Below are 144,179 nucleotides of genomic sequence, written 5' to 3'. Positions count from 1 at the left end.
ACAAGTTGAGGAGTACAATAGAAGAGAAGCCCGGGTGTTAAACACACAGCTACAACTATTTTATGTCTGACAAAGGTTTCAAAAGCATGCACTGAAGAAAAGATGGCCTCTTAAATGAACGGTACTGGCAAAGGTGGGTGTCCACATGTCAAAATTTTAAACTAGACCTCTATATTCCACCCTGTGCAATTGATGCAACAAAAAAAAAAATCAAAGACCTCAACACAAGACTTGAATCTCTGAAATTCGTAGGGGCACAGACTAACTGTCTTTCTCATAGCAGTAGCAGTACTGACAGTCAAATGTCAGTAGCTTCCTAGGTGGGGATAAGTCTCTCTCTCTCTCTCTCTCTCTCTCTCTCTCTCTCTCTCTCTCTCTCTCTCTCTCTCTCTCTCATACACACACACACACACACACACACACACACACACACACACACACACACACACACACACACACACACACACTACTAAATCCAGGTGCCACTTAGAAGACATCAAGGAATTTACCCGCTAATCTTTCCATTTATTGATGAAATGATAAGCTTAGAAATAGTTTCTGTATCAAGTAGAAAAGTAGAATCCAACTGAACATTTCAAACAAAACACAGTTAAAGAGATTTGAAGGCAATGTTGACTGGAAATCTACATTCTTTTTTTTTTTTTTTTTTTTTTTTTTTTTTTTTTTGACAAACAAGTCTACTATTTGCAAAGTTGGAGGGTTTGGTGATTGAAAGACCATACTCTCACCACCCATGTAGAAACACACTTGTTAGAGTCAAGTTCCCATTGTTCTTGCATTATAAAGTGTAGCTTTCACAAGCAAAAATGTTGATCCTCATAGGGAATAGAAATACATAACCATCACATATATCATCCTTCCAGTTATGTTAAGAAGGCTTTAAAATCTTGCTGCATTCTTCCATGGCTCTCTTCATTCCAATCTTAACATCAAAGGTGAAATTCCTCAATGTGTAAGATTCAGGTTTTTCCATCAAGTTTAGCAGTACCCCTACACAACATCTCTAAATCATTTCTGACTTAAGGTTCACCAATGGTCATTCTCTGTGTGAACAGTAAGATGCACGGTGTGTTTGCAGACAGTCCAATATTCTAATGGAAGACATAGTGCTAAGCCCCTCATCCTGTCTGCCTCTGGTTTGTGTCAAACTGACAGTGTATGGGTCAGTTCACTCATCCTCAATACGTTGTTTAAATATACAGTAAAAGCAATATTCATGGAGTAGTATAAATATCAAACCTCAAATCAGAACCATTTTATTTAAATACATCCATCTCCTACAAAACTCATGGACAGTTCAATGTTTCTATAATTTAAGATCTAAACAGAACAAAAGAAATGTTGAGATGAATTGTAGGAAAGCAAAATATGAAAAAAAAATATCTGGCTCCTTTTTTTGAAGCTACTTTTCAAGCACATTGCTTTGTGCTTTGTGGGTGAGCACTAGTGAGCATACAGATCATCCTAAGAGATAAAGATCTGCTCTATGAAATTCTTCTAATTGTAAAATCCTTTCTCCCCATTGAGGAAGTCACGGTGACTACAACAACAGTTGATGATATAAGCACACTATGACATTCATTATTAAGGAAGCAAGACTCAGAATTAAGCTTCCCCAGGTACAATAAAGCCACTGAGATTATTAAAGTATTATGCTAATTTCACACAGGTGAATAATATAGCATATGACAGAAATAACACATATTACTAGCCACCATTTTGACCAATGAGGACCCAGTTGCTTTGACTTCCCTGCAATCTGAATTTGCAGGTATTCTTACAATATGCAGTTCCTATTGAGTCTAGGAAAGACTGAGAGAGAAAAAATACATATCTCATCTATATTCCTAAGTAATTGCTAAATAAATCTGTGAATTTACTCAGAAATAAAAGAGTAGCTTCCTGGGATTCCTAAGACTCTCCTATTGGGGATTTATCAAAAATAACTTCTTAAACCCAGAAAGAACAATTTTCCTACAACATGAAACTTCCTAAACCCAATATTGGTAGTTCTGTTGCAAAGATTTGGTTAGATCATTTATTATTAAGCAAAAAATTAGCTTTAACTCAGAAACACAAGAAAATTCAAGATAATTGCATATTTGATATGTTACCTCATTTCAGCATTAATGCTAAATAAATTACTTCTCTCTTAGGACAATACAACTGAAAATGCTAAAGTGTACACAATAAATGAATTTGGCTGAACAAGGCACATTTAAATATTTTTCTTTCTGAAAGGTTTGCACAGATAGCATAATTCACAGTTCCATGAAGATCTTCATGACATGAAAGAGGGTAAACAGACAGTCAATAGCACAGGGGAATGCTGAGTCATTCCCCAGAACCTCAGCTGAGAGCTTCAAAGGCTACAAGAATTACCAGTAAATAACATTTAAATCCATTGATATGAAAGGAATGTTAAGTATTTCTGAAATGCAGTAGCCTGTAGAATAATGAAATTCAGTGAAGACTTTTATTGAAAAAAGGAGGAGAAGAAGAGGAAGACGAAGAAGGAAGAAGAAGAAGAAGAAGAAGAAGAAGAAGAAGAAGAAGAAGAAGAAGAAGAAGAAGAAGAAGACACCTCACCCCCTCTGATAACGATACATCACTAAACCTTATAGAAACTGAATTGTTGTCCCATGGGCTCCCTTCTCTCTGTTTCATAGCTATCAGCAGTCACTAGGCAACATTTTCCCCTGCATGAGCCAAAGCTCCAGCTGCTTGTCTAGCTTCAATCCTTTCCAATTTACTATGACATCTTCAATCCTTTTCCTAGGAAATAAGCAAGACCCACTTGTCCACACCCCCAGCCAACAACATGCAGTCAAAGGCTCCCTGTCAGTAGCACAACAGGCTCCTTCCTGACCCGATCCGTGGTTGAGACACAGCTCTGGGCAGTGTTTGGCAAATGAACTAAGAGAGAAGCTTCTGCATTTCCATTTCCATCTATACTCTCACTCTCTGGTGCTTAAATCATTTTTGCCATTTCTCTTGTTGAGTCTAAGTGTTTAAAAATACTTAATAAAGTGGACCACACTGACATTTCCATGATTTGCTGGAATCTACCAAGAGTTGATGTGTTGTTTCCATCATCCTGCAATCCATTCCCCATTCGGGCAAGGACCTGCTCCAGTTTTAGGTGGTGAACTGTAGTATTGTGGAAGGGTGAAAAATTGCTAAACAGACAGCTCCCACATACCATGTAAGACATGACCTAGGTGTCAGCCGGTAAGCTTCTGAAAAACCAGGAGGAAAAAAAGAGGTTACATTTTGCTCCTTATACAAACTACCTCTGGTATGATTTCTTTTCCCTTGCTGGCAATTCCAGAAGTAAATGGACTATTTGTTCTTCCATGAGAACGTTCAAAGCCAGAGGATAATAGTTTCAAAGAAAGGGAGAATGATGAAACAGCAATGCCATTTCCCTTGCAATGAGGAAAAAAAACTACCAGCATGTTTCAGCTGGGTGGTCCAATTATTACTAATGAATATTTATTTTTATTTGTTCGTTGCTGCAAGAAGGATTTAAGGCAGCTTCAAAAGAAGTTAATAATTCAGTAAGATACAATAACCTTAAAACACATAAAGGAGGGAATCAGATAAGTTAAAGGGAAGAAAAATGAGAGGTAGATAGGATTCAGTAAATAAAACTCATTTCTAGGAAGTCCTCTTCCCTGTTGAAAGTGTGTCACTGGCTCTTCTTTTCATTATTAACTAAATGTAGCTAATAAATTCACAAGTCACAAAAACCACTGACTGTGGAATGGGATCATAGGTGTGGAGAGAATGAGAGCTCACTTTATGATGAAGAGTAGAACTCTTTGTCCAGCGGTCATTGCTATCACTAACAGACTTCTTTTATGATGGAGACAAACAAACATGCATATGCTATCAGTGAGATGCTCTGTCACAGTTCTTGCTCCCAAGATCCTAAACATTACAACTAACCTGAAAAAAATCTTTATTGGAAGCCTGTACTCATCTGTTAAAGGTCATGCCTTGAAAACTTCCGCCACATACAAGTGTTTCTGATTTGCACCATGATGTTGATGTCCCACCATGTCATACATTGATACTGTCAAACAACACTTATAATCTGGATCTACCTCTCTCTAATGGTTGCCTGGGAAAGCAGTTTCTCACACACCTAAGGATCAAAATCCATCCATCAGTGGCTTAAGCAATAAGGAAATTATCCCATTTGATTCAGGATCTGTCAATATATTCCCTCACAGTTTTGACTAAGCTGTTTATTCAACCCCTGTGAAATTAAAAGCTGATAGTCATACACACACACACACACACACACAATGTTCTAGTCAACAATCCTGTGTGCAGTGTTACTGACACAAAAGGATGCTTTACAAGAGCATCTGCAAGGCATCCGTATTTTCTGTTGCTATTTTTAAAATTCATGAAAATGAGTGATTTATATAGAAAAAAACTCAGTTTGGGAGCCTGAAAGGTCACACTTGAGCTATCAGTCCAGCCTCTGGTAAGGTCTTCCTTGGCTTGTGTCACATCACTGTAGATGGCGTCACGGTGGGAACGTGTGTGATAAGGATAGTTTAGCAGGAAGTGACCCAGGGATCAAGTTCACTCTCATAACGTATTCTCACAGGAACTAATTAAGACCACCTAACATCTACCCTAATTCTTCCTGAGGACTGAACCTCCAATTACCATATGCTAAGTCCCACCTCACCCCCAGAAAGAGTCTACCATCTCACAACACTGCCACAGTGGGATCAAGAATTCAGCAGCAGAACCCCATCAGGGGACACAATTAACAAGAGCACCCACTTTCACTTTTTCCATGAATGGCAGAGTTGAGAATTTCCCTGGCCCATTGCTGCTTCCTCTACTGCCAAACTCGTTATGTAGAAAAAGATGGGCATGGAGAGCAGTTGAACTGAATTGAAATGTCTCTTGAGGTTTTTTTTTAATGTTACTCTCTCCTTCAGTGACAACAACACAGAAAAAGAATTATGGGCCTTTCTACACTGGCCAAAGAGCTGGCAACGTTTTAGGTTCATGTTAAATTTTTCATCATAAGACGTAGATGGTTTGTGTTGGCTCACTCCTGTGGTCAGATGTGGTCATGCTGCAGTGAATGTCAGCACACTCACTGAAGCCCTGCAAAGCATAGGGATTCGTTTCAATGTGGCAGACTGAGATTCCTACAACTTTTTCAAGGTAGATCCCAATGCAATGTTAGGAGACACTGAATGAAAGTATAGTGTTCTTGCTATGAGTCAAACTCTATGGACATCAAGAGGTTAAGATACCTTTAGAGCCACTTGGTATCATTTCTAAAGACCCTTTGGTGCATCAAGGGTCCGAATGAAAACTTACCTGTATATACTCTCATTCCCATACAAATTCATTCGCCTGTCTCTTGCATCCACAGATGCAAGCAGCTCATAACAGCAGCAGTTCTTGCTCACAGAATGCCTGCTGTGTACCTAGAATGGCCTTAGATGTTTTATTATGTTATTCTATTGGGTCCTCATAATAATAGGCTTATGAGATTAAAATTGTCACCCATATTTCACTAAACAGGAGAGCAGAGGGCAGAGAAGTGGAGTTCTTATCCACAATCACCCAACAAGCAAGTAGTTGGGTTTATGAAGTTCAGTGTTTAGCTGCTGAAAATGCCTAGCAGGCCCTCAGAGAACTAAATTGTATAAATTGTAAATTACTCAAACCTTAGGAAATGTTTTTTCTGACACTCTTTATTGACCAGTCGCAGAATATCTGGAAGCATTGTTAATTGAACATACAAGGTGGTATTAGTGGCACAAGACCCAACTCTGGTCCAGATTACCCCAACAGGCAAACACCATATTTGTGAGTCTGTCAAAAACTGCTACTTGTTACCATCCCAAGAGACATAATGGTCAGTTAAGTGTCAGTAACTTTCTGATCATCCTAGCCACACAGGATTCATGGCACATTCTTTATTCATAATTCACCCAAATATTGAAATGGGCTCAGACTCCCTGAAAACACCCTATTTGTTGCAAAGATTCCAAAAAAACTCTGTCCAATCAAGGCTTAGCGAAATGCCTCCAACTAATCCACAGCCTGTGGGTTCATTGGGAGCTTGTTTGGGAGGTCAAAGCTTACACACGAAGGAAAACAAAACATGTGCAAATGTAGCTGAATCTCTCCTCCAGGAGCATGGCTAGGAAACTCATGTAAATATACAAACGCACTGAGTTGTGTTGTGAAAGGAGCCGTTTGTTTTACTAACATAAGTTGGTATGGTGCAAGATTTTTCTTGGCAAATAAACAGAACACAATGCAAAAATTTGTAAACAATAGAGATCTCTGGCAGTTTGTTAAAAAAAAAAAAACTGAATGAACAGCCTTTCCAAAAGGTTAAAAAAAAGAAAGAAGGAAAATAAAAGAAAGGAAAAGAAAAAAAAATCTCCTTCCTTCCCCCATCTCCCATGAGATGCTTCAAAAGTCAAAGCAGATGAAGAAATATGGCCCAGTGATCAACAAGGCTTGTTAAAAGCGTTATTTGGTCGGCAGTCGGCTAACCTGCCAAATGCTCCATGTGAGGAACTACGAAGGCCAAGCCTAGCTGGCCAGCATGAGCAGTCCCTCGGTGGTAGGCGCACATGAGAGTTCAGAAGGTGAAGAAACCACTCCCCTTCCCAGAATTCCTCTGCTGGGGGTTCACATACAAGCATTGCTTTAATTACCAAATGTTCTTGCTTAAATACATAGGTTCTAGGAAAGCTGTTAGCTAAAGGTCAAAACCATAAAGGAATGTTTCTCAAAGGTAAGGTATATGATGTTGACTTAAGAAATCTGAACCTGGGTCTACAGGGATGGCTCAGTCGCTAAAAGCAGGCATTGCTCTTTCGGAGGACCCCAATTCCATCCCTAGCACCTACACAGCCACCTGTAACTCCAGTTCCAGGGCATCCAACACCCTTTTCTGGCCCCTGAGAACACAGGACTCATGTTCACATACCCACACACAGACACACATGCATATACATATATATATATACATATATATACATATATACATTTTTAATTTAAAAAATTTAAAACTAACAACTCTAGTCCAAATGGATTAAGTCCATCTTTAACAACATATACATCTCTTCTTCTGCTTGATCACCCAATGTAGCTGAAAGTACACTCAGACACCATTCAGAAGTCAGTACTTGCTCATTTCACAGTAGTATTCTCAGAAGTAATTGGTATGCAGCCAGACACTTTCTTAAAAGAGAATCAATTATTAAAAACTGGACAACCCTGTAGACCTCAAACCAGGGAACAAGGGCAGGTCAGGGAGCCTCACTGTGGCCTGCTACAGCTTTGAAGTTAAGGAGCATCCAGGGAGGCAATTGTGGGGAGTCGGAGAGCAGGCTGATAAGTCAAAGTGTAAAGATTTGGGGAGGCTCGACACAGGCAGGAATAGGGTAGGAAAGGAGCCTCATCTTCGATGGCCAGGGGCAATATTTCAGAGACTGGACGTAACTGTAGAGTCCACGAACTTTGAGTCTGAAGTCAGTGGGTGGATCAGCCTCTAGAGTACAGTCTAGCACTCAGAGCTGGGAAACACCACCAACATACTGGACAGCTACAGGTGCCACAGGACATCCACCTGTCCTCCAGGGGTCTGATTAATACTCAGGAGGCCTTAAAAGCATGAAAACAGATCCTCTACCGGGACAGATTTCAGAGTCGCCGTTGCTTTCTCCCACTCCCCGAGTACTTGAGAGAAACTCCTTCGCTGGAACATTAACCACCCCAGGGAGTCTGACCTGAAGAATCGTGAAAGGATGAACCTACCGAGCTCACAGGCTGCAGAGCTAAATGTGGCCAGCAGAGGGCTCACATATGCAAAGAAGGAAAACGAAAGCGCTAACAACTCTGATGGACACCCCACAGTCTGCCCAGCACAGACCCAACACCAGCATAAACAATAAGACGAGAGCTCAAAAGTTCAACAACGCACCTCCGTGAGAATAATTGCAATTCTCCAATTTTCAAGGACAGAGAAAAAAATTCACTCCAATATTTAGAGCTTTTTTTTTTTTTTGGGAGGGGGGGGAATGTTTATATTAGCCAAAGAGATAAAACGGGTCACTTTATATAAGTAAAAGGAACGAGTTACTGAGATGATTTAGCAATTGCGAGCACACACACACACACCAAATGTCAGCACACTGATTTTTATAAAACAAACACACATGGGCATAAAATGTCAGATAGGTACTGATGCAATAATAGGGGTGATGTCAATATCCAACTCCCATTTCTATCTGGGTCTTCAAGTAGAAAACCATATAACAAAAACTACTAACCACTATGTACACACACACACACACACACACACACACACACACACACATTTATATTTAAGTGTAGGTCAGAAAACCAGAAAGAGGGTCATGAGAAGGGAAAAAGACATCTTTGGGGGGGGTAACAGAAGGTAGCACGATGCACATGACAAGAAAACCCACAGTTGAAATGAGGGGGGAACCAGCCAGAGATGAGCAGATGAGCACATGAGAAGGAAACGAAGGCCATACAGATCATACCAAAATGTAATGGCTCGTATGTACACAAATGCCATGCTGAAATCCAGTCATTGCTACGCTGGCTTTAAAAAATTATAAAAGTCTTTTCAGGTCTTGGGCGAGTGATCATACAATTGGGAGTTCATAAATGTAACATCACCATCCTGTTCATAAGACGCTACCTCACAGCGGTACCCCTGACTCTCGGGCTCTTACATCTTCCACAGAGTCTTCTCCACACTGCCCTCTGAACCTTGGGTGTATGGGGTTGCATTATACAGATGACAGATTAGGGCTGGCCACCCGTTGTCACTTACTCTCTGTTCATCCACGGCATTAGGAAAATACTGAAGTCATTTGCATGGTGTCCCACATCTCAGAACCTTCCAGAAGTTTCTGTTCACTCAGAACCACACCAAACCCTGTGCAGTTAGACCACTGACAGGCTCTCTGAAATTCACCCCCTGGCGGCCCATACCCACTCAGCCCTCTAACTACATTCTCTTCATTACTCTTCCTCACAAATACTAAGAATCCAGGTTGGAAAGATGTTCAGCCCTTAAAAGCCTTTGGCTGCACTTTCAGAAGGGCCCAGGTTCAACTCCCGGCAACTGCAGGGCAGCTAGCAACCGTCTGTAACTCCAGTTCCATGAGATCTGATATCCTTTTCTGGCCTCCGTGCACATAGACAAACATGCAGGAAAAAACACCCACGCGTATAAAATAAAAATAAACAAATCTTGAAAAAGCAATACCAAGAATCCTTCAAGTACCAACCTTTGCTTCTGATATTTTTTTCCCATCTGACCTCCTCCCTGGGAAGTCCTTCTCATTGCTTTATCCAAAGTCCTTCTTATGCTTTATCCAAACCTCTGTTTAAATGGCATCTCTTCAGATTTTTATATTAAAAGTCATCCCCCTGGGGCTGAAAGCATGACTTAGCAGTTAAAAGTGCTGACTGTGCTCGCACAGGACCCAGGATCGAATCCCAGCACATATGTTAGGTAGCCCACAACTTTACCTGTAACTCCAGCTTCAGAGGATTCAGACACCCCCCTCCCCCACCCCAGACACACACACACACACACACATAATTAAAAATAATAAATCCTAGTTATAAAAGTTATCCCTTAGCCGGGCGGTGGTGGTGCACGCCTTTAATCCCAGCACTCGGGAGGCAGAGCTAGGCGCATCGCTGTGAGTTCGAGGCCAGCCTGGGCTACCAAGTGAGCTCCAGGAAAGGCGCAAAACTACGCAGAGAAACCCTGTCTCGAAAAACCAAAAAAAGAAAAAAAAGACCCTGCATTGCATGAGTAGATGCTACATAAATAGATGGTGAATAAATGAATGCACAAAACAAATTAAAAAGAAAAACACAGCCCATGTAGATTCGGGGTCTTTCAAGAGAGTTCTACTTGGAGGCATTTTTGCCTGGATTGGCTCTAGCACACACTTAATTTTACATTAGCCCTTTATGCTACTAAATGCTTTCCACAAGCAGAGACCGTTAAATTCTTTATGAAGACAGATAATTTCACAATGGTCCTAAGGACTCTTTATGTTACTTATATTATTTCATTTTACTGTTTGTGGTCTCCCTGGACGTGAATGCACTGTTCTTAGAGACCAATGACAACACTAAGGAAAACATCTATGTGGTATTCCTTTCATTTTGTGCTGTAGTGCCAAAAGGAATCTTGGAAAAGTGAATGTCAACTTATATAAATTGCTTCTTGTTTTCCTAAGTCCAAAATTATTGAAAAGACATCCAGGCTCATTATCTCCTATTCATAAATATTTATAGTCTGCATACAGATTTGAGTTTCAGTCAGTAGAGATAGTTAATTAGTTTGCAATAGTTGCTCCATGAAATGGGAAAGGGCTGGAGTCTCCATAAAGCAGAATATTAACAAAGAGATTAGCATTAATTATTATAGCCTAAATGTCAGCTTGTTATGATTTTACTCTATTTTCTGCTCTGGCAAGTTTCTTCATGTCATTAAATTGAAATGGTTACCTCCCCCTCAAGTTCTGTGGGATCCCACTCCTTACCTTGTTCAAAATCAAAGAAACTTTGTAGAAGATAAAGGTAGCTAATTTCCTCAGGTGGTGGGGAGACTTGTAATTTGCATGAGAATGGTAGAACTGTGAATCCTACCAGACCTGGGTCTTCCCAGCATGGCTTCCTCCCTCCATCCTTAATGCAATTTAAGGCCTGTGATAGTTTGAATGTAATTGGCCCCCATAATTTCATTTAAAAAAAATTGGCACTGTTGGGAGGTGTGGCTTTGTTGGAGTAGCATGGCTCTGTTGGAGGAAGTGTGTCACTGTGGGGGTGGGCTTTGAAGTCTCATACATGCTCAAATCATACCCAGTATCTGAGACCACTTCCTGTTGCCTGCAGGTCAAGATGTAGGACTCTCAGCTCCCTCTCCAGGACCCTGTCTGCCTGCACGCCACCAGGTTGCACCATGGTGATGATGATGATGATGATGATGATGATGATGATGATCTAAACCTCTGAACTGTAAGCCACCTAATTAAATGTTTTCCTTTATAAGAGTTGCTGTGGTAGTGGGGTCTATTCACAGGAATAGAAATCCTAATTAAGACAAAGCCTCTTTGATGTAGATCTTAAACTACCTTCATCTTCATCAAGATGTAACAAGGACAGTAGAATGGAGCATACACCTTTCCTTTTAATTCATTAAGTGGTACTCTGTCCATTATTGAACTAAACATTTAACAATATTATTTCATTTAATGCAACAACACTATATCTCAGCTATGACTAATTGGTTAACTGATTTGTATAAGTCATATTACCAGAGACCTGCAAAGCCAAGATTCAAGCCTTAGCAGCAATGTAACTCCCAAGTTCACACTTAGAATCATGACCATGTTCTTCATAAAGTAACTTAGATATGATAGTGTAAGAATAAAGTCCTTTCTCTGAAAGATGGAACATTGCAATTTCGATTCCCCAACTCATGACGATCTATCTGGTTTGACATACTGATATATTCAAAACCTTCCCTGAGTAATCTGTTGTTAACAGTGCTTTCAATAAATACAAGTAAGAGTCAAATACTTGAGAAAGTAGGATTTTGCTACTACTTGGAGATTCAAGATACAGATACAGATTAGTTGGTAAAGTGTTGCTGTGAAAGTGTGTAGACCTGAGTTTTACCATCAGGATCTACATAACAAGTCAAGTGTAGTGGCTCACACCAGCAGCCCTGCACTGTAGAAGCAGCCACAAATGTATCCTTAGCATTCAGGGGCCTGAGGCCAGACAGCCTAACCCAATTAGGCAGCCCTGGGTCCCAGTGACATTGTCCCAAACAACAAAACGGATGTCTCTTTGGGAATAATATCCAAGGTTAACGTCTGGCATACACACACACACACACACACACACACACACACACACACACACAAATGCATATGCACATAATCACACAGACATACAGACACACAGGCACACACAGATTTTTGTAAAACACCAATTAAAAAGAAACTAGCAAGAGTAACAACTCCTTTCTCTTTTAGTGCAAAATTACCACATCAGCAAAATTCAACTCAAAGGAAAAAAAAAAAAAAAAGACTAAGTTCAGAGGGGAAGAAAATGAGTAAAATATTAATGCTTAATACTGTGGATTTATGTTACACCACAACTATTTGCCCGTGATAATTTGACTTGCATTGCTAATTTTAAAAAGAGAGAGTGTTCCAGAAAGTGTTCTACTCCAGAGAAAGGCGCACTCATAAGCCTTGTAATCTGTGGTTATGTCCCATAGCGTGCCAGTTACCCCAACTTGTCCAAACAAAATTAGGTTAGTTTCATACAGTATATACATTTGATTGTATGCAATTAAGAATGTATAAGTTCAATCTTCCTATTACGCCTAATACTTTTTAGCAATTTTTGGAATGCTTTGTGTTATGAGGAATTTGTTTCGTGCAGTGCATTAGGGGGTTGAAATTGGAAAGGATCGTGTGTTTTGTGAGAGGAAAATGTTAAGGAAAAACTGTTTATAAAATACATAAACTAACAATGATGAGTTGAATAATTTCATCCGACCAACTTTCGTTCTATAATTCCTCTCATTCTTGGATCTGAGATCTCAGACAAAACTCTGCCTGCACTCTTTATTCCAAAAGGGAAATTTTGGTCACCAATTATTGAGTAGTCTAAGTCATGTGCAGAGCCAGTCAGCAAGAGAAAAAAATGATCCTTTCTCCACTTAGGAAATCAATTTAAAAAAAAAAAATGTTTCCTGCCTGATCAGAACAACATTACTACACAGCAAAGAGCTGAAAAATAACACTGAGGCTTGTCCGAAACCTAGAAAATCTAGTTATAGAGTTTGAAAAAATGAGACAAGCAATAATAATAAACAACAACATAAAAACAAAATGACAAAAATTATCAAAGCTTTATCAAGTTGTTAAGGAATATCCCACACACAAAATAAAAATTGTCACATCAAAAATATAAATTGTGTGGGGAGAATAGAATGCGATGTTTTTCTATGTATCAGAAGTTGTCATGAGCTCAAAATTGTTAAAACTGTGAAAATTTTTCTATAAATATCATGAAAATCTCAGAGCAAAAAAACAGCAAAAACACAAGTAATAAAAATAGCATAACCAAAGGTTATCACTATAGAAAATGATGAAATAAAAACATATAATGAGCACAAAGAATCTTTGTTCTGTAAAACAATCAAAAATAGATAACAAAAGAGCAGTAGTAATTCCTTATCTATCAATAAAACCTTGACTATGGGTGTAATAAATTCTCCAATCAAAAGATTGGCTTAATTAAAAAGACAAGATCCAAATATAAGATGTCTATTACATTTAAGAAAATATATAAGCTAAAAGTAAAGTAGTAGAAGATACTTGCCAATTGGTCAGCCCTGAAAACATCATACAAGTAGCATGGACTGAACAGGTTATACTTAGGAATATGAATATATATATATATATGTATGTATATGTATATATATATATACATACATATGTTTTAACAATGAAAAAAGAGGTCAAAAATTTGAAGGAGAGCAGTAAGGATCTGTGGAGGGGTTTGGAGGGAAGAAAAGGAAGGGAGAAATTTTGTAATTATATCGTAATATTTAAAAACAATACCATAAAAAAGAATATTTGAAAAGTAATGTCACTAAATAATGACAATATTTAGTAAATAAAATAGATGCCAAGTCAAAGCTGTCTGGCTGTCAATCATCTACCTTAGAGGAATTAATCAATCAAGAGAGCATAACTGTTATATACATATCCAAAATTGGGCAAGCTAAGAACATACAGAAAATATTAATGTGTATGAAGGGAGAAATATCAACACAATAGGTAGGGGACTTCAATACCTGGCTCTGAAAAACAGATACATCAACCTGGCTTAAAATTAATAAGAAAACACACTAAACTTGAATTTCACATTGAGTAAATATACCTCACAGATATACAAAGGGTTTTCCATCCATGGTGGCAAAACCCACATTATTTCTTGTGGGTAGAAGAAGTAGTTTTCTCCAGTGTAAAGCATACATTAAACCATACAACCATCTTATCTAATTTTAGGATGATTCCTGGGCTACCAAGTGAGTTCCAGGAAAGGCGCAAAGCTACACAGAGAAACCCTGTCTCAAAAAACCAAAAAAAAAAAAATAAAAATATAATAATATATATATATATATATATTACTATTTTCAATGGTATGAAACAAAAGAATTCCATCACAGAATTGTAGAAGAATTTCTAAATGGTCTTATTAAATAAAAAAACAAGGAGCCAAATATAGGGGTGAAAGCCTTAGATCAGGGAAATAGGGAAGCCGCTATCCAACCTTACCTCACCAGCTCTGCAGCTTCCAAAAGCAAATCACTTCCTGTAGCAGGAATCTTAACAGTTCTTATTAATAAAATCAAACCTGAGGCCAGTTATTGGGGTGAAATGCTGGAAGATCAGAGAACCCAGAACAAGCCACAGCTAACCTCACCTGGCCAACTTCTCAGCTGGTCTTGTTTCCTCAGACTGGAAGCTTCTGTGTCCTCATCCCAATGGCTCTCAGCTAAACTGCTGCTCAAAAGCCTGAAGCTTAACCAGCTAAAAGCTTAAACAGCTGAATGCTTCTAGTTTCTGGTCCTCATGCCTTATATATCTTTCTGCTTTCTGCCATCACTCCCTGGGATTAAAGGCTCGCTTTCTGGGATTAAAGGTGTGAGTCACCATGCTTGGCTGTTTCCAATGTGGCCTTGAACTCACAGAGATCTAGAGGGATTTCTACCTCTGAAATGCTAGGATTAAAGGTGTGAGTGCCACCATTTTCTAGCCTTTGTATCTAGTGGCTGTTCTGTCTTTGACTCCAGATAAGTTGATTAGGGTGCACAATATTTTGGGGAACACAATACCACCACAACTTCCTGTCTACTCATGCCTCTATTACCTTGCTGTTCTGCCCTCTCATTGGCTATCTTAGCCCAGCTATCTCACTTCCTCTTCCTACACAGCTCTGTCACTTTCTGTCTGTCTGTACAAACCTCCAGGTCTCTATGGTTGGTACTGGGATTAAAAGTGTGTGTCACCACGCTTGGCTCTGTTCCCTAGTTGGCCTTGAACACCCAGAGACCCTGCCTGCTAAGTGATAGATAGGATCAAGGGCATGTGCTGCCTGACTTCTTACTTAAAATGGCTGGCCTTTTCCCCCTGATCTCCAGGCAAGCTTTATTTATTAACATACAAATAAAATATCACCACATTTCAGCACAAATAAAATATTACCACATAGAATCTTGAAAATTTCACAGGGACATAGAAATTAAACGATATGCTCCTGAACAGAAAATGAGTCAAACAATAAATCAAAAGCAAAACATGTAGATATCATTAAACAAACTACAAAGGAAACATGATTCACTGAAACCTTTGGATACTGAAAAAGCAACTCCAACAGGGAAGTGTATAGAAATCCATGTCTACATTTAAAAGGAAGAAGATCCTAAATAAGTATCCTAACATCGTGATAAAGGAATGGGAGCAAGATGCAGATCCAAATGTGAGGCAAGCTTAACAACAGGCAGGTAGTAATAAAAATCAAAACAGAAATATTTCCAAGAGAGACAAGGAAAGTCATAGAAATATCAATGTAACTAATCACTGGATTTTAATAAAGTACATTAAACTGATAATCATCTAAATAGATTAAGCAAAAAAAAAACAAGACTCAGATAATCTAAATTTTAAATGAAGGCAAAGACCTTAAAGCAGATACCTCAGAAATGAAGACCACTAAGTGAAAAGTATGAGAATTTATATGCCAACAAACTTGATAGCCTAAAGGAAAAGAATAAATTCTCAGAAAAATAAAACTACCAAGATTTAAGAAGAAAAATGTAAAGTCTGAACAAGCCAATAACAATAGGAAGACTGGGGAGGGGGAGGTCCTCAGAGCCTGGAGAGATGGCTCACTGGTTAAGACCATGTACTGTTCTTGCAGAGGACCCAAGTTCATTCCCAGCACCTATGTTAGGTGGCTAACAACCTCCAGTAATTTCAGCTCTCGGGCATTTGATAATTGATACCTTCTTCTGGCTTTCTCTGGCTCCTGAACTCATGTGCACATACCCACACACATAAACATATATTTAGAAATGAAAATTGTTTTAAATTTTATTGAAAATAGGTTCTTTTCTCAAACGATATATCCTGATTATCCTCCCTCTAGTCCTCCCAGTTCCTCTCCATCTCCCTTCCCCTCCAGATTCACTCCCTTTCTGTCTCTCATCAGAAAAGAACATTCTTCTCAGAGATAACAATCAAATATGACAAAAGAAAATATAATAAAATGAAGCAAAAAAATTTCATGTTGAAGTTGGACACAGCAACCCAGCAGGAGGAAAAGTCCCCAAGAGCAGGGAATAGAGACAGAGACTCATTCCCATAGTCAGGAGTCCTATAAAATAGTAAGCTAATAGCTACAATACATACACAGAAGACCTGATGCAGACCCATGTAGGCTCTTTGTTTGCTGCTTCAGTCTCTGTGAGCTCAAATGCACCTAGGTGAGTTGACTCAGAGGGCCATGTTCTCCTGGTGTTCTCCATCCCCTCTGGCTCTTAGAATCTTTCCATCTCCTCTTCCTCTGTGCTCTGAAGGGAGAAATTTGACAGAGACATTCAATGTAGGCTCTCTCTCCACATAATGTCTGGCTGCGGGTCTCTGCATCTATTCCCATACACTGCTGGAAGAAGCCTCTCTGATGATGACTGGGTAAGGCATTGATCTATGACTATAGCAGAATATCATTAGGAATCATCTTATTGATGTTGTTAAGACTGGTCGTGTTTGGTTTTACCCTAGCTCTCTGAACTATCTAATCTCAGGTTCTTGGTTATACAAACAGTGTCAGGTAAGGGTTCCTTCTCATGGAGTGGGCCTTAAATCAGATTGGATATTGGTTGGCTACTACTACAAGTTCTGTGCCACCAATGTCCTAGCATATTTTGTAGGCAGGACAGATTGTAGGTCAAAGGTTTTGTGGCTGAGTTGGTGTCCACTTTTCTCTTTCAGTAGCCTGTGGAATGTTTTCCCTGTCCCAAAGAGACCAGAATATAGGGACATAGGCACCACCTCAACTTTTCTAATTTATGAAATATATTTATTCTTGCTGGATGTCAGAACATAGCTGTAGGACCCAATCTGGTCAGTGTACCCTGAATCTGGATATGGCCTTCTGCCTGGCTTTCACGTTTCCCAGATAAAATCTATAGTATGTGCCAAGCAACTGTGTTTAAATTAGTCTGTCCTGAGAAAGTTCTGTGAAAACGCTGCTCTGTTAATATTTAGTGTGTGCTTATTGACATTTATTTACATTTTTTTTTCTGATCATGTTTTTCTGAACTCAAACAACCTTCCTTAGATCATTGCTTTCTTTGTTTTATTCATGTATAAAAGTACACCAAAACTGGTCTCAACAATTCTTGCTTATACAAACCCTCCTCTTTCTCGCCAATTGGACTCCTGGAGCTCCACCTGGGGCCTGGCCATGGATCTCTGCATCCGGTTCCCTCAGTCATTGGATGGGGTTTCTAGCACGACAATTGGGTGTTTGGCCATCCTATCACCAGAGTAGGTCAGTTCGGGCTGTCTCTTGACCATTGCCAGTAGAGAGGGGGAGAACAAGGAATCCGTGGCTGATATGTAAAATTAAATTAAGTTATAAAATAAAAAAAATTCTCAAAAAAATATTAAATAATATCTCAGTTACTATATAATAAACACAATTTCTTTATATAAAAAAAAGCACACCAAAACTGAAGTAAGGATGTCTACAGCATTAGACCATAGTTTATCTCATTCTTTCAGGTCCTCAGACCCCAGATCTAGCAGACAAGATCTGCTTAGGTCAGCTGAGAAGTCAACACAGTGTATTTCTAAACTGTAACTTCTGTTCTGTGAAGGCTGGTGAAATGTCACAGGAGGCATTAAGTCACATCTAAGAACAATCCAGGGAACAAAATGCACCTAAGGTAAAAGGCCCTCTGCCATTTTTTTCCCTGGAGCCTCTCTCTCAGTTCCCCCAAGACATTGTTCACCGTGCATCATTCTTTTGACTGTATTCCAACAACACTGGACCACAAAAGACCCCAAATAGCCAAAGCAATTCTGAAGAAGGAAAACCAAGTTGGAGACATCACAATTCCTAATTTAAAATTACACTGCAAAGCTAGAGTAATCAACAACTTTATACCAGCTTAAAACTCAGATACAGCCGGGCAGTGGTGGCGCAAGCCTTTGATCCCAGCACTCGGGAGGCAGAGCCAAGCAGATCTCTGTGAGTTCAAGGCCAGCCTGGTCTACAAAGCAAGTTCCAGGAAAGGCGCAACGCTACACAGAGAAACCCTGTCTCAAAAAAATAAAAAAATAAAAAAATTTAAAAATAAAATAAAAATAAAAAAACTCAGATACAAAGATCAATATAACAGGACAGAGAGCAAAGAAAGAAATCCAAACGTACATAGTCAATGTAAACAGACCTGTAACAAGCAAGGAGACTGAAACAGTAGTTAAAAAGCCTGATGACCTGGGTTCAATTCCGCAGAAAACCAACTTCTCAAAATGGTCTCCAGACCTCCATGTAGGTACAGTGATGCAGACAGACAGACAGACACATGCAAATTAAATAATAATACATATTTAATGTAATCAAAACATGGAGAATATGTTGTTTCTTTAAAAAAACAATCCACCTGAAAACTAACTAAGAATACTCTACAGGAAAAAAAAAGAATGCTATTAGTACATTTTAAATGATGAAATACAAATTTCTAAAAACTATGTAGAGCCATTTTTAAAAGCACACAGATCTTGTATCCAGCTCCACTTCCACACAAACAAGCTAGCTGTCCCCCTGGTGTCTCGTCTTTCCCTATCAATATGTGATATAGACGTGCTATTTAGCAACACTTTGTAAAGATTAAATGAAAACTGCACACACTCCCACTCACTGAAACACATAATTACCCAATAAATACATTGCCACAATTAAATAAATGAAAGTTATGAAATGTTCTATCCAATTAGGAGGGGATGCTCTACAACTGCTTTGTACAAAACCAGAAAGGAAAAAAAAAATCAGCAAACCATTCTGAAAACTAAACATTTTATGGATCACTTATGGATACTAAATACATGTCGCCTTGAAGTGGTGGGAAGAGTTATCTAACTCTACAAACAAAAGGCATAATAGCGTTACTTAAAGGGCCCTGAGTGAAGAGCGCAATCGGTGGGAATTTCCGTTTGCTATATCCCACTCCCAGTTCATGGCATTGGTCCATTTGCCAAGTCGCTTCCTTCTCCGTCCCGTGTGCAGTTCCCATCCTAATGCCAGCCCGTGTGCTCATCTGTTTCCTCATCTCTAAAGTGCATTTACCTTTTTCTTTCTGGTGTGTAAATACCTGGTTGCCCATTTCCTTGTTGTTGCTGCTGTTGTAGAGATTAGAGCATCATTTCTCCCTTCCCTTTCCTCCCTCAAAATCCTAGCATATACACACCACCCCATTCTCTTTCAAATTCATGGCTTGTCTTTCTTTAATTATTGATACATATATATATATACACACACAAATGTTTTTATATATAAATATGTTAGATATGCATATGTAACATATGTGTGTGCATTTCCTAAATACATAAATAGAACCTGTTCAGCCAATATAATGTCACTTGTACGTATGTATGTATGTCTTCATGACTGTACTTGTACTTCCATGTCACAATCCATCATTGCTATTGAATAACCAATTGGTATTTGGTATTGAATAACCAATTGTGTTCTTCCCCAGAGGGGGCGAAAACAGTATCTCTCATTCTCGGCTTTCCTTGGTTGCCTGTAGTTTTTTTTTGTTTTTGTTTTTGTTTTTTTGCTTTTTTTTTTTTTTTTTTTTTTTTTTTTTGTCTAGTATTGAAGCATCCTGAGCTTTCCCCCTTCCAGGTTAGCATATCTATTGGTGTGGTCTTTATTTGGGTCTTATTTGGGCAGCCATGTTGGTGAAACTTCGTGGGTATGGCTTCTGACATCACTAGGAGACACAGCCTCATAGCAAACTCCTTGTTCCTCTGGCCTTTACAATCTTTCTGACCCCTATTCCACAATAATCCTAAGGTGTAGATGAATTTCTAAGCGGTCTTTTTAAATAAAAATACGTGGAGCCAAATATAGGGGTGAAAACCTTGGAGGTCAGGGAAATAGGAATAGCCACCAGCTAACCTTACCTTGCCACATCGCAGCTTCCAAAGTGAGCTACTTCCTGTCGACCCAGGCCTTTATTGCCTTACTGTTCTGCCCTCTCAGTGGCTCTTAGCCCAGATACCTCACTTCCTTGTCACTGCCTGTCTATACAGACCTCCATGTCTCTATGGTTGGTACTGGGATTAAAAGCGTGTGTCACCACGCTTGGTTCTGTTCCCTAGTATGGCCTTGAACACACAGAGACCCTGCCTGCCAAGTAATCGGATAAGGGCGTGTGCTACCACTGCTGACTTTTGTGTTTACTTAAAATGGCTTGCTATTTTCCTCTGATCTCCAGGCAAACTTTACTTATTAACGTACAAATAATTATCACGATCAGCACAAATAAAATACCACCGCACTGAGTGCAGGAGTTATGCTGTAGGTGTATCCGTGAGTACTGGGCTCCACAACTGATTCTGATCCGTTGTAATTTTCTGCAATGGTCTCGTTGCAAGGAGAAGTTTCCTTGATGAAGGGTGTGCTGCCTAATCTTACGTCAAGTTGACGCCAGCATTTGGCTTTTCTTTACATTGGTTCTGTGTTTCCTATTTAATAAGACAGTTGGTTTCCTTTACAGCCTGTGTACATCTTCTTGATTAATGATTGATATGAGAGGGTCCGTTTTTTTGTGGGTGGTACCACCTCTGGGCTGGTGGTCCTGGGTGCTATAAAAAAAAACAGGCTGAGCAAATCGTGAAGGGAAAGCTAGCAAGCAGCACTCCTCCATGGCCTCTGCATTAGCTCCTGCCTCCGGGTTCTTGTCCTGCTTGAGTTCCTGTCCTGACTTCCTTCAGTGATGGACTGTGACATAGAAGCGTAAGTGAAATAAACCCATTCTTCCCCAAGTTTGTTTATGGCCATGGTGTTTTATCACAGTAATAGAAGCAAGGACTAAGACAAGGAATGAGAACTAATCTTATCTATGGGTATGAGGGCAAATGTTTAAGATATAGTCATGGATTATGCTGATTTATTAAAGTGGCAGTTGTAGGTTTATGACATCACTAGCCCTGGGTAGTTGGCTGGGATCCAATACCAGGCGTGGTTTCCCTCTGTTTAAGCAGGTATTAAGTCCAACTGGAGAGTTGTTGGTTACCTCCAAGGTATTCATGCCACTGCTGCATCATCGGGGTGATTGTGCCATGCCAATTGCTGCATGCAGTTCATTGGCGTCATAGCTGGGCGAGACTCTTATTTACGTCCCTCCTTCAGAAGTTTGCATAGTTCCACAAAAGCTAGTTCACAGGGAGGGGGCTTTCAGGTCAGACCCATCTCAGGGCCTGTGAGCCCTGTGTCCGAAGTTCGTGGTGTCTTCAACAATAGGGACTTACTTTTCACCTATGAGGAGCAGCCAAAGGCAGTATCAGTAGCCTTTTTGGAGTCTGTTGGACAACCCTGACCGGCTATTCAAAAGAGGGCCTCTCATGCCTAGTGTTGGGGCTTTTGTTAGATAGTCTATGGCTATTTGAGGAGGAACTAGATGGAAATTTTCATTTAAACAATGTATACATGCTAATATACTGATTTACATCTATTATAGGTGTTTTAGGTAGACAGTTAATAAGATGACTCTTTAAGACTTGTTCAGACATCCTTACTGTTATTTTAACCTCTTCTTTTTTCTGTATTTATCTCCCTTAACTCTCCCTAATGAATCCGTAAATACAATTTCCCTTTTCCCTTTTCAGATCACTTGTGCTCATAAATTCCATGTTCACAATAACAGTAAGAAAATTTCTGTATTTTTCCGCTGTGAAATACCAAATTTAAATATTCCAATTCAAATTATTTTTTCCATAACTGAGAATAAAACTTCAAACTTTTTTTTGCTATTTCAGTGCCATTCATAAAACTTTAACACTGCTCATGATGAGTGATCAGAGAACTTGCTGTAAAAAAAGATTCACATTTTAAATTTTCTTTTAGCTGATACATAAAGAACCAAGGGACACATATTAATATGGTACCTACCACATGATGTCTCAGTGTTCAAGTCAGGTTAACATATATATCTGCAAACTATTATTTGTGGGGGACAAAACATACATAATTCAGAATCCTTTCCTATAGTTTATTTTTAAATATGGTACCTAATTGCTGTGTATAACGCCCTACGATGATATTGCACATCAGAGCGTCTTCTTTCTAACAGTAACTTCCCACCCTCTAATCAACCTCTCCTACTACCCCTACCACTCCCCTACTATCCCCCTCTTCTACAAATCTCTATTCTCACAACATCTGCGACATCAACTTTTTCAGTACTTCTGGTTCTATGCCTGGCTTATTTTATTTAACGTAATGATTTCTAATTCCATCCACGTAGTCACAAATAAGAGAATCTCAGCCTTTTCATGATGGACTAGTACTCTATTATGTATATTTATATACATTTCCTTTATCCATTTACCAGCCGACAGACACTTAAATTGTTTTCTTTTCTTTGCTGTTTTTAATTGTCCTGAAATAAACATAGAAATGCAGATGTTTTTGGTGACATGTTGATTTCATTTCCTTGGAATATGAATAACCTGGGGTGGTGTTTCTGGATCATATAGTAGTTCTATTTTTAAATTTTTGAGAAACTGCTTTGCAGGATGGCTGTACGGATTTGCATTCACACCAACAGTGTGCAAGGGTTCCATTTTCATGCGTTAAAATGTCCCTTTTTAATACATTGTCTCAGTCATTGTTCTATTGTTGTGCAGAGACACCATGACCAAGGCGACTCTTACAAAAGAAAAGCATTTAATTGAGGGCTTGCTTACAGTGTCAGAAGTTTGGTAACTTTCCATCATGTGCGGAGCACAGTGGCCTAAATGCAGATGCTGGAGCAGTAGCTGAGAGTCTGCATCCTAAGCCACAGGCAGGGGCTTCTGAAACCTGAAAGTCCACCCCTAGTGGCACATCTCCTCCAACAAGGCCACACCTCCTAATCCTCTAATCCTATCAAGGAGTTCCACTCCCAGGTGACTAACCATCCAAATATATGAGCCCGTGGGGGCCATTCTTTTTAAAAACCACCACATACGTGATAATTCTGATAGCTTAACTTTTATCTATTGCACTGTAAACTTATCACTTATGGAACAAGCTAATAGTATCGATAGACTTTCATTGATGTTCTCAAGACAGATTGTATGAGCCAAGATTAACAATACAAATGATAGCCAATGATGCATAAAATTCTTACATGTGCAAAGAATGCTGAATAAACCATATTAATCAATATAGGCCAAATAGCAGCCTTATAATGAAAATATTGTCACTCTCTCTATTGTATAACATGGAAACTAAGACTGAAAAGTTCAAGTCTCCCTGGTGCTTGAATCACACAGCTGTGATTACAAGGATTAGAATAAGAACTCTACATGTCATAGAAACTTTACTCTTTCTCTCTTAATTTTGTGGCCCTGATAGACAAGGAATTTGCCACTGAGCTATATCCCCATCCCAGAATCTTTTCTCTTAACTATGATTCTCTATCACTAGTCATATTTAGGGATCTATATAATAAATACTATATAAGCTTTTTGTATTTCTTATAAAATAATAAAAATACAAACCCATGTCTGTAAAAATCATATCTCAACATCTGTAAGCCCATAGTACTTTCAGTTAGAGCCTGGCATACCCAGTGTTTGATGAATAAACAATTTAATTGATATATTTCTCATCTTGCACACATATAAACACACCAAAAAAATACTCAAAATGAGCCAATGGCTTCATTTAAGATCTGTAAGAAAATTGTAAGGGAAAATATAGAAGGAATACTTTAAAGTATAGCATAGGAAATGATTTTCTGAATAAAGCTTTTATAGCAGAATAAATGATTGCAAGAATTGACAATTGGGATTATATGAAGTTAAGAAGCATTTCCTCAATAAAGGAAACAATCATCAGAGTTGTGGTGGTTCAAATAAGAATGGTCTGCATAGGCTCATATGAAACTGGAGTTTTCCTAGTCCCACCTGGCTCACAGCCGCTCAGACCCAAATAAACACACAGACACTTATATTAATTAAAACTGTTTGGCCTAATGGCTCAGGCTTCTTGCTAGCTAGATCTTACACTTAAATTAACCCATAATTCTTATTTATGTTTAGCCACATGGCTTGGTACCTTTTCCCAGTTCTGCCTTCACATCTTGCTTCTCATGGCGGCAGCTGGCAGCATCTCCTGACTCAGCCTTCCACTTCCCAGAATTCTCCTCTCTGCTTATCCTGCCTATACTATACTTCCTGCCAGGCTACTAGCCAACCAGCATTTTATTTATCAATCAATCAGAGCAACACATTCACAGCATACAGAAAGACATCCCCAGCACTCATATATTTGAATGCATCTGGAATGGCACTATTTGAAAGGATTAGGAGGTGTGCCATATTGAGTTAGATGTAGCCTTGCTAGAGGAAGTATGTCCTGGGGGTGGGCTTTGAGGTTTCAAAAGCCCAAGCCAGGCCAGTAGCTCTCTCTTCCTGCTGCCTGTAGATTCAGATGCAGAACTCTCAGCTACCATGCTCCCCATCGTGAGGATAATGGGACTAAACCTCTGAAACTCTAAGCAAGCCCCAATTAAATGCTTTTCTTATAAGAGTTGCCATGGTCACGGTGCCTCTTCACAGTAATAGATCGTTGAGGAAGACAAGAGTAGAGAGACAATCTACAGACTGAAGGAAAATGTTTTGTCAACTGTACACAGACAGGTGATTAATATCTAGGATATTAAAAGAAAACTTCAATAACCAAGCACTAAAAACTCCAAATCATTCAATCAACAAATGGATAAATGAGCAAAATAGATAGTTCTCAAAAGGAAAAAAATGAAGTCCATAGAGATGGCTCAGCTGTTTAATAGCTCTCATTGCTCTTACAGAGGGCCTGGGTTCTGTTTCCAGAACCCACATTATAGGTCACAACCATCTGTAACTGCAGTTCTAGAGCATCCAAAGCCTACTTCTGGCTTCTGTAGGCACCAGACACACATATGGTATATATACAGGCAAACATTGACACACATGAAATAAAAATAAATATCATTATAAAATAAGAAGAACTTGAGAATGTTTTCAATGTCCTTAGCCATCAGGAAAATGCAAATTCCTTTGAGAGTCCATTCCACCCCAGTTAAAGTAGTTATCATGAAGAAAATAAATAATAGCAAATGCAGACAAGGATGTGGGGAATGAGGACCCCTCAGTAACTATGATGGAATGCAGACTTGTATATCTGCTATGGAAATCACTACAGAGGTTCATCAAAATACTGAAAATAGAACTACCATATGTTCCAGCTACACAATTCTTAGGTATATACACAAAGGACTCTAGATCAACACACTACAGAGATACTTGCATGTCCATGTTTATAGTAGTAGTACTAGTCACAAGATCCAGGATCTCCGTCAACAGATGAATGAATAAGAAAATACAAAACTGACCCTGTCAATAGTTAGTCATGGATCTGTGAGGGGCCTAAGGAGTGCAATCCTTACTACTTAAGTGACATACTCTGGGAGAGGGTGAGACATTATCTTCAATGATATACCCACAAGTGAGTCCACCAAGTTCCAATGGGCAGTTCTAAGTCCATGGGCATACAGCTGGCCATAGTTAAACTGAGTGGGTCAAAGCAAAAGACATGGATGTAGAAAAGAGCTTTGTAGGGCAGGAGAGTTAACAGGAGTGCGGGGAGGAGGTGACAATGGTGAAGACAGCAGTCAAAATACCTTATACACACATACAAACGTTTCAAGAATAAAGTCTATGTCTTGAAAAATAAAATATATGGCATATATGCACAATGGAATTTTATGCAACTGCAATAAAAATTAAATCCTAACATCTGTAGGAAAATGAATGCAACTGGAAATCATTATGTTAAGTGAAATAAGCCAGACTCAGAAAAAATAAATATCTCATGTTTTCTCCCATTGTGGAAACTTAATTCAAAATTACATCTCAGTGCATGTGTGTATGTGTATCTGTGTGTTTGAGTGTGTGTGTGTGTGTGTGTGTGTGTGTGTGTGTGTGTGTGTGTGTGTGGTGTTTGGAACTTACAAAACTAGAAAAGGAATTGTGAGAAGAGAGGGAAAGACCCTAAGGGAAATGGGAAATAAAGAGGGCAATGGGACAGGTGTTATGCAATAATAGCAGAAGGTAGGACTAACCAGAGAAAGAAAGAGAATGGAGCGGAAGTGGAGAAGGCACAAGAAGAGCAGTAGGTGATGGGAAAAGACGGAAGTACACGGACACGTACACATGAAGGTGCCACTTGTTCCTCTTCTCGTGGATTCCTGGTGAAACCCTAATTCTACTGAAATGCAACTTTCCACATATTCCGTGCATAGCCTGGAGAAAAGTAAGGCACCATGCCACAAATCTCACTCCACACTAATTTTTAGTACTCTATAAAAAAGCTCTTATTTTCATATAGTCAGTCTTATTTTAGCTTCTCCATTCTCTAAACAATGCTCTCAGAACAACTCTCACTTCAAAACACCTCCTCTGCCCCCTTCCTCTCACTGAGAACAGGATCTATCACAACAGTAATGTCTACATGTTCCCCACATCCCTTCCTCCACTCTGTAGTCTGCTTTTCTGCCTGCTACAAAGGGTGGCTTAACCATGGTCCTATGCAGGTCAACTCTTCCACATCAGAAGGTTGCCATCTACTGTCATGTGATCAAGACCATCACCTCTACCGTTGTTCCTACTTTTTTCTGTACTACCAACTTCCCTCTCTTCTGAGTCAACAATAGTTTTTCATTTGAGGTTTTTTTTTCTTCCTTTTTTTGAAAGGTGCTCTTCTTCCTTGCTTCTCTTTCTATGCCAGGAGATGATCTTATTCCATCTCCCTCACTGTTTTTTCTTTATCCTCCACAACTTTAAGTGTAAGAGCATAAGGCCTCTTCTGGTCTCTATTCTCTCCCTAAATAAGCTCAAGTCTCTTGGGTTCCATTTATGGTTTCGTGATCTCCAGTCCCAATTTCTCTTCTGGATTATGTCTGTTACACAGAACACTGGAATTCAAAGGTTTCATGGGAGAGGACGAGTCAAAGGAGCATTCATAGAAAAAAAGATGACCCAAGATAAGAATCATAGCCTAAGTACAGAAAAGGAGAGGTCCATTATGGGAGGGATTCAGTATGAGGTGTAAGAATCCAGACATGCCAAGAAGGATATCTATTCAATGATGAATGGTTTGTATAAGGTAAGTAAAGTAAGTGTGTGTGTGTGTGTGTGTGTGTGTGAGAGAGAGAGAGAGAGAGAGAGAGAGAGAGAGAGAGAGAGAGAGAGAGAGAGAGAGAGAGAGAAATGGGTCATGAAACACACGAAGTCAAACAAGTAAAAGATGCCTCAAAAGAGTTTGGCCAAGCACACAGATCACAGCCTAGCACAACTGAAGTGAAAAGATTTCTGTATTTCCATTACTATCTAGATGTACAGTCTATCCATTCAGGCAAGCGACCAACAGCAGAGATGGGAGCACAAACTAATATACAAAGGATCCCAAGACACCTTTTTATCCAGTGAATCTGTGCTGTGCAATCCGTGCAGTACAAAATGCCATGATAATGTGGTGGGACGGCATGTGAGTGTGACCACGTCTAGATGATAAAAGATGGGATACTGTTGCTCAGACAATAAGGATTCATTAACTCACTTCCCACATACAGAAAAGGGGAACAAAGGTAACCTCGGCAGAAGCAACAGCATGTGCAAAGGAAGGGAATCCATTAAAGAAATGCAGTTTAGGGACTGAAAGAAATTAAATGCGTCTAATAGGATCCTTTAAAGAGAAGAACATCAGAAGACACAGATTCAAGACAAAAGCTTGTAGTAGTGGTGAACATGACTTAGAGGTATGACATCCAATTCTGTGGTTAAGTTTTCATCATTATGTCTGATTCAGAAATCACTCTTCACGTGATTTCTGAGCAAATACTTAACATTGTAAGCCTCCGCTATATCGCCTTTAAAATAGGAAGTAGGTAATTTGATCTACTTCAAAAGTCATTATGAGAATTAAATTAGATCATATTGTTTAATCAGTGGTTCATAATCAAAGGGAGATTTAATAATGTTTGGAAATACTTCTCATTGTCTTGACTATAGAGATAGGAAGACTACTATGGATTTGGCAGGTAGAGATTAGGGGTGGTCTTCATATGCTATTATGTGCAGGACAGCTTTGTGAAGCAAAACTCATTTGTATCAAAATATGGAGAGTCTTGAGGTTAGGAAGCCCTAACTTAAACGATCTCTGTCCTGGAGCATGAGGTTGAAAAATGCAATCCAGGAAGAGAAGAGGGGAGGGGGAGGGAAGAAGGAAAAAGTAAGAGAAGTAGAAAAAGAAGAAGGATGCTATACATCCAGAAGCCAGGAGCTTCCTGTAGCTGCTTTCTACTCCTGTGAAGGCCAAGATACCGCCACTGGACGGCACCCTCATTTGCGACTCTTTCCTGTCCTTCTGCATACACATTAGTTGCAAAGTGACTAGAAAATCATTACAAACTAGGAGGGCTCCAGAAGGGAGGCTGAACACCTGACCAGAGGGAAGTTTTATAAACTGTCTTGGTAACTGCAGCACATGCCCGCTCCATCCTGTTCCACAACTGTCTTAGATGTGAGACTGATGAATTGGGGATAACATAATAGCTATGCTTGAAGTCTGGTAGTTCATCTATCTCGGGTCTAATGAACCAGGTACGTGTTAAAAACGGGTCATCAGTATGCCTATAATCTCAGCGATCAGGAAGCTGGGATATCACAAGTTAAAAAGCAGTCTGGGCTACATAGGGAGACTTTGTCTCAAGAGGAAAAAAGGAAAGAGAGAAAGAGGGAGGGAGGGAGGGAATGGGGGGGAGGAAATAGAAGGAAAGGAAGGAAGAGAAAGGGAGGGAGGAAGGGAGAGAGAGGGAAGAAGGAAGGAAAGGAGAAGTGAAGGGGAAGTAAGGGATGAAAGAAGTGAAGAGAGGGAAGAACGAAGGAAGCAGGGAATGAAGGAGAAAGAGAGGGAGGGGAGGAAGAAGGAAGAAGGAAAGGGGAAGAGGAAAGACCACAATACACTAAAAGTTCTCATGTGGAGAATTCGGTAGTGGTGGGGGAGACACCTCTGAAGGGCCTGTGATCCAGAAGACGGTCTGATAACGCCAAGAACTGTGGGGGACAAGAACCAAGGGCACCCCGGCGTGGTCACATAACCTTCTTCAAGCGACGCTTCAGTCGACCACACTCTGGCAGAACAAAACACAGAAGCAAGGCTCTGCCAGCACAAGCTTGCGCCACAAACCAGAGAGCAATCGGCATGTATACACGATGTGGCAAGAGCCATTTGTCAGACATTGGTTTTTCCCAGCCACAGGCTCCTATGTGGTGGTATCATCTTCAAATTATGAAGGACAGTTTGATTCTATAGCTACCCAGGCATGCAGAGCACCAGAGAAGGATAATAACCTTTGTTGATCAGTTAGTGTCTCAATAAGGCAAGCCAATTAGGAAATGTGTCGTTTAGGATGCTGCCTGTATTTCCAGAATCAACTCAGTTTTCTTGCTTGAACTGGCATCTCAGGGAAATGGATAAATGCTAGGGTGAGACAGAATTGGGTTTCAACACTAGTTTCACCAAGCACAAGGCTCTTCCTTCTAGGAAAAGCTTTTGAACTTCTCTAAACCTCTGTTCCCTTAACTCTACAATGGGGGGTGATAAATGTCACTTGGTAAAGTTGTGGTAAGGATTAAAGGAGGTGGTTCAGGAGGAATTCCCACCGCCACATCTTGCACCAAAGTATCTTGGGTAAATACCAGCAGAGTGACTATCATTGGTGCTCAAAAAAGGAATAATTTATTTTACTTTCTCATATCATCCTCTCTGTTTGGAAGCAACAGAGCATAGGTCCTGTCAGTCATATCCCATGATAACAGTAAGCTGGAGTGCACGGGCTTACTCTGAACAAAAACTGTAGTGCATGAATTACTCACGATTCTTAGATATGGCCATAAGAATTCTTTAGTTTGATATATCAATTAAAATTCTCCTTTTTTTCCACTCATATACTTCTTACCACTACTGTGAGAAGATTTTTCTGGCAGGAAGGATCTCACTCTGTAATCCAGGCTAGCACCCAACCAGCAGCAATCCTCCTGCCTCAGCCTCCTAGATATTTTCTTTTGAATGCTTTGCCCCTGTACACTTCTCTTATCTGCTCTGATACTGGCCAGCCATTGACAGCAATCTGTCAGCAAGAGCAGCCCCCTGGCAGAGCCTTCATGTCAATCAGCAGTGGTTCCGTTTCAGTAACTACAACATCAAAATAAACCCATTCCTTTCAGCTTAGAAGTTAAGCCATCCCTAAATCTACACTTTGACCATAACTGCCTTAATGAAAACAGAGCTTAGTAAAACGCAAGTGAATTTTATGTAAGTAGGGAGAGTAGTCATGGTTTAAAACACTAAAGAGAGAGGAAGTAAGGAAATATGAAGTTAAGTGGCAGTTTGCTACCATTGATTTATGACTTGGGATGTGCCGATATCCCTTAGGAAGTGAAACAATAAAATACACCATTGCCATTAATATTTTTGGATACTTACAGTGTGCCAGGCATTGTTTCAAGTCTTCCCCATACATTAAATTGTAGTGACTGTATAAAGTAGAAACCAAAGACACCTTCATTTTGCAGATAAGAAAAAGAAAACATTCCTAGGCCAAGTACCAACCCTGCAGTTAGTTGACACAGAGATTCAGATACAGGTCTGGGGTTTAAACCCAAGCAGTGTGGGTTCAGAAACTACATCTACAATCTAGCGCCACTGGATACAAGTAAGAAAATGTTGTGTGTCAGACAGTATTAAGAAGTCTGGACAACAACCCATTTCACAAAATATCTTAGGTCTCACTCTCTGCTAGTAACAATTTAAATGTGTTTGCTTCCACTGAATAATTATGCTGTATTGTAAGGAGAGAAAAAGAGTAAAGAAATCTTTTCATTCACTGTGCTGAGGCAGCCCACATCCAGAATTTGATGATTGCCATTGTATTAATGAGTAATTTTTTTTTCTTCCAAGAGTTTGACATTTGTACCAGGAAAGACAATGAGGTTCTGTCCAAGTAGTTGAACTTAACTATAAAGGGGGCTCTCAAATTGTTCTAATTTCCATTGCCTTGTTTTATTTAATTCACAAATTTCTCATTTCCTCTTGAGTGAACAATATTTAATTTTTCTTCTCTTAGCCCACAAGCACCATCTAGTGGCAAAATGGGATAACTGCAGGTCAGTTCCAGGCGAAGGTCCCTGCTTTGCAGTATTAACCAGGCCTGTTCCTGGCATGCCAGTCTGAGGCCACTATATGGTTTGGATTTTCATTGTTCTAAGGTTGCGGAAACTGGTATCAGCCTGAAAATGCCAGTTTACTATGAAAATCATCACTACTGGCCTTTCTATTCTCAGTGACTCTAGATGCTCAGTTCCAGCACAGTGCCAGCATCTCAGGATGGTTTCCGATGGATCCTTTTGGCTCTGTGTCACCCCACATTCTGCTTTTCCCCTCTCTACTTCATTTGTCACGCTATGTGATTTTTATTATCTGTTTAAGAACTTCACACAGTATGTTTTGATCATATCCACTCCCCTTCTCCCCCTCCTCTTAGGTCCTCTATACTCAGTTGATCATTTACTGAGGATGAGATCTCCCTCCAAGCCCTTGTTTCAGTAGACTGAGACTTGGGAGAAATAGATTATGTTAAGTGTTACGGTAGGCTTTAAGGTGAATTAGTCATTTGCGGTCGGGAGGCACAGATGGAATTGGATGCTATTTTGTAGTTTCGATGAAAGGTGATGCAGACATCTCATCCTAGAGTGGATGTTGTCTTAGCTAACTCTCCCCTAAGCCACCTTGCCACATTCACTGATGATATCCACTGTATCTGTAAGATCCATTGATTTGTGCCAACTGCATCCTGAGTGCTCAGGGCGGGTGGGTTAATCTAAACACCCTTGAGTCACTGTCCCTACTGGCAGACAAATACGTCTAACAAGCTATAGCTGAGGTGCTGGGACTACAGGTAGGTTTTAGTGGTAGAGCATTTCCTAGCATGTGCAAGGCTCTGTGTTCGACCAGCAGCACTGCAAAGATCAAAATAAGAGAGAGGAGGATTTTCTTTCTAAATACAATCATGCCATATCCATATTTGCATAATATTAATTGCACAATTGAAATAACTAAGACATCAAATACGTATGAGAATTGATGTTAAGTCGAGCAGAAATTAAACAACTGTAAAAGATGAAAGAAAAAAATCAAAAATAATTCCTTCGCCTAAACTAAGTTAAAGAATCGTTTAGGTTTTGCTATAATTTATAAAATTGCCTGAAAACTTTAGCTGATACTTGCAAATACATTTTTTGCAAAAGAGACTACAGCATTTCTAAGACCACAAACTTTAAAGCAACATGATATTTTAAAAGTGACATGGAGCTATATAAATGGTATTTTTTAAAAGCAAAAACATAAAAAGAGCTCAACATTATGGAAAAATAAAAACAATAAACTTGGATCTTTAATCTGCATTTAGAGTATGGGAGACATGCATCTTCAGAGACAACGCCATAACAAAAGAAGAAAGGAGAAATGTGTTCCCAGATCCTAGATTTCTTTGTTTATTTAAAATACCATTTTAAAAACTACTCTAAAATAGAAGAATTTGGATATGAAAAAACAATAGAAGATTTTTGTAAAAGACCTGCTTACCTCCAAAATGTGCTCAGGACATTCTGAGTCTGTAATCAGCTGCCGCTGAGGCATCAGGAATAACCAGAGGACTGCCACAATGATGGAGATGAGAAAACATATTTCTCATCAAAAATATCAAAGAAGAGATCTCACAAATAATGCTGATCAAGCTCAACTCCATTTCTGAGCAGATTATTAAAAGTTCAGGCTATGAAATATGAAAGGGGGATCCCTGTTTAGTGTGGATCAGATTTAGTTCCTAAGCAACAAATGCTATCAGAGCTAAGTCATTTAGCTTTGGTATGTGTATTGGGTAAGTTAGTTTTCTATATCAGTATACTTTTAGAAGACATTGAACAGAGTTCTAAAGATATCTCCTTGGGAGACTAGTTGGGAAGAGGAGGATCAGTGGGAGGAGGAGACAAGAAGAGAAAAGGTTATGAATAGGACTAAGATGCACATATATGTGTGTGTGAAAGGTCATAATGAAATCCATTGTTTTTTACAGCTAATATATACTAATTTTTGAAAGTATCATCTTTTTTTAAAGGTATCCACCTGAAAAAAAGTGAGGAAATGAGAGTTTGATATACTGCATTTATTACTGTCTCTACCTAATTGTCTCCACAGATCGAAGTCGTCTTAGAAAACAGCCACAGCACACAGTCTTCACTTTTGCTCTGATCTCTGCACAATGAGGTTGTCTTTTTGGCCTCAGTGAATGCAGCGAGATGGTTGACGTGACACCAGCAATGGACACGAAACCAAAAGGAACGGTCAATTCAGTGGATGTCAAACTCGGGGGCCTGATCTCAAAAAAGAGAAAACTGGCCCAAGCAGTCAAGATTTTGAAAATTACAGAACTATAAATGGAAGCAAAACAGATTGTCAGCAACATCTGTGGGAAATGCTTTAGGGTTTCAGTTAAGTTCAACACGAGGAGAAAAAGGTTCAGAAGGGTTAACGTGCCTACAGACTGTATCGATAAAGAAGTCATTCCTAATTAGGAGATGTTCTCCAGAGTGTTTGGTTCCTGGTAATTCTTACAGGAATGTCCAAGAAAAAAAAAAGCATACTTACATTCGTATTTAGTAAAAAGAGGGCCATGGTGGACTTTCAAGAGTGATTTCCCTCAAATAACAAAGGTGAAAGCCAGCAGCGAAAGTGTTCAAGGACTTAAGAGAACACGAGCAAAAAGGAAATCACCCCTCTGTCGTTTTGATTCATAAACAAAATAAAATAGGAAGCTGGAAAGATGACTCAGCAGTTATGAGCACTCATTGGCCTTCATTCTGCTCCCATCATTCAAGCTGGCTAACTCACAGCCACCTGTATGTCCAGTTCCAAGTGATCTGATGTCCTCTTCTGGCTTCCTACACATATACACACACACAGACACACACACACAGACACACACACACAGACACACACACACAGACACACACACACAGACACACACACACAGACACACACACACACAGACACACACACACATGCGCATAAGTCAAAATCAATCTTTTTTAAAAATTAAAAAAATTTTGAGTGCAGAATGTAAGCTAGAATTAGATTAATGTTATGTTCTCATGATTTAAGCACTGATAATACCAGTGATAGGGGAAAAAAACTATAATTAAACTCAAGCACTATATCTTACTACCCCTAGATTACCATCCAGCTTCCTCTATGCTGTGCTTCTAACAGTCAATAATTTTTGAAATATATTTTTGTTTTACATTTATTTTATGTAAAAGCCTATGAGACAGACAATGCTTTTGTAAAAAACAAAACAAAACAAAACTATCATTTCTGCTTTGAAGAAACATCCTTGGGCTGGAGAGATGGCTCAGTGGTTAAGAGCACTGGCTGCTCTTCCAGAGGACCCAGGTTCAATCCCAGCACCCACATGGCAGCTTACAACTGTCTGTAACTCCAGTTCCAGGGTATCTGATACCTTCATACCAATGCACGTAAAATAAAGTTAAATAAATTATTAAAAATATATAAAAAGGATTTCTGTTATAATAAAAAAAACAAAGAAACATCCTATGTAGGGAGCAGGGAACAGGATGAGACAGAGGAGAAGAACAAAGAATAATGGAGAGCCTAGGGACTAAAAAGGAAGGACTGGGCAGAGAAGAAAGACGGAGATCTTACCCAACCCAGGCGATAGTGTAGGCTTTTGAATTTTCTAGTAAGCTCAGCAGTTAGTGCAGGAACAACGTGATTTTGTAGTTGAAGTGCTTGTGTACACTTAATTATATAATAAGGTGAAGAGTGGCCAGGAAAGAAAAGGGGAAGGAGGGTAAACGAGGAAAGGGAGGGACTCAAGAACCCAAGAGTCACCTGCACTTCAAATGCATAGCTCTGATCCTAGAAATGACATGTGACCCTTCTGACAGCAAACGGAAAGACTCTGTATTTCTCCAAGTTCTAGAGAATCTTTGGGAGGAAATGGAGTCAACCAAGTGCATGCATAAAGTTAAGCAAATGAACTGTCCTTTGCTTCTTTGTTTAGTATCCTGGAGACTTCACAAATTACAAGTAGTTCCCATCTTAGCAAGAGACTGTTCCCATAGACAATCAGTTCAGACACCGCCGTGTTATGGTTTCAAATGCCGCCAGATGGCCTGGGTTCAGATCCTGATTCCATCATCTGCTTAATTAATTGGACTCATATCTGAAAATGGGACACCTACAGAAGGTTTGTTCTGCTGTGGTTAACGAGCTGTAACCTGGAAACTCTTCCAAACCACGCCTAGTGAATGCTTCATAAATGTTAGCTGCTGTGATCACCTGCACCCGGGACTGAAAGACAGAGCTCATAGGTCTGTGTGACCGGAAGGAACAGAAACACCACATCACTGGGGATCAGAACACTTACCCACCTCTCTGTGTGAATAAGAGGAAACTTCTCTAAGTCACCTCAAAACCATATGAATGCCAAAAAAGGAAGAAGAAAGAAATTACTTTATTACATTTTAAAGTTCCATGATCAGATAACAATAAGAAATCCAGTTCAACATATCTTTTCTTCTTGGTGATTCACAGTCCAATTATCAATAAAGTGACTGTAAAAAGAAAAGCATACCACTTTAATCCAACACTTTCAAAATGTATGTTACCTGTAGAAGCCATTTTTCCCTTACCTGCCATTAATATCCCTCTGTTGGGGCAGGGTGTGGGGGTATAGGGGGCTCCTCTAGGTTAGTAACTTTCCAGATATTCTGAACTATAGAACAGAAGCCATCCCTAGGCAAATAAAAGCAGAGGGTTTTCATCATACTGCTCAGGGAATTATAGAAATGCTATTCATAATTTGAATATTGGCTAAACCATGATTGTCATCTTTACTCAACCCATTCAAAGTCAGAATAGCAATGTTAAAATAAAATCTAAAGCTCCACCGCTTCCTTTTTTTCAGCTTATATTAGCAAAACCCACTATAAATAATTTTGCATCTAAGTGAATTACTACTGACTTTAATGAAGATTAACTTGAGAACTACAGAGTGTATTAAAGCACTTTAGCTCTTCCTTAACAAAGCCAAAATTATTTAATTGTAAAAGAAAGGGAAGCTTTTAACTGTTCTTGCGTGGAAAAAAAATGGGAGTAATATTTATGGTAGCCCAGTGATGTTTGTACAATGCATGCCAGTACAATGCATGCTAACTCTTGTTAGTTCTGCTTCTGGGAAGAACTGTTCATGGGCTAGGATCTAAACAGATGAGACATTGTAGGAGGGCCCTCATTATTCCAATAAGTCTTTATTTGGAGACTTTTAGCAGTAATTTCCCTTCTTAAAACATCATGGAGTTTTGAAACAGTAAGCTTTCTTACCCCCAATGAAACAACAAGTTTCAGTGTAAGGATTCCTGAAGTACATGTGTGTGTACATGTATGAAATTGGGAAAGAGCAAAATTTACTAATAGAAAACGATTTCTAGGGCTAGAGAGATGGCTCAGAGGTTAAGAGCACTGACTGCTCTTCCAGAGGTCCTGAGTTCAATTCCCAGCACCCACATGGTGGCTCACAACCATCTGTAATGAGATCTGGTGCCCTCTTCTGGCCTGGTCATACATGCTGTATACATAATAAATAAATTTAAAAAAAAAAAAGATTTCTAAAATAGGAAGGCAAAGGGGGGATTTAATTGTTCATAATTTTAGTTCAAGCCTTCACTTACTCCTTTAACTAATTCTGAATGAGTCCATGGTCAATGTACCCAACCAAAAGGAGTAGCACTTCATTTCCCATGGTTTCAGTTACACACACGTAGGCACAGTCCAAAGTTACTAGTATATTCCCTAATTCTTCCACTTCTTTTGTTGTTATTACTTGGGGAGTTGTTTTGTTTCATGTGTGGCAGTGTCCTATAACCGAAATTTGTCTCAAACTTGCTAAGAAGCCCACAGTAGCCTTTAACTTCTCATCTTCTTGCCTCTGCTACTCAAGGGCTGTAGGAACAGGTACGCACTACCAAATTAGTCTTGTCTTGACTCTTTCAAGAGAGTGAGCATGAGCACATAACTTTTAATATAGAATATTATTTTAATTATTGTATTTTATTATTAGTTTTTGTTAATATCTTACTTTCCTAATTTATAAATTTAATTTTATCACATATATATATGGCATAGGGTAGGAAATATGTGTATGTTTGTGTCTGTGTATCTGTGTGTGTGATTTGGTATTATCCATGGCTTCAGACATCCACTGGGGTCTTAGAATGCATTCTCTACAGATAGGTGTGGCTCAAATAGCACAGTGAATAAAGCATGCAGGAGCTCTGTCCCCTTGGAGCCTTTAATGCTTCGTAGATAAACACATAAAGATAGCTGATCAAGAGCAGTAAGGGTTCTGAAGGTGAGGTATTCTGTATTCTGAGCATCTATGATGGAAAAATTGACTCAGACAACATGAAGGTCAGGGACCATATCTCTAAGGAAATGTTAATGGAGTCAACGGGTCAAAAAAAGCCAAGCGCGACGATGCATGCATAAAGTCCTACCTACTTGGGAAGCTGAAGAAGGCTTGGTTGAGTACTGGAGTTCAACATCAGCCTAAGCAAGCAATATACCAACCGTGCCCTCCCTCTGTCTCTCTGTTTCTGTCTCTCCATCTCTGTCTGTCTCTCTCTGTTGCTCTCTTTCTCTGTGTGTGTGTGTATATGTGTGTGTGTCTGTCTGTCTGTCTGTCTGTCTCCCTTACATACTGTTATTAAAATTATACCATGGAGTATTACTCAGCTGTTAAAAAATAATGTCATGAAATCTGAAGGTAAATAAATGGAACTAAAAAAAGAAAAAAAAAAATCCTAAGTGAGGTAACCCAGACCCAGAAAGACAAACATGGTATGTACTCACTTATAAGTGGGTATTAGCTGTAAAGTAAAAAAAAAAAAAAAAAAAAAAAAAAAAAAAAAAAAAAAAAAAAAAAAAAAAAAAACCAGGCTACAATCCACAGCCCAGAGAAGCTAAGTAAGAAGAGAGCTCCAGGGGAGACAATATGAATCTCCCTGGGAAGAAGAAATAGAATAGGCATCAAAGGTGGAGGGGACTGAGGGGGATGGGAACAAAAGGGATCAGGTATGGGAAGGATGGAGGAAGAGAATACTGGGAGAGACAACTGGAATTGGGGGGAATCTCAGGAATGAGATAGAAACGTAGCACCATAGAAATTCCCAGGAATCTACAAGGGTGAGCCTTGCTAAGACTCCTAGCAATGGGTGATACAGAGCCTGAACAGGCCATCTCCTGTAACCAGGCAAGACTTCCAGTGGAGGGACTGGGACACCAACCCAGCCATATAATTAGACTTATAATTTGTCCTACCCACAAGATGTGCTGCGGTAAAGGTGGCACAGACATTGTGGGAGTGGCCGACCAGTGACGGTTCCAGCTTGAGAGCCACACCATGAGAGGGAGTCCACCCCTGACACTGCCTGGAAAGCCAGGACCCAAGGGCTGGGTAGCCCAGAGACCTAGGATAGAATCAAACATGACTAGCCCAAAAAAGAAAAAGAGTCAATTAAATGATTCCTAATGATATTCTGCTATACTCGCAGATTGGTACCTAGCCCAATTGTCATCAGAGAGGCTTCATCCAGCAGCTGATGGAAACAGATGCAGACCCATAGCCAAACATTAGGTAGACCTCAGGGAATCCTGTGGAAGAGGGGGAGGAAGGATTGTAGGAGCGAGAAGAGTCAGGAACACCACAAGAAAACCCACATAATCAACTAAGCATGAGGGGTCTCTGAGACTGAACTGACAACCAGGGAGCCTGCATTGGAAGGACCAAGGCACTCCACATAAGTGTAGCTTGGTCTTCTGTGGGGGACTCGCCCCCACTTTTTCCCCCAGGGTACTCGAGTAGGGAGAAGTGAGAAATATTTAAATTAAAATATAGAGGAAAAAGGCAGATAGAAACACAGGATAACCTCAGCCTCGGGAGGGCCTAGGTCAAAACCCACCAGCCCCTTCTGTCTCTTCTAAAGGGCTATTTGTAGAAATGCCAAGGGGTGGAGCAAAAGACCTCCCCCTAGCACAGCCAAGTGCAGACCCTTCCAAACACCTGGTAACCACGCATGTGGTCAATCCATCCCCTATGCAGCCCTGCTGTGTAAAGCAAGCTCAGATCTCACTAGGAAACCTCTGTAAACACCAACAGTCTTCTTGTAGGACTCCTAACAGTGGGAGCAGGGGCCATCTCTGATTCTGTTGCCTGTTTTGGGGACCCTCTTCTACCGAGTTGCCTTATCCAGCCTTAATAGGAGAGATGCCTATTTTTACTACAACTTGATATACCATGGCTGGCAGATATCCAGCCTTAATAGGAGAGGAGATGCCTATTTTTACTACAACTTGATATACCATGGCTGGCAGATATCCCTTTTCTGAAGAGAAAGGAGGAGGAGTTGATGGGGGTGGGGCAGAAGAGAGGTAGGGGTGAGGGCCTGGGAGGAGAGGATGGAGGGGAAACTGCTGTTGGGATGTAAAAAAATAATAATAATTAAATTTAAAAATTAGTATTTAAAAACAATTAAAGAAAAGCTAAAAAATAACTGTATAAAATAAAAATAAAATTAAATTTAAAAAAAAAAAAAAAAAACAGAAGAGCCTGGCAGGAAGAAGTCAATATACAAACAATGCTTCATGTCAATGGGGTCCTGGGTAGGTGGCTGCTCTGTCTCCTGGGAAAATTAAGTGGCCAATTGTGGCTCCATAATGCCCGGCAAAGAATAGTGTTCTGTGTCCAAGGGTATTTGCATGTTCCATCCTTAAGCTAGAAATTCTTAGGCAAAGAAGTTATATTTGCACAATGTTGACATTTTCAAGTGGTAGCACAAGCAATAAAAAATACTCTGTGATAAGTAGGGCTTGCTGGTGTCTGCCAACCCACCCTGCCCAAGAATGGATCAGCCATTTTTCCATGAGAAGATGGAAATAGAGACAATGGGAAGAAATTAAAAGGAATTAAGGAGCAAGATAGAAGAATTGTCACAAATAAGGTAGTGGACAATTTTGCGGGAGTTGTTTTGTTTTGAAGAACTAAGTTTATTGTTAGGATTCTGCCATAGCTTGTCTTCTACTACTGTATGACAAATTATTCAGAACATTGTTTATTGTTTTCAGGAATTCTGGACAGGTTCTTCTCCTGGTAATCCTGCTCCATGTACAGTGGGCTCACGCAGCTGTTCTCGGCAGATATGCCTGACACAAAGACTCTCCAAGGTTCTATATTGCCTCTGGTGACTCAATCAAGCATAACATAATAACATAGCATAACACAACATAGCATAACAAAATTTGCTCCTGTCTTAGTGTGAAAAGACACCATGACCACAGCTACTCTTATAAAGGAAAAGTTTAATTGAGATTTAATTGGCTCGCTTAGAGTTTCAGAGGTTTAGTCCATTATCATCATGGCGGGGAGCATGGTGATGTGCAGGCACATGTGGTGCTGGAGCTGAGAATCTTTCCATCTTGACTCAGAGGCAACAGGAAATCGACTGTCACATTGAGGGAACTTTGAGCAAAAGACACCTCCAAGCCCACCCCCACAGTGACACATTTCCTCCAACAAGGCCACACCTCCTAATAGTAGCACTCCCTTTGGGGGCCATTTTCTTTCAAACCACCACAGCTCCCAAGACAGGACTTTCCTTAAGACCTAGTCTCAATGCACAAATACTAGTCAAGTTTCTTTTTGTATGTATGTCACTTGTCAACACCTTGTAGGCTAACACAAGCCATATAGTCAATCCCAGAATCAAAACCCAGGAATCAGCATTTGTGAAAACAAGTGTTCTTAAGATATTTGCATACACTGTCACCAAAATGCCATTAAAAACATCCAGTCTCCTTTCCTCATTTCAATAAATGTGTGTTCTTGTGCTCTGCCAGAGAGCGGGAGTAGATGCTGTAAGTGTTGAAGTGCCCTTGGTGTTGAATTATTCTTTTGAAAAAGATCCAATTACTTTGTTAGAAGTGGTTGAAATTAGTAAGTGTGACATTTTGATTATCTGTAATTTCAACGACTTATGTCATCTCAATGGCTTATCATATGAATAACTATAAATTAGCTGAATTCTCACTCTTAATCTGTTATAAGGGAACAGTATCAAAATAAGGCTCAATCCAAGAACTGAAATTAATGGGAATGAAGATATTTGTGGTGATATATTGTGTCCCCCAATATACTGTGCACCCTAATAAAGCTTATCTGAGGCTCAGAGGAAAAAGCCAGCCACTATATTAAACATAGAAGTCAGGCAATGGTAGCACATATCTTTTATCCTAGCATCGGGAGACAGAGATCTATTCCGATCTCTGTGAGTTCAAGGCCACAACTGGGGAACAGAGCCAGGCATGGTGACACAAGCCTTTAATCCCAGCACTAAACATAGATATCTGGAGGTGTGTACAGACAGACAGGAAGTGATGTCACCGGGAGGAGAGAGGAAGTGAGATGCAGAACAGAAAGGCATATAGGCATGAGTATACAGGAAGTAGGTCTCTTTGGCTGAGGGTTTCTAAGTGGTAAGAACGTGGCTGGCTTCTTTTTGCTTTTCTGATCTCTCAGTTTTTACCCCAATATCTGGCTCCGGCTTTTTTTTTTTTTTAATTAATAAGACTGTTTAGCAATTCATCCTACAGATATTTACTAAGAATGAGACTGAACACAACTGTGAGTATTGGTGTAAGTATCTATGAAAAGTTCTCAGCTGTTTCTAGTGGTGGCTCTGAAGGGACTGCCGTGGGGCAAGACTATCAGCGGGACATTAATCAAGAGAAGCTAGACCCTTGTCTGCCTCTGTACCTCCTGGTACAGACACAGGGAACCCGCACAGGCTGCCACCCTTCCGTGGGCAGCTGTCAGTCGCCTTTGCCATAGGAAAAGCAGCTAAGCAGAGATATGTAGCAGGGACTTGGGAAACTGTGTCCCAGGTGCTACACCAGCCTTGAGATGAGTCACACTGCACACAGAGCTCTAGGCATGCCCAGGACTTAAAAAAAAAAAACCTTCGTGACAAATGGTAACTGCTCCCCTCCTGTCCCAGATCTCATACAGTTCCTGTGGGAGCCCAGCTGAAATTGAATGAGGAAGGAAATTCTGACTAAACTGACCCCAAACTACATACCTAGACCCACTGGCGATCAGAAATGAGGCTGCTTATTGCCTAATAGGTTGATGTTTTGAGGTCAAAACTAGCAGGCAAACAAGACCCCAGAAGATACACAAGCAAGTGAATTGGTGGTGCCTGGTTTCAATTGACTCAATTTTTTTTTTTTTTTTTTTGGTAAATTGAGCAGTCTGTAAGGCAAAGAACATGGTGTTCTCCCTTCACCCATGCTAAGTGAAGAACAGATTTCAAGAAATACCGGGATTTCTTTTTTTTTCTTTTGTAATTTTGCCTGAAAACAGAGTTTTCAAATGGGGGGTCAATCTATGTCAAAGTCAACCAATGAGGGTATACAGGACACCTCAGCGGGGAGAGGCGCTTGCCGACAAGCCTGACGACCTGAGATCTATCCCTGGAACCTCTGTGGTGAGAGGGAAGAACCAACTCCCATGGGTTGCCGGCTGTCCTCCACACACGCACTGTAGCGTACACAAGTACGCACACACAGTCACGCAGCCATGCAAACACAGTAAAAAAAAAAAAAAAGTAAATAAAAGAAAAGAATTTCATAAGCCTTAAGGACATCTGCTAGTTTATAAACTGATTTTGAAATATAAATTATCGGGGCTGGGAAGAAAGCTCAGCAGTTTTAAGTGAACACAGTTCTTGTTCTTGCAAAAGACCCGAATTTGGTTCCCAGCGCCGATTCTCAAGTGGCTCACAACCACCTGTAACTCCAACTCCTGGGTTTCCCATGCTCTATTTTGGACTCCAAGAGCACCTACACTCACACATAAACCTACACAGAGAGAGTTTGATCATGGCAGGTTGCATGGGTGGGCAATATTACTCCCAGAAGACATGTTATTTAATGAAAATCTAATTGCCAGACATGGATTACCTCCCTTTAAGTTATTGTTCAAGGAGGTCCCAAAACAGCACAGCTATTGCCATTGCTCTTGGCTAGTCGCCATAACTAAAGTGATTGGACACTGTTGCTGAACACACCATACACTTGGTTTGCAGGACACCAAAAATAAATCACAAACTGATGGAGAATCTCTTGCTCTACCAGCTAATTTGCTTAGTGCCAGGAGATGCTGTGCAGGCTGCTGGGGATTAAAGACATCCGTGGTCTTACTCAGCCCAGTACTCATCCATGCTAGATAAGCATTCTACCAACCAACCTGTCTCCCTAGCCCCAGCTTCTAGTTTGAATCGCAGCTCACTGCACCTCTTCCAAAACTGACACATCCTTTGAGATTCTCCATCCCCATCGTCAATCCAGAAGAACTATGATGGTCTGTGTCCTCCTCCATCTCACCAACGTCTCCTTAGTTGCTCCTCTGATCCTCCTCCCTAACTCATGGCATGTGAAAAGGTCCCTGATGCTTATCAATGGCCACTTCACTCTCCCAAGCCAGGTTCAAATACAAGGCCCCTCATCCTACTGGGTCAGGTCCATACCTGTCATGCTGCTTCCCTGTGTCCTCCTTGCAGCCTATTCTAATGCCATGCTCACATGGTATGAAAAGATTGAATCGTAGCAACTGTAAACATGTGTGTTTGTCTTTGTCTCATTTTACTTAACTCCCTTCATTTCTGGAAGGGATGTTCTTCCAGGGGATCAAAAGACTTATGCATAATATTGGAGTCATGACATTTACAGAAATGACCAAGCATTTACAATTTGAGGGAAAGATATGACTTTTGCTTTTCTATCTGCCACAGAGTAATTACAGGATGTTTGTGGTATGTTTTGCTCCAATTTCTCTAGTGAAAATTGCAGCTAGTAACATACAGAGGAATTGCTTTTTTAAAAACTATTTCATGAGTAATACATCAGTAGAGAAAAATTGGATGGCCTAGAAATGCTAACTTGTGTTCTTAAAACAAGAATAATTATCAGTAGAGTTGTGTTTTGACCTTTCTGTCTTTGTTTCGTGTGTGCTCCAACAACAAATTAATGATTCTTCTCAAATTTTGGCTGTAGATGTAATACCAAAGCATTGCTGATAAATGACTTGAAATTAGATGATAAGGCACTTTTTAATCCTCACAGGACAAAGGAAAAATCCTTCCCAAACCAGTTCAATGTCTCACTAAATTTCCTAAAATACAAACTTCTAAAGCAATTCAGTTCATCTCAGCAGATGAATTAAATAAGTCTTTATTAAAATCTCTTTACTTAAAACAATTGGATGAATTTTGGCCAAATTATTTAAATAGAGTGCCTAGTATTTCCCTCGTGGAAATAGCACTAGTAATAGTCTCATATGAAGGCCATTAAATTTTTTGCCCTAAATATAAATTGGAGAAATTTTTCAGAATATTTTGAGCATATCATGCCCTCTGCCTTATGTAGTTCCTCTACCCCAATCCAAGATTTATTTAGGTATCATATAACCCCTTTATTTAAACCAAAGAATGGAGGAAAGAGGTCATAACATGAGAAATGGCAAAATACATCTCAAACTGGACAGGTGAAGATCCAGGACCTCTCTCACTCCACGCAAACAGTGACAATATGTCATTGGCTTTTCCATCCCACTTTGCCTCCAATGTGTCCCCAGAAGACAGATGTGGACAAGGAAAGACCCTAGCTTAAAGTCCAATTTCTGTCTCCAGGGAAAACTCATGACTCAAAAGAGGAATTAAATTCAGTTGTAGGAGAATAAAGCCATATTTTGGCACATCTGAGTTTGTGGAAGGTGAGAGTCAAAAATCTTCAGTAAAAAGTTGAGCTGAAATAGATGATCCAGAAAACTTCACGGGTCAAGCCCAGCCGGGAGGTGTCATGGGGAGGATCATGTGACATGAAACCCAGAGAGATGGAGGGTCTGCTCTTGAAGATGAAGTGTTCTCAGGGTTCAGGGCATAGCAGCAGTGAAGAACACTCCTGGAAGTTGTCCTATGACCTACACACAGACACACAGACACAGACACACAGACACACACACACACACACACACACACATACACAATTATGTTTAAAAATAAAAAGGTTTTGGGTTGTGGGGGGCAATTTTTCAAGACAAGATCTCACTATATAGCTATCCTGGAACTCATCCTGTAGACCAGGCTGGCCTGGAACTCACAGAGACCTGCCTGCCTCTGCCTCACAAGTGCTGGGATTAAAAGCATGCACCATTATGCCTTTAAAGTGTTTTTAAAATTTTTTTTTTTTTAGATAATAGTAGTATACTCTCGACAAAAGAATGGATGAGAGCACAAATAATGACGATTGCCAGTAACCTTCCTCAAGTTAGAGAAAAACAGTAGGCACTCTGGGAATTAATGCTTTCTCATCACTTTGAGGGTGGATGACATCTTTTGCTTTTGCCGAAAATATGACTTGGGTTTAAAATACATTTTTTAAGTAGCTTTGTGTGGCATGATTCTTCCCTTTCATGAACGCCACCCTTTTTTTATTCTTATTTAGCAAAAGTCAACAGAGTGGTCACATGGATTTTACTGCCAGCCAGATCTGGATTGAAGTCCTGTGGCCATTTTTGGTGATAGGATGAACTGAAACCCGAGGAGGAAGAGAAGATGTTGGCCAGCATGGAGTAAGCATTCATTAACCATTCATTAATATTCATTAATATTCCTGCTATACATTTGATGAGATGAGCAGAGTCTTTCTATCCAGAGTCAGAAAATAATAATAATAATAACAGCCTTCAGATCATGGGTTCTGAACAGAAGAAGCGAATGGGAAACAGAAGTAATTATCTATCCATTTGTTTCTGTCTCCTTCCCGATGCTGAGAATAAGAGACTGACCAAAAGCAACTTAGGGGAGGAAAGGATTTACTTGGCTTTTACTTCTAGATCACTGTCCATTATTGAGAGAAGTTGGGCCAGAACATAAGGCAGGAATCTGGAGACAGTAACCATGAAGGAGCTGGCTGGCTGGCCCTCTAGCTTGCTCACAGGTTCACATTTAGCTAGTGTTCTTATACAGCCCTGTGCCACCTGCCTATGGATGGTGCCGCCTAGAGTGGGCTGGCCCTCCTTCCTAATGAGTAATTAGGAAGTCCCCCACAGCCATGCTCACAGGCCAATCAGATCTAGGCAACTCCTCAAGTGAGGCTTTCCTCTCAGATGACATTCAGGCTGTGTCAAGTAACAATTAAAACTAACTGAGGTAACCTTTTTCTTCCTTACATGGTTTTAGATATACACTTGTTAATATTTATATAAACTTAGATATAAATGCCCTCATGCTTACTTTATCAAGAGGTAGCATTCTAGAAATGAAAACATGGCCCAGAGTGGTTCATTATGCAGAAAATATGCTACTCTGCCACGGCCACACTTGGCTTCATTGGGGCTGAAGACCTGTGGTTTTCTTCAGGACATCCTCTAGGCTTTCAGCACTGAGTTGGAACCACTGAGTCACCCAGACTTATGAACTGAGCAGCTACTGAGTCCTCAGCCTCTCCAACATGCAGACAGCCATTTTGCACTCCCCAGCCTGAGTGACACAAACCAAATCCCTTTCAAGTATACATTCATTCTACCAGTTCTGTTCTTCTGAATAACCCTATTACACCATGCTGATTTCTCTACCTCTATCATGATCATTTTATTCAATACCTATCGTGTCTATTTTCTTCATCCACCTTAAATGTAAAAGCTTTAAATATTAGCTACTCCAATTACTGTCTCATACATCATCACTATGTTGCCAATGTAAATAGCGAAACTGGTCTAACTAGTGAGGAAAAACAAGACTTTAGCTCAAGACGGGATCTCCTAAAGTTTAATAACAAGAATTTTGAATGCTTTGAAATTCCCTTGAGACCATTTTTGCTGCTTTGTTGATGCAGTAGTTTTAAAAGCTTTGCTTAGCAGTTTGTTTTCTCCTCGTCAATTAGCTGATGCTTCTTTTGAGAATCGAATGAGCAGCTGGGTTGTGCAAGCTGCTACCACTGGAGTGAAGGACTTTGGTCTGGGATGATTGTGTGTTAAAGGGGTACATGTGTTTCTTACCATTTCTTACATTCTGACCCAATATTTGCTGGCAAAAGCACTCAAAAATTGGCAAGAGCTCCAAATTAGGTACTTGAACTACTCTTCCTCGCTATACTAAGAAACTATGCAGCTTTCCAACACCAAAATGCTTTACTCCATGCAGCTTATGCCTCGAGGGACTACAAAATTTGCCTCTAAGTTAGATGAATATATGAGTTATGAGTTATTAATTACAGAATAAAGCTCTGGGACCAGAGAAACTGAACAAACCCTAAAGCCAACTGATACATAATATATTCCACATTTGTGTTGGATGAGAGACTACACTGAACTACAGAACGTAGGGTCATGACTTGGGTGGAATCAGAAGAGTGAAGGCTCATTTTCTAGTCACTATCAAATGCTTACTGATATTCCCTGGCTCTGTGAAGCTTTGACACCTGCTGCGTAGAGGAATTAGCGCTACCTGTCCTCTCTATTGTAATACCCAGAAGAGAAAAGTCTATGGAATGATAAAGCATATCTGTATGTAGAAACTGTCTAAGATATGCAAAGACATAAATACATATGTGTGTAGAGGCTTATGCAATTTTTACTTAGATGAGTAATTTAAAAACAAATTCCCAAATGAAAACAGATGATCAATAAGACAAACAAATCAATGGTAGCATTTTAGTTATTTGGAGAGTAGAACGGATTGTAGGATACAATGGATAATACATCATTACACACACACACACACACACACACACACACACACACACACAATTTGTTAGTGTGGCGTGGATGTGATTTATCTTCCAAAGGTTCAGCCTCAGGGTCTACTAAGCCCTTTTAGGATGGATACCCTAGTGAAGATAATCAAGTCCACTCTAAGGAAGGGGTTGCTGCTGTTCTAGGGAGTGCATCAAGTCTCTCAAGGTTAGATTCATTACTCAGGAATGGGGTCTTACAAAAGCATGAGCCTTATATTTCCCCATTCGCTAGCTTCCTGCCTCCCACTTGGGCTCCTTCTTAAGACTGGTCACTGTGCTTCTCTGCCATTAGATGCCAAGTCAAGTCGTTTCAAGTTTCTGGCCACCAGTATCCTGAGCCAAATAACCTTTGTTCTTTATGAAGTATTCATTCCTAAGTATTTTGCGAAAGCACACAAAAAAGATCTAAAAGAGTTGAATAAAAAAATGTAAAATAATAATATGCAATGAGTCATATCTATCAGATGTATGACTTATCAGCAATGGAGAAATGAAACAGATTTTATAAGTCATTTTTGTGGTTTTTACATTTCGCCACAAATAATAACCCAAGACCATCAACCTTTTGAAGGCATTTTTGTTATTTGGGTGGTTTCTTTGGTTTGGTTTTTTGAGATATAGTCTTATGTAGTCTGGGCTCATTCCAAACTTGCTAGATGGCTGAGCCTGGCCTTGAACCCCTGATCTTCTTGCGTCTACCTCCCCAGTGCTAAAGTTGCAGGCATGAGCCACTACTCCTTTTGGAGAGTTAACTTAAGGAGTTAAATACTTGAAAATCTTTTAAATGAGTCTCTTAAAGATCTTGCACAATAAAGTTAAGTAAAACCAACTGGATCATGAACTAGATGGCTAAGGATGGCAAGCGCTTTGCCCAAAGGAAGCCAGGCCTGGTGTCCTCTTCGTCCCAGTGACCTACCCCTCCCTTCCAGAAGTCACCAGCCAGTAATGACACAGAGACTGCTCCAGGTGTGTGGACCCTGAGTCGGTCTCACTTTCCTGATTCATGGGTCTCCGAAGGCATCCCAGTTATACACAGTAGCAACGCCCTTCCCTGTGCCTCGAACAGCCCCTCAGGGAAAACAGAGGTCCACTAACCAGTGACAGATTCGGGTGAAAACCAAGTGATCGCTGCTGAATTACAGCTCCTCGTTTGCCCCAGCTTCGGAAAAACAAAAGCCTCGGCCTTCAATTAGGCAAATAGCTTTCTTTCTTCACATAAATACGATGTGCCATAAACTAAAATTGCCATGCTTTAGATACTGTAAGTAGTACCTAAACCACCAAGAAAGACATCAGAGCAGACGAGGCTTCTCAGTCTTGGCACTATTGACATTTGGGAAGCAGATCATACAGTGCACTACACAGTTCAGGAAGTGGTCTGTGCATGCAGGATGATCATTCGGCAGCATCCCTGACCTTTTACCCTTTGGATGCCAGTGGGACCTGCCAGTTCTGATAACCAAAAATATCTCTAGATACATACCATCAAAAGGCACCTGGAGAAAGAAGAAAAATCGCCCCTCCGTTATTTTTAGATTGAAATTGGATTTGGGAACTACTTTTCGAAAATTAACTTGCTACTTTCTAGAAACACCTACAGCTATTTTAAAAGAAGGAAAGGGGCATGAATAAATATATTGTTTAACTTCTTCTGATAGAACTTTTATGATAAACCTCAACCTTGAAGTTACTAGTGATCTCAGATCTATTAGTAAATTGTATTTATTTATAAATTTATTTCTTTGGCATTTAAAAGGAAACTTTGCTGCTCTAACATCTCCCCCCTCCCTGCCTCCTCCCCCTCACTCGCTCACTCATCCTTTATCTCAGACACAGCAGAACAACTTGCTCATCAAATCAACAGATCTTGTGCTTGATAAACTTGGTAAAGATGAGAAAATTTTGCATCGGTAATCTTCAGCTTTAGAGATAGTTTTGTATGAGTCAATGATTTTTGTTTTGTTTTGTTTTTCCAATACTAGGGATTGAACCGAGGACCTCGGGCACACAAGGCAAGCACTCCACCAATTAAGACATATCCCCAGGCTTTGTATGGTTAATAATTGCTTTGAGAGACTTAGTACCAAATGGAGAACATAGAGAGACAGAATTCTAATAATGTACTACATTTGTCTCCACTTAGCAGCTTTTGAAATAAAGGTAAAGTCACAAAGAAAATCTAGACTTCTATAAAAGACATGATTTTTACTGGTTCTTAGAGATAGGGCTAAAAATACTGTTGCTTGCCACTTTTGAGTATCATCAAATTATATATGACCTCAAAAATCACTATGGTTTTGAAAAACAATTCAGTCTTCTAAACAATGAAGAGAGATTAATTCTACTTATTACAAAGGTCTTCCTCCAGTGTTAATAATGAGTAGAACCATTCAATTTCAGCTCTTCGTCATCAGAGATAAGTCTGTATCACTTTGAAAACATGATGAACTCATTTATTAGTCAAATGACTGCATTCCATTCGAGAGCAGTTAGCACAGTATCACACATCATAAATTGAAATTGGAGCCATCTCCAATTGGCAATGGGGTTTTTAAAAATACAGCTAATTATTTTTAAGTTACCTTTCACTGAACATACCAAGCAAATTGTTTCCAGCATCTCTGAAAGGCTATATAGTTCTTTTACATATTAAAATAGAAGTGAGAAAATAGATCTTTGGAATCTAGAATCTGAAGTACTGCCTGATAACCTGAAACAGATTTGGTGTGATTGTTCAGACTATGGATAAAATGCAAGAGGACAGGCCAGGAGTTGATAAAAGTTTCAAATTAGTCACATTTGGTGAAGTTAAAAAAAAAAAAAACTAAATGCAGGTGTCTGCAATGTTCACACTGTCTTAATATTTTTCAGACCAAAATACATTCTGAATCCTAAACATTCAACTTCTGAACTCATTTTTCTGGATATTGAAAAGGAATTTTAAAATCCAAGAGGGCTGCATCTAAAATGAGGCTGTTCTTTCACTGTTTACAAAATACTTTTAACTATAAATAGATAGGTGTTGAAAATTGTCAATGCTTTTTTGAGGATCAGGGGTTGCTGATCTTCCAAATCTGTTGGTTTGCGGGGCTTCTTTGGGGCCTGGAGAGCTTGGCTCATCCACTCATGCTTTATTTATCTGTTCCTGCAACTGAAGACACCAGCTTGCCCTTTACTATTCACTTCTGATAGGAGTCTCGAACTTTGGCCTGCAGAGCATCGCATGTCTTCTTGGCGTCCCCCAGCAGCATGGCTGTGTTGGGTTTGTAGAAGATAGGATTGTCCACTGCAGCATAGCCAACACCAAGGGACCTCTTCATGACAATGACCTAAAAACCAAAGAGAGAGGAGATTCTATTCAATAGGACCTGTTAGGTGCAGAGTATTGCCTTTTCCTGCTTTTGTTGTTCTTTTAATTGTACATTACTTTCTTTTTTACTTTTATTTATTTATGTGGCATATGAAAATATAAATGCACAGTTATAGGGTACAGGTGGTATCTCAATACATGTGGGTATTATTCATTATTTAAATCAGATAAAACATGTCCATCTCCTCTGACATTGGTCATGTTTTTATGGTGGGAACAGTCAAACTCCTTTTGTCCAGCTTTGTGAAATATACAAGACATCACTCAGAACCTAGTTGTGCAAGAGTGCACAGGACTTCTTCCCTGAGCCTGAAAAAGACCTGTCCCACTACTAATTACTCAATACAGATTATTTTTAAAATGTATGTTTACATTACATTAATGCTCATTTTTAATCATGCTCTTGTGCCCATGAGAGGAGCGTTCTTGTTAAAAGTTTATCTTTACGTGATAAGATTACAGTGATTTTTTCATCCTTGCACTTCTCTCTCCAGAGTCTGTGAATAACATATTCTAATCAGAAAAATAACACTGTGAGGTCATCCATTTTTCTATGAATAAGCTAAAGAAAACAAATGTAGTGCAAAAGCTTCCACATGCAAATTCTCACATACATATAATTAATTGAGTGGGGGAAGTGGTATGGTTCTTGTCTATCACTTCAGTATAAACTAAATCAGAAAGTTCTAGGACAAAGACACGTCAAAAAAAAAGTTGTTTCTCTCAAGGATGGAGCTAATAAAAGACGTCAACCAAACACAATGATGGGGGTCGGCTGATCGGGAAACACTGACATAACATAGACAGACATACTGACATTTACTACAGATTCTGCTACCCTGCAAATGTCAGGTTGGTTCTTAAGAAATTAAAAGCCTCTGCTTGGTCTTCTGGAACATATGATCTATTCAAAAAACGGAAGCAGTAAGAATGTCCTCATGCATCATATGACATTAGCACAATAATGCAACTCGGAAGTCTTTCAAATATTGACTACCAGTAAGATAATAGCCATATATGCATGAGCAAGGACATTTTGGGTCTACTTACTCATCTCTAAAACAGTACATTTTAAACTCATGTATTTGCAACAAAAGGAACAAAACTAAAGAGGAAATGTACATTATGTTACTATAATTCCTCTTTAAGTTATATTTTATTTTATTTAATTATGTGGATGCAGTGGAAGGTGTTGGACCCCTAGTCACAGGCGGTGTTGAGCCTCCAGTGTGGGTGCAGGGAGCTGAACTCTGGTCCTCTGTAAGAACGGTATGCACTCTTAACTGCTAAGCGTCCCTCCCACCCCAACATTGCTATAATTCTTGCAATATAAGCATGGTTCAGGAACAGTAAAGAAATGTCCCTCTTCTGGATCGGAAGAGCATTTAGAAGCCTTTGAATTCTCTGAAATCTAGCAGTTGGCTTTGTGCAGGAGCCGTAGGCATGAGCAAAGTGTCCTTTCTTGTGCCAGGGTACTGCTTGGATTTTTAAATCACCTCTCTGTTAGACAGACCATAACAACATACAAATACCCCATAAAAAATAAATTGGAAAAAATGTGCTCGTCTTGGTATAGGAAGGCGATGAGACTGACTCACTGTCCCAGAGGGAAGCCATCTGCTTCGCTGGACTCCATCTGGAATTTGGCCAGACACATTCCGATTGCTTCCAGCCCCTTTTTCAGCTGGGGTAACAGATTTTGTTAATCCAGCCACATAATCTCATCTGGTTCTACTCACAACGTAGCGTTCACTCAGGTTCTATGGTGGCCAGAGAACAGAAGGAAGCTGGACATGGGGACCTGGCCCTCGGCTGTGCTTACACCCCCGAGCCTTTAAAAGGCATCACCAGTTCTCCTTGAGGGGCCAAAGAAAGTTTTGCGCGTATGGATTTCGAGTGACGTCCGATCATGAGAATGAATGGTAAGTCTAAGAGTGTACCTGTTTGGACTTCCAGACCTCGAGGACTGGCATGCCCGCGATAATAGAGTTGGGATCTTCTTGAGCTGCCGAATTCACAGTGTCGTTAGCTCCAATGACGAGAACCAAATCAGTGTCTATATTGAAAGCAGAGAGGACAGACAGAAAAATAAGAAACACAAAGAAGCACCTACACTTCTCTTTCAGGCAAATTGTAGTGATTTATTAACAAAAACAGATCCTTATAGGAGGCTCACTTGTGCCAGGTGCAACACACAGCTTTACCGGAAAATGTCCCAGAGCAGGAAACCAGCTGTAGATGGCCAGCCCAGAGCAAGCTTTTCACATCCTGACTAAAGCCTGCTTTATGATGCTTACCCTCCCGTCGGATCCACCTAATCTGACTTTATAATTCTTTCATTGTCCCCAAATTATCTTGCTATTCACATGATTTTATAAGATCTGAATCCATTTTCAACTCTTAAAATGACCAATTAAGATGCAATCTAATGTCAAAAAAAAAAAAAAACAATGTCTAAAAGTCTGTACTGTATTAAAGCTGTGTCCATAATTCCTGGAACTAGCTGGTTTTACACATAATTTAACAACAGTTAAATTTAAAAAGGAGCGTAAAATTAAAATGGCCTAAATTCTCTCTTTAAGGACTATAATTTAAATTATCTAAGGATGTTGCCAGAAATGCCATGTGCATCTAGACATACACACAATTTTGTTGGGTTGTTTTTTTTTTCCTCTAATAAACAGTTTTGGTTTCTTTTTTTTTTTTTTTTTTTTTTTTTTTTTTTTTTTTTTTTTTTTTTTTTTTTTTTTTTTTTTTTTTTAGTTTACAGTGGATACTTGCCAGAGGGAACTGGTCTAATTTTAACAAACATGGTCTTAGGCCAAACGTCATTACCATTCCACATTTACACAATGACAGCTATAAAGTACAGTGACTTATCTTATGAAGTCCCAGTACTTATAAATGAAGTGGGGAGGGAGAGAAGGGCAAGGGAGGGAGGGAGGGAGGGAGGGGGAGAAAAAAAAAAGCACACATGCTACCTCACTGATCAAGACTTGGGACAATGGAAAAGCAGTAACATTTCAGACACCGTGAGGAGCCTACGGGGAGTGTGTAGTTCAAGGCTACACGAGACCGAGAGCAGAGACCTGGATTCAAAAACCAGATCTGTCCAGGTTTCAGGTTCGCTTGCACACTATGCCGCAGGATTTTCAGTATCCTTCAGTTCTCCCAAAAGAATAAAATTTAACGATACTTTTGATAATTCTGTTGCAACTGAATAATATCCTTCGCTTACTTAATTGTGCCCTTGTATCTATTATAATCACATCACTCTTTAACTTGTCAGTCTTTGCTAATCCCACAATCATATGCTAAATGTAGTACTGCTTCGTGCACATTATTTAAAGGGTGCTTGAAATGTGCCGTCGTGGTCTCCACCACTTACCTGGGAAATCACTGTTGATCTCATCCATTTCTAGCACAATATCATAGGGCACCCCCGCCTCAGCCAGAAGCACGTTAAGCTGACCAGGCATTCGGCCCGCAACTGGGTGAATTCCAAACCTGGACATGAAACAAATGAACAGCTGGCCTTACTTGATAGGCCAAGTGTACAGAGGTTCCAGTATCCCCTCCAAATCTGCACGCCTTGTTCTTGGCACCTCTGCTTTCTCCTAGCTCTATCTGATTTCTGCGAGCAGAAGGGGAATTTGGTGAGAAATACGGTCATTCTACAAATGCTGAAGTTGGAAATTCAGTGTCTTAGGACTTAAAAACTATAACTTCATAAAAGTAACACAGTGACTTTGAAACCTTATTCTTCCATATATGTCTTAGATGCCATGAACTTTCAACAGTATTGATAAATAATATCTCTTCATGTTTAAAGGCATTATAGTCTCTTATGGTACTCTCTGATAGATCCTAATCTCTTAAAACAGTAAATCGGTCTGGAGTTGTTTCCAATTTAAAAGTCAACATTATTCCAGCAAATGTTGCCTGCATGTGCAATTGTAGCTCCTATGATAAAGGGCAGAGAAAAAAAAATACTATACACATAGTGTTGAAGGTCCACAGTTTTTCAGAGACTGACATTAAACATCACAAAAGAAATGTGATAGTGACACACTGGAGTATTTAAAAGAAGGAGTCTATAATACATGGAGTTCCATAGTTAAAGCAAAGAGACTGAACCATCAAGCAGTTTCTCCCAACCAGACACGCTGTCTTTTGTATAGTAACCCTATTCCTTGGCCGCCACATTTATCTTTCAACAAAAAGTTGCAAGTGAACGAATGAATGCAGAGAAGAAATGCCATTTGTAGACTCTCAGCTTTAACACATTGAGAGATGACAGACTGGAAAGAGGACATGAGAAGGAAAAACAGCCCCCATTCTAAACTTTGGCTGGAGCCTCTTACCAGCTCAGAGTCAGGAATTCCAGCACAACTAACATCTGCTGTGAAGGTCACCTATATAGAGACAATATTGCTTTTGCGTACAGCTATTTCTAACAAGAATGTTAAAATAGCAATGAATTGTCCTTGGGACCTAAGCATATAGGTCAACCTTCACCAGAGAAGCTGCTTCTTGCAGCAGTAATTAATACAGAGTCCCACAACTCAACGACCCGTAGGAAATGAGAGCCTGTGGAGTATTCAGCCCTAAATGGGATATCTATATCACACCCTTCTCCTCAAGGCTCAGGGATATATGTGGGAGAGGGGGGGAGGAAGACTGTAAGAGCCAGAGGTGGTGGATGACTTCGAGGAAACAGCATTTTCCATACACAACTGAACAGGTGCACGCACGAACTCAAAGAGATTATTACAGCACACCCAAGAACTGTTTATGTTCAAACCAGAAAAAAATCTCAGCACAGAGGAGGGGAAGTAGGCACAGAATCCCAACCTCAGTCAAGAAACTATTTGCAATTGATAGCTGCTTGGTGAGGGGACACAAGTTTTCTCTAATGGAATGACATTGAGTACATCAACCACATTCCAGGGCAGGCCTCATGCTCAGGAGTAGTTGACCAGCACAAACCAAACTCCACGGGGTTCTTTGGTAGTTTTTGTGGTTGTTGTTTTCTCTTTTCTTTTTTTTTTTTTTTTTTTTTTTTTTTTTTTTTTTTTGGTTTTTTTTGAGACAGGGTTTCTCTGTGTAGCTTTGCGCCTTTCCTGGAACTCACTCAGTAGTCCAGGCTGGCCTCGAACTCACAGAGATCCTCCTGCTTCTGCCTCCCGAGTGCTGGGATTAAAGGCGTGAGCCACCACCGCCCAGCTCTCTTTTCTTTTTTAAGAGAAAGAAAGAACATGAGGTTGGGTAGGTAGGAAGGTGGGGGAGGATGTTGGCGAAGGGGAGGAATACAATCTATATATTATTGTATGAAATCCCCAACGAATAAATTACAACATTTGGGGGGAGAGACTTACACATATACGGCCTTACTCTTTTCCTAGACACAAACCTACCATTTTTTAGAAATCTTGCGGGAACCCTTACTCATAGTAAAGGATATTTAATAGCACCCCTTCATGCGACCCCTGTCACCTACATGTATATTTTACCAGATTAAAATCCTATCCAATGATTACCAGAACTACCCTATACTCTCAATCAAAACAAGAGAAAGAGGTCTAGAGAGATGGCTTGCAGTCGAGAGCACTTGCTTCTTTTCCCAAGGAATGGAGGAGGCACAGCTCCCAGGACCCAAGGTTGTGCACAACTCCAGCTCCAGGGGATCTGGTGCCCTCTTCTGCCCTCTGTACATACTACACTCATGTGCACATATTCCCACAGAACCTTAATGCTTACCTTGAACCAACACAAATAACCTAGGATAATTATAAGGCATCAAAGAGTTTTAGGATTAGGACATAGATGTGTGAAGGGAATGTATTATTTAGTCAAGCACAAGTAATATTAAAAGTCCATGAACTAGGGTTTTTATTTTAACTGACAGCCCAATATACACTCCGTGTTTTCCTTTTAGAATTCAATGCTGGGAACCTCTTTGGTTCCAATTTTTATTTAATTTTAATTTAGCTTTTGTTTTTAATACTGTCTTTGTTATCTTTAAATTTCCCTGACTACCATTTTTATGCTTTAATAGTGATGTCTTGGACCAAGTTTAAAAAAAAAAAATGGAGACTCTTGAAATATATTAGCTCTTATTCTAACATCTTGATTAGCTACAGACTGCATAAAAACAATATTTCTGTTTGGCTAGCTGTGAAGGGTAAATAATCACAAAACTAACCATCATGTTACAGTGACTATCCCAAAGGGGGAATCACTTTATATATCTGTTTGCATAATAATTTATTACACTAAGCTTTAGGGTTCTATGTTTGGAGCAAACTACATGTAAGATCATTAAAAGAGAATGCCAATGTTTTGAGAGAAGTAACAGAACACATTCAAATTTGTATAAATATATATGCATGCTGATGAGTCAACATGAGTTTATAACAATTCTGGCCCGTGTAGCTGGCTAATCTCCAAAGTACGTATTAAAATTAATTGTATTAGACGCAGGTTGGCCATAACCAGCAATTTCCATGAACTGACCAGCCAAAGCTCATCATCAATGCTCCATCATCACATAAAGAATATCCAGATCCAGAATTCTAACATAGAAAGACTACCAGCCTTTTAGTCCTTCTCTCTGGGCCATGAAAATGATCCTTTATTACGCACATACTTTAAGCACTGAATCAGCTGTCCCTGACAACAGGATTCTACAAAAGGAAAATAACTGCGAATATGGAATCACAGTGATCATCTACGCACCCAGAACTTTCTTCATCTCCTCCTTCCCCTCCTGCACCATTATTACAAGTGGGTATCACTGCACTCTTCCACCAGGGGCTCCTTGAGCACAAGAGCCACATCTTACTAATCAGTCCACAGACCCTGGCACGCTATTGCAGGCCCTCAATGCAAAGAAGAGGGTTTTAGACAGAACATCCCAAGAAGATACACTGGTGGATAAAATTGTCTCTTTCTAATGAAAGAATTTAGGGTTCAGGTAGCAGTGTGAAGTTCTCATTTGCACAAACATTTGGACAACTGACTTCCACACCCTTGGGTTTCCTCGTGAGAAGGATAGAACTGAATGGAAAGCCTCTATCTACGAAGGGTTGTGGGATTCAAATAAGACAGTTAACAAAGAACCTTACCTACAAAGTGCTTTTCACCAGCACCAGACAAATGAAGGCCTTCATAACTGTGGTGGTTTGAATAAGAATGGCCCCCAAACTGGGCAGTGGCGGCACACACCTTTAATCCCAGCACTCAGGAGGTGGAGTCAGGCGGAGCTCTATGAGTTTGAGGCCAGCCTGGTCTACAGAGAATTCCAGGCCAGCCAGGGCTACACAGAGAACCCCTGTCTTGAAAAAAAATGGCCCCTATATATTTGAGTACTTGAAAGGGATTAGTAGGTGTGGCCTTATTGGACTGGGGGTGGACTTCAAGATTTCAAAAGCCCAAGCACTAGGCCCAGTCTCTCTCTCTCTCTCTCTCTCTCTCTCTCTCTCTCTCTCTCTCTCTCTCTCTCTCTCTCTCTCTCTCTCTTCCTGCTGCCTGTGGATTCAGATATAGAACTCTCAAGTACATCTCCAGCACCATGTCTGCCTGCATGCCACCATGCTCCCCACCATGATGATAATGAACTAAACATTTGAAACTGCAAGAAAGCCCTAAATAAATGCTTTCTTTTGTAAGAGTTGCTATGGTCATGATGTCTCTTTACAGCAATAGAACACTGACCATGACAATAAACCAGCACAGTAATTACAATATTCTGTTCAAATACGCCTTGATAATATAAAGTTCATCACACTCAACAACTAAGTGTATATTTTCTATGTTTACATATTCCAACACACATTTTTACCTTACAACAAATGTTGGGGTTGGGTTTTTTTTTTTAGCAACACTCTAGATTGCTTTTCTAATTTTTACCTTGAAATGCTAATGTAGTATATAGTAAATATGGATATGGTCTCCCAAAAACCAGAAGTCTTTGTACTTGCAACAACAACAACAAAACCTAGAGAAATGATACAATCAATATAAATTAAATCCAATAATTATGAACATTAGGCTCCATGGGAACTTTGTACTAATATTCAGAGACATGTTCATGCTGATGGGAGTCAAATTTCAGAAGTCCGCAGTCAACCATTCAATAGAAACAGTAGGCAGAAAAGTATTGCTTTCTTTGACAGACACAGCAAAGAGCATCACCAGAGTCAGAGTAACCTCTGCAAGTATCTTCCACACTTTTTGTTATTTTTGTCTTTCAACTATGAACATTATAGCCTTTGGTGGAACCTTACATAACAAAGAAGCTTAGCACTCAGTTACCAATTAAAAATAGGCTCAAGCCCTTTGAGGGGAAAATGGAGCAATCTACTCTAATGAAACAACCCAATCTGCTGGGCCTTTTTAATTAGCCAAGAAAGAATAAAAACAAGTACGAATGTACACAGAACTATTCATGAATATCAAGTAACTGGATAAAATCTGGGAAGAGAGCAATTCAACAGTATTTTTTAAGCTTCTTTTATAACTGAAGACACAGACCTGTCCTTGCAGCTTTGTGCAACCTTACATTAGATTTCAAATACTGCGTGTTTTAAAAGAGACACAACAACATGAATTCCCATGATCACAGGCTCTGAAGACAGTATGTCCTAACCAGGGTTCACTGTAGCAGCTGTTCTTGGACATGTGGAGTTTTTAAAGATTATAAAACATTCCCCCACATGGGTCCTACCACAACTGTCCAAATAAACCCCATTTTCCTTTTGACATTATGGAAATGTCTGTCTAGGTCAGCTATGAAACATGAAGAATGGCTTATTGAATTGAGCATTCTAATTCAACAATTAGACAAAGAGACTAAGCCCAGTGGGGCCCCTTCCTAAAGCTTCCAGAATTTTCTCCAGCTTGTGGACTCTGAAACTTCAAATACTGAAGGGCTCCCTGAGCATTTGTTTGTTTGTTTTGTTCTCTGTTTTTGCTTTTTAAGACACACTTTATAACTTTCAACCACTTGGTTTTAACTCTTTATAGTCACTGTGCAAAATTATTTCCATATTTAGTATCTTTGAAAGGTTAACTTCCCTTACTTTATGGTGATTTTCATTTTAAAAGCAAATTGTGAAATGGGGGCAATGCATACTGACAATATTTTAGAATTCTGCCTTCCCAGATCCATTGCTTCACAATTTTCTGAACTGTTTTGGGGACTAGTAAATTAGTAAAAAGATAGAAAAGTAAAAAGAGGATTCATTTGCTGGAAACCTACTTCTATTTTAAAACCATAAATATTTATAAATCATTAAAACTGTTGTTATGACTCCTAACAATGGGAGCAGGGGTTGTCTCTGACTCTTTTGCCTGCTTTGGGGACCCTTTTCCTCCTACCTGGTTGCTTCGTCCAGCATTGATAATGAGAGTATGTGTCTAGTCTTTTTTCTTTCTTTCTTTCTTTTCTTTTTTGATTTTTTGAGACAGGGTTTCTCTGTGTAGTTTTGGTGCCTGTCCTGGATCTCGCTCTGTAGACCAGGTTGGCCTCAAACTCACAGAGATCCGCCTGCCTCTGCCTCCCGAGTGCTAGGATTAAAGGCATGTGCACCACCGCCTGGCATGTCTAGTCTTATTGTAACTTGTTATGCTAAGTTACAATTTGGTTGACACCCCTGGGAGGTCTGCTCTTTTCTGAAGGGAAACAGAGGGGGAGTAGATGGGAGAGAAGGGAAAGGGGACCAGAAGGAGTGAAAACTGCAATCAGGATGTAATATATGAGAGAAGAATGAATGAATGAATGAATGAATGAATGAATGAATGAATGAATGAATGGGAAAAAAACTATTGTCATAAAAAGTTTTCTGTTGCCTCCATATCCATCTAGAAGACAAGGCTAACTGTCACATTCAAGAAACACAGTGTGGTAGTTTGAATGTAATCGGCCCCCATAAGCTCATAGGGAGTGGTACTGTTAGGAGATGTGGCATTGTTGGAGGAAGTGTGTCACTGTGCGGGTGGGCTTTGAAATCTCCTATGCTCAAGCAAAGCTCAGTGTTACAGTTCACTTCCTGTTGCCTGCAGGTCACGATGTAGAACTCTCAGCTCCTTCTCCAGCATCATGTCTGCCTGCACACACCATGACATTCATGGACTAAACCTCTGAAACTGTAAGCCAGCCTCCATTAAATGTGTTCCTGTATAAGAGTTGCCGCAGTCATGGTGTCTCTTCACAGCAATAGAACACCTAACTAACATGCACAGCTTAGTCATCTTGGACATTTTCCAGCTTTCTGTTTACTCCTCCCTGAGGCTGATCCCGATTCGTCCCTGTACAATGGGTACCACGCTGCAGTCTTACTGTAGCCCATAGATTCCTATCCACTTTCTCTAAATTCATGAAACAGAACTCCTCCCAGAGAAATTGTTTGAGTACTGCCTTGGACCCAGCAAAGACCTGGCCTTATAGGATGGTCTCGGTCTCTGTCTCTCTCTCTCCCCTCCCCCCCCCCTCGGCTGCTGACTGAACATGATCATTTCCCTCTAATCTTCCCAGGTGGCCTTAATCTCTGACCCTCTTCTCACTGGGATTTGTAAGTAATAAACTGTTCCTGTGATGTCTGTCACACAATTTGTTAGGCTTCCTCCTCTGGGTAACCCAGCCAACACACCCTCTTCATTGTGGGCCTCTCCTAGGGACTGGTCCTTCTAGGACCTTAAAGTCATGAGTAAATGTCCCTGTAAGGTTGTCACTGGCCTAGTTACTGTTGTATGGATGGCCCTGTACTTTTCTGATGTGGTGTTATTGAAGATTTCTAAATACTTTGGTTTTTTTTTAACTTTTTAATAGAATATTGTTTTTGAAAAGAGTAATATATTAGTAACTATAAGCTTTTAAGTGATATAGTAGATTACAACCATTAAAATAGAATAGTTATTTGGAGTTACATCAATTATATAAACACGGTGTTCTGTCAGAGAATGCATTAGAAATCCCACTGTAAATGCAATAAATGGTCCTTCAAGATCCTCTGTATTCTATATTTGCATGTGACAATAATCTATTCTAAGGAGGGTCCCTGGAAATAATAAAAGAATTCATTACTAGAATCTATAGTTTTAAATTTTAGTTATACATTTCTCCTATGGAAAATATGGCAGACTAACTAAAAAGAAAAGACCTTTTTGTCTATCAAATACTTGTCAGAATTTTTGACTGACAGTCATAAGTCCCTTAAAAACACAAGGGATGGGAGTTTTTTAGTATTTAATTGTAGTAAATTAATTTGAAATTAAAACCTTCTAAAATATGAGGTCAGCATAGTAAATGCTACCCAAGTCATCTTCGGTCACACCAGGACCAGCTGGGTGGGGCTAGTCTTTTCATCTGAAAGAATCACGGTAATGACATAAAAAAAAATCTTCACGACAAGACAGCTGCTGTCCATAAAAATCAATCACTGTGAAAGATCCCGTAGTCGCTCTCTGGTGAGGCTTCTCAAGCTAAACACAGATACTGCACTTTCTAAAATGCTGAGCGTCACTAGAAGTTCAGACAAAGTCACTCATACAATTCCAAATGAAAAGAAATACTTCAGTTCATTTCCTAGGGCTTGCCAGCATGGGGATAATGCTTTGTACCTTCCTTTCTTCATTTGAAGGCAATTAAGAGCTAAACTTCAACGCTGGTTCTGAAATCTGGTATTCATACATATTCTTTCCTTCCTTGGGGAGGAAAAAATGTTATGCAAGTCTAAGATCTTAAGAAAGTATCCCAGGGGCACAATTTTTCTAACATAGAATAATGGACCCTGTTCCGTGAATATGAGTGAAGAAATGCTTGACAGTCTACAGACATCTTTCCATCTGCCTGTGTAGCATACAGCATTGGGCTACTCAAAGAGATAACAAGTCCTCCAAGTTGATCAGGTGCAACAATCCCATCTGAATGCCAAGACAGTCCTCTGTCTTTCTCACACCAAGGACACTGTGATACAGCCTGGCCTTCTATAACTGAGCTGAATCCAGCTATCTAGCCCAGAGGGGCAACCGACTGCCGACACCCTTTATGTTTCTAAAATAATTAACAAGACCATGAACGGTGATGCCAGAGTGAAAATTAAACTTCCACTTCTGACTAATGTTCTAGAATATTATACTCTGGCATACTGGAGTGGCTTAGTTTAAATTATGCATAGTTTCATCCATTTGCCTGGATAATAATCCTGTTGAATGCTCTTGGAATGCAATAGCTAATGAGCACTGTAAAATGACAATTAGAAGAAGATACAGAAGAATCTGAAGATGAAATAGGAAGGGGACTTTTCTTTACACCGCTCCATCCACATGATCTCACTGAAGAATTAGAATGAGCTGGGTTTGTTGTAACTAATCTTGAACTAGAAGTCGAAAACCACCCCATGGTCAGAAACACTGACTTCATCTGATAGGAAAGAGTTCTTCCTCAACTTGCTGGCATGCCTGAGTGTGGAGTGGGGTGGAGTGGCAGTCTGAAGGAATGAGTTCTAGAGAAGACATTACAAAGTGCCTGAAATTCTAGCTGTCACCACAGACGGTCTTTGCTACATCGATCCAGAGAGGGTAGAGGACGGTAAACCTCCAAATGATCTGGAGAGACGAGACAGCTGCGACTTCCAAAACTCCTCCCTGACACCCTTGATCTGGGGGAATTGCTGACGACCCTATACAGAGGGTCAGATCTACATGACTCGCTTTGCTTCTCCTTCCTCCCTGACACAGAGGGTTACTGATTTGCAACAACTGCGCACAGAACCTCCCTCCCACCCTCCTACCGTGTTGTTCAAGCAGGCAAGCCGAGTGCAAAGTAGCAGAAGCACTAGCTCAGTCATCACCACCAGCTGTAACTAGAACTGGCCCAGTAATCTATGACATCACTCTTGTTACAGATGTCCCCCAGTTCGGAATTGAATTCTGGAATCTACAACCTATAACACAATGGCGGTCAGAATGACAATGGCCCCCATAGGGCTCACATGTTTGAATGCTTGGTCCCCAGTTAGTGAACTGTTTGGGAAGGATTAAGAGGTGTGGCCTTCTTGGAGGAGGTGTGTCACTGTTTTGATGCTTTTTGATACTTTCAAAAGCCCATACCAGGCCAAATCTCTCTCTCCATCTCTCTCTCTCTCTCAGTCTTCTCTCTCTCTCTCTCTCTCTCTCTCTCTCTCTCTCTCTCTCTCTCTCTCTCTCTCCCTCTCTCTCTCCCTCTCCCCTCTCTCTCTGACTGCTGCCTGTAGATTAGAATGTAAGGCTCTTAGTTACAGTTCCAGCACAGCACCATGCCTATCTGCTTCCTGCCATTATGATCACGGACTCACCCTCTGAAACTGAAAGCTATCCCCCAATTCAATGCTGACTTTTATAAGCGTTGTCTTGGCTGTGGTGTTTCTTCACAGCAATAGAACAGCAACTAAGATAAGCACTTATGAAATTAGATGCTTTATTCACTGATCTATCCCCAGGACCCAGAATAGTACCTGGAGCAAAGTACTATTTGATGTGTTTGTTCGGTGATTGATCATAAACATGAAGAGTCATGTCTTTAAGAAAAGAGAGGGCCGGGCGGTGGTGGCGCACACCCAGCACTCGGGAGGCAGAGGCAGGCGGATCTCTGTGAGTTCGAGGCCAGCCTGGTCTACGGAGCGAGATACAGGAAAGGCGCAAAGCTACACAGAGAAACCCTGTCTCGAAAAACCAAAAAAAAAAAAAAAAAAAAAAAAAAGAGAGAGAGAGAGAGAGAGAGAGAGAGAGAGCTACAGAACTATCATGAGATATCATGAGATAGTGCCAGATAATGCTGATCTTTATTCAAACACTATACTAGATCATGCACCTGGCCCATTTCCATTCCCTTCAGAAGCGTGAGCCTTTACAACTCCACAAATCTGCATGCGGTAGCTCTTTCTGTACCCTAAACATAACATACCATAGAAAGACGAACTCTGCCTATTTGAGTCTAGTTAAGAGACACAAAATATTTCATCTTTAAGTGTGTTGAGGAACTGATTTCTTAGAAAAAGAACATACATTTAAACCTATAGCCACACTACATAAAATTATAAAACACCAATAAACTGCAAATACCATAGGCACCTTGATGTGTTAGATGAAGTAGTGTACACACACACACACACACACACACACACACACACACACACACACACGTTTATTTTAAACCTGAAAACAAAAACAGTTCGTGTTACTAATACAGATAATTGAAACTGTTCCCTGAGCGGTATCCTGCTTTATACTCCTGGTTCTAGTCATCTTACTACCACACACTACATGGAATTCACTCATTTACTTATAGTTTTTTTCTTCATAGCTATGAGACTGAGAGCTGGGCTTTATAGCTTTGTATTATCAATACCTAGCAAATAAAAAGCTATTGATAAGCTGTTGATAGATACAGCTCAAAATTAACATAAATGTAAAAAAAAAAAAAAAAAGCTGGAGAGATGACTTAGCAGTTAAGAGCAGTTACTGCTCTTCCAGAGGACCAGGGTTTGATTCCCAGGACTCACAACCATCTGTAACTCCATTTCCAGGGTATTTGATGCCCTCTTCTGACCTCCCCAGGCATCAGGCAAGCATGTAGTGCTTAAATATACATGCAGGCAAAGCACTCATACAAATAAAATAGATAAAAATTTAAAAGTAACATATCACATCAATTAGTCAATCAAAGAAATCAAAAAGTGTTTCCAGGAATTCAAAAGGGCGTCTATAATAATGCAAGTGATAACACTTTAGGAAAAGAAAATCAAGTATTTATTAATTACAATGGAAGAAAACACAACTTTCTAAGGTTTAGTCATTTAAAATGTTATTTATTCCTGTTTTATATTGAAAAGGCTATCATATAATCAATCCAAAGTTTGGGAAGTAAAGAGAGAAGAAATACCTGCACTCTTATACGGTAAGGTTTTTGTCTTAAAAAAAAAAAAAATCAGTGTGAGTTTTCTAAGCTGAACAACTGAGAATCGAATGATATCGTAGGCACTAAGTTGTCGTGACACTGGCGACCAAAAATGAGTTCTTGTCATGAGATGCCATGTGCTCCGTTATAACCTCGGGCCTTCGTGAACATGTTATGACTATGGCCGAAATGAAGGAAAACAGTGCTGTCTCTGAATCAATCCTGGGCGTGAGGGCCAGACAGACTGTATGACAGAGGCAATTTCTCTTGGCACCGCTGGGGCGGAACTAATTGATGACAATCGTATGTCCATATTGGCATGTCTCCACAGAGGATGTGTGTGAATATGTCACCACATCTGGATGCTAGGCATGTTGGGGTCCTGAGGCACAGAGACCTCCTAAAACCAGAGGCCCACAGCTGCACTCAATGAACACGGTGGGAGCTGTACGGGGCGATGAAAGGCCTGAATTACCACAAACTGTAAATACAGATTTATTTCATTAAAATACGAGGTAACTGCTGCAGCCACCTCTCATTCAGACAGACATGTGCCTCTTTTAAAAAAAAAGAAAAAAGCTACAGCCTATATATGTGTGTGTTTGTATATGTTTTGTCAATAAAATTTTCATTTCTCCTATAAAAAGATTGTAACACACACATAAAGCAAAATCGTAGTTTACCTGATTACCTTTAACGAAAGAAAATCCACACAAAAATTAAACTGAAAAAGTCTGACAGACCACTGTCACCATGCTTGTGAGAATAGTTCCCTTTCATTTCTTTCAAAATACAAATTCAAAACGTCATGTCCAAAGTCTATGCTGAAAATTCAACAAATAATAGTAAAAAGTACAATATATCATACGTAAGTCCATTTTAATATGAAAGGCAGATGAACATAAATCAGTATCACTTTATAACTCATAACTAGAGAAATCAGACTGAGCAATAATTTAATTCTGATCCTACATTATGAGTTATCAACAAATTTGATTATTTTTAATAAGTGTTTTCAACAATTATGCAAGACTCTGGAATTTTTTTTTAAAGGTTTCTGTTACAGTCACAAGATCATTTCAGTAAAAGAAAATTTATAGCTGAGCATCCCCTTTATGGATATATAATTAAATCTCTCTAAATAATGACTCTTCATATGCGGAGTGACAGAGACCATTCTATACAGCCATAGTTTATATATGCCATCATGGATAAAATTGTCATTTTAACCTGATCAGAAACTAAAAGTTCACTTGCCTGGTATCTTTTCAGACTTCATCTTTCTTATCCATTTCCCTAACTTCTTTCAACAGCCATGAGGATTTTCTCGGGGGGGGGGGGGGGGGGGGCGGCATGTGTGCACACAGGTCAAAAGTCAAACTCAAGCATCAGAAACTTACCTCCCAGGAATGGGGCTTGCTGATTAGGCTAAGCCGGCTGGCCAGTGAGCACTAGAGATCCATCAGTCTCCACCTCCTCAGTGCTAGGCTTACAAGCACAAGCCACCACCACGCCGCCGCGCCCTCCCTTTCTACACAGGTGCTGAAGACCAAACTCAGGTCCTCAGCTGAGTGTAGCACGTACTTTGCCTGCTGAGCGCCCTCCTCAGCTCTTCAGGTTCTAATGTCCGACTCCTCATCCCCTCTTCTAACATAATAAGCTGTCTTGTTCACCTGGGCTGATCGATGAGTAACAGGAGAGGTGTGCCAAATTAAGGACTCCCTTCACTGAGGATAACCAAAACATGAAGGCCACCTTTCATGCTCTGTTTTCCTATGACTGCCACTCACCCTCTATATGTTCACAGGGTGATGAGAGGTATTACAAGTAGATCAGACTTTTTCACATGTGGATTGAATAAAGAAAGTAATTTCCTCTTTAGGACAATCATACAAGGCTCTTTAACACATCCTTTTTACTTGTAGGCTTTGCAAGTGCTTTTAAAGGGGCAAGGCTATGGCTCAAAAAGAAAGGACAGCTTAATGAGTGATGTGGAAATAAGAAACAATAACCAAAAATGAGTTCTTTTTTATATACTTTGACGAAAAACTAAAATCAATGGTTTTTCCCATCTTCAATGTATTTAAGATCATCATCAAATATGAAAATCTTCCACATCACAACAATGCTGGTCCCTCCCATCATAAAATAGCATCTTGACTCTTTATGTATTTAAAAACACAACTATAGATTTTAGGAAGGGATAGGGCAAAATAGAGAAAAGGGTAGGAAGAAAAAGGAAAGGAAGAAGTCAAATTCAGTTGATACTAAGACCATCTAAGTCACCTCTGACCTTATGGTCTATGCCTCTTTTAGAATTATAAATGGATAGAGCATTCAAAGAGCAAGATTGAGGCAGCATCCAGTTTGGCACAGATACTCTGACAAGTTCTAGGTCCCCTGTTGGCTTTATTTTCTTATCATCTGCCCCAAGACAAAAAGCGTAAAGTCGACATCTAATAGGAATTACCATTAACAGATATTAACATCCTAATGAACTAACTCCATGCAATGGATTATCTTGTGTCTCTGATTTATGGTACCAAGTCAACGCAACTGCTAGTGAACCCACACAATGAACAGCAGTGCTCCTACAAGGGAAGATCCCCAAGAGCTCACACTCTTCTTTACTAGATGCTAAGAGACAATGTCCCTTAAAGGGGCCTCAGAGAGGAATAGAACATAAGCACAGCACTGCATCGGCCATCAAGTTCTTCATACAAAAGCCCTGTTTCTGTGCGCTGTGAGACCCATGGGGAACGATCTGGGCGTGCGCAGTCTTCCACTCCTCAGCTTAATAACCACCCAAGAGCCCCCTCCGCTCCCAAGGAAAGTGGTGGGAACAGCAGCAGTGTGAGCACAGATGTCTAAAAGTTCACGGCTCTAGAAGCGCATTCCAGCAGTCCTTCCCACCCAAGAGCTCAACGCCAGGTCAGCAATGAGCAGCCTGTGGGCTTCTTTCGGGGCTCACTCTTCAAACAAGCAAACAAACGAAGCACTTCTTTGGAGGCCCGAAACAAAAAGCACACAAGCTAATGCAACTCACACGCTTGGCACGACCTTGCCCCCAATCAAAGCACAAAGAAACACAATTGCTGGCTATTCTCATTCATAAATACCTGAAATTTGGAATAATGAAGTTTCTCTTTCTAACACGAGTCTACTAGACAGAAGCAGCAAACACTAAACACGGAGGCATTTTCACAACTCCATCTCTTCACCTAGGGTTGTCTCAAACGTCACTTTGAGAAGCAGTCATCTTTTCAAGACTTGTCAGTTCCCTTCTCTGCACACCCAAGTATTTACACACAATGCTCTCACCTGACTTTTTTGCCTTGCTCGGTAAGCATCTTCACCAAATCGGCAATGGGGTACTGAGCTTTGGCTGCGCAGAGGCCATAACCTGCGAGGGGACATTAAGAACACAAAAGAATGAGGCTTTATTCTTGAAATCTCATGGAGTAAAACCCTTCTCTTGATCAAAACATATGTCTATGCCAACATAGGCAGTTAACTGGACTAAATGAAAGCAGATTTGTTATAAATAAATAAATCTTTAAAAAATAAAAACTTAAAATGTTTTCATTATTTTATATTTACATTTTATATTTTATTATTATCCCTTATATGCCTTTTCTGTCTAATGAGAGACAGAAAGGGTGTGGATCCAGCTGGGAGGGGAGGAGCAGAGCAATGGGATGAGTAGGGAGAGGGGAATGTGTAATCAGAATATAGTGTATGAAAAATATTTTTATTAAAAGAAATCAAATGTAGGACAGAAAACAAAGATCATGGTCTTAAAATATACAGTAAATCTGTTCAAGAAAATACAGGATTCATTGAATCTTCCATAGATTTTCAACATGAATTTAAAGTTATTTTTAAAGTTTAAATAAAGTTTATTTATTCAAAAGAAAAAAAGTATCCTGAATTTGAAACTCAAATCTAATGACCTGCTCCTGAATCTCCCAATAAGTCTCATGCTACAGAATATCCTTGCTGCATTCCATGCACACACTAGTCTATTTAACAGCTGCACTCCATGCACACACTTGTCTATGCCCCTGCTGCACTCCATGCATGCACACACTAGTCTATGCCCCTGCTGCACTCCATGCATGCACACACTAGTCTATGCCCCTGCTGCACTCCATGCATGCACACACTAGTCTATGCCCCTGCTGCACTCCATGCATGCACACACTGTCTATGCCCCTGCTGCACTCCATGCACACACTGTTTATGTCCCTGCTGCACTCCATGCATGCACACACTAGTCTATGTCCCTGATGCACTCTATGCATGCACACACTAGTCTATGTCCCGGATGCACTCCATGCACACACTGTCTATGCCCACTCTCACATGTTTCTAAACTCTGAATGTATCTTTGATGACATTATAGTCCTGTGGATCCTTCCTGGCTTTGTTACTGTTCTTCCTCTAATGCCTTGAATAGTTTTTCTCCTGTTCTCCTCCTTAGATGGCCAAGTGTTCCTCTGAGGCTTTCAATTCGTCCCTTACCTCTTCTTACATCATAGCCCACCCGAGGACTTCAGCCATTGTGCTGAGTCCTGCTGGCTCGACCTGCCATTCGACCTCCAGCATGGTCACTGTCCAAACTTAATGTCCTCAAAAAGCAGGAGTAGAAGAAGAAGAGGAGGAGGAGGAGGAGGAGGAGGAGGAGGAGGAAGAAGAAGAAGAAGAAGAAGAAGAAGAAGAAGAAGAAGAAGAAGAAGAAGAAGAAGAGGAAGAAGAGGAAGAAGAGGAAGAAGAAGAAATGAAAACTCTTCTCCTTCAACTCCACTCCCATATTCAAATAAATAAGAGTCCTTCCTACTTGAGATTTGCTTAAGTATAACCAAGATGTCAGTCATCACCTTCTCCTTGAACTCTGTTATGTCCATATTACCTGCCCAGTGACTCACATCTGTTCACACTTTGCTAGCCCTTTTTCAAAGGCCAACTCTTTGCCCTAGCTATCACTTCTGCCTTCTCGTACCCACGACACCAACCATCCCCTAAGGCTCAGAACAAATCCTAACTTCCCTTCAACCCTTCTCAGGTTCCTCGTGGGAAAAAAAAAAAAAAAAAAAAAATTCTACACGGTTCAGTTTAGCCACTGCCAGAACACACTTGGCGTTATTTATCTCCCTGCCTGAATTCTAAACTGGGAAAGATACTGCCTGGAGGGCAGAGACGACGCCCTCTCTAGCTTCATACCTTTACACACAAGCACAGCTTCTTAACAGGCCACACACTTGCCTTCTGGCTAGGACAATTCACTCGGCAGGGATGTCCCAAACATTACAGTGTGTTTCCACACACTACTAACTCAGCCCTGTAACAACCAAAATCCACCATTCAGAAGACTTAAGAAGTAATAGTGTCCTATGTTGAAATATCAAATTTGCCTTACATTTGTTATTTTTATCATAGTACATTCTCCAACCAGTAAATTGCCCACAGTCAGCAGTCTTTCTTCATGGAAAGCTCCTATCATGGCATGACAGAGTTAAAATCTTAACCTGACATTCTGTGACAAACACGAGAAACTGAGCTAAGTCTTACCCATTAATAACTGAGACCAAGAGATATTACATGATTTGGTCTGTATCATGCATGATAAATGACTTGATCTGTATCATGTATCATGTTAGAGGCAAAATTAAGTACAAAGGTGACATATTGAGAGCCCTATGACAAGTTCCTTCCAGTCTGTCACTTCAGCCACTCAGCCAGGACAATAGCTACCAGATGAGCTCTTTCTGCTAAGTCACACTGGCTAATCCGATCGGAAACTACTTATTAAACCAGCATCATCCCTAGCGACAATCTAAACGTTTGTCCTCATACCCACAGATAACTGTGGACCTCACCTCTCATCACAGAAACTTCACTTTGCAATAGAAGGAGACCATTACGGAAAACCACCAAGATTCTTGACCGACTTTTAAACAAATGACTTTTGAAAAAAAGAGACTAACATTTCCTGAGTCTAATGAACCAGTCTGACACTTCCACATGCTATACCTAATTCAGTCTGTTATACCCTAAAATTGACCATAAGCAAGACTCAACAATAACTTAACATCTGTACAGAGCTCAAAAAGATGGCTAGAACACGCTACATCAATTGATAGGATATTTACGTTACTCCAAAATATTAACCTAAACTGAGAGTTCTCGATATTCTCTCACTCAGTAACCATTCAGTTGCTACTGTTTCCACTGTGTTTTCAAAAATAAGGAGGTTCCTATGGTTAGACAGGTCATAGGCCCTAGGGGGAAATCTCCTATTATTATATTGCTAAATGGACATAGTATTAAACTGACTCCTAAAGACTTATTTTTATTCCCGTAGATCAATGCAGCCCTCAGCCCTCATCTGGGAAGCTTCTTCTTGCACCGTGACTAACACAGTGACCCACGACTGGTCCAGGTGCAGAGAGTAAGAGACTGCAGAATCCTCAGCTAAATGGGACTTGTTTACTGCAGCCACTCTTGCCAAGGCTACGCCAGGGCATCACTGCAGAAGGGACAGAAAGCATCGAGTCCCAAGTGGCTGGTGACTACAAGGGAACATTACCTTCTGGGCACAGCAGGGCGGCTGCCGGCACACATTCCCAGTGGTTGTCCTAGCATGCACACAGACTATGCAAATCCAACATGGAGATGGGAGTGGGGGGTGATGGAGCCATGGGCAACTGTGAGCTGCTCTAGAGACAGGGTTCCTGGTGAACCAACCACGTTCCAGCGGAAGAAGCCCACACATCCACTACTACTTGGGTAACACAAACTGGTCTTGAAGAGAAGACCAATTTTGTTTAAGAAACAAAAAAGAAAGAAACCACAAAGTTGGGTAAGTAGAGGAGGAAGATGGATCTGGGAAGGGTTGGGGATGAATGTGCTCAAAACCTGTGTGAAAGTCTCAAAGAACTAATACAGTTTTTAATGAGAAGGTTTCAATTTACCCTTTTCCTATTAATCAATTACACCAGCCAGGACGGGTTGTTTTATTGGTAAGATTTTACTTTTGATTGATTGATTGATTGATTGATTGATTGATTTTTTTACCTGGAGTAATAACAATGCTATTAGCTTCCCGGATCATCTCAACTGCATTGTCAAGGTTGATTTCTGTGTGTGTGCCGGTAATTTCCATGGGTTTTCCACCAGCTGTTGAAGTTGTACCATAGCCTCCAAGAATCACATTTGCCAGGGAGCGATTCATTGCCTAGAGAGCAAAACCATCACCCATGAGAGTTCAATATGTGGAGTTCTTTGAGAACAGCATGAAGTTTATGTACATGAAATTCAACATCATTTGCAAAGAATTTATTTAACTATATAAAGAATTTTAGCCACACTGGCTTCTAAAATTATCAATTTTCTAACCAGGTCAATTCTACCCTAATATGTTTTCAGAAAAAAAAATTAAACAAATATTTTAATGCAAATTATATGTAAAATACAAAAATTAATGAAAATTTTGGATGTCCTATTATCATCTAGATACTGAATAAGCAACTTCTCTCTCCACATTTAAAGGTACTTCACCAGAATGAAAGAGAGCCAGAGAGATGTATTTGCAAGAAGAAAAATTTTCATAAAATGACCTTCTATCTCTCTCCAGTGGAGTCTGCTCCTGCATACAAGCTATCAAAAGACAACCAGAAGGAATTCAAATGATAATTACACATTTCATTTAGAAGTCCACAGCCCTTTGCATTCAAGAAAAAAAATGTGGGTGTGGACACTCTCATTTTCCAAATCGATTAGTGCTCCATGAAATCTTATCCCTCATGATCACAGAAGCAGATGGCTTCATCATTCTAAAAGCTTCTAATTCTAAAGTTTCCTTCTGCAAGGAGGTGGGTGAACAGGTGATTTCCTCCTTCAGTTGGGGCTACCCTTTTCACTAGCAAGATAATCTCAGGAGAAAATTCAGAGGAAGGCATCTCTCATTCCTGATGTACTCATTTATAATCATCAAGAATGACCTTACAAATGCCCCCAATTCGACCCTAAGACAGCACACGTTCTAGTTTTGTGAAGACTAGCTGGAGGGGAGGCAACAAAAGGAGAGAAACTAGATGTTTTGAGGAATAAAACACATTTAAGAATTCAGATGACGTCCTCCTTTAGTTAGGGTTTCTATTGCAGTCATAAACACCATGACCAAAAGCAGCTTGGGGAGGAGAGGGTTTATTCTGCTTACCCTTCCACATCACAGTCCATCACTGAGGGATTTGAGGATAGGAACTCAGGGCAGGAGCTGATGCAGAGGCCATGGAGGGGAGCTGCTCACTGCCTTGCTCCTCCTGGCTTGCTCAGTCTGCTTTCTCAATCAATGGCACCCAGGACCACCAGTCCAGGGGTATCACCACCTATAGTGAGCTGGGCCCTCCCCCAGCAATCATCAAGCAAGAAAAATGTACCACAGGCTTGCCCACAGACCAGGCTGGTGGGGGCATTTTCTCAGTTGAGATTCCTTCTTTTAAAATGACTCTTGCTTATACCAAGTTAACATAAAACTATAGCCAGCACACAATACCATTCACGAACCACAGCATTTTACATGATGAGGACTTCATGGGAAGAAGAAACTAAAAAAAAAAAAAAAAAAGTTTAAAATCCATTTTAATGGTTGTAGTCCACTATATCACTTAAAAGCTTATAGTTATTAATATATTACTTTTTTCAAAGACAATACTCTATGTAAAAAGTTAAAAAAAAGAAAACCAAAGTGTTTAGAAATCTTCAATAACACCACATCAGAAAAGTACAGGGCCATCCATGCAACAGTAACTAGGCCAGTGACAACCTTACAGGGACATTTACACAGCTGGGGAGGTCCAGCAGCAAGAGAGTGGAGGAGGAATGTGGAAAATAGCCACACTTTAATAAATAACATAAATTTCAAAGATGATGGATAAGGGGATAAGAGAAAGTTTGATGTTTTGAATTAACATCCTAATCCCACCCTGGCAAGAAATTTATAAACTCCTGAATAAAGACTGAAACAGTCATAACTGGGACTCCCCAGACATTCGATTTTTGACATCTATAAATCTTTTCCAGTTTTGATTATGCAGATGCAGAGATTCAATTATCAAAAACTATGTCCTACTAAACTCTTGCCATTAAAAATTAATTTTTAAAATCTATTTTGAGGGGCGGAGAGATGGCTCTGGGGGTAAGAGTGGTTGCTGAGCAAGCATGAGTTATCCAGGCCCCCTCCCCCAAAGGCTAGGCATGGTCCCCCACACAACGGCAACCTTCACACTGAGAAGCAACCTGGGGTAGGTTGTTAGCCTAGGCAAAAGCATGAGCTCCGGACTCAGCATGAGACCCTGCCTCAGAGGATGAAAGGAGAAGGTGAGAAGGGAAGACACTCAATGCCCTCTCACCCTCCATACGCATAGGCCCCTATGCCCCCAACACACACATGGGCAGATACCATACATGCATGCACCTCATACATACACACACAAAACACAACTATTTAGACGTTGAGGTTTCTGTTAGAGAGAATTTTTCTCCAGTGGTCAAAGAGTCCTCATCACTTTTTAACAGAACCAGCAGATCACAGGAGCACATGACATAGAGATGGATTTGTGAGGACAGGAGTCTATCATTCTATCTTGGCTTAAGAAGAAGCGTTATTTCTCCTATGAAACTGAACGGGAGAGGAGAAAAGAATCTCTGAGGATATTTAATTAAAGTGCACTCACTTGGGATGGAACTTATTGGAAAAAAATAGTGACTTAAGAATCAAGGTCTACTCGTTAAACACATAAGCAAAATTATATCACCATTATGCAAATTCCATGTGGTCTCTTAAAAATTACATTACTTTTCATCTCTTAATTTACCATTGCAACATTGTGTTCACAACAAATGTTTAGGGTTTACAGCTTTGTGCCCTTTTTTTTTTTCATTATTTTATTTGCTTCCTTAAGTGATTCATGAGAGTATCCTGTGGCCACTTATCCACAGTTTTAGGGGTTCCCAGATTCCAAGACCAAAAAAAAAAAAAATTGCCACACTGTCCGAGCCGGTTCCTTTTGAGCTAATAAGTCCTATAATGAAAGTTGTGTTCTACATTAAAGAGATCATTAACTCACATAATTCCAACTACACTGAAGGAAATTAGTCTGAAGACAAAAGAAGGGTCATAAAATAGCCAAAACTGAAGCAATAGCATATATATGCCATTTAGTACTGCCTCTTGTCCCAAAGCTCTGTAGATACTGATTAATCAATCACAAAGAAAAAATTAAAATAAAATTCTATTTGGCTTAGCTTTTGTCTTACTGCATTCTGTTCTAAGTCCATTTGAAAAGAAAGAGGGGTTTGTTTGTTTGTTTGTTTGTTTGTTTGTCTGAAATAAAAATGCTTTTCCAGTTCAGTAAGAGCTCCATCTCCCAGGTGATATTGTAAGCAGAGGGACTACAGAATCATAAAGAAGTCGAATACTATAGCATGGCATAAAGGAAGCCATGGATATGTCTGTGTTGCTTGGACAATGTCAACATTTTTTCAGTTTTTATTATATGGCTTATTGTGTAACCCCAGCACTGGGCTCAGAGGATACCCGAAGGAATTCATTGTCAGAAGAAAAATTTCATTTTCGAGATTGTTGGTTAGTCACTTGGGGAGCATTCCATCTCTCCCCACTTAATAAAACCACCCTGCTTTGGTTTGGACTGCCATGCTTGCTTCAATAAACACTACAGAAGGCCCACGGACTGGTACCATATGGACTGTAGTAGCAGCTGCTGCAATAATCTACCCATAGACGACTCCAAAATCATAAATAAACTCACAGAATAGCCCTTTAGTGAACATTCAAGGTCCATTTACCAAGCAATGTGTCCATTTGGCCAGGCCAAATGCTAATCAGGCTTCACACGTACACATGTGAGTACAGTAAATACTTCCTCTACAAAATGAGACTATTTCCTACCTCCAAAACGACTGTGGGGATTAAATAAGCTAATGTTTGTAAATTACCCAGCCTAAGATTTACAGTGTTAAAATAACTTTGAGCAGCCAGCATGTCATCATTTTTTATTCTAAACTACCTTGAGCAATATATTAAGCACAAATCTCAAATTTAAGAAAAAGGTTTCTTTTCTTTTCTTTTTTTTTTTTTTTTTTTTTTTTTTTGGTTTTTGGAGACAGGGTTTCTCTGTGTAGCCCTGGCTTCCTGGAACTCACTCTGTAGACCAGGCTGGCCTCGAACTCACAGAGATCCACCTGCCTCTGCCTCCCAAGTGCTGGGATTAAAGGTGTGTGCCACCACCACCTGGCCAAAAAAAAAAAAAAAGTTTCTTATACTAACCCAGTACATGCTACAAATCAGTGACAGTGGAAGGAAAATATCAACTATAAGAGAAATTTAGGATGAATAAAAAGCATCTACTTTGAATGCCTTAAAATATGGCAGGCTTGTTTTCATTTTTATTTTTACTTGCTTCTTGCTGTTTTATAATTGTGTGTGGGAGTGCAGAGAGCAATGGAAGACGCACCATGCCCATTGCCAATAAGAGCTTGGATTGTCAAAGTTCTCCGAGATCCTTGCATCAGCATCCAAATCCAACAAAAAGGCCCCAGGCCCTCAGACCACTGCCTTGTACTGGGAACAACTTCCAGAAGGAAATAAAGAATGTCTAGAGGAAGGCTGCAGCCAGAATAAAGTTCATATCATTTCATACGAGTTTGGATATATAATAATAGAGCTATATCTAAATATAATTAGCTAGAAAATTAAATTATTAGAACAACATCAGACATTAAAAAGAGGATGACCATGAACACAATGATCCGGAATTAGAATACCAAATGTTAACAGTTAAATGATGAAGAGGAATTATGTCATTTTATGTTCCCTTAACCTTTTCTGCTCAACCAGATTCCCTCTGTCTTGTACTTTTGTAACTTTCTTTCTGAAATAGGATCTTCATGGGGACAAGCTGGCTTTGAAGTCCCTGTGTAATCCCAGCTGCCTTCAAAAAGCCATGGTCTTCCTACTTCGGCTTCCCAAACGCTGAGATTACAAGTGTCTGCTGCTATGCTTGGCTCCTAGTAGGTGTTTCATTTTTTTGGTTGTTTGTTTTTAAACTCTGTAGCCGTGGCTGGCTTAGCACTCACCATATAGACCACATTAGCCAAAATGCACAGAGATCTGCCTGCCTCTGCCTCCCACGTGCTGTGATCAAAGGCGTGTGCCACCACATCTGGCCTTGGAGCCTTTTTAATTAAGGCTTTAGCTGTCCTTAAATCCAAATGAACAGAAACATACAATTTCCGAACAGTAATCTGACCTCATACATTTATGATCCCAGAGAACTATAAGGATATACTAGTATAAGAACCCAAAACATCAAACTTTCTCTTATCCCCTTATCCATCATCTTTGAAATTTATGTTATTTATTAAAGTGTGGCTATTTTCCACATTCCTCCTCCACTCTCTTGCTGCTGGACCTCCCCAGCTGTGTAAATGTCCCTGTAAGGTTGTCACTGGCCTAGTTACTGTTGCATGGATGGCCCTGTACTTTTCTGATGTGGTGTTATTGAAGATTTCTAAACACTTTGGTTTTCTTTTTTTAACTTTTTACATAGAGTATTGTCTTTGAAAAAAGTAATATATTAATAACTATAAGCCTTTAAGTGATATAGTGGACTACAACCATTAAAATGGGTTTTAAACTTTTTTTTTTTTTTTGAGTTTCTTCTCCCCATGAAGTCCTCATCATGTAAAATGCTGTGGTTTGTGAATGGTATTGTGTGCTGGCTATAGTTTTATGTTAACTTGGTATAAGCAAGAGTCATTTTAAAAGAAGGAATCTCAACTGAGAAATGCCCCCACCAGCCTGGTCTGTGGGCAAGCCTGTGGTACATTTTTCTTGCTTGATGATTGCTGGGGGAGGGCCCAGCTCACTATAGGTGGTGCTACCCCTGGGCTGGTGGCCCTGGGTGCCATTGAGAAAGCAGACTGAGCAAGCCAGGAGGAGCAAGGCAGTGAGCAGCTCCCCTCCATGGCCTCTGCATCAGCTCCTTCCCTGAGTTCCTATCCTCAAGTCCCTCAGTGATGGACTGTGATGTGGAAGGGTAAGCAGAATAAACCCTCTCCTCCCCAAGCTGCTTTTGGTCATGGTGTTTATGACTGCAATAGAAACCCTAACTAAAGGAGGAAGTCATCTGAATTCTTAAATGTGTTTTGTTCCTCAAAACATCTAGTTTCTCTCCTTTTGCCGCCTCCCCTCCAGCTAGTCTTCACAAAACTAGAACGTGTGCTGTCTTAGGGTCGAATTGGGGCAGTGGAAACAGAAAAGGAACAAAGAGGAGAAAAACATCTCAAATGTGAAAGGACGGAACAAAGGGAGAGAGAGGAGGTCATTTTACAGGAACACACAGAGGAGAGTGAGTGTGTGAGAGGCACCTTCTCCTGGGTAATTCGTTCTAGTTCCTGTTATGACAGAGTTACTGCAGGAGGTACTACTGTGCTGCTGTGACCATCATAACAAACAGACTAAAGAGGGAAGAAAAAACGAAAAGTAAGAGACACAGAGTAGAAACTTGAAATATAAACGGCTTTAAAAAAAAAAAAAAAAGGAATAACAATAAGAATCTAAAGAAAACCATTAAAGAAAGAAGGTTAAAATGAGAAAGGTACTTAGGATGCCCTCTCAAGGACTACATACAAATCCTTCTCCCACCCTCCTGTATTGATAAGCCACTAACTAGCACTGATAGACTTCAAATCTTTTGCCAGGTGTGGTGGTACATGCCTATAATTCCAGCATTCAGGAGGCTGGCACAGGTGGGTCCTTAATTTGAGGCCAGCCTTGGTTACATGGTGATATTCTGTCTAAAACAAAAAAGCAAAAAAAAATGTATACACACACACACAAGATAAAATAACTCAAATCTTACAATTTGATTTTAAAACTCATTTTTCTGGCAAATCACCTTTAAGTGATTCTGAAAATCTGCTGCCCCCTGCTGGTCATTTGCATTTTCCAAATGAAACAGTAAAATGGTTCACTCTTGAAGGAAACTCTGTTTCTAAAGAACTAAATACAGCTTTCCTTTAGAGATATTTGTCATTTAAACTCCACAGAGCCTGGAAGTTTTCAACGGGATATAAAATTTCCAAATTTCAAATCTTCTGAACGACTTGGAAGCCACTACTGGCATAATAATCAGGCTGTTAGAAACTCGGGCTGTCGAGCCCTGTGTTTTACAAGATGAGCCAAAAACACAAAAACACTTTTATTACAAAAAGATATGCTCAGTATTTGAATTAACAAGATAGCTCTTGGGGCAAGTAAAATGCTGAGATGTAATAAAAATGAAGGTTTTATGCAACCTGAGGTAAACAAAGAAGAGGGTAGGTGTAGAACTTGGCCCTTTTTTGTGCAACAGATGGAGACGATCACAGAGACCCACAGTAAGTGGAATAAGGGACCGTGGGGTGCCCACCCCCAAATGATGGGTGCATCTGCAATGCAATACACCTAAGACTCAGGGAAGACAGAGGAAGCGGAGCCAAAAACATTGCAAGAGCCAGAGGAAGTGCCTGCTGCTAGACGGTCCCCTGGATGTGACAAGCAGACTGCACCCAAGAAATCTCAGCAAGGCCACTGCCTGAACAAGACCAGCATAAGGACAATGCCAGGTGAGTGCCAATGTGGATCGGGGAAGTCCCACAAGGTCCCGGCCCTGGATGAAGAGCTACAAGTGGTCCAGGGCTACTGAGAAAGGCGGAATCCATTTCCTCCAAGGAATCCTAAGTGGTCAGCCCTGGACATATGGACCTAAGCAACACTAAGTGGATTCAGTACGGTGTGTGTACATGCGTATACACATACTACGAAGAAAAGATCTTGAATTGGGGTGGCATGGGAGAGGTTGGAGGGGGGAGGGGGAGAGGGATATAGATAATAGTGTTCATGTATACAGTTCTCAAGAATATTACAATTTTTTAAAAACTAGGTGGCTGGGCCGGGCCGTGGTGGCGCACGCCTTTAATCCCAGCACTCGGGAGGCAGAGGCAGAGGCAGGCGGAACTTTGTGAGTTCAAGGCCAGCCTCGTCTATGGGGCAAGATCCAAAGCTACACAGAGAAACCCTGTCTCAAAAAAACAAAAAACAAAAAAACAAACAAACAAAAAAATTAGATGGATGGAGCAATGGCTCAGCAGTTAAGAGCGCTGGCTGCTCCTCCAGAGGGACCCGGATTTGAGTCCAAGGACTCTCGTGGTGGCTTACAACCATGTCACTCCACCCCCTGCCCTCTTCTGGCCTCTGCAGGTCCCAGGCATGAAAGTGGTACACAGACATACAAGCAGACAAAACACCCATAAACACATAAATACCTTTTTAATTAAGATTTAATTAAGAACAGAGTTGTATAATTGTCCTAAATATATTATTAAAGTGTAACACATTAAGGTTATCTCTAGACCTGAGATGTCTTTGTAAGCCTTGGAGTAATTTTTTAAGTGACTTTTTTTAATGCTTTATTTATTTTTATTTTATGTGCACTGGTATTTTGTGTCATGTATGTCTGTGTATCAAGTGTCGGATCCCCTGGATATGGAGTAACAATTGTAAACTGCCAATTGTAAACTGCCATGTGGGTGCTGGGAATTGAACCCTTGGAGTGACCTTTTTTCAGTTCAAATGTTTAGAGTTAGACCTTACATGGTCTCTTGGTAAAGATATAGACACTGGAAAAATATGTTTGTTTGTTTTTTTAAAGCTTGTTTGTTATAAAGCAATTCAAGTAGGCTTCCACAGCAATCCAAAACTATTCTGTAGAGAATAACAACTATAATTTAAACAAGTTTTTTCTTGTCAAATTCATAGTCATTTGCAAGGTACATTCTGCCATCAAGAAGAGAATTAATTAGGAACAAAAAGGGAAGTGGGAGGTATTTATGTTGCTGCTTTTCTGTTCTGATTTCTTCTTTAAAAAAAAAATCACATTGAGCATAAACCTTCACAATAGGCATTCTCATAGATAACCAGGAGGAGCGTGGTCAGAACAAGCTGTCTAGAAACACATGATAGTAAATAAAAAGTCTCTAACAGGGAATGCATTCTTTCTAGAACTGTACCTTAAAAGGGAGGATGGACGGATGGGGGAGGACTCGTGAAGTCCCACCCCTAGCTGAGAAACTACTGCTGCTAACTGACGACCTCTCAGGGCCTCAGGGAGGGAGCTGTGGTGGCAGAGAGTCTACCATGCTCTGGCAGACTGTCCTAACCATGCACATTAGTGGGCATAGTGACAAAGAAAAAGAATACATGAGGTTAGGAAGGAACAGTGGTTGGAGGGGAGGGGAGGGAGGTTAATGGAAGGGAGAAGGAAAAGGAGGAGGATTATTTTTTCTTTTTGAGACAAGGTCTCGCTGTGAAACCCTGGCCAGGCTGGTCTCCAACTGAGATCCACCCACCCCTGTCTTTGCCTCTGCCTCCTCCCAAGTAGTTGGATTTTTTAAAAAGCATGTGCTACCATACCTAACAAGGGGGCTGGATTTGATCAAAACACAGATAAGCCAGGCGGTGGTGGCACACGCCTTTAATCCCAGCACTTGGGAGGCACAGCCAGGTGGATCTCTGTGAGTTCAAGGCCAGTCTGGGCTACAGAGTGAGTTCCAGGACAGGCACCAAAACTACACAGAAAAACCCTGCCTCGAGGAAAAAAAAAAAAAACACACATAGATAGATAGATAGATAGATAGATAGATAGATAGATAGATAGATAGATAGATGAACGGGTGGACAGACAGACGGAGGGACAGACAGACAGACAGATAGATGGAATTTTCAAACAATAAAACAAAACACACAAAAAATGTCAAAGATGAATAAAAATCAAATAACATAAGTTGTAAAGCACTGGGGAAAATTAAATGAACTTTGTATAACCACACGATAGATTACTGTAAAGCCCCTTAAATACCATCTTAAAGGCAGAGTCCTTTGTGACTAAAAAGGCAAGACTACATAGTATGTAATGTTTTAAAACTTAAGTGAAAGCCAGGCACAGAGTATTATCATGCATTCTTGTAATCCTAGCACTTGGGAAACTGAGGCAGGAGAATCACGAGTTCCATTCTCAAGTTCAAGGCCAGCCAGAGCTATGTAGGAGGAACCTGTCTCACACTACAGGGGGAAGAAAAAGAATTGAATTGAAAAATACAACAAGGTCAGACAAGTAACTACACAGTACTATAGACAAACAAAAAGAATGGTAAAGATAACCTAAACTAAATATTATGTGTCACCCTCCAGATGGAGAAAGGCTTTGGAAGGGTTTCTCTTTTAAGTTTTCCTAACTTTTTGTAGTTGAATATCTTTAAAATGATCTCAGAAATTTGCTCCGAAAATCCTCACATTCCTGCTGAAAACAATCAAAACCAATAGATTCCTTTTTACTGCAAACAGAAGAGAGAACAAGCACATCCTGGTCTCCAGGAGGTCATTTCCATTCCCTTCTGCATGTGTTTCCTTACCACACACATGATGTATGACAAGATGGCACCAGAGGAGCCGATGAGCGCGCCCACGATGGTCAGCAGGTTGTTGTTGAGCAGGAAGCCCTCGGCACACAGGGCCCAGCCGGAGTAGCTGTTCAGCACGGTGATGACAACAGGCATGTCAGCGCCCCCAATGGCAGCCGTCAACGTCACCCCCTAGCGAGAAAACCCAAGCAGATCCCCAAGTGAATGCACGCCATCAAACCTCTGACAGTCAGCGTCTCGGTTCTTACTCATCCATCCCAATTTTCTAACCGATGTATTTCCACGGAAGTTCTACTTCTGGTGACCGACCAGCTCCCCCATGTGACCAACTCTCTCTTCGACATAGCAGCTATGAACATTTAGTCACCGCCACCCCCAAAATCCCCTAAATAAAAGTGGGGATGAAAATGGGCAGAAACTGGAAAGGCATCTCCGCTAGGAAAAAAAAAAATGAAATGATACCCAGTCAATGTCCCAACCCTTGAAGGATTTAGATTGAAGTCAGGCCCTTGCTGGTATCAAGTGGAGGACATAAAACTAAGGCCATCAGTCCACAGTCTTACTTGTTTGACCATCCAGAGGGCATGGTTTGGGAGACAAAGACAACTGAAAAGTAACAAAGAAAATCCTACAGAGCAGCAGGCTAGAATGATCTGAAGGAGCCCCAAACGCTGGGTCCAAACACTACCCAACTCTCTAGCTGGTACTTAAAACTCTGGCTCAGACTCCAGGCAATTCTGCTAAGGATAAAATAACAACAGGTTTCAGTGGCTGCACCATAAGAGCCAGAATCTGAAACTTCAGTCTAACCAAGTTAGCTGCCCCAAAACAAAAATAATACAAAAAAATGTAAATTAAATTGTGAATGGTTATCAATACTCTACATGAATCCAACAGAACCCAATGTGTAAAAAACATCATTAGCAATGTCCATGATGCAATTCAAAGTTATTAAATACAAGAAAGTAAAAGAGATGGGGGGGCAGATCTTTACTATTTATTCCATATACCCTCCATTCTCGTGTTTTATTTCTACGAGAGTATATAAGCCAAAGGCTATTAAAATATCCTTTGTGTTATGGGGACATTTTCATACTCACAATAAGTTCCTTTTAAATATATTCACCCTTTCTCAAAAGTAATAATTTTTTTAAAATTTAAATTTCTATATTATAGGTTTGATTACAGGGACTTTTGAAAACTTCTGCTCGATTAGATTAAAAAATTATTTATTTAAAATTTAAAAAATACAAAAAAAAATCACCAGACAAGACAGAAGAAAACTGGACTGTAAAGCACACAAAGACAGAATTTCAAGTCCCTTTTCTGTGGTCTAACATGTCTGTACTGATCCATGACCTAACTGTATGATCACTCATGAATAAGTGCCATTTATATACTACAGATCGTGTGTTTCTGAATCAAAGAGTCGGTATTTAATAAGAAATCACTAGAGAGCTAACTCTGTACTAGGTGCTATAAATATTTCCTTAACCTAAAATGTCAAGGCCATCTACAAACTATAAACCCGTCTAGAAGAATGTGAAGATGCAATTGTGAATAACAGAATTCCACGTAATAGTATCCTGCACTAATAAAATGCCAAACTAACACAGAGACAAGATCTCTATTTTTTCAATATATTATATGCAAAAATCAGATAGGAGCGGGAAGAAAAAACCCATGAGAGGATGGACTCTCTCGGCGAGTACACTGGGTTTATTAACTGTAAATCATTTTACGAAATTACTGGATTCCGTATCAACTCTTCCAGGGAATGTAAGAGCAAATTACAAGCTGTGACCACCTTACACATATTATACAAACTCCAAAGTATTATTTGTAGGACTCGTTTTTTAGCAGGTGTTAAAAGAGTTTAAACCCTTGGCTTTTAAAATTCCTGTCCACCAGCGTATGAGCAGTGAAAAATCCAGAGCACAAAAAGGTGTCAGATGTGACAATTTACAAACAGTCAATTAAGAGGACATGATTTTCTTCTCGTCCTTTTTGAAACTTTCTACATTCTAAAACAGTGAGCATGTAGCTGTTAGACATGTTTATTCCCTTGAGGAACTTGAAGAGATGAAAACATGACCAGATTGTAGTCTAACGATATACTCCCAGCTCCTCTCTAGGTATGTGCTTCTCCGACTCCGGGGACTTACCATGAGAGTAGAGAGCGCGGACACGGAGCCCAGACAGGTGATGCCAGTGGTAAAGCTGGGGTCGGCCATGAATGGGATTATTCCCCCCACACTAGCAGCCAGTAAGCCTGCATTGAGCGCATGCCTTCCAGGTAGCAGCAGAGGGGCTGATTTCAGAATTCCTGGAACAAAGCAGATGCTACTCAGAACCCAGAGTGTGTCATGGGAAACCCCATAGGTCACTTAATCCTAAGTCACCAAAATTGAACATCAGAATAATAATGTGGTACTTCAGACAGTACTTTCAGCAGCAGATAGGAAACATGAAGGCATGTTAAAAGTTCTACACCTAACTAAAACACATTAGCAGAGACAAGAAAATATGGTTCAATTTAACTGTTCTTTTCCCTACTTTGACCACATAATTTCTTTACTCTGTCATGGAATCTTAAAAATTGATTTTTTTTTTCCTGTATGGCCAACACAGAAGTTGTCAAGTGTGGTTTTGTTTATTTACAACTTCAATACAGAGTTCTGGAACATTAGCATTTCCAGTGCTATCAACTGAGCCCAAGGGAGAAGAACCCTCTTTAACTAGTTCTATAGAAAAAGCCTGAGACAAGAATGAGACTTGAAGTTCACTTGTGATTTTTTTTTTATGTTTCATGGAAGTTTCCCCATTTAATAACTTAATTATTCAGAGGCAAAACCATATTTTTACATCATACACGACTTTCTCTAGGGCCTCGTTTAGGACCACACTGCACAGAGGCTCTCTGGATTTTTCCTTCTGCTTCCATTTTCATGATTCCACATCGCAATAGTAAAATTTGCCGTGGCAGAGTGCTAAAACATGTGCTGTTCTTCAGAGTGAGTTCCGTTAACCAAACTTATTGGATAATAAGCATCTCTCTATTCTAGGAAACACAAGTTCATTTCTGCAGACAATATATAGACACCTCCAAGCAAAGGCCATGGAGGTGCTATTTTGGTCATATGTATGATCAACTATCCCTTAGTGTCTACAGATTTCTGAGTATTAGCTGTCTGCAGAGGAAATTGTCACAAAGCTTAGAACCTCTAAGAATTAAAGTGGATTATCTTTTTAAGGGGAAATCTTTTACATGTTGTCTGAGCGCTATACAGATCCCTTCTCCTGACAGTTTCTACTGTGAAAGGGTTTTCTAAAATTGAAACCAACCCACGGATACCCTGAGTAGTGGATATTTACCTCTATGTTATATCAAAGCACTTACCTTGCAATTTTCCATAGGCAACAAGAGACCCACTAAAGGTGACTCCACCGATGTAAGTGCCAAGGTAGGCCACAATCTTGGTGAAATTGGACGTTGCATCCATTGCAAAATGTGGATATTCTACAATGTACTCAGCCATGCAAGTAAGTACTGCCGCCAAACCCACCAAACTGTGGAAAGCAGCGACCAGCTGAGGCAAGTCAGAGATCTGGATGCGCTTCGCAATCGCCAAGCCTATTGGAAACCAAGGTCAGAGAGACAGTAAATTTGACAGACCTTCGGAAAACGGGGTTTGCATCACTGTCACGAATGAGCATTGCCTGCTTCCCAGAATGGACTAAATGTTCCCACACGAACAGGGTAGAGGAACAACACTGTCTATAGACAACACATCATGTCAAAATACCTCGTTATCTCGCCTCATCTAACCAACATCAAACAACAGCATCGACTCTGCTTCTCACAAATCCCATATACTCCCCTGGACAGAAGCCTGTGAAGGCTACGTAAAGCTCCAGTTAGGTCTGCTTATGGTTTCCCACTGAGTGAATATTCCAGGCTCTCTTCTCTACAGCCAGTGCTTACACCTGTGCATATAATTAACAGATGGAATTTTGAGGAAATAAAATTAAGCTTGGGTTTTCAGGTCAGTGGAGCTAAGGCTAAAACTAAAGAAGAATTCTAGGTAACGAACTCTCTAATTGTGAAGGATTTTCACAGTTGTAGTAAGTAAATAGAAGCAGGAGTGGAGATCAGGGTGCTTGTGGAGGGTCATGTGTAAGCAATTTCCCACCGAGAGCCTACGGTGCAACCATTTCCCTCCAAATGTCTTTCTTGGGATTGTCTCAAAAGGACCCGCAGCTTTCCTGTGGAAGTACAAAAGGTAGCCCAAAGCAAACCCTCGCTGGGAAATATTTAACAGCCAGCTCACCGAAGAGGGAGAGTGCACATATGAGTTTATATAAAGGTGAATGCACAACCTTCAAGTAATAAAATATACAATTGTGTGTGTGTGTGTGTGTGTGTGTGTGTGTGTGTGTGTGTGTGTGTGTGTGTGTGTTCTGTGTAGGTACTTATGGAGGCCAGAAAAAAGCATCAGATCCCCTGGAGCTGGAGTTACAGTTAGTTGTGAGGTCCCTAACAGGGGTGCTGGGAAGCGAGCTTGGGTCCTCTGGAAGAGCGGCGAGAACTCCTAACCACTGCAGCAGCTCTCCAGCCCCTATTTAATTTTTAATAATGGCTTTATTTTAAAACCAGCTCACAACATTCCTGAAAATTTGACAAGAGCTCCAGCATACTACTAGAGAAAACCCGAACAGTGGTTTTTCTACCCCATTGCATGGTATTTGAATGTTTAACATTTAAGAACAGAGTCTAATGCTGTTTATAACCAGCAGAACAAGAGATGAGCCTACATACGTAAGTGTCCCAATTCCCCGCCCTATAATCAATAAAGGAAAATAAGAACTTCGTCCATGTGGGATGATCTTTAATCCCACTCTTTAACTCAGTTGTTTAACTCCCATGTTCTAAAATGTCAGTGTTTGAATAAGAATTTGAATAAAAACAAGCTATGTGGTGTTTACCCAAGGAGCGATCTTCCTAACAATGCATTGCTCAAAATATATCCCCAATGTTAAAGTTTGTTTTTTTAATCTGAAATCTCTGAGCCTCGCTCTCTTCAGCTAGACGAAGGTCACGAGTGCATCCGAAGGCAGAAGCCCACCCATGCTCACCGAGGGTACCGCCCATCGCCATCGCTCCAGACATCTGGGCTAACAGTTGTGGGTCTGGTTTCAGGCCTCCAAGGGTGGCTGCCAGGCCTCCTGCCACCCCAATCATGCCCAAGGCATTGCCGAGCCGCGCTGTTCCCTGAGTGGAAAGGCCGCCCAGGGCACCGACACAGCACAAGCCTGAGCCCAGGTACATGATCTTTACAGAGGAAAAAAAGAGAAAGGAGATTACGAAAAGCTTCAGTCTGCTGGCTCAGCGAAGACCTCTCTTGTGGAACACGATGCTCTAAGGACAACTTCAATTCAGACCGTCGACAGACAGACCTGAACTCTTCCGTTAACGCTGCAAAATATTTTCCTGTCCGTTAGGAAGATATTATATACTTTATATTGTACTTATAATTGTGCCATTTATACAAATCGGTTTCTTCTGGATTTGATAGTGTGCACAGATATATAAAGTATCTAAGTTACATGGGGTTATTGTTAGATTTTATTTTTTTTTAAAGATTTATTTATTTATTATGTATACAGCATGTATGACCAGAAGAGGGCGCCAGACCTTATTACAGATGGTTGTGAGCCACCATGTGGTTGCTGGGAATTGAACTCAGGACCATTGGAAGAGCAGTCAGTACTCTTAACCTCTAAGCCATTTCTCCAGCCCTATTGTTAGATTTTAAAATACTAAATGTCCAAACACTAGAGTAGTCTGTCCATGTCACTGGCACCACGGTTTGTGCCTCAGCTCTCCTGTAACAGTCTCATGAAAGCCACATGAGGAAAGAACCATTCTCCTCACTTTATAAAGGGGAGAAGTGAAGCTTTGTGGGGTTATATAATTCCTCCAAGGTCAGATCACTAAGCAGCAAACCTGGAGTTCAGACTTGAGTCTCTCGACTACGGCTTCAACTCTGCTCAAAAAAAGAAAGATCTTGTTACTCTGGTAACACTGATATTGGGAGCACAGAAAACACCAAGGGAGACCTGATTTTCCTGCTGTCAGAAAAGTTGCGATCCAGTGGCGTTCATGGGAAAGAGATGTAAAACACATAACTCACAGAAAAGCCTCGTTTGTTTTATAGTTTACCTGGGAAGTTTCTAAGTTCACACCTGATCATTCTTTTCTTATTATACAGCACACAACTGTGTGTGTGCGCGTACATGTTTGTTTGTGTATGTAGGTCAGAGGATGACCTCACCTATCCTTTCTCAGGGGCCACTCCACCTTGTTCTTTGGGGTTTCTCACATTCCGGGAGCTCACTGGGCAAGCTATTTACCTCCAAGGATCTGGCCGTCTCCACCTCCCCAGGGCCAGGGTTACAAGCATACACAGTACCACACTCAGTTTTTTTTTTTCCCCACACAGTTTTTAGGGGTCCAATTCATGTCTTCATGCTTGTACAACAAGCACTTTACCAACCATGCTACAGTCCTGGCCCCCTACAACAGTGGTTCTCAACCTGTGGGTCACAACCCCTGGGGTTGAATGACCCTTTCACAGGGTCACTAGCACCATTGAAACACACAGATATGTACATTACAATTCATAGCAGTAGCAGAAATACAGTTATGAAGTAGCAACAAAAATAATTTTACAGTTGGGGGTCACCACATGAGGAACTGCAAATGCATTAAAGGGTCACAGCCTTAGGAAGGTTGAGCACCACTGCCCTGCAACATAAAAATTTTAAATGCTTGGGGGCTGGAGAGATGGCTCAAGGGTTAAGAGCACTGGCTGCTCTTACAGAGGACCTGGGTTCAATTCCCAGCACCCACAGAGTGGCTAGAAACAGTCTGTGACTCTAATAACGGGGGATCTAACTGCTTCTTCTGACCTCTTGGGGCACCAGGAATGCGTGTGCACAGACATGTATGCAAGTAAAAAACCCATACACATAAAATAATAATAATAAAAAGGGTAAAATGCGTCAAAGAAGTTTTTTTTAATTCTATATTTTCATAAGTGTATTGCATAATGTCTTTTGTTATAAGTATATTTTGTTATAAAAAATTGTGATAAATTTGTGAAGGAGGTAAGTATAAACATTTTCAAATTGATAACTGGTTACTTCACTATATCCTTACCACCATCCAGACAGACACACAAGGAAAGCACAATTTCTACACATGAAAAACTTAAAACGAACAAGTAAGCAGACATCAGCTCCTGGTCCTTAGGACATCGGAATGTTCTGTTTGAACAGGACGTTTCCAGGTAACTGCTGTATTTGCTGACAGAGCTTGCATACTCTTGATAGTCTGAATTCTGCTAGTGACGTTAATTCTCAAAGGAAGAAAGACACAGTAGTAGAAACAAAAACTCTCAACGGTCTCTTACCTCTTCAATGTTATAGCCACTGTAGAGGGCAGCAAAATATCCACCCACAAAAGTGCCACCAGGAAGCAGGTACAGGTAATTGTATTCTGGAGGATCTGTGGGTCGCTTGAACATGTCCAGCATTCTCTGGGTGACCAGAAAGCCACCTTATTGGAGCAAGAGAAACACAAAACAGCAAACGGTATCACACAGGACAGCATGCCTCTTTCTCATGTGCTACGACATCCTTATCAAGTATATCTTTATCACCAACTATCACAAAGTGACCACTATTATTTCAATGACAAAAGTCATTCTATGATAAAAGCCAGTTGCCTTAGGAAGGAAGAAGTATGGCAAACCCTCAATAAAATTAAGAAGAAAGCTTGCTATCGGAATGCAGGGCCTGCTGTTTCTGCATAACTCAAAGTAAACAGCCATTTAAAGGCTTGAAAATACAAAGGATCAAAAGTCAGTATTTTTCTCTGCTAGGTTTCTCTGTTTGTCAAACCCTGTAACAAATGATAAAGGAAAAAAAATCTGCATCAATAGACACCAGGTTTCTTGGACAGATTAAGGAATTTTTAGATATAAAACAGCATCAAATGAGTGTCATACATGAGCGATGTGCTAGCCTTTCAGTTTTCAGGAACAAACAACATTGTGATAAGGCAAACGACTAAAATTTAATCTGCAGTTGTACTTATGCAGAGATGTCACGGTGATAGCAGAAGTCAACATAACTCAATGCTGTGCATTCCACAGTTTTCCAGCTAGCGTCTAGCAAGACATCATTGCGTGATTGAAGGTATGGAGGGACTGGTTCTTTATCAATACAGCTTCTAACCATTACAGAGAGGCAAAACATTTGACTTTTCCTTCAAAAGGAACATTTGTGGTCTGAGAGAAGTCATTTTTAAAGGTACAGTTTCACGCTTAAACTCAGAAAGTCTACTTTCTACGACTTGGTATTTGCTTCCGATGGCACCAAAAACAGCAGTCTGAGCTTTCTTCTTCCTCCTACCTGCAATGTTGACTGATGAGATGAATGTAGCAAGAGCGGCAAGACTCTGGGAAGTTGTGGAAGGATAAAGATGCCCTCCCATCAATGCCAATCCACCGACCGCGGTCAACCCTAGAGAGAAAACATCAACATGGCGAATAAGTACCGTCTCCAAAATCCAGTGCAATAACCCGAAATGCTTGTCACATCAGGATCCACTATCAAAAGACAAGACAGCCTCCTTACATCTTCGTTAAAATGGTCAGCGCAATCTTCCTGATCAAAACTGTTGACAACACGCCTGTGCATCTTTCTTACGTGAAGTATTATTGTGGGCAAAGGTTAACACACCTTGCATCCTTTGGCATAAGGATCTGACCTTCCACTTTCTTCTAACAGTGTTCCATCAAGGCAAGTCAGCAATGTCTCTAGAGCACTGCTTATAGAGAAATGTGACTCTGAATAGAGACCTTGCAATCAAACCACAAAGAACTAATCATGATCTATAGATATTGATCAGGGTGCCACCAATCTGAGCTTTCCTGTACGCAGCACTTGTTGAAATTGGGTGTGCTCCCTGCAGAAATCCTAGAGCCTAAGGCTAGGACATTCCAAGAGATAATCTCGAGCTCAATCATGTTGGCTACTCAGATGGGTCTCATTCCCTCCCATCTAAGCCATTGCTGGAGGTCAAAGAGAACAGCTCCTTGTGGCCACATGCACTGCTATAAAAACTCTCAACAAAGGAAGATGCCTGGTACCATCATTCCCTAGCAACCTGGTTCCTTGTCCCTAACCAACATGGTCAACCAAAGCCATACACAGCCTACTACAGCCTTGCTAGACTGAATGCTTAGCTGATTCTAAGAAGAGACCCTAGAGAGTGTTGCAACTGATTCTGTGAAACACCCTCTGGTTTTTAAATTTCATCAGTGGAATCCTTTCCTTAAAGCACATGATAATTGGAAGAAATATTAATGGATCCACAGTGTTAGAAATGGGAACACAGGATGGGCTGACACAGTCTATAGCCTCCTACTTGACAAGTCCACCCACCCTTGGGAATCCCAAGTCACTACAATAACTGCCGTAGATACCAGGAGTCATGATTTGAAAATGGGCTTTATAAAGTTCCCTGAAACTACTCCTAGAGCAGAGAAGCCTATGACAGACCAAGAGCAGAGAACAAAGAAGCAAAGAACAAACCTGAGATCGCATTAGTTACAGACATCAGGGGTGAGTGGAGAGCAGGGGTCACTCCCCAGACAGTGTGGTAACCAATAATGCCGGCCAGGCCAAAAGTGGTCACCATCTGAGAAAAGGCTAGATTGGGGGCCACAATGCCCAAACCCAGCATCCCGGTGAGACCTAGAGGAAGAGAGAGAAAGTGAGATGGCCTGAATGACCTCAGTAAAATTAAAAGTACATACACACACACACACACACACACACACACACACACACACAACAGAATAGTCAATGTCTTAAATTCTGTTCCCCGGCCAACAACCAGCAGATCTTTAAGACATTTGACCATTAAGATGTAAGGGAGATTATGGACAAAATCTACCTTAACTGACCACCCCGCCCCCAAATGAAATGCAAAGATCCATTAATATTTATGAGTCACCTTCATAACAATTTGCACATTTCCCTGTGCCTAACTTTGTCCTCTTCTCTGTTTTAACATTTACTGACAGTGTCACATGTATTTATACAAGCATTTTTATTCCAAAAGTACAAGCCTACAGAAGAGCTACAAAACACTTTCTACCCAGGCAGGACATAACCTTTATAAGACAGGACCTTTCCGGGGCCAATTTTATGTCACTCTCAGTTATGGCTCAGCAAGAGAGGTTTTCAAAGACCAGGAAGGATCTCATTCACTCCTGCACCTCCCCGAAACATATGGTTTCCACCCACCCAGGACAGAAATTTTGCAATTGCGCCTGAATCTGGACTGGACTGCTGGCCAGGGCAGTCAGCTCCAGCCTCAACACCAAGTCAGCAAACAGAGTTTTACAAAGAAAGGGATGGGGGGGGACTACAAATTAAATTAAGAATGTGCAGAATACAAACAGTCAGCTCTGAACATACATCTTTAATTATCGCCTTCCTTAATAACAAACACATGGACAGCTGTTCTCCAACAGAAGAAAGGGTTACCTAGTGGTCAGTAAAAACAGAGACACCAGGCTACGGGGGAGCTGAAAGCACCCTTCCCTGAATGAGGGGCCTTGGGTTCTCATCAGGAACTATTGCTTTATCAGTAGCACAGCTAAAGGAACAGCTATAAGTGGACATTAATTTTACTTGAAATTGACTATTCTCAATGTAGATTTTCCTACGCATATTCAGTATTTCAAAAGTTCCAACACACGGCTTGTTAAGTGTCTGGAGAGAGAGTCAGATAAATGTTGTGGCTTTCCAGTTCCTGACAAGATACTCAATATAGGGTTATGATTAGGCATACTTTCTCAAGTCAGATGGCCTCATTCAAATCCTCATTCTGCTGCTTGCTAGTGATTGATCTTAGACATGGTATGGACCTCTGTGTGTTTCAATGCCCTCATGCATAATATTACTAACCCTCAGTGTCTTTATCTTAAACAAAAAGAATATGACAATATCTCCACATTACTGAGTTTTTATAAGGCATAGATGAGCTAAGGTGTATGAAGCATTCAGTGCAATGCCTGATGTTCATTAAATGCTTCTATTGGGGTCATATTAGTCAGAAAGTAATAACTCAGCAAAATTCACAGTGCCTCATCATGGACAAAGACAAAAGTGATATCACACATAAGAAGGCTTTCTTATCAACCCTTTAATCCACTAGCAGAAATGCCTTGCACCTGGATAATTACAACAGCAACCTCAGAAAATAAATCACCACATATGCCCTGCTCCCTTTTCTTCTGCACCTCAAAGAGAGTTCACAGTCCTGCTTAGAAAACACCCCATGAACAATGCAATCATCTTATTTCCTTTTTTTTTTTTTTTTAACAAGTGAGTGCAAATAGGGACACTACCCCATCTCCTCACAGCGTGCACCAGCGGAAGCTCTTCAGTTGTCTTGCTGAGCCTTGCTCTTTATTCAAGGAGAGTTACACATTTAGCTTTGAAACATCTGGGCTCACATGGGAACTCGGGGAATGCTGAGCCTACAAGAATCCTGTGTGCCTGCTGCTGCTCCCTTAATTCGTTATAGTTTGCTTTTGTTTTGTTTCGGCTTTGACACAAAGCAGATCTAAACATGTTTCATTCCTTCTATGAGGAAGAGAGCAATTCCCAATCAAATACCCACATGGCAGCCCCTCACGATACCTAGCTAGAAAGAATATGTCTCACTATTTTAAAGTAATTCTGTAGCGATTTCAGAAAGATGAGTCTTAAAAAGTCAAAAGAACTTGTGATCAGTTGTGAAGAGAGAAATCACAATTAAAATATTAAAGTTTCTTAGTATGTAACTTAGAATATTAGTCTAATATCCAAGGCTAGCCCTTATATTTCAAACAAGCGTTTGGTTCCCCAGTCTTACCCAATTATACAGATAGCCACAACTAGTGTTTTACAAAGCACAAAGAGATCTTAAAGAGATAAACACACATTTAACATCAGCACACTCTGACACTGCTACTCAATAGCTTTGTTATAGGTAGTATTGATGACTAGATTGAAGTTGTTTTCTGTAAAATGTACTAATGCCTTAGATGTTCTTTCACATGCCTTCACTCCACTACTTAACAAAATGCCTGTGTTATTTTGGGTAATCAAAGTCCACAGAGGAGGAATAGGTAACATATGATTGAGTCAGACCTATCAGGCCAGTAAAACAGAATCTAAAGAATAACAACATTATTCCGTTTATTAATCATGACAATTCGCATACTGCATAAAAAACTCAGTCGGTGCTAAGTCTTACTAAATGTCACCCTCACCTGCCGTGTACACGGATGCCGTGGTCAGGGTCTTCGTGTACATTGACACAGTGCCTGCTTTCTCTGCTTCCAGTTCAGCTACAGTCTTCTTCTTTACGGGGGCTTCTTCGGGGATATTTTTTGGTGTGGGAGCTGGGAAAATCACATTGCCATCCTAACAAATATTAGAAAATAATATTTTCAAAGTCAAGTTGGCAGTTCAAAAGGACTTACAGAAGACAGCTCACATTGAAAAAAAACTTTTGTGTAAATATAATTTTAATGTACATGTATAATAATTTGTATTTCATCTTAATGCAAATTCATATAATTTACAAAATGGGTATGTAAGTGTATAGTGTTAGTGATATATATATATATATATATATATTATATATATATAATTTTATATGTCTGGGGCATATATAGAAGAGTGCTCATCAAACCCTGAAAAGTAAATACATTAGAGACTAATTCATTTCTACTGTATTAAATTTCTGTTTCTGGTTTTCAAAAGTGATGTATATCTTCAGTGATTACACATACTTGAGTCTTTGAAATACTTGCCTTAAATTATTCTCTATTTTTAAACAATTTCCACTGGCATGCCAATGCTTTATTACAATACATCTCTGTTCCGAAATGGGGTCCTTCCGTGAACAGGGACCCCAAATCCAAGTGGCATTAAGAAGACGGGAGAAGAGGGACGTCCTACCTTCATCACCACGGTTCCTCGAATGACATGGCTCATTGTCCCAAAGTCAAAATCATCCTTCACTTCAAAATAAAAGTGGTCCTTGTCGGGGCTGATGGCCTTCAGGAGTTTGGTGATGTTGTTGGAATACAGTGTGCTGGCTTGCGTAGCCATCCGGCTGGGAAGGTCCGTGTAGCCAATATGAGTAATTCCCTAAGTGGAAAAGCATATCGTCACAAAAGTCAGCCCCCTACCCTTACATTCTCTCTCAATGCTCAACGCCAATTCTCATGCACAGCTAAAGCTCGGTTTAGAAAGCATATATCTTTATATATATACACACACACACACATACACATATACTTACAAACATAAGTGCACATTTCAAAGTGAGCTTTAATTATGTCCATTTTTAAATCTTTTTAAATCATGGATTTTTTTTTAAACTTTCTGACTTCAGTTTCTCCAAATACTTAAAAGGAATAAATAGCCCTTACAGAGGACTTGGGGTACAACTCTGTGGAAGAGTACTAGCCTAGCATGCGTGAGGCCCTGGGTTTGATCCCCACCCAGCACTCTAAAAGAAATTTAAAAAGGAAGAAAAAGTAAAATCCTCAACTGGGGGCTGGGAAATAGGACCCAGGAAGCCTTGGGGGAAGGAGTGTGTAGTCAATACAATCCAAATACATTGTATTTGTGTATTAAATTCTCGAAGAGTTAGTAAAAATATTTTTTGAACCTCACAAATCACTAGACATCAGAATACAGAGGCAGAGAGGTTTTCTTGGTATACCTTATGAACATAAAGTTCTCCCGGCTTAGTGGTCTCAAAGTTTCCGCCAGCCTCAGCAGCTAAATCCACAACAACTGAACCTTCCTTCATTGATTCAATCATTTCCTTACTAAATAAAACGGGAGCTTTTTTACCTGATAAAAATCAAAGAACACAGTACAAATTAGTATATTCTTCTAAGTGCTACAGTGGTCTCTGTGCAGTCAAGGCTTGATTACATGAAAAGCCAATTCTTTACAAGATATTCCTAAGACAAGAGCACACAGGAGACCGGCCCTCCACTTGGGGCAAAGATGTCCGTGTGGGCGGCAAAGTGGGCACCATCCAGCTGGCGAGCAAGCCTTACCACATGCTTGGCCTGAGCGATCTCAGCCATGCTCTTCCCAGCTGGTTTATATCTAAGACCATTTACTGAGAGATCTGACTTGTTTAAAAAGAATACGTAAAAATAAGCCATTATGGAAACTATGTTCACCCAGACTGAACAATTCACAAAGGTCACACATGTCAAGAGTACATTCAGTACTAATTTATGAATTACAAAATAGGATGTTTCCATTCCTTTTAGCAAATGTCACCAGATTTTCCAATTCATTACCCACCTTAATTTAACCCAGGATAGCAACTAGAAGAGACCAGCAAGTGCCATGAAGTAAACACCGGGGCACTGCGTGGCTCCAAAGGGTGGGGAAGCCCTCCTGCACTTGGATTCCCAGCCTACGAACTCAATCCCACCTACACCTGGTGCTGGGAGTGCAGAAGTCGATAAACAGGAGCAGTCCCTGTTCTCACAGGGTTCATTGTGCCTGTGCGATATTTCACAGTTTCAATTCACAATGTGTTTTGGGAGGTCCACCAGTTCCGATATAGGATAAAGCCCAACAAATACCTGAACCAAAGGAGGAAGGAAACGCACTTGGAAGATTGGTAGAACGAAAGCCGAACATCAGCAGCCTCATTTCTAGCCCTCTTTTTTTTTTTAATTTTCAAATTTATATTTACAGGCTTTTAGTAAAAATACTGTCTTTTATATACTGATGTCAGTTAAACATTACATTTGTATTTTAAAAAAATCATCTCGTTATCAAAACGCTTGACTGAGATAGATACAATTCCAGAAGGAAAAATAATATTAGTTGTAATACACATGAAAACAATTATAAAGATATGTGTGGGTGTTTGGGGTTACCTCAATCTTTCTGGCACCAACTTCATACAAGATAAAGTCCAAATCCTTACTCCTGAAGGCTTTTTCCCCCTGGGTGAACAGTTCTTCCTAATGTCCCCACTCCTTGCTTTCCTTCTGGGCATCCACTTCAGCAACACTGGACTAGCCACCAGAGGATCCCTTTAATGATATGGTTCTCTCTCCTGAGTCTCCATTAATGAACAAGAATCAAGAGGCATTTTCTCCCAGTCAACAGCCTGAAGTTCTGGTAGCTACCGTGGTTTTCCAAACTCCTTGGCAGTATTCCTTTCCCCAATCTGTCCCCCAAGTAGTAAACCGAGGCACCTTGAATATTTTCCTGAACCTTGAGACTCTGAGAAGGCAAACCACATACATCCAGGACTTTTCCCGTAAGGAAGCCCATACTTCTCAGCTCCCCGGAGATTGGTAACTGAACCGCGGGAGCTGCGTCCACAGAGGCAGCTCTCTCAAGTGCTCGCCTATACCTTCCAGATGTGCACTGTCAACACCATCCCACCCTGTGATGCTGAGCTGCTGCTTAAATCGGCCACCTTCTTGTTATAGCTTTTACTCCCACCTTATTTATACCTTCCAGACTTGGGCCCACAGGCCTAAAACAACCGTTTAAGAGGCGGGATGATCTTCTCGGGCTTCTGACGAACACAAGCAGTGGCTACTGATGCCGCAAATCTTATTCGGCATCTAACTAATTTGTTCTGCTATGGTAATGCTAGATTCTTTTTCTGATGTTCATCTTTATCTGACGGGGGAAAAAAAACGTTTAAGTGTGTACGTGTATAGGGGTGGGGAGTATTTGATTGCCAAGGTGTACAAGAGGAGGTCTTGGTTCCCTCTTTCTACTGTGTGAGTCCCAGGGCTCAGACTCGGGTCATCAGATGTGGTGGCAAGTGCTCCGACCCCTTGAGACATCTCACCAACTGTGCTATGTGTTGTTGACTTGCAAGTATTTCTTTTCTTTTTGTTGTTTGCCTGTCTGTCTGGTGCTAGAGGTTGACTCCATGGCCTCAGGCATATCAAACAATTGCTTGACCTCTGTATCTGTATTGCTAACCCAAATTTCATGTTTTTAAAATATACCTCTGTGGCTCATCTATAACTTAAGTTATATTTTGGGGGGGAAGGAGGATGTCCCCAGAGGATCTTAAACACACTATGTAGCTAGAGCTGGCCTGGAACCTCTGACCCTGACACCTCTACTGTATGAGTGTTTGGATTATAGGCATGTGTCCCCATACCTGGCTAGACTTTCAAATGGCTCCAGTGATACCCTATGGTCCTTCCATTAAGTTATACAACTGTCTCAAAAGTGATTGAATGGCAGAACAATAATAAAAACCAAATGACCTAAGCTATGTCAAGACACCAGTGTGCAAAGGTGTTTTCTAAGGCTGTGTCAGCTGTTGCCAAGTTCAATATGTAAAGGTTGACTAAATAAAATTACAGAAGATGGATTGTACCCTTCATGTTTTCTAAGGAGCCCAAAAATTTAGGCCACTTGATGTCTTGCTCAGTGGTAGTTTTCAAGTTCAGTCACTGATCATATTTTTAAAGCACATAACAGAATGTGTATGTTTAAAATACATATGCCTATTTTATATGTGCATATGAAAGTGATCTGTAGACTATATAACTTGTAATAAATTCCATCACATAGCATTCACCAATAACAGAGTATATTTAAGTGGTAAGACTAATTTATTTTCTTCTCTGTACTTTTGCTTATCTCCCAAATGTCCTAATTTTAAAATTAAGAAATCTCAGTCAGGGCCCCGGGGTGGGGGAGGGGTACAATGAAGGACAGAACAGTGCAGCTGCCTGTAAGCCCTCACATGTGGATCAGCTTTTTTTTATTCTGGAAACTGCAAAAATGAAAATTGAAAACAGAAGGGGAAAAAATACAGCCAAAAGAGAAGCAGGATAGTGAACAGTGTTCCGAATGAGCTGACCCTCAAAAGAATAGGTCAAGATGGAGAAGGACTGGGAAGGCGATTTCAACATAGTATCTTAGCATAACAGTCTAATATGATAAAAATGGAACTGCATGATAAACACAGAATCAAAAAATAAAGAAGGGGCAATAGATGGTTTAGTTAGGTTTAAGGGAGAAGTTTTCTATTCAAACCGGACATTGTATTTTTAACTAAGATCTAGGTAGATTATAATTAATTTTAAGAGAACTGACTCAGAAAGAGAAAGAAGGAAGCAAAACACTTTAGAATCTTTCTTTAGTCTGTGGTCTTAAAAAAAAAAAAAAAGGATTTCCTAGATTTAAAACAATAAGGAAAATTACAAAAAAAAAAAACCACCAGCTACTAACTTAAGTAATTCCAACTCCAGGGGATCCAACTCCCTCTTCTGGCCACTTTGATATCCGGATGCCTGTACACACACACACACACACACACACACACACACACACACAAACACACACACAAATAAGAACTGAAAAGAAATTTTAAAGAAAATGGTTTTGAATCATTAAAAAAAAAAATCCTAATAATCAATATGGCGCTTTCTTAGAAAATTGGGAATCAATCTCCCCCAAGACCCAGCTATACCACTCTTGGGCATATTCCCAAGGAATGTTCAATCATACCACAAGGGCACATGCTCAGCTATGTTCATAGCAGCATTGTTTGTTAATAGCCAGAACCTGGAAACAACCTAGATGCCCTTCAACTGAAGAATGGATAAATAAATAAATTGTGGTACATATACACAATGGAGTACTACTCAGCAGAAAAAAAACAATGACATCATAAGGTTTGCAGGCAAATGGATGGATCTAGAAAAAAATCATCCTGAGTGAGGTAACCCAGACTCAGAAAGACAAATATGGTATGTACTCCCTCATAGGAGGATACTAGATGTGGAACAAGGATGACTAAGCTGCTACTCATAACTCCAGGGAGGCTACCTAGTAAAGAGGACCCTAAGAAAGACACAGGGATCGCCCAATGACAGAGAAATGAATGAGATCTACATGAACAGCCTGGACATGGGGGGAGGTGGGTAGTGAAGGGCAAGGGTCGAGGGAAAGAGAGCCAAGGGGAGTGGGAGATCCCAACTGGATCAAGAACAGAGAGGGAGAACAAGAAATAAAAGACCATGATAAATGAAGACCCCATGGGAATAGGAAGAAGCAAAGTGCTAGAGAGGTCCCCAGAAATCCACAAAGATACCTCCACAATAGGCTACTAGCAATGGTCGAGAGAAAGCCCGAACTGACCTACTCTAGTGATAGGATGGCCAAATACCCTAACTGTCATGGTAGAACTTTCATCCAATGACTGAGGGAACCAGATGCAGAGATCCATGGCCAGGCCCCAGGTGGAGCTCCAGGAGTCCAATCGTAAAGAAAGAGGAGGGATTGTATGAGCGAGAATTGTTGAGACCATGATTGGAAAAAGCACAGGGACAAATAGCCAAACTAGTGGAAACACATGAACTATGAACCAACAGCTGAGGAGCCCCCAACTGAATCAGGCCCTCTGGATAAGTGAGACAGTTGATTACCTTGAACTGTTTGGGAGGCCCCCAGGCAGTGGGACCAGGACCTGTCCTTAATGTGTGAGCTGGCTTTTTGGAGCCTGGGGCCTATGCAGGGACACTTTGCTCAGCCTGGGTGAAGGGAGGAGGGGACTGGACCTGCCTGGACTGAATCTACCAGGCTGAGCTGAATCCCCAGGGGAGTCCTTGCCCTGGAAGAGATGGGAATGTGGGGTAGGCTGGGGGAAGGGGGGGGCTGGAGGAGGGAAGATAGGGGAATCCGTGGCTGATATGTAAAATTAAATTAAATTATAAAATAAAAATAAATAAAATATTTTTTTAAAAAAAGAAAATGGTTTTGAATCATTAAAAAAAGTTCCTAATAGTTAACTGATAATATAAACAAATGGTCAATTCAAAAACCAGTAACAAATTTTTTTTTAAGTTTACTCCTGGGAGGACTATAAAATATTAACTATGAAAAATGAGAAATTTTTTTGGCTTCTCAAACTAAGAATCAAAAACAATACAAGAACAGAGATGGGAAAGAAAGCAATGGTAGAAGACTAAGAGTGGGTAATAAAAAGGTGATCTGATCGAAATACATTATATTTACATATGGAAATGCACACTGTATATAGGCTAATAAATAAAAGTTATTATACTTTATATTTAAATTCAACAATTCACTAGACAACCTCTTGAGGAGATTATGAACAACAAAATCTTTCAAGAAAATCATTTGTTGGGTGTGTGTAAACTGGCAAAAAGAAGTCTTGGAATTCACCCCTCCATTAGTGTTACCTTTTATTTTGGAGAAGTAAAATGAAAATGCAGACATAGGAATTATGCAGAAAATGTTATCAGAGTATTGTTTTTAACTAACGAGGAGCAGAAATGACTAAAGTTTCAATTCTGGGTAAACAGCACTATCATATGAATTTGAAAAAGAAAATTCTACAAAACCATGAAGACATGTTGACAGGGTTCTTAATGACCATCAGGTCTCGTCAAATACCTACATAATACTGAATGGTGGAAAAAAATGTGCAACATCTTGATCCCAACACTGTTATGATGCATTGAACAAAGGTAGAAAGAAAGGAATAAAAACGTTAACGGCATTTCTAGCTAAACCAAGAGGCCACCTGTTGTTTTTATTTTCTACTATGTGCTTTATTTCATCTCTAGCAAAAGTCATATAGCCTTTCTCGCTTTGTGTGTGTGATCTAGGCATGTATATGTGCTCGTGTATACACATGGGGGTGGGGTGCTGCACATGCTTGCATGGAGATGGCAGAGGTCAACGTTTGATGTCTTCCTCTGTTGATCTCCACCTGCTTTCTTTTTTTCCTCCCCACCCGCACGGGGATGATAGATGCACAAGGTACCTGGCTGTCTCTTTACATGAGTGCTAAGGATCTGAACCCTTAGTCTTCATACTTATTTGTAGCATTTCTCCAGCACCTCATAGTATTTTTTGTTTAAAAGAACAAAAGTAAAGTATTCCTGGACAATCACAGCCAACTCTTCCTTTAAGTTAAGAACACGGCTTGATATTTATTACCAGAGATATTAGAATAACTTAGGATAACTTACTTACCTTACCAACCCTAAAAGTGTGAACTGACCTACAGAGCTGTGCTGAGGACTGCCTGACAGAAGAGGATGGAGAATGGGAAAATGTGTACAGACTTTTCACTCTGTGTAACAGTAACGTCCAACATCCACTGCAGAATCTCTCAAATATAAAGATAAGACAAAATAAGGATAAAAGGCAAAAGGAGAAGTGCATATTTTCTAAGATATCAATGCAGAAGGAAGCAGAGGGACAAAAAGAAATCTGGGTAGGTGGTCTGGGGGAGGGCTTGGGCGTTTCTTGCTTTTCAAGGTACACTTGGGCTTTTCCATTCTGAAGCCCAATGTTAATAATTCAATCATTTAGCTGGAAAAAAAAAAAAAGTAGGATTTACAAACAGGCCAGGATTGTTACATTTCCAAACACTACCCATCTAAAAATAAATAAATAAATTTTAAAAAATTAACGAGGAGAGAAAATCATTTACATATTTCCTGGCAAGATAGGAACTGAGTGAAAGATTTGACACAATCTTCATGAAATATTTTTTTTTGTTTTGGCTCTTCCTGGTTCATGGACATTGAGTTCCTCTAGTGAAGTTACTCAGTTCCTCCCCATTGGGGAGTTATTTCCATTCCTCTGCCAAGACAATGGTAAGACATCAGCGCTCATAGTCATCACTCAGATGTCCATTCATTCGCTGACTCAGCGGTAACTACTTGGTGACCGACCACTACAGGCCAGATCAGAAAGGAAATACTCGTTTATAACTCTTTTGAATTTTAAACTACTCTAAATAAATGAAGACTTTAAAATAGATAAAAAATTAAAAAAAAAAAATAGTAGTTTGTCATGGATTCAGAGCTTAGTGAGATGAGCACCTGGAGATTAGGGAGTCCTTTCTCTGCTAGAAAAGCAACACTCATGTGGCCAGGGCTGTAGCTCAGTGGTAGAGCGCTTGCCCTGCTATGCATGAGGTCCTGGGTTCAATCCTCACTCCAGATAAATAAGTAAATCAACTGAAAATTTCAATTACGTCATTGTCTGTTCAATTAACTGTTGGGTGAGATGAACAAGAGTTTTTCAGGTCAGTGCGAGGCTTCCCTGAATCTCTGTGTTGCACCATAAATGGAACTGCACATTCTACAAATGGCCTGTTTTTTTTACCATAAGCACGTATGGTTGTAACTCATATAAACTGTGTTTGAGTCAGAGTCTCATGGTGCTCGGGCCGGACTCAGACTTGCTTTGCAGCCAAAGATGACACTGAACTGGTAATCCTCCGGCCTCTGTTGTGTGTGTTGCGGTCGCAGACGTGAGAGTATGCTGAGACTATGCTCACCTTAAATTTATTCTGAAATGGTAATGAATTTATAGAATCGTTTCACAGTCATGACTTCCTCAATAAATTTCTACTGAGATGGAGTTTGAAAGCATTGAAATTAGAAGCTACTAGAAAAGCTGCTCATTTCTGAAAACAGCTTCAACAGTATTACTGACATATAGCAAAAGAATACATCCTTGGCTCCTCTACAACACTAAATTCAAAAAGAGTGACTTCAGGTAAACTAAATTAAAAAAAAAGACTATTTACAGGAAAATTTTGTCATGTACCTCTCTGAATAAATCAAAGCACACATGGTCATCTGAAATCAATAAATTCTCAGAGTCTATCATATTGGGGGGGGGAATCAAATCCTCACAGGCAACTTTGATCAAGGAGGGATCAGGAGGGAAGGAAGGTGGGATGGGGCAGGGGGGGAGGGGAAGGGAGGAGAAGAGAAGGAGAGGAGAAGAGAAGGAGAGGAGAAGAGAAGGAGAGGAGAGGAGAGGAGAGGAGAGGAGAGGAGAGGAGAGGAGAGGAGAGGAGAGGAGAGGAGAGGAGAGGAGAGGAGAGGAGAGGAGAGGAGAGGAGAAGGAGAAGGAGAGGAGAGGAGAGGAGAGGAGAAGGAGAGGAGAGGAGAGGAATCAAGAAGAAGCCACTAAAACTATTAAGAACAAAAAGACACCAAGATGAAATGGATTAACCACAAGTTTTTATAATGATTCCAAAAAGCACAGAGAATTATTTCCTGGAATTACTCAATGACATGTAATCATGGGGAAATTCCTGACTTCCTGGCCTGTTAAGCATCAAATTAGAGGCTCAAGAAAAACTGTCTGCCTTAACACAGCACGATAAATTTAACCCCCTCCTCACAGACGCGTAATATAAACCATATAACCTGTTTACCCCAAACCAAAACAGATTCCTCACCAACAAGGACCACAGAGGACAGTCTTAAAGGCAAGGCGATGCCATGTGTTAACTAATGTTAACTGAAAAACAGTAAAGAAAGCAGTTCCAACATCAATCAGTGTTTCACATATATTAAGAAATGTCATTATAAACTGGGTGTGGTGGCATGCATATGCCTGTAATCTTAGCACTTGGAAGAGGAAGACAGGAGGAGCAGGAATTCAACCTAGTCATCAGCTCCAGAGCAAGGTCAAGGCCGACCTGCAGTATATGAGACCCCATCAGAAGAAGAGAAACAGGAGGAGGAGGAGGAGGAAGAAAGATCCAGTCTAACAAAAAGTTTGCACTGTTACAGTTTGAATATGACCTACCCCCCACAGCCTTGCATATTTGGGGTTTGATTTAAATTGGGATTTGGGGAAATGACTAGATCCTGAGGACACTGACCTAATAAACAGACCAATCCCTTGATAGATTTTTATAATACGATGACGTTTCTGAAATTTGGGAGAGAACAGGAGATGGGTGGGCTTCTTGGAGAAAACAGATCACAGAGGACAAGGCTGAAGAGATAGCATTCTCAGCCTCGCCTCCCTCACTTCCGGTCCTCCTCACCTCCTTCCAGTCTACCATGATCTAAGGTACTCTGCCACAGTGGTTGAGGGATGTATTAATATCCTCTTTTTTAATTTATATGTTGATTCCTAAGCCCCAGCAGTACCTATGAAACTGGCTGAATTTTGGAGATAGGGCTCTTAAAGATGTGACTGAATTAACCCTGGGCCTGAGCCTAACTTATAGGCATCCTTAAAGAAGAAGAAACTAAATATCAAAAGTGACACCAGGGATGCATACACACAGAGAACAGAGGCCTGAGAAAGGTGGCCTTCTTCTAACCTAGGACAGCAGTCTTGGAGAGACCAATCCTGCCAACAACTTGATCATAAATTTCTAGAACCCCCAACGGGTGAGAAGATAAGTTTCTGTTGCTTAAGCTACCCGGTCAGTTGTACTTTGCTGTGGAAGCCTTAACAAACTAATATAATGTTATTTCATTCCTGGGCACATGGCTAGACAAGAACTCCGAGCTTCCTTCACAGATAGCTTGGACCATGTGACAGGTCTTAGCCAAAAATGTGTAAATAAGAGTGATGTGTGACACCCCCCATGCACACTCCTCAAAAGAGAGACAATGCCCTTCACAGTGGCCTTCAGAGCCTCATCATGGTGTTCGCAACACTTAGTCTGAAACTCCATGAGTTGGGAATAAGAGCTACCACCTGGTAACATTAAGTGGGCAAAAAATAGATTTCTATGATAATCAAGCAGTTTTACACTGTTGGGTTCATGTGTTCAAGATTGTGGATTGAGAGCCAGACCCCTAACGAGGAAGGATAGGGCAGATGGAAGGGACTGGGAATTCAGCACTGCTGTGTCATAAGGATCAGGCATTGATGGTAGCTCTTCACTAGAAATAGTCTCACCTCCAGAGCCTTTCAACTCAGGGACTGGCAGGGAGAAGAGTATAATACTTCTCCATCTTGCACCATACTTTTGGAGAAATAACAGACCAAGCCAGAATATAACTCTGTGGCATAAACTTTCCTAACAGAACATTTGTTACATGAGGCTCAGCAATTCACGAAGTGTGTCAGACACACCCTAAGAAATCAAGACTGACAAATGGCAAATAGAAAACTCCAGAATTCTGGCACCCTCTATCTGATGACAAGTGGCCCTATCTGTGTTGAAAGCTACCAAGAGACAGCCTGTGGTTACCAATTCCTGATGTTGTAACAAAGAAATATTTATCTCTGTCTTTCAAGATTCTCAGAACAAGTGGCAGTGTGGAAGCAATATTTTAAAATTCCATAGAGTCATAAACTACATGGAAGGGAGGGGAGCATGAAATATGAATCAGACAGTCAGAAAAAAAGTAATATACTCTCTAAAATGTTAGGAGTCGCTGACCTACATGGTGTAGTTTTGACTCCTAAAATCAAAATGTGCAGAGAAGAAATAACACTCTAAATGATAAAGTCTTCTAACTTTAGAAAAACGTTGTACGGTTGTTGAAACAAAAGTGATCTCAGCGGAATTCCATGGGCAAGTGTTGGTTATTATTGTATTATTCTCCTGCCTAAAAACACAGGTCTGAAAGCCATCTTTTCCAACTGTAATCCTATTCTATGAATAATGCATTCAAAAAATATATGGGCAGCATCAGATGCAGAATTGATGTGGATTTTCCAAGAGGCAGCAACATCTCAGGTTGAGTCCCATCAGAGGAAATACCTCCTTCCCAACCCTTCCCTAGTCACGGAGGATTTAAATAGCCTGTGTCAAGGACATTTTATAGACCCTAACTGGTACAAACACAAAAAATACTGCTACCTAACTGGGATTAAGTCTAAAAACAAATCTAAGTACACATAGCCTAAGATATTACAATTTATAATCAATATCTTCCTTCCTGACAAGACACTTCACAGTTCCTGAACACGCCCTCCACTACTTCCTGATTCCAGTGCCTGAAAAGTCTAGCTAACCACCTCAAATTGCAGACTGGGCGTATGTCCTAGCTTTGAATAATTTAAGGAAGCTAACTTTCCAGTCTTAAATTACCTTCCACAATGTTCCTACAAGAAAAAAAAAAAGTGAGCCAATGGAGTATAATCTTGAGCTTTCTTTAGATAGCCTCAAAAAAAAATAAAAGTGACCATGCCAACCAAAACCTAATGAAGACCCCAGGATTATGAGTTGAGCAATGTCTGTGGAGTCACTATTGTGTACAAAGCACTAGGCCAAGCACTGGCCAGGACACAGGTGATTGGAACACTTGTCCTGTGCTCACAGGAAGACAGGACAGTGAAGGGCAGATGGGGCTGAGTCCTGCCTGAAGTCACAGGCAAGAGGCTATAAGTGCAGAAAAATCGATATCGACTACTCAGGAAGCTGTGGTAGCCACTGTGGACGAGGTGCCAACGGCTTGGAGTGGGGCTTCCAAAGGCAGGAAAGAGCAGGGATGGTGTGGCAAAGTGAAAAGGCAATGTGTGCAAAGTTATCCAAGTATCTGGGGTTATGAGCGGTGATAACTGGCCAGCGTGGCTGATAGAAGATACCAGTTAGACCTAAGTTTAATATGAAACCCAAAAGCTAAATTTGGATCAAAAAAATAAAAATGAAAGGCAATATGCACATCACCAAGGATATAAACTTTATAACATGGGTGACTGGGACTAGGGGGCTATGATCTAACCTTGATCAATCTAGATGCCTTCATCTAATGACACTGGGAACCTGAGTGAATCAAGACACAGTCAACATTATTAAATGAAATCTCAGGCCTTTCTGGAGCTATGGGCCATTACATTGAATAGAGTAAGACCTAATACAGGGAATGGAGAGCAGGAAAGCTATATAATCATAGTCGTCATGAGTTATTATTATTTTGTGTGTGCACAACGTACATATGTGTTATATACATGCATGTGTGAGTGTGTGCCTGTGGGTGCATGCACCCAGGCATGGGAAGAGGCCATGTATGGAGGCCAGGGGTCAACATCAGGTGTCTTTCTCTACTGCCCCCCACCTTCCTTCTTTCTTCGAGACAAGGTCACTCACTGAACCTGGAGCTGCCATTTGGCTAGACTGATTTGCTAGCAACCTTCCAAGATACACCTGTCTCTGACCTTCACCTCCAGTGCTGGAGATACATACACATGTCACCACACCTGGCTTCTATGGCAGTGCCCGCAATCCAATCTCGGGTCCTCGCACTTGCATGGCGGACATTTCACACACCAGGCACTCTCCACAGCCCGGATCATGGATTTCTAATTGGGATATTATCAGGAATGGTTTTCAACGTAAAAGAGGTCGTTTCTGCCGCAGTGAACCGAGCAGAGGCGAGGCAGGGGCTTGGTTGCTTTCTCCTCTGCATTCAGCACCACTGAGACTATCAGTAGCCTATCCTGAAGCTACTAGCTTTAAATAAAATTCTCATCTTTAATCCATCACCTGACCCAGCAGAGGCAGCACAAGTACCTCATTCCACAACTATTTCAGTCCACATACAATCTATACTAATTAAGCTAGTGTTCTCTGTGTGTCTCTCTCTGTCTCTGTCTCTCTCTGTGTCTCTGTCTCTGTGCCTGTGTCTGTGTGTGTGTGTGTGTGTGTGTGTGTCTGTCTGTCTGTCTGTCTGTCTGTCTCTCAATATGCAGGATTTCAGCCAGTCAGCTCTTTGAAGGCAGGCTCTGGGACAGTGCACTGATCACAAACTTCCTGCAAGTTTAATGTGAAGGTCACAGCTTCAGAAAATAGGAAATGCAGTGAAGCCGATGAGCAGCGCCTCTTTAGCTAGTCTTCAAGATGATCCCACAGTTGACACCCTGCTAAATAAAATACCCTGAGGAGAAACCACTTGTAAATAAATAAAACCAACGGCCATCTGTAATCTTGTAATCACAGCACTTAGGAGGCTGAAGCAGGAGGATCACAAATTCAAGGCCCATCTAGGCTATACAGCCAGACAAGGTCTCAAAAGAAGCTATGCAGGTAGAGCCAAAGACCAGTATGTTTACCTAGAAGGTCTTGAGTTGTATCACTCATAGCTTTATAATCAATTACAAAGCTATATACTTTGTCAAAATTACTGTCATTTCTTTCTTTATTAGGAGTTTGAGTTGATTAATGCTAGCTAGCTTCCGGTCTTAATCATTCACTCAATGAGTAAATGTTTTAGCGCCCTCTACTGGCCACTTGTTACATACTCGTCAGCTCCTAACACGGCCTTCTCCATGGTGCAGATGCTCCTAAGACAGATGATGGCCACAGCACGGGTCTCCTAATTCCTTCTTAGGAGCTTTCACAAAGTGGGGAGTCCTGGGGTGCTCTCCTGACACCACTTGTGGATAATTTCCATCCCAGCTGACAGATTCCACAAACACTCACATGGACAAACACTCAAACATAAGCATCATTTCTACACTCAGAGACGCGCCCATCCTGCCTGCCTGCTTCATCTAACAGCACTCTGGTGGGACGGTGGCACCTGGAGAGACCAGCTTATCTATCATTTGTATAAACAGAAGTCACTAAAAAAAATAATAAGAAAGGAATTTTGGCTTGGAACAAGAACGGAATTTTCATCAGTTTCTGAATGACTCTAAACAAACCTTTGCCATTTTCTACTATGTACATGTGAGATGTAGCTATCTCAAAATTGATGACTATAAAATGGAAATATCAATAGTCTCTGAAAAACTATTGAAAATTCTCTAGGTTCTGTAGTATGGAATATTCAGCCCAAATATCATTCTTTGTGTAAAATAAACAAGCATCTCTGTGTCATCGATATGTAAACTTGCTTTCATTTTAATAAATGCTAAAATTACATATATACAAAAAATTGCTTTAAAATAAATTTCTTTCTGATCTACATTACCAGTAAATGTTTGACTCGGACACCTATATACCAGGTTCATGTAAAAAATTTTCAGGCTCAAAAAACCAAAAAATAAATAAATAAATAAATTTCAGGCAAAGGAGTCATGAAGAGGAAAAATAGTTCTGATATAAAGAAGAAGGTCCCTGAGTAAAATCAAACACTAGCAACTGTGGACTCTTTATAACATTCTCATTGTCTGGATCATTTTCTCTCAGGAAGCAGAAAAAACTAAAGGCAACATGGTTTTCATCATCCAACAGCAGAAACAAAGGATGGGGAGAGAGGCAAGAAAACACAAGGTGGAAAACATCTTCTTTCTATACTCTACCCATACCAAACTACTATTTACTGATCAATAAATGTTTACTGGTTTGACATTATGAATGCAGCACAAACATATAGAACACATTAAGATCTAAAAATTATCCCTGCCATCACAGATCTCACAAACAAACACGTCAGGGCTGGAGAGATGGCTCAGTGGTTAAGAGCACTGACTGCTCTTGGAAGAGGACCAGCACCCACAGCACATGTCCCACAACTGTCCCTAACTCAGCTCCAGGAACTCTGATGCCCTCTTCTGGTTTGCATGCACTGCATGTAAATAAACATGATAAATCATTCCCAAAAAAATACATGTCAAAGGAAATAAGAAGAACAAAGTGCCATATCCTTAAAGAAAAGCATTCCCTGGGAATCCCATAAATACATACATATACACATAAACACCTTTTCTTATGGAAACATTATCATCAAAATATTAGTCATGATGATCTCTGATGGGATTTCTGACTTTTTTTTTTTTTTTTTTTTTTGGTTTTTCGAGACAGGGTTTAAAGGCATGCACCACCACCACCCAGCTACAGCACATACTTCATGGAGGCATTTTCTCAGTTGTGGTTCCCTCTTCTCGGATAACTCTTAACTTGTATCAAGTTGATAAAACACACCACACCCACACCCACATGCACACAAACAAAACCAACCAGCTCAAGGATGAATAAATGTTTAGTGTTTGGATTTCTTTTTTCTTTTCTTTTTTTTTAATTTTTTTTTTAGATGGAAGATAATTTTGTAATTATATTCATGTACTGAAAACATACAGTGGACATTAAGCCCCAGTTTAGGGACAAGTTCTTTGGCCTTTGCCTTTTCCAGCTTGGCAATGCGAGTCACAGGTTTAGTACCTGTAGTAGTACTTTCTCATAGGGACCGCCAGCCTGCAAATAACGACACAGAGACTTCTTATGAATTATGAAAGCTTGGCCATAGCTTAGGCTTTTTTTCAACTAGCTCTTATAACTTAATCTGTCTCTATTAATCTGCGAGCTGCCATGTGTCTCAGTCACCTCTGCTCTGTCCCAGTCTCACTAGCATCTCCCCTTTCTTCTTCTCAGAGTCCTCTCTGCCCAGAAGTCCCGCCTATTCTCTCCTGCCTAGCTATTGGCCATTCAGCTTTTTATTAAACCAATCACAAAGACACATCTTCACAGTGCACAAAAACATTATCCCCCAACTAGGACCCAGGACGCAGCCTCCCCAGTGGCGGCGGATCTCATCCTATCTGTCGTTGTAATTGGTCCTAACAGCTTTCCCCAGCTTAGCCAGAGCACCCTTGTCTTCCAAGTTAACCTGTGTCAAGGCAACCATGGTGCATGTCTGTGTCTTCTTGCGGACCAGCCGCCCCAGCCTGGCCTTCCCTTTGATGGTGCAGTAGGGGACCGACTTGCAACCCAGGACAAGCAGGAAGACCACCAGCTCAATGGGGTCTATGTTGTAGGCGTTCACCACCAGCTGAGCCTAATTGTTCTCCACCAAGGTGGTGACGGTATTGGCCTCTGGAACGCACAACCACTCTGCCTGAGTACTTGTGCTGCTGCAGTCACAAAAAAGCAGTCACAGAAGCTGTGACTCAGGGTTAAAAAGCTCGATTTCACTCTTCACAGTGATTTCAGGTTGAAGACATTCACACACCATTGCACGTGTTCGAATTTCTTTAAGTGAAGGTCGTGTGTGTGTGTGTGTGTTGTGTGTGTGTGTGTGTGTGTGTGTGTGTGTGTGTGTGTAATAAAAGTACTAGAAAAATGAAAAAACACAGGACAAAAATCACTGTAGCCCCTGGGCACAGAAGTCATTAATAATATCACATGATTTCTCTCAGTGTATTTTCATGTAACTGTGTTTATATCATAGGTTATTTTCTATTTTCTGTACTCTATTTTTTTAAGTGGTGTCTTTACTAAGTTTTTGATCAAGTGCTAATTTTTTTTCTGTTCTCTTTAAGACACTATGTTTTCATTGTCAAAAAGCACTGAAAAATCTAAAGAATTAAAAACAGGTCAGAAGCTGGGCGGTGGTGGCGCACGCCTTTAATCCCAGCACTTGGGAGGCAGAGGCAGGTGGATCTCTGTGAGTTCGAGGCCAGTCGCGGTGCAGCGAACTGAAAGTAAACAGGTCACGGACGAGCAAACCAAAAGGTAGATAAATTTTAGTACTAATTATGGGCACCTCTTCTTCGCACCCAATTTTTTTTTGGCTCTTAATGAGCTGCTCAGATCAAAGAACTTAAAAGTCAAGAAAAGTACTGAGTTTGCCAATGAAGAGGCTGCGGCCAACCAAGCCAGAGGGCAGCCGACTTGGGGCTTGGATAAGCAGCTCCTGGGCCAGGGGAGATTCGCCAATCAGCAGACTGGGTACCCAGTACAGGTTTATGAACAGATTAATAATATTTTGTCACTCCCAAACAAAGGCGAAGTCAGTGGCAATCTTACCAAGATCTTACAGGGCCCTACAGAGCCTTTTTCAGATTTTGTAGCTCGCATGGTTGAGGCTACAGGCAGAATTGTTGGGGGTCCTGACACAACCATGCCCCTGATTAAGCAACTTATTTATGAGCAATGTACAAAAGAATGTAGGGCTGCCATAACCCCGTTTAAGAACAGGGGGCTAGAGGTATGGATGAAGGTTTGCTGAGAACTAGGGGGGCCCCTGACTAATGCTGGTCTAGCAGCAGCTGTGGTTCAGCGGATGCCACACAAGCCAATAAGGAGAACCCCTCAGTGGCCTCTGCTTCAGTTCCTGCCTCTGGGTTCCTGCCGTGACTTCAGTCAGCATGTGTCACCTCAGAGCTGTAAGCTGAAGTAAATAAACCCTTTCCATCCCAAGTTGCTTTTGGTATCGGTGCTTTATTACAGAAACCCTAACAATCTTCATTTTAAATTTCAAAAGATCGTTTGTCAAAGTACCTTAAAGCTAACCATTTCCCCAGTAGCATACCTGGAATGAGCGCTGTACTGATAAGGATGTCCACTTCCTTGCACTGCTGAGCAAAGAGCTTCATTTCTGCTTCAATGAACTCTTTGGACATCTCTTTTGCATAGCCTCCTTGGCCCTCACCAGATTCCTTCAAGTCCACCTCCAAGGGTTCAGCACCAAGAGACTTGAACTGTTCCAAAGCTGCAGCTCTGGAGTGTGGAAGGGGAAACAGTAATTAATTAGTCCCCTGTTATATACATCAAAATCCTCTTTACATATACACTTTAAGTCAGTGGTTCTCGACCTTCCTAATGCTGCAACCTTCTAATACAGTTCCTCATGTGGTGACCTACAACCATAAAATTATTTCGTTGCTACTTCATAACTTTAATTTTTCTATTGTTATGAATTGCAATATAAATATTTTTGGAAATAGAGGTTTGCCAAAGGGGCCATGACCCACAGGTTGAAAACCACTGCTTTAAGTAAACCCTACATAGTGAAAGTCAAAATTTATTTTGCTATCTCTGGCTTGATTGTTTCAGTGACTTTTTAAACATAGGCAGTTCTCACATACTTTTTCTTAGGAGAAAAAAGAAGAATCCCAATTCCTACTTAAACTAAAAGAAGAAGGTCACTATGGCCATATCAGTTATAAGTCCTTTTGGTCCCAATATTGATAATGATATGACATTTGATATATTGAGATTTGATATAATTCATATCATACAAGTTGAGGTTTTTCATTGTAAATTGCTGAGTTCTTATTGTGAGATTTTCCCACATAAATGGCTTTTGTTAGAAATACTTTATAATTAAACAAAGTGATTTGGGGGGCCTCAGTTCTCATAAATTCATAAACTGATTTTAAAAAGCAAACAGATGTGGTGGTGCATGCCTATAATCCCAGAATTGGAAGGAGGAGGTAGGAGGATGACCAGGACCTCAAAGAAAGTCTAAACCATATGAGATGGTGTCTCAAAAGAAAACTGTAGATGAATAAATGATAAAATGTGAAGAGCCAATATATTTAAATTATGAGAAACACATCCAATTTAAAATAAATAAATGCCACACAATCACCATATTCTGGTTGGAAAATGGAAGCCAGTAACAATTTCAGTGGTGGAAATCACTAATATCCCTGCCACTACAATAAATCTCATACTTCCTTAATAACAGCAATCACTAGAGGTGCTTACGACAATTACAAATATAGTCATTAAAATATTTTATATAAAGAAAGATAGTAACTAGGTGTGGTGGTTTGAAGGAGAATGTCCCCCACAATGCTCAGCTTCCTGCTCCAGTCACCACGCTACCACGCAGTCTTAAAGGACTCTCATCCCTATGGAACCATCAGCCCAAATAAACTCTTTCTTTTATAAGTTGCTTTGGTCATGGTGTTTTATCATAGCAACAGAAAAACACCTACTACATTAGAACTAGCGGTACACACATGTAACAGGGCTGATGCACAATCAACTCACAGAGACTGTGGCCGCATGCCCAGGGCCTGCAGTAGTTCCAACCCAGACAGCGTCCCAGCGCTGAGATGGAGAAGTAGACAAGAGCTCCCATCCCCAACCAAGAAATGATCTCTAATAAACTCTCCCAGTGAAGCCTCAGTGGGTATACAAACCACACTTAAGGGCAGGCCCCATGCCCAGCAGCAGACAAAATGAACTCAAAGGTATTTTTGAGATGTTTTGGCTCATATTGTTTTGTGTGAGTATGTTCTACCTTACTAGTCTTTTGTTTGTGTATTATGGTTTCTGATTTTGTGTTTTTATGGTGTGTGTGTGTGTGTGCGCTGTGCGCTGTGTGTATTTCTCATGTTCTTTGTTTCCTTTTTTATTATTTTCTTTTGTGTGGGAGGAGTTGTTCATTTTGTTATATTCTTGTTGGTTTGTCATTTTGATTTGCCTATTTGTTTTCTTGAGAGAGAGAGAGAGAAGAGAGAGAGAGAGAGAGAGAGAGAGAAGAGAGAGGAGGAGGAGGAGGAGGAGAGGAGAGAGGGCATGAAGTTGGAAGGATGGAGAGGTGGGGAGATCTGAAAAGAGATGAAAGATGGAAACCACAATCTGAATATATTGTATGAAAAAAATCATTCTCAATTTGAAAAATGAAGTCATAAGATCTGCAGGAAAAAATGGATGGACTTGGGATATACAATATTAAGGAAAGACACCCAATCTCAGAAAGAAAAAATAATAATAACCTTGTGTTCTCCCTCACATTCAGACCCCAGCCTATAAGGTGTACATGAATATGAATATATGCAGACAAATGTACATGTGTGTATAGAATAACATTTAGAGAGGACAACAAGAATGGTCAATGTTAGTGATGAGGAAAGATGGGATACAGGCAAAGGACACGTGAGTCATGAAAAAGAACATAAAGCGAATTGTTTTCTAGGCTTAACTCAGTCATGGCTTTTTTTTAGGATGCACAAAATAAATGTAATTGATAATAAAACTATAAATCAGAATGGTCGTTCTAACTCTATAGAAATTCAATGAGATGGACGGAGTTTGGGACTATCGAGTGTTTACTTGGGTACCTACAAGAATCTAGCTGCATGATGCTTTTATTTTGTTACAATGTGATTCATTACACTATGGTGATTTTTATATTAAGTAAATACATGACAAATAAAAGTAGAATCTTAGTTACTTTTCCATTGCTGTGGTAAGACACAATGACCAAGGCAACTTATAAAAGAAAGCATTTAAACTGGAGCTCACAGTTACAGCGGGTTCGAGTCCATGACCACCATGGTGGGGAGCATGGCAGCAGGCAACAGGCAGGCATGATGCTGGAGCAGTAGCTGAGAGTTCACATCTCAATCCACAAGCATGGGGCAGAGAGTTAACTGGGAACAGTGTGGGCTTTGAAAACCTTAAAACATGCCCGAAGAACACACCTCCTCCGACAAGGCCACACCTCCTAACCCTTCCCAAACATTTCCACCAACTGGGGACCAAGCATTTAAATGTACGAGCCCAGGGGCGTCATCTTCATTCAGACCACCACAAACAGACTTAAACAACAGCAGTACTCTAGCTGCCTATTCAGTTCACAATGTGAACATTGTCATCAGTACATTAAATGCTCAGTAGCTAACTCAGCAAGTTTCAAATCATTTCCACGTCCAAATACACCTATCGCTACTTGAATATCATTATCCATTATATCAAAAACATGAACAACCCACTTTCCAAAACTTTGAAGTCTTTGGGGAAATCCGCTCATCAGCAAACCTTAAAAATGAAAGGATAAAAGCAACGTCACTTTGGCCCCAACTCTCCTTAGCTGATGTCATGGCTACTCTGGAAATGCCTCATTTTCTCACTGAGATGAACTGGATTTTATAAGCATCTCATTTCTCTAAGTTCAGGAAAGAGCTGCTGATCATATTCTATGAATGTTTAAAAGTCATAGTTTTTCCAACTTTGATTTTGTTTTCTATATTCGTGATTGGCAGTGGAAGGACATTGTTCAGTGAGCAGGGCACGTGCTGGGCACATACAAGGCTCTAGAATGGATCTCAGGCACTGAAAAGTAAGTAAGATTGGCAGTAGTGTTATTACTCCAGTACCCTCATTGATGATAAATACATATGTATTTTGAAATGTTCCCCCCAAAAAATGGAACGACAAAATGATCATTTAGACTTAGTAAGCATTTAATCAATGCTGGTATCTGGCATCTTCAGCAATGAAGAAGAATTTTAATGAAACTTCTCTTGGCAAACCACCTAGGAAAATGTTTTATGACTGTCTTAGAGAAACACACTGCACATAGAAAAGTGGTTTCTCCTACATGTTCTACGATCTTGAGAGAAAAAGAGTCAGCTCTCTCTGTACATCCAAAGCAGATGCCTTGGCATAAACACTACAACTACAGTTCATTGTTATTCTAGGTAAAAAGTGATTGGAAGGCCCGGTCTATAGCTCAGTGACAGAGCACTTACCCAGCATGTATGAGGACTGGGGACAATAATACCCATTCTCACCAAATATAGAAGTATTTGGAGATTGTCACCAGTCAGTTCTACTTCCATCCAGTCAATGCTAGGCATAATCTCCTCCCAATGAACCCATTAGCTGTGTTCAGGCCCTGCCTAGTACCCAACAGCATTCTAAAGATAAAAAGGACACAGGAAAGCAACATGCTACAAGCTCACCAGAGACCACTCTGGCCCCATTGCCAATGTACACAAAGAACTGTGGCCTATTAATTTCCCATTACTTTAGTATTTCTGCTATACTGAAGCTAAGTACGTCCAATTTTTTCCAGTAAATAATTTCTCATTGACTCAACTCTTAAAAAGCCAAAAGACAAAAAGAAAACAAAAATTGTAATTGGAAAGACTGAACAGAAAAGCTTCAGTGAGCTATTATTATCTCTAATGTAATAGGCCTCGTTTGAAACAGGTGTTTTCAGTTAAACATTAATTAGTAGGTAAGTGTTTACCTTGTATCAAATCCTCGGACGACTGCGCCCATGGACTTGGCTGCACCTGCAGAAGCCAGTCCAGCAACGCCACCACCAACTATCAGGATCTGAGGAAAAGAACAAGGAATGTTGTTTGGTTTGGGTTGGGTTGGGTTGGGTTTTTTGTCATTGTTGTTAACTTGTTTTGTCTTGTTTTGTTTTGTTGCAAGACCGGGTTTCTCTGTGTAGTCCTAGCTGTCCTGGAACTTGCTTTGTAGCCCAGGCTGGCCTCGAACTCACAGAGATCCACCTGCCTCTGCCTCCTCGGTGCTGGGACTAAAGGCGTGTATCACCAATGCCTGGCACTGAATGTTTTAATTGTTACCAGACAATGGCAAAAGATCACCGGCTGGCAACTCCTGGTGCCTGGTACAAAGTTAGCACTCAATCAATGGCGTGATTGGTGGTGCGGATCGCCACGTGGATGGAGCAAAGGGTCCAGCCTTCAGCTGCATCACCACTCTTTTTAAAATTGATCAAAGCAGCAGCCTCAGCCAGCGGCCAACACCTTTCCCTGGCAGTCAGCATCCCAGAGCAGAGGCCATGGAGGCACAATTGATGCCACACATGTTAAAGACTAACGAGTTCATTCTCACTGGACAGAAACGACCACCCAAACGCCAGGATGGTACTCCAACTGCCTCTCCCTCTCCAAAGCCAAGGCTTTCCTGGGTTCATAAAACACTGAAAAAAAAAAATGTTGAAAAGATGGGTACAACTTTGACAAAACATCCGTGCCAACTGCTATTTTGAGCTCAAATGCTGCTGAAGAGCTGGTAACCAAATAGAACGGGGTGGGAGGGGCATCTTGAATGATCCATATCTGAAATCTGAGGCAGTACACGTGACTCTCTCTAACCACAGAAGGATCAGAGCTGAGAGAGCCCAGGAATCCCACAGGAACCGCAGCCCCCACCCCTCAGAAACACAATGAAAGCCGTGTTGCTTCTAGCCTTGAATGGGCTTTCCTGAGAAAACGAGTCTTATTCTGCATCCCATAAATGGCTACATGCAGGCAACTCCTTGTTCCTGTAAGAAACAAACAAATGTCACCTACAGAAACAGGGAAGTGTGTAAATTCTCACCCACCCATCAGGCCACGGCTCCTTCTGCTTTTCTGAGAAGTCTATGCTGTCAAAACTGTGTGCTCCAGTGACCCCCTAGGCAGTACCTCAGAAACCATGCCAACGCATGCTGATGGCGGCGGTTTGTTCAGAAGAGCAGAAAGTCCACAGAAATTGGGTCAGAAAGGGACCTCGGCAAACAAACATCAGAGTCTAAACTCCAAAGCACCAACCCTGTTCTACATGAAAGTTCCAAGAACGCTAAAAAGAAAATAATAGTAACAAGCAAGTCTAAAAAAACATACAGGACAAGGCCAATTCTCCTGTCGGGAAATAGCACCGATGCATGAAATCACTCTAATCATATTCTAAAGCAAGGAGGATAAGGAGTTGAAGGCCAACCTGAACTACAGAGCAAGACAGTCTCTCCAAAACAAAAAGAAAAGAATGAAAAAAGGCATGATTATAGTTAGGAGGGGGGAAAAAAGAGATCTATTGTACAGCAAGATAACTAATAGTCAGGCTAGGAAGACTGCTCAGTGCGTAAAGTGCTTACTTTACAAACACAAGGACGCGAGTTCAGATCCCCAGCTCCCACGTAAAAAGCCAGGCACAGGGAGAAACGTCTGTCTGACTTGTAGTAACATAACCTGTAGGGGTGGCCCTGCATCACTCAGAGACCTTTGTTTTCCACGTCATCTTGAATTGCCCTCCATCTTGTTCACCAGCGCTCTCTAAAAACAGCCTTCTTCTCCTAGAGCACACAACACCCTCTTCCTTTTCAGTGTCTGGTATTCTATGTTCCCTTGGGCCAGCATCTTAAATCCCTAGTTTCAGGTGGCAGGAGAGGCCTTCCTATCCCCAGCTTAGAGAGTCAGCGCGTTCTCACTACACATCATCCTGTCATCTCGTTCTCATTTTTTACAACTACATTTATATCGTATATTTATCTGGGTTTTCCCATCCTCTTCGTGATCCACACTGGAATGTAACTTTTGTGCAGAAGGGTTGGTATTTGTCTTGTTCAGGCTTGTCCCTCATGCCTAAACTGAGTATATAACACATCATATGTATTAAAGTGATGCTAGCTCATTCTAGACAAGTTAAAACAACTCTATGTTTAAAAATAACTTAAAAATATTCTACATGATAAGCCTCACAGGATCTAATTTGCCAATTTTAGAAAATCACTTCTTACATCAAACCTAAGTTACTTAAACTGAATTTATTTCTTAATGCAAGGGGTAGTGGGGGGGAAAACATGCCACAGTACACATGTGGAGGTCAGAGAGAATATTTCATTGTTGGTTTGTTTTTTTTTTCCTTCCTCCAGGGGGTTCCAGGAATAGAACTCAGGTTATCAGGCTTGCAGGCAGAAGCCTTTTCCCCTAGGCTACTGAATTTAAAAACTAGCAGACATTGTCACCCTTCCACCTTTTAACAACTCACTGAGTATCCCGTTAAGCCTCTTAGGTTTTGTTTCACTTTTTAATCCCATATTACAAGTTTCCTCTAAACTTCCACACTTTTCTACAGAGATCCTAACCAGAACTAAGGTGTTGGCTTACACATCAATGTATTTAGCCAGCTTAAGAACAGCGTTGAGTTTCCAGCCAGTTTGAATGCCAGACATTTCCTTATGATCTTATGCAAAAAGATGAGTTTCATATTTCAGATATTGAAAGTTTAGTGTCTCGTGTACCATACATCTATGGCGTTCACATACGCATTCTTGCTAAACATCCTGGCCTTTCTTTAAAGGACTTGCTTTTCTTTCCATGGTCTGTTTTCTCAAGGCTACTTGTTTTTGTTTTTCCTTCATAGATTTATTGGTAAAACAATTCTGAGTTTGTAAAACAAGTTTGAAGGACAGAAAGCAGCCAGATGGATGACAGCATTTCTAAGTCCTCTTTCTTAGGCCTCGACTCAGGGTTTATATTTAGTGACCTCTATTAAAGGGTCACAATGTAATCTCCTGGGCTTGTGCCCTCCCATCCTCACTGCTTGCCATTAACCACTCTCTTTCTCTCTCTGTTCTCAATCTGGATTCAGGAAGCAGCATCCTTCCGCTGTGCTCTGATTATACCACCTCCCATTAGGTCCGTCCTCTTGACATCGCAAACCGACAAGCGTGAGGAAACCAAAGTGTTTTCTACAAACTATGATACTGCAGTAACCAAGAATCACAGATTCACCGAATAATATCCTGAAGCTTTTTAAAAAGCAATAGTAATTTGGCCCACAGACCAACCTAGCCAAAATCCATTTAAGAATTGAAACAAGTCAAAAACTGAAAAAGAAAACAGACTAGACCTTCTAAAAAAAACAAACAAACAAACAGAAAAGCCAAAAGTTCCTTTTTCAAGCACTAAGGCTTTACTTTAGATTTAGATTTCTAAGTACTATAAAAGCATCAGCGACACGTTTAGAAACAGCTGAATTTTAGGGTGCCTTCAATTGGTCTTGTGAAAAAACACCAGAAGTTGTACGTACCTTAGCTGGGGGGACTTTTCCAGCGGCTGTGATCTGACCCGTAAAAAACCTTCCAAAATGATTCGCTGCTAAAACCACAGCCTTGTAACTGAAAAAATAAACAGACAGCTCCATAAAATAAAAGGCAAAGGACCCGTACATGATTATGACCTGTCAGCTACATGGCTGCAGAAACGACATCTGTGTGGTACTCTACAGCAAGATTATTTCTAAGGCTTGTTTATAGTCTTACCCCTCCAACCTGCTGTGGAGTATTAGTTTAAGATGTGTTCCATGTGTTTATGCTATGGAATATGTGTTTAATGATGCAAAAAAATGTGTTGGATTCTTTTATGTTGCATTTATTTAACTCTGTAAAAAGCTGTGCTACTTTGCCTGTTTAAAACATCTGATTGAGCCCGGGCGTTGGTGGCGCACGCCTTTAATCCCAGCACTCGGGAGGCAGAGCCAGGTGGATCTCTGTGAGTTCGAGGCCAGCCTGGTCTACAGCACGAGATTAGAACAGGCACCAAAGCTACCTTGAGAGACCCTGTCTCAAAATAAATAGATAAATAAATAAATAAAAATAAAACACCTGATTGGTCTAATGAGAGGATAGGCGAGGCTGGCAGGCAGAGAGTAACTAGAAGAGTGACGAAAGGTGCCATAAAAGGAGGAGGGTTGGATGCTAGGGACCAGCCACTCAGCTACACAACCAGCCACAGAGGAAGAAGGAAACAAGGGAATAGAGAATAGAGAAAGGTAAAAGCCCAGAGGCAAAAGGTAGACGGGATAATTTTTTAAGAAGCCAAGCTAAGGCCAGGCATTTAAGAATGAGTCTCCGTGTATCTATTTGGGAGCTGGGTGGCAGGTCCCCAAAAGAACAAAGAGTAAAAAACCAAAAAACCAGCTACACCTCCAACCTCCACATCAGCCTCTGAAACATCCAGTTACTACGTTTACTTCATAAACATGGACACAAAGGTGAAAACACCTGCCTGTGGGTACCCAGCCAGCCAGTCAGGAGCAGGACGAGAGAAGTCTGAACTGAACACACCTGTGGAGGCAGACTCTCATCCAAGGACCTGCCCAGCCCCTTCTTAATAAATACACAGACTCGCCAAGATAGAAACAAGCAAAGACACAAAATGTGCCAACAGCACTTTTCTTCGGGCGTAGAGTCTCCACGTGTTCAAACCCCCCTCTTTACTTTACTATGTCATTCAAATTTTCTTTAATGACTATGTGGTACCTACATGACACTAAGGACAGGTTTAGATTAGCTGTGACATGTGTATACAATAAGATTTCAATCTCAGAGGGAAAAAGCACTACCCTTGCTCTCTGGTGGGTGAAAGCTTGGGCTCCTGAGATAGACCAACTGATCAGACTTGAGACCTTGCACAAAGTCAATCCTTACTTTCCTATATCTACAATAAGACTGCATATATAGGAAATATATACAATATATATGTTGTATATATAATATAAATATATGATATAAATACTTATATTATAAATATATGCCATATAATATACTTTATTATAAATATATTTATACTATATATATTTCCTATATATACAATACATCTATACCATAGAGTCAGGAAGGGCATCAATCTCTTGAGAGTCGTTGTGAGGACTAAATACATTAATGCAGGTGAAATACTCAGTGTGACAATGCTCAGTAACTATGATTTAGCTACAGAAACAAATTATCCAATAAAAACTAACAGTGATCCCCACATTTTCTTAATAGGATGTTTGGGGCACACTACACTCATCTCATTTGCATGTTATCTTTACTTAATCAAACACAACTATTTAATACTAAGACTCGCCTGTTGACTTGCAGCAAAACCTCTCCCTCGTAGTTTACTATTACTTAATAAAACGTGTTATCATCACTGCTATTACTGTAACTTAAGCATACTAGAACAGAAAAAAAAAATATTTTCAAAATAGAAAGTAGGTGTCTCTAAACGCTGTGCCCCTCTTCATCAAGCTGCAGTCCTCGGCTCTCATTGGACCTATTTACGTTGTCTCATAACATCTCATTTGCTCAAAAGATTCCCAGCTAAAAACACTGTTCCAGAGCTGGCTTTGATAGTCTCCCACTTACCTGCACCTTACATGACAGAATCAACAGCACCCTTAAAACCCTGCAGGGTAAAATGTAAACCCCACACTGCGTAACAATCCCTCCTCCAACCACTAACTATGGCAACAATTCCTTTTGGCCCCTGGCATAGTGGTTATTCCACAAACAATGTTTTCAATAAATCATTTGCTACCTTAGATTAAGGACAACAAAAACGTATTTCTACTTATCTATTATTTGTGCAGGTGCTGGTGTATGTGTTCATGTTGGGGGTACACGTGTCTGGGAACAAAACTTGCGGAGATCAGAAGCCAACCTCATGTGTTGCTCCTCAGGAGCCTTGAACATTTTTTTTTTTTTAAGACAGTCTCACTGTGGTGGTGCATGCCTTTAATCCCAGCACTGCCACACAGAAACTATCTCGAAAAACCAAAAAATAAATAAAAATAAAAAGACAGGGTCTCTCACTGGGACCTTGATCTTGATAATTAGACTAGGCTGGCTAGTGAGTCCCGGGGATCCATCTGGCCAGCACTGGGAGTACAAGCCTGTGCCACCTCACCTGGCCTCTTACTCGGGTATTAGGGATTGAACTCAGGTCCTTCAAGCTTGTGCACCAAGCACTTTATTGATTGAGTTACCGCCGCAGCCCCCAAAAAGTGTTAACTTGTTTTAACTTTAACATATGGTGGCCCATATGAATGGGATGAACAGCTGAAACACTAAGTAGATTCTGCAGAGTATTTGACAAGCGCTCCATCTAAAACATCAAACTTGTGAAATGACTCAGAGGGTAAGAAACGCTTGCCACGCGAGCCTGACAGACTGAGTTTGATCCCAGGAACCCACCTTTTAAAAGCTGAGGGGTGGCACAAATCTGTAATCCTAGCACGGCTCCAGTATGATGGGAGCTGAAGACAGGAGAATCACCTGGAAGATGACGCAAGCCAGCAAGCCTGGAGTACATAGCTCAATACAAACAAGATCCTTCCTCAACAATCCTGGCAGAAAAACCTACTCCTGGAAGCTGCCCTCAGACCACCATATACGCATGCCCATACTTACTCATACACACAGAGAAAATGATAGACTTAAAAAATGAAAACCTGGGGTTGGGGATTTAGCTCAGTGGCAGAGCCCTGGGTTCGATCCTCAGCTCAAAAAAAAAAAAAAAATGAAAACCTAAGAACCTTCCAGTTCATGTGAAATTCTATGACTTTATTCATATTTGGTTTATTTTACATGCACTGTTTTCCCTTTTAGTACTTTCATTAGCACCTCGCATCAGCTTAAATTTTAATTCAATTTTAATTTAAAGAAATTAATTTCTTTGAGAAGCTATTTTTGTAAGCATTACCCTATCTGCAGATTGTTCCCACCCTTGCAGGAAGTCGGTGGTCATTCCTGTCCTCCCTCACGACATGACAGGCATGATTATGGGCATACCCCTGCAAGCAGAGCAGGTCTTAGAATGCTTTTCTACATAACATTCCACAGAAGACACTTGGAATCTTTCCCATTCTGCGGGCTGCCTCTTCCTTTGATTGACAGTTTCCATTGCCATACCGAAGCCTTTTCATCTCATGAAAGTCCCACTTGTGGATTGTGGATTCCTGAGTGACTGAGGTCCTATTCGGAAAGTCCTAACTGAGCCTAGAGCCTGAGTGGACTCCCTCTTGGAAGTCTTAGAGATTCAGATCTAACAGTGAGGTCTTTCGTCCACTTGGAAGTGATTTGAGTTCAGGGTGAGAGGTAAGGATCAAGTTTCTTCTACAGTAGATATCCAGGGTTGGTTTTTGTTTGTTTGTTTGTTTTGGGGGTTTTGTTTGTTTGTTTGTTTTTTGTTTTTGTTTTGTAAAAGATGCTATATCATTTCTCATCTTTGTGAAAAACCAGTTGACTGTAGGTATATGGAATCTGGGCTCTTGATTCTACTCTATTGATGGATATGCCTATTTTTGTACCAGTACCATGTTGTTTTACTGTGGATCTGTAGTGTAATTTGAAACCAAGAATGGTGATGCATCCAACAATGTTTTAATTGCTAAGGATATTTGGGAAAGCCCATATGGAAACCTATTACTTTTAGAAGCATAGATAGATAGATAGATAGATAGATAGATAGATAGATAGATAGATATAGATATATATATGATATCATATATATATATATCATGGCCCAGGGGTGAACCTACTGTTATTATTGTGCTAAATGGACAGAATATCAAACTGCCTTCTATTTATATAGCCATTGATTAGTGTAGCTCTCAGGCCATGATATAGCAGACAGCAGTTAATGTAAAAATTCAGTCACAAACAGGACACCTCTATACACTTCCTTGTTGTTTATTTTTGCTCTTTGGGGGAGCCCATCACCCAGCTCCCAAATAAATTACACACAGAGGCTTACTCTTAATTATAAATGCCTGGCCTTAGCTGGTCCCAAATTTTCAGGGGTTCTCAACCTGTATTACATTAAAACACATAAAATTTCCAGCATCCAAGTACTCATGATCTATAAAAACAACTATTTCAATCTAATGCATGCATACACAACATAAAAATACGGCTTCCTCATGCAAACACTCTGGCAGCTATTTCCTTTGGTAGGTGTAAATATTTGCTTCTAACTACAAAGATAAAACATGTAACATAATTACTGTGGTTATTGTGAAAAAAAAAAACAAAACAAATCATAAAAGCTAATTTAAGTGTAAAAAGCTCAGTCACCAACAATTGTGACAAGGTAAAATTCTAGAAGACCTACAATATGAATGGCCCCGCACCCACGCCCCCCGCCCCCCCCACACCACACCGCCCCCCCCCCACCGCCGCCATGTTTCTATTCAGCTGAAAGGATAAAGAATATACCTACCCAGCAATGTTGGCCATGGAGCTGAGAGCATCATACCCCTGAGCAATTGTGACTCTTGGAACCTGGTCCATTGCCAGAACTGTAGTTTTTCTTTCAGAAAGCTTTTTTAGCAGGTCTGGGTTTTGGGCGGGGTAAATGAAGCTAATGAGAGTTCCCGATGGCTTTAAAAAGTCAGCCTCATGAGCGCCTAAGGCTGGATTAACCATGGGCGCTCTCACCTGAAAGGAAAGTCAAACCACAGATTAAATCTATCAGTGCCTTCATCTGTCTTTTAAGTAAACAGGACAATTTATGTAAGACACTATGGTTTAAATAATACTTCTGAGGTAAATCTTCCATCAATAAATGTCTGCCTGGACTTAACCACATGCAGATGTCTACTACCTATCCTGGGACTAAAGGTCTGTGTGAACTATTCTGCGTAAAAAGCTCACACTCTGGGAGCACACAGCACCGCATCAGGCAAGACGACTGCAGAACACTGAAATATTATAAAAATTTTACCGTGAACCTGGGCTCCCCAAACTCACTAATCTGTTAAAAATTAAGAGATATTAGGGGAAAGGAAAAAAAAAACATTTGTTTTATGTTGGAAGACTCAATCCCAGAACTATGAGTGGTAGGCGGCATATTTAATCCCAGCACTGCAGAGACCAGCAGATCTCTGTGAGTCGAGGAGCTGCCTAGCCTATTCCACAAATCCAGTTAGAAGCCAGCAAGGGTGACATAGTGAAACATTGTCTCAAAAAAAAAGGAAGGAAAGACTCAATCCTTACTGACTTTGGCAAACATAAATATATGGGGTATTGAGACACTAAGAATGCTGTCAACTAAAGACTCCATGGTAAAGATTTACGTGACTTTAAATTTCATTCCTCTATATGAACACAATTCAAACCAGTGTCTCTACTGAATTAAGCTTACTTAGCTTCAATATATTATTATATTGACAATAATACATTGATGGTCAATATATATATATATATATATATATATTGATATATATATATATTGATATAGTATATTATATATAATACATATATATGAGATTATATATATATAAGTTTCACTATATTTGTTTTGTGTGAAGTAAACATACAACACATAGTCTGTATGACGTACCTTTTAAATACAAACAAAAACACTGGTTCCGTCACTTCCTATCATGGTGTTTCATCTTAATTTACCTAAGACACCTTTGGCTACTATTCCTGCCAAGTGTTGCGCTGGTGATCCACGTGGATCTAGGCTGAGAACTTTGAAGACTCTTTGGGCTAGAGATGTGATTCAGGAGAGTACTACCCGGCATGTGTGAAACCAGGAACACTCACACTCACATGCACGTGTGCGCATGGGTACGCACACAAAAGCACCTTTTTTACAAGGCTTTGTTTTGTTTTTTTTTCCTCTCTCCATAAAAATCCATTTCAGAGAGTAAGGAAAATTAGAGGACTGCTCTGAGGTGACTCTACTGGTCCTTATCTCGTTCATCCACGACCGCTGTCACCTGAGCGTGCCAACCCAAGTGACTGCTTCCCTCAGTGTGCTCCTCAGGCCAAGAACAGGCTTGACTCAACAGAGAGGCCCTGGGCCAAATCTAAGTTTCTATATTACACGTTTCTCAACACACCCTTGGCTTGTTTATACACTTGTTTAAAAACTTGTCCCATTTTAATCGAATTGCTAAGAGGAACACAGAATAATTCATGTAATGACTTTAATATCTCTCCCCCTCCCTTTTGAGATATCTCAAAAAGGATTGGGCCCTAAAACATAGTCTGACATGGGCTGTACTTATTTTTTTTATTTTCTAGAAGTTGTCCTACATATCAAATTTTATCATCAAATATATATAAACCTAAAACTTTTTTAAAGCTTTAGCTTAATTGCAACTTATCTTTACACCGTAAGTTTTATAAATAAACTTCTATAGCAAAAACTGATTTGGATCTTTTCCAAAATCACCATCTACGATGCTGCCAGGCCTGGGGATGTCACTAAGAGGCAGAGTTCATGCTTACCAAGCTTGAGGACATGGTTCAATCCCAGCCTCATGAAAAATAATACATTATGTTATTCATTAGAGCTGTGGGGAGTGAAGGAATATGACCATCTGAATGATTCTTCTTAGGAATGAATAAAGAAAAAAAGCTCATTTTTCTATAAAGAAAGTGAGTTTGCTTTAGTCTAGTAATCACACTTTTCTCATCCCCACGTCTCTCCTTGCCTAAGTTACAGGATATTTAACGGTTTAAATTGAAGGCGCTACTCTAGTTATCCTTTATACTAAGCTCCTAGTACAGCCTTTTATATGACTTTTTTACTTCATAATTATGAAGTTCCTCAGCATATAAATTTCTGCTGTCTGGTATCTCAAGATCTTTCTTTTTTAATTTCTTTTTAGGTGCATTGGTGTTTTGCCTGTGTGTGTGTGTGTGTGTGTGTGTGTGTGTGTGCGCGCGCGCGCGCGCCTGCGTAAGGGTCTCAGGAACTGGAGTTACAGACAGTTGTGAGCTGCTATGTGGGTGCTGGGAATTGAACCTGTGTCCTCTGGAAGAGCAATCAGTGCTCTTAACCTTTGAGCCATCTCTCCAGCCTATCTCAAGACCTTTAAAAGTCAGTTAGCCTACTGGTCACTCAGCCTAATGCTACCTTCTCCAGAACGGTCATGCTGTGTCTAGAGCAGCACTATGTCAGTGTAAATTACTGCCTTCAGTCATCAGACTGCACATGGCATCCCAGGCTGCATTCTATAGCTTCTTTTCATCCTGGCAGTGCATAACCTTCAGCAGGAAGTCTGCATATAAATGGGCCATGTAGAGAAAATTTTTCCTAGTCAATTACAAGAAACTTCCACCCAGAGAATATAAAAATGAAGATCTCCATTTCCCTTCCATGGTTAAAAACAGGTCACATTTTCTGGGACATAAAGAATATTCACAACACACAAGCATTTCATTGAGAAAAAGAGCAGGACTTTAAAATAGGAAAAGTTGAAGTGGGTAATGTTTAACATAATGGATATGCAAACTGCTCTGATTTGGTCATTTTACATTGCATATACACGTCAAAATATCACAGTGCATGAACATGGACAATTATTATGTGCCAATTAAAAATAAAAAGAAGAAAACTGGGAAAGCCAGGTGTGGAGGTTTTAATCCCAGGCAGATCTCTGTAGGTTCTAGGCCAGCCAGGGCTACATAAGGAGACCCCGTATCAAAAAGGAAAAGAAGCTGTGAACGGAAGAGAGAAAGGAGTAATTACTTTGACCACCAGATCTGAAGCCAGAACCTCCTTCGTCCCTTGGATTTGAGCTCCTGCTGCTCTGTAGAGATCATCTGGGAACCTGGAAGCTTCACCTGCTCCTGACTCCACCACCACGTTAAAGCCCTGCTTGACCAGGGCCTGAACACCAGCAGGAGACAATGCCACTCGCTTCTCATTTTGGAAAACCTCCTTGGGGACCCCAACTGTCAATTGCTTATATGGAATTCCTAAAAACAAACAAAACCAAAGTTTAGAACAAGCTAAGGAGCATGTTTCAGAGCAGACATTGGGAAAAGGAAACAGGAAGTCTGTTCTTCAAAACATACTATGCACAAGTTGCTACTGAAAATAGCAATTCATAATCATGATCCACTTACCTTTTTTGAAAGTGATAAATTTTCACACAAACTATCCTGAATGTACTAGATGTTTTATTTAATTGAATGCCTCTCTTTTTTTTTTTTTTTTTTTTTTTTCGATTTTTTTTAGCTTTGCGCTTTCTGGACTCATTGTAGCCAGCTGCTCGAACTCACAGAGATCCGCCTCTCTCTCCGAGTGCTATTAAGCGTGCCCACCCCCCCTGAATGCCTCTCTTTAAGGCACATGATAAGCCTACTCTATTCATAAGAGAAAAATACCTGAGTTGAGCAATTACACAGCATTCTAACCTCCCTCCTTCACCCTTAGGAAGGGTTACAGTCCTCCTATCCTGGCCTTCAGTCAAGACAGAAATAAATTACTGCAGAATAGCTCTACAACAGCTACTTTAATGATTGCCAGAACTCAAGTCCCTTTCCTGGCAGTTTGGCCAGAGGAAACTTGCCATGGATTTCCAAACGTTGAATCTTGAGACTCTACCAGCAACAGGCAAGAAGCCAGCAACCTGGTCAAGATAAACATCTACAAGGCAGACATGAGAGAAGCCAGCAGCCACTGTCTACATATGACATGACTTATTAGAGGAATTGTGGGTTCAGGACAGTCCAGGTTGGCCAGTTTTATGTCAACTTGACACAAGATAAAATATTTGGGGAGAGAAATTGAGAAAATGCTTCCATAAGATCTGCCTGTAGACAAGGCTGTAGTGCATTTTCTTGATTAATGATTGACGGGGGGTGGGTGGGACCAGTTCACTGGGGAGAGTCCCACCCCTGAGCGGATCATCCTACACAGTGTGAAAAAGCAGGTTGAGCAAGCCACCAGCAAGCAGCGGTCCTCCATGACCTCTGTTTCAGCTCCTGCTCCAGGTTCTTACCTTGAATTCCTACCCTGACTTCTCTCAGTGATGGAATGTGACCTGCAAGTTGTAAACTGACATAAACCCTTTCCTCCCCAAGTTGCTTTTGGCTGTAGTGTTTTTATCACAGAAACAGAAAAGGAACCTACCCAATCATGTTCACCTCTAGGAGGTTTAAATGGAGAAGCCACAGAAAGAGACTAGGAGAGTGGATGTAAAACGGGAGTTATTTGTAAACGCAGCCATGAAACATATCATCAAAAAGAAGTCAGAGTAACAACAGTAGACATAGCAATTGTGGCTATTTAAAGAAAGACAAGCCATAACTAGGAAACCCAGAATGCATCCCACTTCTCAAAGATGGGGAGGGGTATCCTGCACCCCCTTCCCTCAAGAATCCATATAGTAAGCCTTCAGCACAAAATATAGGCTGATTGTGATTCTGTTCCTTACAGCCCAAAGGAAACATCTTTATGCAAAGTTCAGGATAGCTATACCCATAGGCCATTAGTTTCCTCTCATGCTTTAATCAATATGAAGCCATTAAAAAAATGGGGGGGGGGGCGGGGTAAGACAAGGTTTCTTTGTGTAACCCTGGCAGTCATGTAACTCATTCTGTAAACCATGCTGCCCTCGAACTCACAGAGATCCGCCCGCCTCTGCCTCCTGAATGCTGGGATTAAAGGTGTGCACCACTGTGCCCAGCCAGTAACACATTTTTAAACAGTATGTTTCTATATAGTCGTTACTATAGTTTAAAAATTCCATTCCTGCCACTGAATATAGAGTTAAAAATTGAATCAGATTTAAATATGGAGTAACTTATTGAGACTTTAGACAGATTAAGGCAACCTGAAAAATATCTGCAGTTGAACATAGTCTTATATTCCCATACTACTTATACACTAATAATTTACAGTATACCAGAGGCAGATAAATGCTTATTTTCCACCTGAATAGGGATAAAAATAGGATGTTGGCAAATGTTTAGATCCGGGTGTAAAATTAAGTCATATATGCACTTCTCTAGGGTTTACATCTCATCCGATAACCTCAAATAATAAGCCCCACATTTGGAAAGCCAAGGCAGCTACTAAAGATGACAGAGCTGAGTCCAAAGTATTTAGGAGAGCCAGAAGTGATCGTGCTCACCTTTAATGCCAGCATTTAGGAGACAGAGGTAAGTGGGTCTCTATGAGTTCAAGGCCAGCCAGGGCAACAAAGTGAGACCTTGTCTCAAAAAAAAAAAAAAAAATGCACATAAGAGCCAACCTGAAATGGCTTCCATTAGCCAAATATGGAAATTTGAATACCAAAAAGAATAAATATGCTGGAAAGATGCACAGGCTGCTCTCCCAGAAGACCAGGGTTCAATTCCCAACATCTACATGGTGGATCACAACTGTCTAGAACTCCAGTTCCAGAAGGTTCTCTTCCAGCCTCCATGAGCACAAGAATATATGTGTGCACATATATGTGTGCACAGACACACATGTAGGCAAAAACAACCATAAAATAAAATGAAAGTTTTAAAAAGAATAATGGAGTAGTACATTTCCAAAGAGATAATCCATGAGCTCATGTTGATTATCAGAAAAAGTACTTAGTATTTTAAATGGTATTGCTCAACTTAGAATATGCATGTGATGGGCAGAATAATAGCTTCACAAGGATATCCATGTCCTAATCCCTACCACCTCTGAGTATATTATACGTGGCTCAGGAGAATTATGATGGCACATAAACTTTAGGTTGCTAATCATTTGGCCTACAGTAGAGGGAAAATCCTGGGTTATCCGGAGTGCTGCAAAGAGTCCCAGTCAGGGACCATGTGAAGATACCACACTAAGGCTGTCAAGATAGAACAGGACCACAGCCTGAAAAACAGAAGAGCTCCCCAGAAGCTAGAAAAGTATAGCAAACACTTCTCCCCAACAGTTCCCAGGACATGGGCAGAACCATCAACATTTGGACAGAGGTCCAGTGACAACTCCTTTGGACTTTGGCTTCCAGAGGTTAAAAAGTCAGTAGGCTTATGATTATTTGTTACAGCGGGAATAGGCAATCAACATATAAAGGAATGAACTGATTGTTAGCAAAACTAATAAGTAGTGGGAAAGAGCATTTTTTCATGGAGATGGAGCTTTCGAGTTCCATCTTAAGGTAACTTTAACAACAGAGAAAGTGTGTTTCCTTTATAGAAAAATTCTAGCTGATAAATGAACAATGATGGAATCTCACCATTTTGAAAGCTCTAATAAAATCATGGATTTAGTTAAGGACCATCAATCAAAGCATCTACAAGTATCTGAATGAAAATAAAAGCTGATGGTAACTTCATATCAGACAAATCACAAGGTTCACCTATACTGACCAAGCAGTCTTCCTGATGTAATACAATAATACACAACACTACCAGCGAGGTATTCTTATCAGAAATGTATCTTTAAGCTGACAGAGCCTTCAGATCTAGCTAAATGTTACCAAAAAAAAAAAAATAGGAGGAACAGAAACTGATTCAGCAGAACCAATCAAGGGAACTCAGTCAGTCAAATTCAGAACACTGGAAATTCTATCCAGCAACGATTGTATTCTTCAACAAGTAAAAGGAGAAAAATAGAGAAGAGGGGCCAAGGATGCAACCCAGTGGTAACACACCCGGCCAGCATGTTTGAAGGCCTAGGTCTGGTTCCCAGTAATGAAAAGTCTCTTCTATGTCAGAAAAAGACCTAAGAGACATTGCAAGCAAATGTAGCGCGTGAACTCTGCATCATTTTTGAACAAGCCTACTGTAGAAACAGAAGTCGAGTGCAGTGGCACACACCTTTAATTCAAGCACTAGGGAGGCAGAGGCAAGACAGCCTGGTCTACATAGAGAGTCCCAGGGCAGTGAGGATTAATAGAGAGAGACCCTATCTCAAAAAAAAAAAAAAAAAGGGGGGGGGGGGGGTTAAGAAAAGAAGCAATCGAGAAAATAGGAATACTGACTGGAATTACTTTTCATGCTTTTCAATGTGGTAATTAAATTAGTATTTTATTATAGAAAAAGAATATAGTTTTAAAATAGTTGAGAAGTTTTTTTAAAAAAAATCAAAAGCTAAACAACATATTAACGCAGAGATCTTGGCGTCTATAGATTTATTCACAAGTTCAGTCCCCGTGTCCCAACACAGCCATTTGCTCCTGTCTTACCAACTTTATCACTACGTAATCTGGCTTTCCAGAACAGATCAAAAGAAAGTCGTTGAAGATAAACTCGGGAAAAGGTGCGATGCCAACAGTGATTCATCCTCTGGGAACACATGGAAAGAGGCTACAGAATCTATTCAAGGTAACCGAGCTCCTCGGTGGCCAGAAAAAAAAACAGCCCTGCAAGCCTCAAGAGGGAGAGGAAAGCTTCATGCCATTCTTTCCTCTTAGGAACTAAATGCCATTCTTAGCTGGGCATATTGCCATCTGGAATAAAAACTAAACGTCTAAGTCTTCCTGACAAATGTCCACATGCTCAAGGTCTGGCCGATGTGTGTTGGGATGGTCCTTGGGAAGACTGCTAGAAGAAAAGTGACCCAGCTTAGAAGGTGACCCCCTTGAACCCTCCTCCTTCTGCCCTGTACTTAGAACAGACGCAAGTACAACTTCTCCTATCAGAGAAGACCTGATAGGCCGCTGGAACCCTTCACTCTTCTTCTGTGAGAGCTGAGAAGACAGCGGCGACGTTAAAGAAAGGACTGGCGTGTTCTCACAGTTTTAAAAGGGTATTCACATTGGCGTGTGCAGGACAGACAGGAGGAAGGCAGAGCTGGAAGCACAGAGACTAGGAAACTGATGCATCACTTCAGAAGACGATGGTCGGAACCCAAGAGATAAAAGTGGTAGCGGTGGAGCTGGAGGGATAATGCTCAGTGGTTAAGGGTGCATTTGGCTCCCAGCATCCATAACAAGACAACCAACAGCAGCCTGCAACTCCAGTTCCAGGGGACCCAACACCCTCTTCTGGTCTCAGAGGATACTTGCCCACCTGTGCACATACACAAAGACACACAGGCATACATATAAATAGATACAAAACCAAACTGAACAGTAGCTATTAGCAGCACGCAAGAGGAAGAACATTTCTGACCTGAACTGCAGTGACGTTGCTTTTCACTAAATCAAGAAACATTATTGCACATCAGTTAATATACTTCATTCCTAACTCCTGAGCAGAGGTGAACTATATATGGTACAATTCCCAATACTTTCTAGGAACAAAGAAAAGGCTTCTGGGAGAAATGGTTACTATAAGCAAAAGGCTCCTGAATACAATACAACTAGTTAATCTTTTTCCTTTTCCCATTATTTTTATCTTCTCTGTTAGCAATGGCAGTCTGGAAATTCTATAAGTGAAAAATATGAGGAAAAAAAAATCCATTCATTTCATTTTCTGTTTATAATATCACTCACAAGTACCAGGTCATAAAACTTGGTTTTCCTTGCATGTTATCATCAAGGACTCGAAGCACACAGGGACGTCAATTTTTACCTGGTTTTACAGGTGATTTACACCGAAGTGCCTGATGAGTGTGAAATGTTCGCAGAAAGTCTCTCTTTCCCGGTAGAACCTTACAGGACCCCAAGTTACTAAGGAAAGGACGTGAACAGCCAGTCACCACCGTTGTTTTCAAGAAATGCGCCATGTTGCGTGGTGCTCCCAACTTTCCAAATCCCCCACTCCTTGATGGTGAATTACTAAAAAGAAAGAAAAGAAAATGTTTTTACATGCCAAGAAAAAAAACAACCTTGTCATTTGAGCATGAAAAAAAAAATATATATATATAAATTATTCATCTAAAGGGTCTGCATCTGGAAGACATCTGCATGCTGCCATCTACAATGGTTGTCAAGTCTTTTACTTGTAGACAACACTTCAAAAGTTGTTTCAAATTCAGTATTTAAAATTTGAAATCCATTTTCTACCTAAAATTGAGATTATAAACTCAGTATCCAATTCCAGGCCTGAGTTGTGTGTGTGTGTGTGTGTGTGTGTGTGTGTGTGTGTGTGTGTGTGTGTAGCTGGAGAATTTGTATATACACACCTACAAAGCTAAGCCACATCTTACAGTAAAGTTATCTTCTAAGTCAACATATTTTCCAAAGAGTTACATACAGTCAAAGTTACATTTGAATTTCCCTTAGGTTATCGAGAAAACACTGCTAGGCACTAAGTCATACAAAGCACATCGCCATCCTGTCCATTGTAGTAAAATACTTAGCTCTGCCAGTGGAATCTTCTGATCTATGTCTAAATGAACATGAGATTCATGTTTACCTCTTCTAAAGAAAATAAACATGCATGGGATAAGACTCGAATAAGAAAAAGAAAGAAAAGCCCCGTAATATCTTTACTACCCCCAGGCTTTGCTTGCCCACGTGCACATAACTGTGAGCTCTTTTCAAAGTGGTTCTCAACAGTGGCCAGTATTATTTGCAAGGTTTTTTTTTTTATAATTATGTTTCTTTAACCAGAATGTGGCCACTTATTACCAATTCTAACAGGGCCAGCTGAAGTAGCTCTCTGTTGTTGTATCTTCAGCCACCTCTGCCCTGTTCGGCAGATGCCCCAGGGATTCACAGAAGGCATTCCCACACTCCCCGTGTTCCTATACATTTCTCTTTGCTTCACGAATGAGAAGAAGCAGAGGGTCCAAAGTCTATCAGTCAAACCTGGCTAACATGATCCACTCCACCTATAGGTACTGATCCGTGACGGACTCTCATGGGGCCAAGCATCCGATCCAAGCTGGCTCAACAACCACTGGTCCAGACATCCAAGGAGTATTTAGCTCATTTTAAATCTCAGAGCTATTACTCCAACTTCCTAAATAGACTTCTTTAAAACACCGAGAGGGAATACTGGTGACATAAATGATCGATCCAAGGGTTGCTTATTAACTAGATGCCCTTTAATTCAACAAATGTAGCCCAATGACAGAATCTCAGAGGCCCTTTCTCTTCTTGGGTCATCCCATCTCCCCCGTAACCACTGTTCTCAGTTGGCAAAGCTTCCCCAGACTTCATCAGCAAATCAATGAAAACGACCTTAATGGAACCCTGCGTTGCCCAAATCTGCCACTTCCTGCTTGTTTAACCTGAACTACTTTGAGCCTCAATCCACTAACTAATAAAAGAGGTAGAAAACAGCAGTTTGCTAAGGTCCTTTTAGAGTCTATGATTGTCTTGCCTATGAGGAAAATAGCCACTTGGTGTTGAAAAGATCCTTAATATCAAAAGTCCAATCTTAAAAAAAAAAAAAAAACCTTTATTCAGGACTTAAACATATAAAGCAAAGATCAGGAGGTCGTTTATTGGCAAGAAAAGTCCACTGCACTTGCCCTAATTTAAATATAAATGGTTCTGAAAGGGATTCAGAAACTATCTGAACCATCTTATCACTGGCTAGTCTATGTTTACTCCAAAAGAACCACATTTTCCCCTCTTCTTCACTTCAAAATTCTCTATTACCTGATCTTCCATGTACTTCTCAAGCCTTTGAATCAATATTGGGATCATTTTGCCACTCAAAGTTTAAAAGAATAAAACACCTGTTTTAGTATGGCGTTTACGAAGCTTTATAATGTAAGTTATAAGGATAACTGCCTTCCCAATAAGTGTGTGTGTGTCTGTCTGTCTGTCTGTCTGTCTGTCTGTCGCCGAGAACCCAGGACCTTACACTCACTTGGAAAGTACATGACCACTGAACTACATCCTCAGCCTTCCCCAAACAAATGTTAAAACCCTCTAGAGTCAGGGCAAGGAGGACCTGACCTAGCAAAAGAAGACATTACAAATCTGAACTCTGGGTTGGAAGCCCCTTCTGCCATTTATTACAGGTGTGACCTTCTTGAATTACTCCATTCTCTGTACCTCACTCCCTCCCTCCTCTTTAAGATCAGAACAATAGTAAAAAACCTACCTCATAGAGCCATGAGGATTACAGCAAAGTGCCCTGACCATAGTAGGGTCGTGGGGAGGATTTAAAGAACACAAGATCCTGATTGGTTGTTCCATTCACTATTATTATCCTTGGCCCAGTGCCTTGCACTAAACAGAGTAAGTCAATTAATATCTTTTGACTGAACGCTTAAATAACTAGGGCTGAGTCTCCTGGAGCCATTTTGAAATAGATTTCTGAAACAGATTTCAGAACTTTTCCCTCGAAAACAAAATGTTTGTGGCCTTGTAGTAAACTGATCCTATCAGCAAAGATAAACTATTTGCTGATGTTAGAATAATCCTAAACTGTCCTTACAATAAACAAAAAAAAAAAAAAAAGAAAGAAAATGGATGGAGCCAGGGTGGCGGCTCATGGTTGTAAATGCCAGCACTTGGGGGGTGGGGGGGTGGGGGTGAAGGCAGGAGGAGCCAGTTCAAGTTCAAAGCCAGCATGGGCTATACATAGACTTTCCAGCCAGTCAAAGCTGCAGACTGAGACCTTCCTGGTCTCAAAACAAAAAAATAGAGTAAGAATAATGAAATAAGAATGGAAAAATAAGTGACATTTGCCCAAAAGACAGGGTGCAGTGGGCAAGTAAGCTCCATCCTGCTAGACCAAAGTCTCCTAAGGACTGCACACCACCACGTTACCAATAAAGGACACCTGCGAGCATAAACAAGAGTCATGCTTTTTAAAAGCTAGGCATACCAACAAGGACACAATACCCTCCCCTGGCAGGCAGCATGACCTCGCCCAAAGACACTGGTGCCATGGCCCCCCGGTCACAGGTGCTGCCCCTCCCTCAGCAGCTAAACCGCCACCCACTGGCACGTGCTACTGGACCTCTATTTATAACCTCCTCTGGAAGCCCATTGGCTCTAGCTACATAGTAGTCATTGTGCCTCTCAAGTTTGAACCAGCTCTGCTCAGGCTACACCCCCACCCCCCCCCCAACTCTCCAGCCCCGCCAATCTAAAAGCCCCCTCTGAGTCTCGTAGAAACTGGCACCCACTACCACCACTCGGTCCTGATCTACACCCACCCTTTTTCCTGTGTACCCAACTGGGCACCCTGCCTGAACACTCTCAAGATTCAAGTACAACTTAGGGGAGTCCAGCTGCCATTCTTCTAGGTCCACCAACCATCGAAAAGTCCTCTATGACCTCTCTTCCAATCCCTCCTAGTGCCAAAACAACCAGATACAACTTTCGTAGTCCTTGCCTCCACCCTACCCCCCACCCCCACCCCAGGATCCAAGATCTGCACCTGCACAGCTGTCACTTCGTTCCTTGTCCTCTGCCGGGGGGACCCTCTTCCCACACCCACCCTCCCATTCCCTTCCACGTCACCCCGATGGAATACACACAAAAGGGCCCCTGAGGCACGGTATTCCTTCTCCGCCAGTCGCCTGCAGGAGCCTTTTGCACCCCATTTGCTAGACACTGCCGACCCCGCCCCCCTTCTGCTCCCTGACAGGTCCCCTACGCTTCGGGACCTGGGGTCAGCACTTAGCGACCCGCTTTCTCCAGCAGCCCCCAGGCGCCGCCGCAGGGCCGGGTGGCTCACCTAGGCGGGCAGACGGGACAGCTGGCGACCCCGGGGCTGCAAGCAAACGCCACGCCGCCGCGCTGGCAGACCCGGGCTCGGCCCGCGGCGCTGTGCCTCCAACCCGGAAGAACAGCCCCAACCCTGCGGCGGCAGCGACGACCACGTGATGCAGCACTGCCCCACCCGGACCCGTGCCCCCTTTCGACACCACCACCACCACCACCCCCTCCACCTCCCCTGTGCCTCCTGCCAAGCCCGCTTCGCCCGATCGCCCGCCCTCTCTGCAAAGGAGAAAGAGACTCCACCGAATGCACCCTTTATAAAGGGCGCAGCAGCCAGTAAGGGTCCTTCCTCTCCGGGTGACCGCTGAAGCCCCTTTGTCTCAACCGGGCCCCCCCTACGGCCCGCAGCCCCGCCCCCTTGCTCTTGCTCCATCGGTCTCTTGTCAATCAAACCTGGGTGCCAAGCACTGCGACTCAAGTTTTTAGGAACTCATTCCTCTTCTTCCCCCTGGAGACTAAGTTACAACGTGTGATTTCCTCACCCGTGTCCCAGCAGAACAAACGAGCGGATACTATAACTCCACTCTCGGTGCGAGACTTTCGTCTAGCTCTCTAGGAAAAAAAAAATCCAAACTTCTGTAACTGGAGAGGGCTTAAGCGGGAGGAAGCCGAGGGCGGGAATGGGGGCGTTGTTTTTCCATTCTGGACGGGAGGTGGGGTTAAATTCCTCACAAACGAAGTCAAGGACTGAAAATGAACACACATGTGCGTATTTGGCTCAACAGCAAAGCCAGCCAAGAGGAAACCCTGAGTTACTGTTCACATAGGCAGCGTCTGGAATGTACCCGTAGCTGACTGTGTCCGCGTTCCTGATTAAGGGAATTCAAAACATAATGACCTAGTCAGTCGATAGTGATTACGTTCTGTTACTTGCTTTGCAGGTACATTCTGATTAAACTTATCCAACGCTGAATCGGCAGAAAATGTCAGTGAAAGAGTGGTGTTCCTTTTCCTTTTCTTTTTTAATTTAACTGAAATACTTAACAGAAAGGGGGGGGGGGGATCAAGTATTCAGTATCTTAATTGAGCCGGGCGGTGGTGGCACACGCCTTTAATCCCAGCACTCGGGAGGCAGAGCCAGGCGGATCTCTGTGAGTTCGAGGCCAGCCTGGTCTCCAAAGCGAGTTCCAGGAAAGGCGCAAAGCTACACAGAGAAACCCTGTCTCGAAAAACCAAAAAAACAAAAACAAAAAAAAATTGAACCAGGGGCTGGAGAGATGGCTCGGCAGTTAAGAGCACTGACTGTTGTTGTTGTTGTTGTTGTTGTTCCTTCCAAAGGACCTGGGTTCAGTTCCCAGCACCCACATGGCGGCTCAAAACTGTCTATAACTCCAAGATCTGACACCCTCACACGGACTACATGCAGGCGGAACACCAGTGCACATAAAATAAAAATAAATAGCTGAACTCCAGAGAAACCCTTACTTTGAGAATGTGTCTTGTATTTATACAGCACAAAAGGGTCATTGGACTAATGGAGTCCCGACTGCAATCCAAAGTCAACTTGTCCAATGATGGAGGGACAGGGAGGAAGCAGAGGACTCAGCCCCGTGATTTAAAACAGTAATCATACTGCGGGCACAATGAGGCAAGAGCATAAAAATTTTAAACTCTTCTGTGTTGGGGACTGTAGCTCAGTGCCGTAGGGTATTCATATGCAGGGCGCTTCTACAACCAGCAAGTCTAGCCTTGAAAGGCTTCTGCCTTCACACTCCCTTTTGTTTTTTGTTTTTTATTGCTTTCTTTCTTGGTGTTGCTTTTTTTCTTTCTTTCATACCTTCTCCCTTCATTTTGATTAACATTCCCCTGGCCCTGTTCCTTCCTCCATCCCCCTATCTCGCTCTTGGAACTGATCCACAAATAATATTTCCCCACCTTCATTTTACAAAATGTTCTATCATCCCTCCTCCCTGATGGGACCTTCCCACCCCACTGGCCCTTTTCTAGTTTCCTGGCTCCCCGAGGTTCTCCAAGTTAAACGCTCAAAACTAAAGAATTGTGACTGGGATCTGTGTGGGGGCCCACAGAGACTCCCTAGTAAGACCTTACTCAAGGTCAGAAAAATCTGAGCTTGCTTTGCCCAGCAGGGCTCATAATGTGAAGACTGGCCACGGGCGTGGTTACCAGGTGTCTTGAAGGGTCTACACTTGTTGGTACTTTATATTTTGACCTTGAAAGGGAGGTCTTTTGTCCCTCCTCTTGCTGACGTATAAAAGCCCATCATGATTAAACTCTGGGTGACTGAGTATTGACCCAGGGCCCTCTGGAAGCTATCCTGTGTCTCTGTCTTTCTCATTGTCTCAGCCTTTATTTCTATTTAATACTTCCTCATTCCTCTCTCCTCAGTCCAAGAATTCTTCGACAGATCTCATCTGACCTCCTACAGATCTGCATATGAAAGAAAACATAAAGCATTTGCCTTTCTGGTTGGTCCTGGGTTATCTTGCTCAGTATAATATTTCCAGTTCCACCCATTTAACTGCAAATTTCATAATTTCATTTTCCTTAATAACTGAATAAAATTGCATTTTGTACACATACCACTTCCCAGCTATTGTATATAGCGCAGCAATGAATGTGGACCTGCATGGTCCCTGTAGTAGGATATAAATTTCTTAGACTGTGTTCTATTGCTCTGAACAGACACCAGG

The 144,179-nt window shown here is 40.7% G+C and overlaps 1 protein-coding gene and 1 non-coding gene across 6 annotated transcripts; both read right to left on the bottom strand.

Annotated features, from left to right (window-relative positions):
• Positions 1 to 50,910: 50,910 nt before the first annotated feature.
• Nnt (nicotinamide nucleotide transhydrogenase) lies at positions 50,911 to 142,116 on the bottom strand. 5 transcript variants are annotated; one of them, XM_028885378.2, is made up of 22 exons: positions 142,011 to 142,116; positions 137,468 to 137,673; positions 131,706 to 131,935; positions 128,439 to 128,656; positions 123,484 to 123,571; positions 119,906 to 119,994; positions 115,445 to 115,632; positions 98,200 to 98,333; positions 97,428 to 97,619; positions 96,734 to 96,887; positions 93,999 to 94,160; positions 92,814 to 92,924; positions 91,811 to 91,956; positions 89,472 to 89,667; positions 87,736 to 87,969; positions 86,501 to 86,661; positions 84,327 to 84,506; positions 73,869 to 74,028; positions 70,113 to 70,194; positions 55,242 to 55,360; positions 53,794 to 53,909; positions 50,911 to 51,812 (listed from the first exon to the last, which is right to left on the bottom strand). In XM_028885378.2, exons 2-22 carry the CDS (start codon positions 137,619 to 137,621, stop codon positions 51,663 to 51,665), a joined length of 3,264 nt encoding a protein of 1,087 aa, XP_028741211.1. In that variant the 5' UTR covers positions 137,622 to 137,673; positions 142,011 to 142,116; the 3' UTR covers positions 50,911 to 51,662. The 5 variants fall into 5 exon arrangements, with proteins under 5 accessions (XP_028741211.1, XP_028741212.1, XP_028741213.1 ...); XM_028885379.2 differs by lacking the exon at positions 142,011 to 142,116 and adding an exon at positions 141,922 to 142,010; XM_028885380.2 differs by lacking the exon at positions 142,011 to 142,116 and adding an exon at positions 141,772 to 141,858.
• LOC114704262 lies at positions 114,075 to 114,150 on the bottom strand. Its single transcript, XR_003736247.1, has one exon. It is a non-coding gene; the product is annotated as a small nucleolar RNA SNORD36 (small nucleolar RNA).
• Positions 142,117 to 144,179: the final 2,063 nt, after the last annotated feature.

This window comes from Peromyscus leucopus, chromosome 11, assembly GCF_004664715.2.
Source record: "Peromyscus leucopus breed LL Stock chromosome 11, UCI_PerLeu_2.1, whole genome shotgun sequence".
Classification (NCBI taxonomy): domain Eukaryota; kingdom Metazoa; phylum Chordata; class Mammalia; order Rodentia; family Cricetidae; genus Peromyscus; species Peromyscus leucopus.
This window is presented reverse-complemented; position numbering and strand designations above follow the sequence as displayed.

What these genes read in the sequence shown, in the direction of transcription:
- Nnt (XM_028885378.2), bottom strand. Translation starts at nt 137,621, where the DNA reads ATGGCGCATTTCTTGAAAACAACGGTGGTGACTGGCTGTTCACGTCCT. An exon ending in GGCATCCGTGTACACGGCAG is followed by an intron (nt 94,161 to 96,733) that starts GTGAGGGTGACA and finishes CTCTTCCTCTAG; the next exon opens with GTCTCACCGGGATGCTGGGT. An exon ending in GATCAACAGTGATTTCCCAG is followed by an intron (nt 53,910 to 55,241) that starts GTAAGTGGTGGA and finishes CTTTCAATATAG; the next exon opens with ACACTGATTTGGTTCTCGTC.